Source organism: Ranitomeya variabilis, chromosome 5, assembly GCF_051348905.1.
Source record: "Ranitomeya variabilis isolate aRanVar5 chromosome 5, aRanVar5.hap1, whole genome shotgun sequence".
NCBI lineage: Eukaryota > Metazoa > Chordata > Amphibia > Anura > Dendrobatidae > Ranitomeya > Ranitomeya variabilis.
Genome location: NC_135236.1, coordinates 198,833,163 through 198,977,341, shown reverse-complemented (window position 1 = coordinate 198,977,341; position 144,179 = coordinate 198,833,163). Strand labels below are relative to the sequence as shown.

General features: G+C 41.6%; 1 protein-coding gene across 4 annotated transcripts; it reads left to right on the top strand.

Moving 5' to 3' along the window:
• Window positions 1-40,457: 40,457 nt before the first annotated feature.
• On the top strand, window positions 40,458-118,830 carry SEMA6D (semaphorin 6D). Of its 4 annotated transcripts, XM_077263734.1 has the most exons (19): window positions 40,458-40,657; window positions 93,414-93,555; window positions 95,967-96,078; window positions 97,148-97,208; window positions 97,327-97,389; window positions 97,480-97,581; window positions 100,255-100,345; window positions 100,933-101,052; window positions 101,529-101,617; window positions 103,603-103,820; window positions 103,938-104,069; window positions 104,208-104,363; window positions 105,062-105,235; window positions 109,098-109,238; window positions 109,323-109,400; window positions 109,856-109,914; window positions 110,251-110,307; window positions 112,425-112,592; window positions 116,566-118,824. In XM_077263734.1, exons 2-19 carry the CDS (start codon window positions 93,447-93,449, stop codon window positions 117,885-117,887), a joined length of 3,252 nt encoding a protein of 1,083 aa, XP_077119849.1. In that variant the 5' UTR covers window positions 40,458-40,657; window positions 93,414-93,446; the 3' UTR covers window positions 117,888-118,824. The 4 variants fall into 4 exon arrangements, with proteins under 4 accessions (XP_077119849.1, XP_077119851.1, XP_077119850.1 ...); XM_077263736.1 differs by lacking the exon at window positions 112,425-112,592 and having other exon boundaries at window positions 116,566-118,830; XM_077263735.1 differs by lacking the exon at window positions 110,251-110,307.
• Window positions 118,831-144,179: the final 25,349 nt, after the last annotated feature.

Sequence of the window (144,179 nt, the reverse complement as noted above, 5' to 3'; positions counted from 1 at the left end):
CTGGCATCGTAAAAGTTGAAAAATATAATGCCAGGAATAGAGAAATAATGGTGTCTCAATGGGCACTATTATGCACTGTTGTATCGGGTGGTGAACAACAGACTGAATCTAATATATCATATATATCATATAACACTGAGTAGTGGGTCAGGTTCAGGGATTAGTGTGTCAGCTGTACCTAAAAATAGTCACACACTGAAGCAATTAAAAGCTCTATATAATATAACCATAATCTGCATTATATGGCTCCCCGTTGATCCCCATCATGACCCAATATAACAGTTGTAATTAATAAGTCAGTTAGTCAACAGTGCTAAGGCCGTGGATGGTGAAACGCGCGTCGAGGCTCTTGCATGTCTCACAGACACTATAGCACAGGGTGTTCATCATGCCTCAAGGTAAATTCACATATACTTAAACTTTGGATTCTTGCCTTGGCACTGTGGACTGACTTATTAATTACAACTGTTATATTGGATCATGATGGGGAGCAAAGGGGAGCCATATAACGCAGATTACCCACTGCTCTGGCGGAGGTTTCTCCCTTTCAAAACCAGTTAAAAAGACCTCTATGTCGTCTCTCACTACCATTTTCTGCAAGGCTCTTCTCGCCACCTTTCATAGCAACTTAGTAACATAGTATTTAAGGTTGAAGGAAGACTTTAAGTCCATCTAGTTCAACCCATAGCCTAACATGTTGATCCAGAGGAAAGCAAAAAAAAAAACCATGTGGCAAACACTAAGTTCAACATTGGGGAAAAAATTCCTTCCCGACTCCACATACAGCAATCAGACTAGGTCCCTGGATCAACACCCTATCAAGGAACCTAGTATATACAGTATAACCTGTAACATTATACTTTTCAAGAAAGGCATCCAGTCCCTTCTTATTTATTTATTTTACTCATTTATATAGCACCATTAATTCCACAGCGCTTTACACACATTATTATTGTTTTAGTAGTGAATCACTTATTATGAAATGCCTCAGTCCCATTCTGCTCCCCGGTCCTCACCTGTGGCCTCTGGCTCGCCGCTTCTGCACGGTGCCCGGTGTGGACGCCGGTCTCCTGGGGCTCCCATCCAATGTCTCGCGCTGTCTGCTTTTCCTGCAGCTTCCTGAACTCTGCACGCACCTCGCAAGTCTCCAGACACGTCTCAAAGGGCGCACGCACACGCACTCCCAATCTCTTAAAGAGACAGCGCACCATTTTTAAAATAGCTTTCAGCCAATGGCTGAGTGTCTTGTATTATTTCAGGCACCTCTTAGGGGAATGCCTGAGCAACAAGTGCTAATCCCAGGTTCCCCTATCTTGGTGTCTGTATTCTGTCAGTATCCTGCTAATTCCGCTTGTCTCCTCAGAGTGACAGCCGTGTCTACCTACGTCTCCTGGAACGTCACCAGAACCTCCCGCACCAGTTCTTACCCACTCCAGGCCACTACCTGACTCTTCTGCCTGACATCAGCCAAGTGCTTCTCTACCCACAATATCTACCAGTTCACCTCGTCCGCTGGGTCAGTTTCCACGTGTCCGGGGTTTAACTGGATGTAGCACCTGCGTCCCTTGGGCATTCCAATCCGACCCTGTTTGAGGGGTCGTACTATGGGTATCTTGGATTTGCATAGTCACACCCCCCTTGGGAGCCCCCCAGACAGTGGTCGCGTGGTTACACAAAATTGCAATAAAAGAATGTACACTGCAACATCTGTGCCTCCGTTTTCATTCGTTAAACATTACAACATCATACGACAGAGAGTTCCATAGTCTCGCTGCTCTTGCAGTAAAGAATCTGCATCTGTGATTCTGATTAAACCTTCTTTACTCCAGACGTAGAGGATGTCCCCTTGTCCCCGTCTCAGGTCTTAGAGTAAAAAGATCGTTAGAAAGGTCTTTGTACTGTTCCCTTAAATATTTATGCATTGTAATAAGATCACCCCTAAGCCTTCCTTTTTCCAAACTAAATAACCCCAAGTGTAATAACCTGTCCTGGTATTGCAGACACCCCCAGTAATAACCTTAGTCACGCGTCTCTGCACTCGCTCTAGTTCAGCTATGTCTTTCTTATAAACCAGAGACCGGAACTGTACACAGTATTCTAAGTGGGGTCGCACTAGTGACTTGTATACAGGTAAAATTATATTCTCCTCATGAGCATCTATGCCTCTTTTAATGCATCCCATTATTTTATTTGCCTTTTCAGCAACTGCCTGACACTGGCCACTGAATGTGAGTTTGTCGTCCACCCATACACCCGGGTCTTTTTCAGTTACAATTTTGCCCAGTGTTTTACAATTAAACACATAATTATATTTCTTTTCTCTTCTGCAAAGTGCATGACCTTATATTTATCCCCATTAAAACTCATTTGCCATTTATCAGCCCAAGCTTCTAGTTTACATAAATCTTCCTGTAATATTAAATTGTCCTAGTCTGTATTAATTACCCTGCAGAGTTTAGTGTCATCTGCAAATATTGAAATTCTACTCTGTATGCTCCCTACAAGGTCATTAATAAATATGTAAAAAAACAAGCTGGCCCAACACTGACCCCTGCTGTATCCCACTGCTACCCGTGACGCAGTCCAAGTATGCTCCATTAAAGGGAATCTGTCACCCCAAAAATCGTATATGAGCTAAGGCCACCGGGATAAGGGGCTTATCTACAGCATTCTGTAATGCTGTAGATAAGCCCCTGATGTAACCTGGAAGGTAAGAAAAACAGGTTATATTATACTCACCCAGGGGCGGTCCTGATGCGGTCCTGGTCTGATGGGCGTCGCGGTCCGGGTCCTGCGCTTCCTATCTTCATACGATGACGTCCTCTTCTTATCTTCCTGCTGTGGCTCCGGCGCAGGCGTACTTTGTCTGCCCTGTTGAGGGCAGAGCAAAGTACTGCAGTGTGCAGGTGCAGCGCCCCAGAGTCCTGGTCGTTGCAGTACTGATGCTCCGCCGCTAAGGGGGGCTATGGTACGTCTGATGGCACTGAAGGAGTTCAGCAAATAGATCAATGGCTGCACTCAAAATTTACTGTGCTAAGGCAAGGAAATGTGCAATACATGAAATTTGAATAGCATAATGGCTTGGAAAAATTATGAAAAAACACATGCTGGGGCCGCCAATTACAGTCATGAATATGCGGCTCCACCTCCCATAGGGGTGGAGCCGCATATTCATTACTGTAAATGAGCGGCCCCACGAGACCGCATACAGTAGAAGGTGCGGTCAGGACAGGAAGCAGCGACAGCCAACGAGGGAGCCGGGTGAGTATTTTCAGAACAGCAGGGGGGCGCACAGGGGGTGGGGACATGGAGCTTTATTTTAAACACGAAATACCACTAAAAAAATTGATTATTCATATCTTCTTTACAGCAAATGCTGCTGCACAGAAGATATGAATCGCGGCTTCAGCACGATGCAGGGGACAGCGCTAAACTTTAGCGCTGTCTCCTGCACGGTGCGTGTGGTACCCAGTGGGCACACGGGAGGCACTCGTGTGCCACACTGATGTGCCACAGAAACGCAGGGGCACACGGACACGGATAATTCCGGTACCGTTTTTTTATGGTACCGGAATTATCTGGACGTGTGGGACAGGCCTTACACAGTGCAGGGAAGCGGACGCCGGGGGAAGCGACAGGCACCGAAACGTAAGTATGTAGTGTTTGGTTTTTTTACATTTACACTGGTAACCAGGGTAAACATTGGGTTACTAAGCGCGGCCCTGCACTTAGTAACCCGATGTTTACCCTGGTTACCCGGGGACTTCGGCATCGTTGGTCGCTGGAGAGCTGTCTGTGTGACAGCTCTCCAGCGACCACACAACGATGAAACAGCGACGCTGCAGCGATCGGCATCGTTGTCTATATCGCTGCAGCGTCGCTTAATGTGACGGTACCTTTAGAGAAACAGGGTATCATATTCTTTGCTGGTTTGTAACACTACCATGTGATGATGTGATGTGATAGCTGGAAGGTACTTTGGGGAAGCTCACACAGATTCATGCAATCAACTACAATGTGCAGATTGGTGAGGGACTTTTTTTTTGCCAATTTGCGCAAATCAAATCAATCACTGTTCGAATTCGCCAAGACCTGAGGATTTCAGGAAATTAAACTTAAATTTGATTTGCGTCAAATTGATTTTATTACTGCATCTCTATTGAGGAGTGTATGTTGAGTCAGACTTACAGCAATCATCTTATTTAAAAAAAAAAAAATAAGAATCTGCTTTAAAGAGAAAAGATCAGGAATGTGTGGCAGGCTTGAGCATAGCTATAGCCAAAGGGACTTATATCAGCATTGGATTGGGGGAGTTGATATGACACACGTTTTATTAACAATAAAAGCTTCACGAATCCAATATGATGACGTAGGTTTCAGCTGAGTCTTACTACACTTACTACAAACTAATATCATGTCCAAACTTCCCAGAGGTTAAATACATCATGAGTCAAACCAATTTCCCATCTCTATATTTAGAAGATGAGGATGAAACTTGCCTTGCATTATTTTTAGCTCAGTTTCATGTACACCGCACTTTATCACTCCTTGTTCCTTTCTCATCCTGTTTACAGATTAAAGTTTCCTACCAACAAATGTGTATGAAGGAAATCTAAAATTTCTAGACACTATTTCTACTGATTTGTTTTGATCCATTAAAAGAGGGTTAGAAAGCGGCCCGTACATTACAGAATTGCCCGTGGCCGTGTCACAGAGTCGACAGAGAAATGTGTATAACCCTTTGTACTGATGTGAAACATACTGTAGCACAAAATGAAATTACTTTTTTCCTTTTTCCTCTGCAATATCTAATTTAAAGGGCTCTGTTTGTATTTCATGGCCATGTTTATTGTCAATATGTGATTTAATCTGGGAAACACTGCACGGTTCCAAGGAATGCATTATCCTCTAAATCAAAGGATGCCCAGCAATAAATGAATTACCTTCACACATGTTGAAAAAAAAAGCAGAACGAGACCATGCATGTTCAGATCCCCTAGCATTAAGTTTTCCAGCATCCGCAAATATAAAACAAAGACAGGTGTACAGGCACGCCAAACTGTGCCGAGCAAATCATGGCCATGCGGAAAGTCAATTAAGCTTAATTTACACAAAAAACAATGATCTTTCCGCTAATCTTCTCCAGCGTTCCAGCATATGCTCCTTTAAACGTAAGAACAAGGCACTTCAATCCTTCTAAGTATTTGTTCTTCATCTTATTACGCACTGCCTGCTTTGTGTATGTGCTTAAATATGGAAAATCTAAATGTGGTCACTGCAAGTGCACGGCACTGACGGAACGCGCGGAGTCTGCTTACAATTATAGAGCTACAAACAGGATCTCGAAGATCTAATTAGGAACACGAAAACTATAATTTGGGTAGAGAAAAAAGTTAAACTTAGAAACGCTTTTTGTTTTACCGAGCTACAATATCATGAGGAATTGTATATTGTGAGTCATATCCTGTTTATACCTTTGTATATAGGAATATTTTATGCATGCTTCTCACAGCACTGCAAGATCCATATCCAGCTCCTCTACGCACAAATTTACTTTGAGTTGAATGAAAAGGAAATTAAAGTCACTGTCATGTAATGACTCTGGGATTGTTCCCGTAAGCTGTGTGATATTTACATTCAGTGTATACATGGCTGCTAGGCTTTCATCTATAATGCATACAGTGACTCTAACGAGTGTATATAAATGTTTTTCTCTGTGTAATCTGCATAAAATATTTATATTCACTGCCTTTCATTCATCCATAGTGCTGTTTTGATTACTGCTCTGAAACCTGTCGAGTATAGCAGACGTGTTACATACCTTGTGTAGACTGAAACACATAGTATACAATTCATGTGATATCAGCCATGTCACTATCAGGACTCTCCTGGTATTATTACAATGCTGTTTGCTTATACAGAGTCAGCGCTTTACATAGCGATTGTTGATAGAAGCATTCAGATTGGATCAAAATCAGTAATAGGGTTGTTTATGGATACTGGTGACTGTGCAAAATGTAGAAAGAGATGAAAAGATTACCATTTACCATGGGGCTTTATTCTAATTACTGGACAAGCACTGGAAAAATAAAGCGTAAAGTCAGATATGTATCAATATTAGGCTGGGTTTTGGCAAAATCGTCAGTTTCATCTAAAAAACTCGGACGCTTTTTCTCACTTGTTACCCATATGCAATCCATTTTTATGAAATGGTGTTGTTAAAAATATACAAGTCTAAATAGATATGTTAAAAAACAATGCTTTACTGTGGCATCAATGGAATGGATGCATCTCATCCAAAACACGGAAGAAATTCGCGCATGCTGCAATTTTTTTACATGCAGATTCAGACAACGAAAAAATTGGCACATCTGCATTGCCACATTGAACAACATTGGTCAGAGTGCTGTCTGTTTTTTTACCAACAGCACTTGGGCCAAAAATGTGAAACTTCCCTTCCCGTCTTGCAAGAAAATGTTATTTCACTTTTATTGTCCTCTAAATGTGCTCATTCCAATGTCCGATTTTCATGTACGAGTGCTACCCAATAGCACTCATAACTGTGATAGTCTATGCGGCCATTTACATGATTTTTCCAAGGGTCGGATCAAAATCGCCAAAGCAAGTCAATGGGTCTGTGAAAAAATTGGACCATACTCGGATGACAAAATGTAGAAGGTGGAGCAACTTATTTTTTTTTATTATTTCTCCACATAAGAGAAAAACGAATGACACTCAGGCTACACTCTGATCAGAGTCTGTTTTAATTAATCTGACCGTTTTTCTAGAATGTGAGAAAAATGTACATCTGAATGAGACCTTATGCTAATTTTCTGCACATTTCTGAGAAAGCAGTTCTCTGTATATTATAGATGAAAGATGATTTTATTTAATTTTTTTTTTCAAATTTAATCAGTTCATTGCAAATATTTAATTTTGAAATTAATTCCACCATTTATACACATATCTGTAATATGCTACCTTAAGGACTATGGGCCGAAAAAATTAATGCATCTGTGCCTGTTTTTTTTGTTAATGCCATATTCATCTTTCCATTTGTTTCTCTCTTTAGTTTCCTTTTTATATATTCATCAGTTTTTTCTTTTTAGTTGGCCACAGTGGGCAGATTTTAGGGTTCCTAGATGATTTTTGCCTAATACATCATTTGTGACTTTTTGAAAAGTCACAAAATATTTTGAAATTGTCCCTCAGTCCTCCACTGGAATGGTTATATTTACACCTGAAAATTTGTGCTATATTTTAATGAAACATATGACTTTTTTTCACTAAAAAGTCCCAAAACAGGTAAAGAAGCACTCCCATCAAAGTTTCAAAGTTGTTATCCTCTTAATGCACTACAATCAACATATTATATAGCACTATGTACTTACAATTGCTCATTTTGCTTTTGTGCCCAGCTAATTCTTCTCTTTTCTCTGCTCTATGTAGAAACAGGAAGGATCTTGTCCCTGTATTTATTATTCCCTTTGTTAACAAGAAACAAAAAAACTGAATTCTTGAAAAAAAATAAAATGTTTTGCTCCTCCCAGACCTTGTTCACATTGGTATCCAGCAATAATAAGAACATGTATCAGAGAGGTGAGTAAAATGACATGTATAACAATAGATACCTCTACAATTATAAGTATAAATCCCAACATAAAGGTCACGTGAATAACAATAAGGTCAGCATTAATACATAAAGACCTGTAGAAAAATGAAAAAAATATCATAGAGATATATCTGAAAATATCCTCAAAGTGACCACAAATACAGTAATTAGATTTTATTAAAATTAAGTCTATTACATGTGAGGACCTTGCAAGATTGAATGACCATGAATAAAAGGTAACTAACATATTCAATAGGTCATCCGTCTAAATGTACTCTTTTCATAACAACAAGACACCATTATTATCATGCCTCTTCCCTTTATATATTTCCAGTTGTTGTTACTTCCAGCTGTTTTTGACTATGAATAAGACAAATGTTAGCCTTGGCTGACACTAAATGTAAAACACGATAGTAGATTGCAAGTGTAATGCTATAAGTGCCTTTAAAATGATCTCATTTGCAGCCATCCATGACAGTAGCTCAAGATCTTTATCTGCAATTAGAATTTTGGAAAGCATAAATTATTACAGAGCAAAAGGAGTGTGAAGCAAATGGCACATTATATTACATTTAACACTGTCCCTTTTCGGAAATATAATGACAATTGTCACAAAAAAAAGCTCAATTATATCAATTAGGCATAGTGAAGAGGTCCCTTATGGACCTTGCTGTGTGCACTGGAGCACAGTTATGCTGGATCCAAAAAGGGCCTTGCAAAAACTGGTCCCACAAAGTTGGAAACGTACAGTGGCATAACTAGAGTTCGATGGGCCTTGGTGCAAAATTTGGACAGGGCTCCCCACCGTATGCTGGTCAGATGTATGGGCCCTTGTAGTGTTTTAATTCCTATAGAGGAATACAACTTTCCCCCCTGCTCCATTTTGCAGTAACGTCACCCTGGGCCCCTTCCAGGTATATATCATAGAATCATAGATGAGTTGGAATGGACCTCCAGGGTCATCATATCCAATCCCCTGCTCAATGTAGCATTCACTGAACCATCTCAGAAAGATGTCTGTCTAGCCTCTGTTTGAAGACTTCCATACGCCCCCTTGACGTTCCCCTTGCTGGTATTTACATCCTCCATCTTGTTATATGTTCCCCATCTTAGTATATATGTCCTCCATTTGGGTATATATATTTCCCCCAACCTGGTATATGTTTCCCCATACTAGTATATGTTTCCCCTTTCTGGCATATGTTCCCCATCCTTGTATATATTCCCCCATCCTGTTATATGTTCCCCATCCTGGTATATTCACCCCATCCTGGTATATGAGCCCCATCCTGGTATATGTCCCTCCATCATTTTATATGTCTCTCATCCTGGTATATGCCCCACATCATGGTATATGTGCCCTATCCTGGTATATGTCCTTCTATCCTGGCATATGTCACCCATCCTGGTATATGTGCCCCATCCTGGTATATGTCCTTCCACCCTGGTATATGTCCCCCATCCTGGTATATATCCCCCATCCTGGTATATGTCCCACATCATGGTATATGCATCCCATCCTGGTATATGTCCCCCATCCTGGTATATGTCCCCCATCCTGGTATATATCCCCCATCCTGGTATATATCCCCCATCCTGGTATATGTCCCACATCATGGTATATGCATCCCATCCTGGTATATGTACCCCATCCTGGTATATGTCCCCCATCCTGGTATATGCATTCCATCCTGGTATATGTACTCCATCCTGGTATATATCCCCCATCCTGATATATGTCCCACATCATGGTATATGCATCCCATCATGGTATATGTACCCCATCCTGGTATATGTCCCCCATCCTGGTATATGTCTCCCATCCTGGTATATGTATTCCATCCTGGTATATGTACCCCATCCTGGTATATACCCCCCATCCTGGTATATGTCCCATATCATGGTATATGCATCCCATCCTGGTATATGTACCCCATCCTGGTATATGTCCCCCATCCTGGTATATGCATTCCATCCTGGTATTTGTACCCCATCCTGGCATATATTCCCCATCCTGGTATATGTCCATCATCATGGTATATGCATCCCATCCTGGTATATGTACTCCATCCTGGTATATGTACCCCATCCTGGTATATATCCCCCATCCTAGTATATGTCCCCCATCCTGGTATATATCCCCCATCCTGGTATATGTCCCACATCATGGTATATGCATCCCATCCTGGTATATGTACCCCATCCTGGTATATGTCCCGCATCCTGGTATATACATTTCATCCTGGTATATGTACCCCATCCTGGTATATACCCCCCATCCTGGTATATGTCCCACATCATGGTATATGCATCCCATCCTGGTATATGTACCCCATCCTGGTATATGTCCCCCATCCTGGTATATGCATTCCATCCTGGTATATATACCCCATCCTGGTATATATTCCCCATCCTGGTATATGTCCATCATCATGGTATATACATCCCATCCTGGTATATAATAATAATAATAATAATAATAATCTTTATTTATATAGCGCCAACATATTCCGCAGCGCTTTACATTTTAACAGTTTCAAACACAACAGTCATAGGTAACAATGTTAACAATACAGTAATAAAGCAGAATAAAACAAAATACGACGACCCTGCTCGTGAGAGCTTACAATCTACAGGTATATGTACTGTTATGACCCCAATGGCAGAGGGTCTCAGAAATAAATACCAAGTCTGCAAACACAAAAAAACAGCTCATAGGGCAGTGGTAACTGGGCTGACCGTATATCTAATCCTAGCACCACAAATAGCAGCAGCCGGGGAACGTGCCTACGTTGGTTCTAGACGTCTCGCGCCAGCCGGAGAACTAACTAACCCTAGAAGGGAAAAGATAGACCTTTCTTGCCTCCAGAGAAAAGACCCCAAAAGTTGGATACAAGCCCCCAACAAATAATAACGGTGAGGTAAGAAGAAAAGACAATCGTAAGAATGAACTAGGTATTTAGCAAAGAGAGGCCCACTGACTAATAGCAGAATATAGTAAGGTGACTTATACGGTCAGCAACAACCCTATCAAAATTTCCACGCTGGATATTCAAGAACCCCCGAACCGTCTAACGGCCCGGGGGGAGAATACCAGCCCCCTAGAGCTTCCAGCAAAATCAGGAATCACATTTAGTACAAGCTGGACAAAAAATAAGAGCAATGCAAATAACCAAAAAACAAGGAAGCAAGACTTAGCTTAATTTTGCAAGAACCAGGTCCAGCAGACAGGAGCAAACAGAAAGGACTGATTACAATGATGCCAGGCACCAGACTGAGAATTCAGGAAGTTCATATAGCAACACCCCTGGACTAACGACCCAGGTGGGTGCCAAACTGAGGAAAGACAATCCCAGAGTCATATCACTAGTGACCACAAGAGGGAGCCAAAAAAGTCTAATTCACAACAATGTACCCCATCCTGGTATATGTCCCCCATCCTGGTATATGCATTCCATCCTGGTATATGTACCCCATCCTGGTATATATTCCCCATCCTGGTATATGTCCCACATCATGGTATATGCATCCCATCCTGGTATATGTACCCCATCCTGGTATATGTCCCCCATCCTGGTATATGTACCCCATCCTGGTATATGTATTCTATCCTGGTATATGTACCCCATCCTGGTATATGTCCCCCATCCTTGTATACATACCCCATCCTGGTATATGTCCCCCATCCTGGTATATGTCCCTCTGTGTCTGCACATCCAGCTGAAGTGGGGGCTGGTGTCAAAACCGCAGTTGCAGGTCGAGATCTGGCCCAGTGGACCCCTCACCCGCTGGGCCAGATCTTGACCTGCAACAGCAGTCTTTACGACACTGGAAATATTCAATTGTCCAAAATGTTTTGGTATGCTGAAGCATTACAGGGGTTGTCTAGTGAAAACAAGTTATCACCTATCCATAGGATATTCGGATAGGTGATAACTTGTTTTTACTGGACAACCCCTTTAAAATCTTCACTTGGTTTAAAGGGCCTAGGACATCCCCAGAAAAACAACCCCTAACCATTATCCTTTCTCTGCAAAACTTTACAGCTGGCACAATACAATCAGGCATCTAACAATCTCCAGGTATTCACTAAACCTAGCAAATAGATAATGGCTGCACTCAATTGTACTGTGCTAAAGCAAGGAAATGTGCGATACATGAAATGTGAATAGCATACTGGCTTGTGAAATCTATGAAAAAACACATGAGATGCTTAGCACAAGATTTGGCCAAAAATTGTGAGCCCATCCACCAAACGTCAAGGTAATCACTAAACCTAGATTCGCACATGAGGTGGTCAGATAGAGAAGTGTGATTTGCTACTCCACATTTTCACTGGTCCAACATCCAGTGACAATGGGACTAAATGAAAGACCTGAGTTCAATGACTGTGTATGGAAATTCGGGACATGACGACTAAAGGTACCGTCACACTCAGCAACTTTGCAAAGAGAACGACAACAATCCGTGACGTTGCAGCGTCCTGGTTAGCGATCTCGTTGTGTCTGACACGCAGCAGCGATCTGGATCCCGCTGTGCCATCGCTGGTCGGAGCTAGAAGTCCAGAACTTTATTTCGTCGCCAGGTTGGCGTGTATCGTCATGTTTGACATCAAAAGCAACGACGCCAGCAACGAGCATAGGGGGCGTCGCAGCGTCTCGTTCTAGCCAGTCTGTACACTCCGGCTGTTTGACATGGAGCTAACAACCAGCGAGAACGATAAGTGAGTCGCCGATATGTCACTGGATCGCTCCTGCATCGTTCTGGAGTTGCTGTGTTTGACGTCTCTACAGCGACCTAAACAGCAACGCTCCAGCGATCTAGTTTAGGTCGGCTCGTTGTCTATATCGCCGCAGCGTCGCTGATTGTGATGGTACCTTTAGCCTGGGGCTATACATTGTGTTCCAAATTATTATGCAAATAATATTTCCTCATATTTTCTCTAAATTACCTATCTGAATTGCAGTCATTGTTATTTTCCAGTCATCTACTATTCCAGTATAATTGCAATGTTTTGGAACAAACTGCCTATGAAAACAGTATCTTTAAAAAAAAAAATAAACACTCAAAATGCATGTTCCAAATTATTATGCACAGCAGAGTTTTCAACCTTTTTTTTTATTTTGAACAAAAAAATGGTCAATTGTGAAGTTATAAGCATTATCAGCTTATTACAAAATGAAATCAAACAGTTTTCAAGTGAAAACTTTATTCTAGGTGATGTTACATTTGCACATAGGACCCCTTGTTCGAAAGAAGCTTCTGAACTCTCTCGTCCATTGAATTTGTCAGTTTTTGGATGGTTTCTGCTTCAATTGTTTTGCATGTGGACAGAATACCCTCCCAGAGCTGTTGCTGAGATGTGAACTGCCTCCCGCCATCATAGACACTCCTTCTAATGATGCTCCAGAGGTTCTCAATGGGGTTGAGGTCAGGGGAAGATGGTGGCCACACCATAAGTTTGTCCTCTTTTATGCCCACAGCGGCCAGAGATGCAGATGTGTTTTTTGCAGCATGAGACGGTGCATTATCATGCATGAAAATGATCTTGCTGTGGAAAGCACGGTTCTTCCTCTTGAACCATGGCAGGAAGTGTTGTTTTAGAAACTACACATAGATTATGGAGTTCATCTTTACCCCTTCAGGGATCATAAAGGGGCTGACAATCTCTCTCCCCATGATTACAGCCCAAAACATTACTCCACCTCCTCCTTGTTGGCGCCTTAGCCGTGTTTTCATGGCGTGTCCATCAACCAGCCATCCTCCACTCCATCCATCTGGACCATCGAGCGTTGCACGGCACTCATCGGTGAACAAAACAGTTTGGAAGTCAGTCTTCATGCATCGTTTGGCCCACTGGAGCCGTTTCTGCTTGTGTGCAGTGGATAGAGGTGGTCGACAGGATGTCTTACGCACAGCTGCAAACCTCTGAAGGACCCTGCATCTTGTTGTTCTGGGGACGTTGGAGGCACCAGCAGCTTCAAAAACTTGTCTGCTGCTATGACAAGGCATTTTTGGAGCTGCTCTTTTAACTTTACGCAATTGCCTGTTGGAAAGAGTCCTCAATTTTTCCTTATCAGCATGCACACGTGTGTGCTGGGAATCAGCTACATACTTCTTGATTGTGCGATGATCACGATGAAGTGTCTTGGCAATGTTGATTGTAGTCATGCCTTGACCTAAATACTCCAGCCGACACATCCTTTTTCTTTCCCATTTTGGCAAAAAATGTAGGCTGCTTAATAATGTGGAACAGCCTTCTTAAGTAGGCTTGCCTTTATTTGGACACACCTGCCAAACTGATTTGCACAGGTATCTGCAATTGCTTTCAGTGATATAAAGAGCCCTGACACACATCACCATCAATGAGTTTAAATGACAAACAAAAAAATTCTAACCTTATCACTCCTAAACTCTTTGTGCATAATAATTTGGAACACAGTGTATAGCAACTTTGGCCTTGATCCTAGTCGTACAGCCAAAGATCTCTGTATGCCACTTCTACATCACAGCATAATGCAAGTGCATGCAGTTGCATTGACATCTGCAAATTACCTCTGACAAGCAAATTGCAGGTCACAAAAAGTTAGAATCAATTGAAGTTTTTGAGGCATGTTTATCGCGATTGTGGTATTTCGGATTCATTTGCAATATGCCATGATGTAATAGAATATAGCGTCCTATGTCACAGCCAAAGTCATGACCTAGCCAACCAAAACAGGTATGGCTGAATGGTTCATAAACTTTAAGATTAACCCCATGTCTTTTGGGTGCAATCTATAGTATAAAGATACAAATCTGTGACGACTATGATAGAGCACCTCAATAAATTACACTTTTGCTCTACAAAGGTCACATTTGCAGGGCCCCTCTGCAACATAACAAACAACTAATAATATAAATGGCAAATGATAAATGGTGGTGGCAGGCCCTGGTACTCATTCTGCATTAGTATAGAGAGGCTTCAAAAAAATATATCGGAGAGAAGTCAAACTGTGGAATGTCATAAACCAAGAGGCACCATAGTAGTGCTGGATCTTATTACAGCATTCAAAAATGGTATGTAATGGCAGATAGTATTAGGGGTTAGTATTAATGATGGAACATATGCAAGTGTACCCGGGGGTATGGGAATTTCAACACTGAGAGCAGTCCAGCTTTACACACTGTAATCATACCTTCTAGGTGTGATTGTCCTCCTCATCATCTTCTCTTCTCTGCCTGAAGTCCAGGGTATGCATGCAATGTCTTTGCTTCTTAAGTACAGAAGAGAAGAAGCAGTGAATCAGGACAATGTCAACCATGCCTGGTGGGCGTATTTACATCAAGTAAAGCCTGATGTCAGGGGTGAAACGCCGCCCCCCCATCCCCTGGACTAGTCAGGTATATTTGTATATGCAGGACGGCATAAAAAAAGGTATTTTTCTGAAAATAATACCTATTGTCTTAGGTATCAGAGACAGTATTAAGTAGCTGAATTCATGTTCTAAACTGTGTTGGGGCAGTTTCTGGGGTTTCAGGGACCTGACAGCTAGAACTGGCACTGACCTGTAGGCAGTAGATTTCCTGTTTTTTATCTTAACGCTTATTATTTTAATTCTTGAGGTCCTTTAACATCGGCAGATTACCCATTTCGTGTACCTCTTGACTACATAAAAGTTGATCGTTGTTCACAGGTCCTGGTGAGAAGATGTGCTGCCAACAACTATCCTGGTTTGATGGGAAGATGTCCTGTCAACAATGGTTATTTGTTCGCTTACATAAATGATTCCAGCAGCTAGCGAACTACTGTAGTGTTTTGCTTTTTTTTGGCTAATTGGACGCACATTTATATGGGACAAAATTTGGAACCGAGTGTTCTTATGGACGCTCATTTGCAGATTACTGCCCATGTGAAAGGGCCATTTAATGCAGAGAATCAGCTTTGATGACCATTCGAATCATTTTGTCCATGGGCATGTTCTGTTATCAATCTTTTGTTTCTACACCAGGACATGCCCACCAGGGTTGTCAACTTGAGTTTTCCTTTTTTTCTTGACAGCTTATTAAAAAATCATGGACAGTCAGTATTTTTTACGGACACATTGGAAAACCATAATAAATCATAATGATTCTAACTGATTCATGTCTGCAGCCCATAATCCTGATGTGAAGACATCACTTACATTCACTATCAACAGTAAAATAATGAAGTTTGCAAAATAATAACAGTACTAATAATAAACAGTCAAAATAATAAATGTCATAACAATAATAATAGCTAAAAATAATAGTCAAAATAATAACAGTAATAATAAAGTGAAAATAATCTGTAGAAGTTTCCTCAGCCTCACAAAAATCACAGACACCTCAAATTATTTTTTTACTGACAGGACACAAATTTGCCCTATTTTTATGGACCATTCAGGAACCTTTGGACGGTTGGCTACCCTGATGCCTGCCAAGAATGATCATGTCACAGGTGCCCACAGGCATGAAGAAGGAGGAGAAACTGAAAGATCATATAGAGAATGGCTAGTTTTTAGAGAAAATAAAACATTGTGGTGCCATAGACTGGGATTCCAGCTGTCAAGAGTAACCAGGGCGCCCAGTAGAGACGACAAAGAATTTTTACCCATTACTACCGTTTTAATCTGGGAATACACAATGCAGTTTCCTTTATTGGTCCCTGCAATCACATTATCATTGGGACAGCAGTCGCATGACAGAGCTACTGGGTCTAATATATACGGTTACAATCAATGCTAATATGGAACGTTACCAGCGCTATTCCCGAACATTTAGGCTTCCAGATTAGTATTAGTACTTTAATATAATGCTCTTATTTAGTCGGTATATTCTGAAGTCTTTGGAGAGCAGCTGCATAAACACTTTACATTATGTAAAAACCATAATTGCTGGTAATATTGCACCAGTGTCCCCAGGGTCTGCAAGTTTCTGCATATACATGTTCCTCTCCTCACTTTCAGTGCCTTTTATGCCCTCTAGACAATCCTCCCCCACGCGACTCTTCACTTCTACAATCATCCATTTCAGATTTGTCTTTACCTGTTATCAGCTTGCACTCCTCCACTTACACAGCCCAGCCGCCACGTACTGCCTTTCACAAAAGAAGGGAACGATTAAAGGGAAATTTGCCGCCAAAATGGTTGAATTAGAGAATAATAGATGAGCGTAGACTACCACTATCAGCTAATATGTTGTTTGGCTGCCTAAGGATGCCAAACATTATGGCTCACTGTAATGTACCAATTGTTGATAGGGAACCTGATGAAAATGGCACTTGGAGTGATTATGGATGGGATTCCTGGTGGTAAAGTATACCTTGGTGCACAGGAACCCAGCTGTTATTTTACATTACAGAATCCTGGAAATGGCGCTCTACGTGTTCATTATGTACAACGGAAGGTGACACTATATATAGCAAAGTAATACGGGCCCTGCACAGTACAGTCAATCTGAGCAAACAAAGCGAAAAGCAATTAAAAGAGGTCTTAGCCCGTGGCCAAAGTAGCTGTATTTATATACTTACTCGAACGCCCGTAATTCTTAACAGTAAATAAAGCAGCTGTTTTTTAAGAGCTATTTCATTATAAAGACGGCTTACAAGGGAAGTTTTCAGATTGAGTAAAGCGCACTGGACCAAGAAGCTAACATTATCTCCCAAGTTTTTTTAACATGGCTTTTGTGTGGTTTATGTACAAAGAGCATTACAAGTACTGCATAAAGTACAGTTAAAAGGGTTTACTGGGACTTTTAATTTTGGTTAATATCCTTAAAGGAGTTCTCTGGGACGAGAAAAAGGTAAATAAAATGCAATCATGCCTAAATTCAAAAACACATTTAACAAATCACGATAATTTTTTTCTAGAGAAAAATCATAGAAAAACCTAGTACATGAAATCAAAACTTTATTTAGATCACCATAAAAATGTCATGAATTGACAAACAACACCTAGTAGACAAAAGACTCACAAAATAAAACCGTAGGATATTGTATAGATATATACAGTATGTACCCTATTGGGCCCTATAATGTCTTGTGCTGTACCCCTGTCTGTCAGCGGAGGTTGGCACCCTATGGGGATGAGAGTTGTGGCGCCCCCACTCCACGATGGCTATCCCTACAGTGACCTAATGTACTATACTAAATAATGTGTGTGGGCATCTGGGGAATTACTAACACTATACAGAGTAATTCATACATAGCGGGGGGGGGTACATAAAATAACAATAACCATATTAGAAAAGATAATCAAATACATTGTTCAATAAGATGACACTCGGTGAGTACCAGTCCAACTCTAATCACTCGAATGTGTCAGTGAATGGTTAGTCCCATTACATTGCACTGGGTCACCATATAGACTCCATAGTTATAGAGAGATTTCTTCTAATTATTAAACCAAAAGATTGGAGAATGTCAGATTAAAGATCATGTATCAAAATACACCATTCTATCTTTCTGCTCATTGGAACAGTTCTTTAAACAGATATATAGATATGTAATACATACAACCAGGATATAGGTAATGTTTATGCTCCATATCATCATCTCCCTATACAGGGTTGAAGAATACAATAATGTGCCAAATCATGCCACAGTGTACATTCAATGATAGATCGTATCTGGAAACAAGTCCCTGCTCTTACTAGTTTGTATAAATATTCATAGGCTGGCACACTCAATATACAGGTATACATGGGGCCATAAAAAAGATAGAATAAGTGTTAGTCATTAGACTGGTACTCATCAGTCGGAGTGCATCTCAGGTCTAATACTGGAGATACCAGGAGTGCTTAGGTAAGACGAGGCTACTCACACTGCTGTCCACCCTGTCTATCTGACCTATTACTGGATATACCAGATTGCTGAGGCAAAAAGAGGTTATTCATACTGCTGTCCACAAAGTGTTTTTGACATAATACTAGATATACCAGGAGTGCTGAGGTAGAAGAGGCTGTTCACACTGCTGTCTACTCTGTCTCTCTGACCTAATACTGGAGATACCAGGAGTGCCAAGGTAAGAAGAGGCTATCCACACTGCTGTCTAGCGTGTCTATCTGACCTAATACTGGAGATACCATGAGTGCCGAGGTAAGAAGAGGCTATCCACACTGCTGTCTACCCTGTCTATCTGACCTAATACTGGAGATACCATGAGTGCTGAAGTAAGAAGAGGCTGTTCACGCTGCGGTCCACCTTGTCTATCTGATCTAATACTGTAGATACCAGAAGTGTTGAGGTAATAAGAGGTTGCTCACATTGCTTTCCACCCTGTGTTTCTCACCTAATACTAGAGTTATCAGGTGTGCTGAGGTAAGAAGAAGCTCCTCACACTTCTGTACACCCTGTCTATCTGATCTAATACTGGAGATACCAGGAGTGCTGAGGTAAGAAGAGGCTTATACACTGCTATTTACCATGTTTATCTGATCTATTAGTGTCAATATAATGAGTGCCGAGGTAAGAAGAAGCTGCTCAGACTGCTGTCCACCCTGTCTATCTGAACTAATACTGGATATACCAGTAGTGTTGAAGTAAGAAGAAGTTGCTCAGACTGCTGTCTGCCCTGTGTTTCTGACCTAAAACTGGAGATACCAAGAATGCTGAGGTAAGAAGAGGCTGATGCACTGCTGTTTACCATTTTTATCTGATCTAATACTGGCAATAGCAAGAGTGTTGAAGTAAGAAGAAGCACTCACACTGCTGTCCACTCTATATATCTGCCGTAATACTGGAGATACCAGACAAAAGTGCTGAGGTAAGAAAAGGCTGCTCACACTGCTGTACTCCCCGTCTATCTGACCTCATACTGGTGATACTAGGAATGCTGAGGTAAGACGAAACTTATACACTGCTGTTTACCATGTTTACCTGATCTAATGCTGGCAGTAGTGGGAGTGCTGAGATAAGAAGAGGTTGCTCACACTGCTGTCCACCCTGTCTATCTGGCCTAACACTGGAGATACCAGTAGTGTTGAGGTAAGAAGAAGTTGCGCACACTGCTTTCTGCCCTGTGTTTAAGACCTAATACTGGAGATACCAGGAGTGCTGAGGTAAGAAAAGGCTGCTAGCACTGCTGTCCACCCTGTCTATCCAACCTAATACTGGAGAAACCAGAAATGCTGAAGTAAGAAGAGGCTGGTACATTGCTGTTTACCATGTGTATCTGATCTAATACTGGCAATAGCAGGAGTGCTGAAGTAAGAAGAGGCTGCTCATACTGCTGTCCATCCTGTTTCTGATCTAATACTGGAGATAACAGTAGTGCGGAGGTAGAAGAGACTTCTCACACTGCTGTACCCCCATATATCTGACCTAATACTAGAGATACCAGGAGTGCTGAGATAAGACTTGGATACTCATGCTGTCTACAATGTCTATCTGACCTAAAACTGAAGATACCAGGAGGGCTGAGGTAGAATAGGCTGCCCAGACCTAATTGATCTAATAATGGAGATACCAAGAATGCTGAGATAAGAAAAGGCCGATACACTGCTGTTTAAATGATTTAGACTGTGTGCACACGTTCTGGATTTTTCGTGGGTTTTTTTGCATTTTTTCACTATAAAAACGCGATAAAAACGCTTAAAATACGCATACATATGCATCCCATCATTTAGAATGCATTCCGCAATTTTTGTGCATATGTTGCGTTTTTTCTGCGAAAAAAACGCATTGTGGAAAAAAACGCAGCATGTTCATTAATTTTGCGGATTTTCCACTACATTACATCCCAGAACCTCTGGAAAAAACACAAACAATCCGCAAAAAAAAGAGCAAAAAATGCGATAAATCCGCAAAAAATCCGCATATGGATTTCTTGCAGAAAATGTCTGGTTTTGTTCAGAAAATTTCTGCAAGAAATCCTGACGTGTGCACATAGCCTGAATAATGGTAATAGCAGGAGTGCTGAGGTAAGAAGAGGCTGCTCACAATGCTGTCCAACCTGTGTTTCTGACCTTATACTGGATATACCAGGAGTGCTGAAGTAAGAAGTTGCTCACACTGCTGTCTATCCTGCGGTTTTGACCTAATACTGAAGTTATCAGGAGTGCTGAGTTAAGAAGAAGCGGCTTATACTGCTGTACACCCTGTCTATCTGACCTAATATTGGAGATACCAGCAGTACTGAGGCAAGAATAGGTTTATACACTGCCGTTTACTACGTTTATCTGATCTAATACTGGCAATAGCAGGAGTGCTGAAGTAAGAAGAGGCTGCTCATACTTTTGTGACAAATACTGTCAAACTCCAATATGTAGCAGCAAAGCTTCCTACTTTACATGCTCACAGGCATCTGTTCTATTAAATTACTAGGACAGGGTTCAGTCAGTGTACCAAGACTGCAGCCATTTAAATATACTGTAGTGATTGCCACCATAGACAAAACAAGTTAAATAAATGTATTTAAAACAATTTTTTAGGATGACATTTTTTGCATCCACCAATAAGTGTTACTAGCAAATACTGCAGCCTCTCCATTGTCTACTAATCAAAATACTATACAGTTTGTTGTGGCTATGTCTGGTATTGAAACGCGGTCCCATTCTGTTAATGCAAAGGTGTCATCCGAAAATTACACTGGTCAACAGCATTTTTGGTGCCAAAGATATTTCATCGAATTTAGGGTATTTTTGGGGTGCTGATTCTGAATATGTCATCAGTTTTGCCAGATTGGCTCAAGTTTTTGAGAATTTTGGTATCTTATTTATAGCACTTGTTGGTAAATGCGACGCATCATCTCATTAATTTCTTTGGATTAGTACTTGAACTGAGCAGTTCTCAATATAGTTTTGTGTTAATTAGTGTTCTAAAAGTTTGTTCATAGCTTGATTTTTGCACTAACTTTATGTTGTTGTCTGTTTTCCAGTGAAAAGCATGAACTCATCAAGAAGAAGTTGTCTTAACGATCCAGACTCATTCTGTTACATTTGTGGTGAATACACACTGCCAAAACATAGAAGAAACATAACAGACTTCGTAAAAAAAGTGTATTTTGCCTATTTTGGGGTTATGCTTGGGGACCAAGACAAGTTTTGGGCACCACACATAGTGTGCAAAGCATGTATCGAATTATTACGAAAATGGAGCAAAGGACAAAGAAAAAGCTTCAAATTTGGTGTTCCAATGGTGTGGAGAGAGCCAAAAAATCATCATGATGACTGTTATTTATGGTAAACACAGGTACAGGCACATCTTCACAATGAGGGACAGGCCTTCTTGCAGATTCCATGTTACTCCCATTTTCGTTTCTTATGCTTATTGAATCCTTGCACTTGCACTGCACAGAAATAACAGTCATCATGATGATTTTTTGGCTCTCTCCACACCATTGGAACACCAAATTTGAAGCTTTTTCTTTGTCCTTTGCTCCATTTTCGTAATAATTCGATACATGCTTTGCACACTATGTGTGGTGCCCAAAACTTGTCTTGGTCCCCAAGCATAACCCCAAAATAGGCAAAATACACTTTTTTTACGAAGTCTGTTATGTTTCTTCTATGTTTTGGCAGTGTGTATTCACCACAAATGTAACAGAATGAGTCTGGATCGTTAAGACAACTTCTTCTTGATGAGTTCATGCTTTTCACTGGAAAACAGACAACAACATAAAGTTAGTGCAAAAATCAAGCTATGAACAAACTTTTAGAACACTAATTAACACAAAACTATATTGAGAACTGCTCAGTTCAAGTACTAATCCAAAGAAATTAATGAGATGATGCGTCGCATTTACCAACAAGTGCTATAAATAAGATACCAAAAATGTCAAAAACTTGAGCCAATCTGGCAAAACTGATAGCATATTCAGAATCAGCACCCCAAAAATACCCCAAATTCATTAAAATATTTTGGACACCAGAAAAAAATTTTTTTTTTGTTGACCTGTGTTATCTTTTGTTTAATTCAGCTTTCTGTTTTACATATATTCTTTTTACTACCATTGTCTTTTTCATATTAAAATCTATATTAAAAACAAGATTAGTAATCGTGCATTATTTCACACTAGCAATTTTCATACAATAGCCACTGGGGCTATTTTAGACTCATACTTCCTGGACTTTCACAAAGAGCTTTCAGCAGGCTCACTATCTTCAGAGACAGGTTTACAATGATAACACCACTATACAAAGCATCTGAGTTTGTTCAGTGATGCTAATGTATACTTGGTTTTCCTGAAACAACAAGAGGTTAGAGTCTAAAATTTATTTTGGCAAGATGGATAAAATTTCTAGCCAAAATAAAAAAAAATACACAAGACAAAATCCTGATTTAAATAATTGGTCACACCCTGGTGACTAGTTACTTTGAAATAGCACTGAGCTGAAAAGAGTTTCAGTACTAATCACAGTCACTATCCCATGTACAGAGCTGGGACACAGCGCTGTAGCCCCTTCAATTATTTCATTATTGGAGTGCTGGGAGTCATACCCCTACTATTCTGATACTAATAAATAATACTATATGTTAATGCAAAAATCTTGGATAGACACTTTAATACTGGATTTACAAAAACAAACTTCTATGGGAAATATGAAGAGGATAGCAACAGGAGTAGTGGAGATGCTTCCTCTAAGGGCTCATACTCATTTGCGAGAAAAATGGACGAGTGCAATCTGATAAAAAATTGGATTGCACTCTGACTAATGTTATTTAATGAGTTTCATCTCATCTGCGATTTTTTTCTCATTTGAAATCGGACTAAGAAAAAAATTGCAGCATGCTGCGATTTGCTGCGTATCTCGGATGAGACTCGCCAATGCAAGTCAATGGATGCGAGAAAAAAACGCACAGCACTCGCACCATTTATGTTTTTTATGGTGTCCTTTGAAAAGCCGGTAAGGCTAGGTTCACATCGCATTAGTGCCATCCGCTTAATGGAACTGTTACTAAGCGAAACTAACGCTATGTAATGGATCCGTTAACGCACCTATTGCCATCCATTATCGTAACGCATCCTAACGCATGTCAAAATCGGCATGCATTAGCGATGATGCGTTACTTTATGATGCACCCTCAAATGTGGTCTACCGTGTTTTCGGGTACGTTAGGTCTAACTCACAGCGAATGGACGCGTTCGCTGTGCATAGACCTCTATTACTAACGCATGCCAACGCAATGCTACCATACGTTAGCGCATGCGTTCACGCAATCGTAGAAAAAAGTGAATTTGGGCATCAGCGTTAACGCATCCGTTTATGAATCCATTAAACGGATGGCACTAACGTGATGTGAACCTAGCCTAATTCATGTGCGGTGTATAGTAAAATCACACTGACAGGTTAGAATAGAATAGATAGAATAGAAATATACACATAGAATACATATATATATATATATACATGTTAGTAACACATACATATATGTATTTATATTGAACTGAAAGATAGATAGAAGAAAAGCAGGTAATTCATCTCGCTGAAATCTGGGGCATGGGAAAATGCCAGTTCATTTTCCCACGTTCCAGAGTTCAGCGCAGGTCAGGCTGTGAGGCAGCGCAGCTTCAGTGATGGCACGGCTAGTCACTGAAGCTGCGCTGGCAGCATCTCCTCTTTCACCAGTGGTTTTCAGCCGGAACGTCGCATCTTGTCACGATCCTGGTTGAAAACTGTATATACCCCAGATATGGGTTACGGCGTGGGACAGAACGACGGATAGTTATGGGTATATTGTTGCTTTATTATTTTATGTTTATTACAGGAGAACGAGGGCATTGCAGAAATTAGGAGTACAATAAAGATGGCAAACTGAGATCAGTCAAGCACAATCCTCAGACCACCTCCAGAGAGCTGCAGCATCAACTTGCTGCAGATGGTGTCACTGTGCATCGGTCAACTATACAACGCACTGTGTTTTTTTGCCGCCATGCATAACGCCTTTTTGTATGACCAAACAACTCAATCTTGGTTTCATCAGTCCACAGGACCTTCTTCCAAAAAGAAATTGGCTTCTCCAAATGTGCTTTTGCATACCTCAGCCGACTCTGTTTGTGGCGTGCTTGCAGAAAAGGCTTCTTTCGCATCACTCTCCCATACAGCTTCTCCTTGTGCAAAGTGCGTTGTATAGTTGACCGATGCACAGTGACACCATCTGCAGCAAGTTGATGCTGCAGCTCTCTGGAGGTGGTCTGAGGATTGTGCTTGACTGATCTCACCATTCTTCTTCTCTGCCTTTCTGATGTTTTTCTTGGCCTGCCACTTCTGGCCTTAACAAGAACTGTACATGTGTTCTTCCATTTCCTTACTATGTTCCTCACAGTGGAAATTGACAGGTTAAATCTCTGAGACAGCTTTTTGTATCCTTCCCCTGAACAACTATGTTGAATAATCTTTGTTTTCAGATCATTTGACAGTTGTTTTGAGGAGCCATTGATGCCACTCTTCAGAGGAGATTCAAACAGGAGAACAACTTGCAAGTGGCCACTTTAAGTAGCTTTTCTCATGATTGCATACACCTGGCTATGAAGTTCAAAGCTCAATGAGGTTACAAAACCAAAAAAAGTGCTTTAGTAAGTCAGTAAAAAGTAGGTAGGAGGTAGGGTGCCCATACTTATGCACCTGTCAAATTTTGTTTGAATGCAGATTGCACATTTTCTGTTAGTACAATAAACCTCATTTCAAGGCAGAAACATTACTGTGTCCAACAGTTATTAGATATATGAAACTGAAATAGCTGTTGCAAAAAAAACAATTTTTATAAAACATTAAGCTTAAGATTAATAGGGGTGCCCAAACTTTTTCATATAACTGTATATATATATGTCCTTGACATCTATATATACAGCTCTGGCAAAAATTAAGAGACCACTGCAAAAGTTTCAGTTTGTCTGATTTTTCTCTTTATAGGTATATTTTTGAGTAAAATGTAAATTGTTCTTTTATTCTATAAACTACTGACAACATGTCTCCGAAGTTCCAAACAATAAATTTTGTATTTATTTTCTGAAAATGAGAAATGGTTAAAATAACGAAAAAATGCATTGCTTTCAGACCTCAAATAATGCAAAAAACCAAGTTCATAATCATTTAGAAACAACAATACTAATGTTTTACCTCAGGAAGAGTTCAGAAATCAATATTTTGTGGAATAACCATGATTTTTATTCACAGCTTTCATGCGTCTTGGCATGCTTTCCACCAGTCTTTCACATTGCTTTTGGGTGACCTTATGCCACTCCTGGTACAAAAATTTAAGCAGTTCTTCTTTGTTTGATGGCTTGTGACTATCCATCATCCTCTTGATTACATTCCAGAGGTTTTCAATGGGGTTCAGGTCAGGAGATTGGGCTGCCCATGACAGGGATTTGATGTGATGGTCCTTCATCCACACTTTGATTGACCTAGCTGTGTGGCATGGCGCATTGTCCTGCTGGAAAAACCAGTCCTCAGTGTTGGGGGAACATTGCCTGAGCAGAAGGAATCAACTATTTTTACAGGATAACCTTGTATGCGGCTTGATTCATGCGTGCTTGATAAAGACCTATAATGGTCGAAACGTTGCATCATGGCAGAATAAAGCTCTTTTAATCTTTCATCACCTGGAATGGATGCTGTTCCTTTTTTGTACTGGACTGTGTTTTCTTTCCCATTGGGCCATTGGACTGGAACGTGCACCCCTGCATTGAAGTGCTGTCGGCTGCTCCCTATTTCTACTTGATTCATACGTCTATCGCAAAGAACAACCTGCCCAATTCCAGCCTTGCTGAAGCATCCCCAGATTATCACGCATCCCCAGATCATCACCGATCCCCCACCAAATTTCACAGTGGGTGCAAAACACTGTGGCTTGTACGCCTCTCCAGGTCTCCATCTAACCATTAGATGACCAGGTGTTGATTGGTTAGACAGTTATTGCTTGGAACTTTGGAGACATGTTGTCAGTAGTTTATAGAATAAAAGAACAATTTACATTTTACTCAAAAATATACCTATAAAGAGAAAAATCAGACAAACTGAAAATTTTGCAGTGGTCTCTTAATTTTTGCCAGAGATGTATATAAGTATTCTATGTGTGTATATCTATTCTATTCTAACCTGTCAGTGTGATTTTACTGTACCACACAGGAATTTTCATCTATCTATTATATATATACTGTATATACCGTATTTTCCGGCCTATAAGACGACTTTTTAACCCCTAAAAATTGTCCGAAAAGTCGGGGGTCATCTTATACGCCGGGTACGGCGTGTGCAGGGAGCGATCCTGGATGTTCCCAGAGTCTGAAGGAGAGGAAACTCTCCTTCAGGCCCTGGGATCCATATTCATGTAAAAAATAAAGAATAAAAATAAAAAATATGGATATACTCACCCCTCCGAGAAGCCTGGCTGTCACCGCTGCGTCTGCCTCTGTTCCTAAGAATTGCAGAGCGTGAAGGACCTTCGATGACGTCGCGGTCAGATGAGTGGTCACGGACCAATCACAAGACCGTGACGTCATCGTAGGTCCTTCACGCTCTGCAATTCTTAGGAACGGAGGCAGACACTTGCAGCGGTGACAGCCAGGCTTCTCGGAGGGGTGAGTATATCCATATTTTTTATTTTTATTCTTTATTTTTTACATGAATATGGATCCCAGGGCCTGAAGGAGAGTTTCCTCTCCTTCAGACCCTGGGAACCACACGCCGTATAAGATGACTGGGCGTATAAGATGTCCCCCTTCTTATACAGTGGGCATATCCCAAATTCCAAATTTTATATGGAAAAGTTGGGGGTCGTCTTATACACCCAGTCGTCTTATACACTAGAAAATACGGTATCTATATATCTATATATATATATATATATAGATAAATATATATATATGTGTGTGTATATATATATATATATATATATATATATATATATATATGTGTGTATTTTGATGAGTATTTCCTTTGAAAATGATATGTAAATGACAGAGAACTGCTGTATGTAATAGCACATGTTAAAATCGCATTGCAGTCGGATGTAAATCGGATGCTAGGTGTGAAAATCGCATTGTATTCGCATGACACTCGCATGGCACTCACATGGTACTCATCCATTTTTTCGGTCCAGATTAAGGACGTTTTTTTTCTCACATATGGGTATGAGCCCTATGAGTATGTTTCCACGGTCAGGAACCGGCAGCGCTTTGGACGCAGCACATGTCCGATGCGTCCAAAGCGCTGCCGGCTTTTGAACGCAGGTGATTCCGCATGTGTTCACTGAACCGTATGGAATCACCGCGCCCAATACATTGGATAGGAAATTTATCTTGCGGAGACGGAGCGTCTCCGCAAGATAAATTGACATGCTGCAGTCTTGAAAGACGCGCTGCATGTCCATCTCCGCAGGGAAGCCAGAGGCATCCCAGCATGCATAGTGGAGATGGGATTTCTTAAAATCCCATCCACTATGCTGTAACATCTGGCCACTGGGGGTTTGACGCTGCGGATCAATGCAGCGTCAAACCGGCAGCGTTTACTGACTGTGGAAACATAACCTTAGGCTATGGGCACACGTTAAGTTTATGGTGCAGAAATTTCTGCACCATATGTACATCTCTTGGCAGGAAAAATGCAGCAGTAAAAACACATGTTTTTGTAGCATTTATTAATTGCGTTTTTGGTGCAGATTTTTCCCCATTCATTAAGTACTGTATGAGTGAAATCTGCAGGAAAAACGCTAAAAGAATTGACATAATCTGCACCAAATCTGCAAGTCACAAATGAAAAATCAAATAGTAACCCTCAGCAGAGAAGGACGTGTGTATACAATAATTAATAACCATCAACTACAACCATGTATAACGTCCAAAATATCTTAGGACTAAACGTATGTTCAACGCTATATATCAAATATAATCATATAAAGAAACGCGTATAAGAACAAAGATAATATAATAAACTTTATTGAAGAAAAAACATAAACAAAATTGGGGGATACAATCCCAATAAAAGCATTTAAAAAGCTGGTAGCCACAAGTGTATCATATAGATGAGCCAAAAAATTAGAGTGGCACCAAAACTGAGTGAATGTTTATAATAATCAAATCAAAAAGAAGTATACATGCAACCTATCATAGTCATAATATATCAAACCTGGTACCAAGTGATACAAATCAGGCTAAGCTCCCATAGTAAGGGGTCACTGTCTCTATATTACCATCGTGATCTTCTATAGTATATATACACATATGCTGCATAGAACGCCAAGCAATATAATAATAACTGTATGATGGCAAATAGCAGACAGCAGATAGGATATAGAAAATGTACGTAATGAATACCATACCTAAACACTCAGACAATGGTGCCACTGCCCCTACGCGCGTTTCGGCGGCGTGCCTTCGTCAGGGGGAGTGACGAAGGCACGCCGCCGAAACGCGCGTAGGGGCAGTGGCACCATTGTCTGAGTGTTTAGGTATGGTATTCATTACGTACATTTTCTATATCCTATCTGCTGTCTGCTATTTGCCATCATACAGTTATTATTATATTGCTTGGCGTTCTATGCAGCATATGTGTATATATACTATAGAAGATCACGATGGTAATATAGAGACAGTGACCCCTTACTATGGGAGCTTAGCCTGATTTGTATCACTTGGTACCAGGTTTGATATATTATGACTATGATAGGTTGCATGTATACTTCTTTTTGATTTGATTATTATAAACATTCACTCAGTTTTGGTGCCACTCTAATTTTTTGGCTCATCTATATGATACACTTGTGGCTACCAGCTTTTTAAATGCTTTTATTGGGATTGTATCCCCCAATTTTGTTTATGTTTTTTCTTCAATAAAGTTTATTATATTATCTTTGTTCTTATACGCGTTTCTTTATATGATTATATAAGTCACAAATGAGCAATGTGTGCATGAGACTTCAGGGTTCTCATTCACTTTTCTGGCATCAGGAAATGTTTCAGGTTTTGTGACAAATCTGCACTGAGAAAACGCAGCAAAAACGAGACATTACATTACACAGCCTTTCGGTGTTTCCCATTATTGTATCCTATAGACTAGGCCAACTATAAAAAGTTCAAGACAGTTACAAATACTCCTATCAGCATTTCCTATGTCAAAATATATATCTATAAAAAAAGAAATTTTCCTGCAATTTGACCAACTTTTGCTGATAAAAGGTGCTTCTTGCATTGCGGCGGTCAGGAGAAGATAGCTGTTGGCTGAAAGCGCATTTGGTTCACCATCATCTAATGTGTTTGGAAACCTTAAAAGTTGAACTTCCCTTTCATGATCCAACTTTTCAGTTCCATTTATTCTCAGCTTGCCTGTATATAAATATCACCGGTCTATATATTTACAGCGCATATTGAGCAATATTATAGACCTGGAGGGTTGATGCTAACAGATGTCTGTACGTCATCGTTCCTATGACAAGTCATCCCTGAAGAATGATAAGGTGTGCATTTCTGCTATGGTTTTGCCCATAACTAATAATGTGTATATTTGTTCTGTTTACAAGAAGTAGACTGAGAAATATTAACACATTAATAGTAACCTTTGATCTAAGATGTAAATATTGTTTTGAAACGTTTTTACTACAATTCATATATGATAACTGACATACAGAGTTTTATACATCAAATAGTTACATTCATTTATGGGTAATGAATACTACACACATAGGGAGCAACACAAATAGGAGAATGTTCCTTTAAGAATTCCTAGGAGAATTACATGGGGTTGTAATACCTATGTAATGTGCTGTACAGCTTTTCCTCCCATCACCACTACATTTTGTAATATACCCCCAGTGGATATCAACAATACTAAAGGGGTCAAACTATTAACCTTAAAGTTAAAAAGAAATACAAGGAGCGGAGCACGTGAAAAGCCGCCATTCACCACCTTTATCACCCACTGTTCCCTCTATTAAACCACGAGCATTTTACTGACAGTGAAAGTGTTTTGCATGAGAACCGGGATTGTTGTGAACTTTAGTCTCCGATCACTTGACTGGTCAATAAAAGGAACTGTAGTCGTTGTAAACTTTATAGGCATAAAAGTAAGTCACATTCACTATACAAACAAAGCAATGGAGCAGACGTGACAAATTATGCTACACTGCTGCGCCAACCTGTGTGCTGTATACATGTATGCATGTAGCCGAGGTCAAATTGTCCTCTGCCATAACTGTTATATCATAAAGATCAGGATTTACTGCACAAATGGCTTCTAGGAAACCTACAATGCACTAACAATGTATTATCAAGGATTAAAGAGATTGATGATCACCCCTATGAACGTTTTATAAATGGCTTATAATGGTCTAATATTCACCATACCAACCCTTTGCCCCTACAGCGCCCATGCTTCCTTATGGGTCCACCGATCCCTGTCCGTCCGACCCCACCAGTGCCATGTCAGTGTTATATGTGACCACTGCAACCAAGTACCACCTCAAAGATGTCAACTAGTCAACATTAGCCAGTCAATCTTTGTAGTGGTCACCGGCAGACATGAATAGTGAGCTTTATTGCTCCCTTTGTTATATCTGATCATTTTAAGCAGTTAAGTAAAAACTTTTAGGTTGGACAATCCCTTTAAACAACACTATCAGTTTGCTACAGCTCTCTCCCATTAGATATATGTGAGTGTGTGAGTGTACAAAATTTAAAGCTAACCTATTTGTAGGGTTGCATAAGATTACATATACTGTGTATCATTGAGTTTACATAAGAATATGTCACAAAAGAAGGCATTTGACAAAGCGGGGCAACTATTGGTTAATATTTGTTTTTACGTTCCTAATGCTGATATTGCAGACTGCTCCTGCCTGGGATGCAACTTCTCTGTTGATGTCACGTCGATAAAGCGACAGCTTCTTTTCCGCTCTGCTCTTTTTGACATGGTAAGACTGCTGACGTCATGTTGATTGACACTGGGCTCCACCAGTTAGGCAACGGGGATCTGACTGTCAATCAGAATAACACTGGCTGTCAACAGAGCACAGCGGAAAAGAAGCCGCCATTCTGTCGATTTGATGTCAATATAGGAAGCTTAATCGCCGACAGGAGCGGTCACACCGCTCTGTGCCAGTGAAAAACAGCACCGGTCACAACATGGGTAGGTAGCAACTACCTGTCTGCTAGTGTTTAGGCACTTTTTTTTTACACAGTCCCAGATACATCCTTTAAATTCAATTGAAAAAGAAAAAGATAATACAATCATTCAAACGTAAATTTTCAAAGTAGGTACACCAATGTCATCAGGTCCAAAAGATTTGTTTAATAATGTAGGAATTATATTGTGAATTCTGGTGACACATCTGCTTTAAATGAAAGTATGCACATTTTTCCCTTCTTCATCTGACATCAAACAAGCTTGATTAAAACGATCTGCAGGTCCATATTCATAGTGGTGTTGGGAAAAGGCAGTCACCAACATGTATATGAAGTGTTTAGCCAGCTTTGTCTGATATATTTCATGGTATGTGGACTGGTACTGCGACTAATCTGCGACCCTTTGTTGCAAAGCATTCTGTACCTTCTAATATAGTCTCGTTTTGGCAAAGTGTCACTATTTCAGGCTTTTATTTATGTATCATGCTTTGCTTATATAGCGCCATCACATTACACAGCACTTTACAGAAATTGTCTTCACTTTCCCCATTGGGGCTCACAATCTAAATTCCCTGTCACTAAGTCTTTGAAGTGTGGAAGGAAACCAGAGCACCCAGGGAAAACCCACGCAAACACTGGGAGAACATAAAAACTCCTTACAGATGTTGGATTTGAACCCAGGACTCCAGTGCTGCACAGCAACAATGCTAACCACTGAGCCGCCCTGCTGCCCTAAGCTGTATACAGTATATATGCACAGTCACCGCAACAGTGCAGAAGGCTGCAGCAGTCACACATTTCCCCAGCAGTGGCTATAGTAGAAGAAATGTGGTTTCGCATGGTACGCAAATAAATCAGCAACCACGTAATAGCCAGCAGCTCTCTCCTCTGGCTATGGGGGTCCCGAGCAGGAAACTCCACCTTTATGATGTCCATACTCTAAGATGGCAAATGAATAGAGATTGTCCAAATCTGACAATCATACTTCGTGAGAACAAAAAAATTGCAAAAACCTAAAAGATGGCCATAGCCTACGTGGTTATACAGCTGATAATGAGAAGTCACAGCATTAGCTTATGATGACACGACTGTCGATGGGAATGTGTTTCAGCAGTAGGAAAAGTTGTCCGCCGTGCCAGGAAGTATTTCTCAGGTGTGAGCTGTTATCAGTACACCAAATTTAGCAACTAGAGGTTAAATATGTCTCTTTTTATGTTACATTAGAAATATTTTTACTATCTGTAAGATCATCTCTAGGAAAGGTGTCCAGGTTGTAGCCAAATATATGTTCATATATAAAGGCTATAAATTATATCAGGACGTTCACCACATATTTTTGTGTCAGGTGCCTATGTGAGGTGTTCAAACCTGCTGATGATTTGAGCAGATTGTCCACTGTGCATGGAGGCTTCTTGACTTTCCACCAACTGCAGATGTCAAGGCGAAGATGGATTGGGCCTGCTGGATGTCAACATGCCAGATCCTCTGCTTCCGGAGGAAATAAGCTGCCATCAGAAGAAACAAGACAGTGCCATATTCTGCTCTCCCAAATGGTAATCCAAATGTGTTGGTGACAGCAAATTTCAAGCTGTCATCTGAATGAGTGTTCATCTTAGTAGTAGGCGCATGTCCAACTTGGGTTAGTAGAAGAGAACAAATCCTCCATAATGTTGCACACCACAAATTTCTCTTGCGTATTCTAAATGAATCTAAAATCTATAAGAAAAAATATCTGAGACTTCCTCCTAAAAATTCAGTTGCACATGGTGTGTGACACATAGAAAACTATGAGTGCCTTGCTGCAGATGCATAAGATACAGATCTGTGATACGGCCATCTGTAAGGGTACCGTCACACAGTGCCATTTTCATCGCTACGACGGTACGATTCGTGACGTTCTAGCGATATCGTTACGATATCGCAGTGTCTGACAGGCAGCAGCGATCAGGGACCCTGCTGAGAATCGTACGTCGTAGCAGATCGTTTGGAACTTTCTTTCGTCGCTTGATCACCCGCTGACATCGCTGGATCGTTGTGTGTGACACCGATCCAGCGATGTGTTCGCTTGTAACCAGGGTAAACATCGGGTAACTAAGCGCAGGGCTGCGCTTAGTAACCCGATGTTTACCCTGGTTACCAGCGTAAACGTAAAAAAAAAAAACAGTACATACTCACATTCCGGGGTCTGTCCTCCGGCGTCTCAGCTTCTCTGCACTGTGAGCGCCGGCCAGCCGGAAAGCGAGCACAGCGGTGACGTCTGACGTCACCGCTGTGCTTTCCGGCTATGGTGCTTACACAGTGCAGAGAAGCACAGCACCGGGGGACAGACACCGGAATGTGAGTATGTACTGTTTGTTTTTTTTACGTTTACGCTGGTAACCAGGGTAAACATCGGGTTACTAAGCGCGGCCCTGCGCTTAGTTACCCGATGTTTACCCTGGTTACCCGGGGACTTCGGCATCGCTCCAGCGCCGTGATTGCAAAGTGTGACCGCAGTCTACGACGCTGGAGCGATAATCGTACGACACTGCGACGTCACGGATCGTGCCGTCGTAGCGATGAAAATGGTACTGTGTGACGGTACCCTAAGGTTGGTCATAGATGTATAATACATTTGTTCTGCTGACAACAACCAGCCTTGACATCAGCATAGAGATGGGGGAGCCACGGTTTGGCAATGCAACCTTTTCTGGTGAAACACATTAAAAATAAATTGCACTTCACCCGGTATAATTCACAAGTCCAAAAACCTTCTGAAATTGGTGATATTCACAGTAAATGAATTGGGTGCTCAGCTCTGGGCTGCGTGGCACACTCCAGCTTTGTGTAGAGCACCCTAAGGCTATGTTCACACGCTGCGTTTTTTAAATTCAAATTTTCAGCTGCGTTTTACAGTATCAACAAAATCTGAGATTTCAGAAATCTCATGCAGACAGCTTGTTTTTATTGTCCTCCGTATTTTGTGCAATACCTTGGTTTTTGCCACATGCAGCATGTCACTTCTTTCAGCATTTTTTTCACCCATTGAAAGCAATGGGTGGGTCAAAAATCTCTTAAAAAACGCTGCAAAAACGCAAGTGTCAGATTTTGCTCCCTTTTTGGTGCTAAAACCTGATGAAGTAGAATCAGGTTTTTTATGCACAACAACACTGGATTGAAACTGTCTCTAGATTTCCTGGTGAGATATTGCGGATCTATGACCAGCCCCTATAGACATCAGATATTAGCAAAAAGCACAGTATGGCCAATCTATGAGCCACTTGCAGCCATAGTTTATTCCTCTGGATAAAAGTGATAAATGTTTCTACCATTCTGCTTTGTCAGATGCACATTAATGGCCTTTTACTAAAAGGATTATATAAAACCACCATCACAATGTAGAGACGCAAGAAATGATTCACCGGGTTCAAGGCATTCCAGGAATCGGAGTAATTCCCATTTCATAGATTAAATGGAGAATAGATGTTTCTGTTCCTGTTCTACTTGTGAATACATGAAGCTGTTTAGCCTTTCTTTCACTATAGAAGCTTTTCAGGGGAAAGGCTGCTTCATGCATCCATCGGAGGACACACACATTCTATCCTGCTGTGTCACGCCCGGTAAATCAGGCCTCCTCACCAACAGAAACCAGGAGAACATTCTCCTGTTTGGCTCAGCTCCCTGGGGTGGCAGTCTCTATAGCGTGGTTTGGCCATTTCGCATCCTGGCCCCATTGACTGATTATGTGCTCATTTTCTGGCCTGATAACATGGGCCAATGAAAATTGATGGCAACAGAACGGTCACCGAGTTATCAGCAGCACATCCCTCGTTTACACAGTTAACAATGTTTTTAATTTTGGCACTGACAATACAATCACTTGATGCTTGCATGGGCCAATAGTCCAGTTTGTTGATTATCAGCACATCTAAATGGGCCTTAAAGGGAACCTGACACCTGAACCAAGGGCAGCATGTATCAGAAACGGGCTTTATGAATGATATGATAGCTGACGGGGGCCAAACCACGTTGTAGACTAGTCGGACAGGCGGATCCCCGGATGCTTCTCCTTTCCCACTGACCTGAATTGACAGATCCCTGCCTGGTATGTGCGTATAGGCAGAGACCTGTCATTTCAGGACAGAGGGTGGGTAGAAGCGCCGTGGATATGACAGTCCAACTAGTCTAACAGTGCGGCTCGGTACCCAGAGGCTTTTAAAGGGAATCTGTCAGCAGGTTTTTGTTATGTAATCCAAGCACAGCATAAGGTAGGGCCTAAAACACAGATTTCTATGGTGTGTCACATGTCAGGCTGTGTACTGTTTTTTACTTACAATGAAGGTTTTATCACCTGATGATTATCACTGCTTGGTCTACAGCAGCTATAGCAGTGCATGCTAGTCCAACTCCGCCCCCTCCTGTGATAAGCAGCTCACTGTCTATAGCTATGTACACAGATAACCTGGGGTGGGTGTATTTAGCTTTCTCAGCTCTGCTTTATTCTGAAAACTCTGATTGTGTCGGAACTGCAGGACCCAGTAAACTACGTGATACATTGTTGGCTTCAGGGTCTCTTTGCCTAAATCAGGGTGCTCTCAGATAAGGAACCTATAAAGGTTATCTATGTAAATGGGAGTATGAACTACCAATGCAACCTACAAAAATACTACACAAGTCATTATAAAACACAAATTTTATTGTAACAATTATATAAAAGACAAGTAAAAAGAAAAGGTCATACTGAGAAAAGACTCTTAAAAACGTTTGTAGATTAATGAGGTTTCAACTTTAGGCTATGGCATATTAATATCTGGATGGCTATCGTGTTGGGATCCATTTATTGGTATCACCCCTCTTTTTCCACATGGGCATATGAGATGTATATAGCTACTTATATAGACTTGAAACTGATTTTATGATTAGTTTAGGACTAGTGTTGAGCGATACCGTCCGATACTTGAAAGTATCGGTATCGGAAAGTATCGGCCGATACCGGCAAAGTATCGGATCCAATCCGATACCGATACCCGATACCAATACAAGTCAATGGGACTCAAGTATCGGACGGTATTCCTGATGGTTCCCAGGGTCTGAAGGAGAGGAAACTCTCCTTCAGGCCCTGGGAACCATATTAATGTGTAAAAGAAAGAATTAAAATAAAAAATATTGCTATACTCACCTCTCCGAGGGAACCGGCAGCGTTGTTTGCTTAAAATTCGCGCTTTTCTTTCCTTACGTAAAGTCCCGGCTTTGTGATTGGTTGCGTCGCAGTCACATGGGCGACGCAACCAATCACAGCAAGCCGTGACGTAATTTCAGGTCCTTAAGGATTTTAAAATTACGTCCCGGCTTTGTGATTGGTTGCGTCGCAGTCACATGGGCGACGCAACCAATCACAGCAAGCCGTGACGTAATTTCAGGCCCTTAAGGATTTTAAAATTACGTCCCGGCTTTGTGATTGGTTGCGTCGCAGTCACATGGGCGACGCAACCAATCACAAGCCGTGACGTCACGGGAGGCTGGACACGCGCGCATTTTAAAATGCGCGCTTGTCCAGCCTCCCGTGACGTCCCGGCTTGTGATTGGTTGCGTCGCGGTCAACCAATCACAAGCCGGGAGGCTGGACACGCGCGCATTTTAAAATGCGCGCTTGTCCAGCCTCCCGTGACGTCCCGGCTTGTGATTGGTTGCGTCGCGGTCAACCAATCACAAGCCGGGAGGCTGGACACGCGCGCATTTTAAAATGCGCGCTTGTCCAGCCTCCCGTGACGTCCCGGCTTGTGATTGGTTGCGTCGCGGTCAACCAATCACAAGCCGGGAGGCTGGACACGCGCGCATTTTAAAATTTTAAAATGCGCGCGTGTCCAGTCTCCCGGCTTGTGATTGGTTGACCGCGACGCAACCAATCACAAGCCGGGACGTCACGGGAGGCTGGACAAGCGCGCATTTTAAAATGCGCGCGTGTCCAGCCTCCCGGCTTGTGATTGGTTGACCGCGACGCAACCAATCACAAGCCGGGACGTCACGGGAGGCTGGACAAGCGCGCATTTTAAAATGCGCGCGTGTCCAGCCTCCCGGCTTGTGATTGGTTGACCACGACGCAACCAATCACAAGCCGGGACGTCACGGGATGCTGGACAAGCGCGCATTTTAAAATGCGCGCGTGTTTAGCCTCCCGTGACGTCACGGCTTGTGATTGGTTGCGTCGCCCATGTGACTGCGACGCAACCAATCACAAAGCCGGGACGTAATTTTAAAATCCTTAAGGACCTGAAATTACGTCACGGCTTGCTATGATTGGTTGCGTCGCCCATGTGACTGCGACGCAACCAATCACAAGCCGGGACTTCACGTAAAGGAAAGAAAAGCGCGAATTTTAAACAAAGAACGCTGCCGCTTCCCTCGGTAAGGTGCAGGCTGCGTCGGAGAGGTGAGTATAGCAATATTTTTTATTTTAATTCTCTCTTTTACACATTTTTACATTAATGTTGTTTCGATACCGATACCCGATACCACAAAAATATCGGATCTCGGTATCGGAATTCCGATACCCGCAAGTATCGGCCGATACCCGATACTTGCGGTATCGGAATGCTCAACACTATTTAGGACTAATTATTGATGTATTTACCCTATTATTATTTTTTTTAGTATTTTACTTGTTTTTTATATAATTGTTAATTGTTACAATACAATTTGTTTTATCATGACTTGTTGTCCGTGGGAGTATTTTTGTAGGTTGCATTGTTCTCAGATAAGGTAGCAAAAACCTGCTGACAAATTCCCTTTAAAATATGCCCAGTGGAATTCATACAGCCAGTGTCTGACATGCTGCCTGTGGACTGGACAGCATGTATCGGCCATCAAGTTCACTTTAAAGGGAACCTGTCACCCCCAAAATCGAAGATGAGCTAAGCTCACCGGCATCTGGGGCTTATCTACAGCATTCTGGAATGCTGTAGATAAGCCCCCCGATGTATCATGAAAGATGAGAAAAAAGAGGTTAGATTATACTCACCTGGGTAGGCGGTCCCGGTCTGATGGGCGTAGCAGTCCGGTCCGGGGCCTCCCATCTTCTTACGATGACATCCTCTTCTTGTCTTCACGCTGCGGCTCCGGCGCAGGCGTACTTTGTCTGCCCTGTTGAGGACAGAGCAAAGTACTGCGGTGGGCAGGCGCTGGGCCTCTCTGACCTTTCCCGGCGCCTGCGCACTGCAGTACTTTGCTCTGCCCTCAACAGTGCAGACAACGGACGCCTGCGCCGGAGCCACAACGTGAAGACAAGAAGAGGACATCATCATAAGAAGATGGGAGGCCCCGGACCGGACACCTATCGGACCGGACCGCAGCAGGACCGCCCCTGGGTGAGTATAATATAACCTCTTTTTCTCATCTTTCAGGATACATCAGCGGCTTATCTACAGGATTCCAGAATGCTGTAGATAAGCCCCTGATGCTGGTGGGCTTAGCTCATCTGCGATTTTGGGGGTGACAGGTTCCCTTTAAGAGCCGGCCCAAGCTGCATGGATGGCTGGCAAAAAATCTGGTCCCTGGTGGCTTCTCCCCACCCGCTCCCCTTGAGTGATAGGTCTCTCCCTGCAGCCATTTATAGAGACCTGTCAGTCATCGGGAGCAAACAGGGAGAAGCCACCGGGGACCGAGCTGCACAGCCGGTGCCTGATACATGGTGCCCGTAGACCGGCAGCACGTGCCAGCCGTCAGGGTCACTACGGAGATGGCCAGTACATGTAATATATGATGGAAATTGGAAATCTACCATACAAATTTGGGTCTGGATAATGGGTGGCCTCCCGTTTGGAGGGGATTCATTAGTAGTGTTTTACATTGTGTGGTTTAGAGCTTTCAATATACTGCGATTGCTAATAAGCAATTTCTGGGAGAGATTTCGCCCCTCCTAATTACGTGTCTTGTGGGGTCTTCGCCGGTTTCATATATTTGGGCACATGTGCTTATGTACCGAACAATAGCCACATTTAGGCCATTTCCGAGCGCTGATAATCATTACGACTATTCGTTTTCGCTGGCATGGGACCAATAATGAACCTTTCCACCATTCCATCTTTCGCTGCGACTTCAGCAGACGATTGTGTTTTCAGTGTATTATTTTCTTGCAAATTGCTTTGCATTCGGCCATGTCAGTAAATCAGAACTCCTATTAGCTGCGCCGCAAATGACACCGTACGGCTGGAGTTTACCTCAGAAATAAATGAGGCGCTCATGCCTCCATGTAAATGACAATATACACAGCCCTTCTGATGGCTTCTCCTGCCAAGGAAACTAACAATGAACTTTGCTGCAGCGGCACAGACTAGGGAACGAGGACTTGTGTCAGGGTGCTGGGGATAACGGGGGAGAAGACATGGCGGGCACCCTCCTGGCCGAGGTGGGGGAGGGATGAGAGGCCGCTATGGGGTCACTAGCAGAGGAACAGACACAGGGTGAGCAGAGCTGGGGGAGGCTCCCTGGCTGATGGCTGCCGGACTGACTGGAGAGGATCGGGTTACACCAGTGCCTGCTGTTTTCCTCCTCTCTGCTGTGTATGAGGCAAGAGACAAAACCCGCAGCTCTCTGCTCCGGTACCGCGGCACGGTGCCACTCAGCCCGGGCACTCCCTGCACACGGCTCCCGGGGTAAAGTTTCTCCGGTGCCTGGAAGGAGCGGCGGCGGCGGCGGCGGAGCACTGTGAGGAGAAGTTGTGTTTACTGTGGGGGGGATGGGAGTGTGAGGGGGAGGAGGAGGAGGTGCAGAGAGGGTGAGGGCACGACGCCACTGTCTCTCTGCCATTTGATCAGACTGGAGCTTTGAAGATCAGTGAGCAAAACAGCCGGGCCTCCCCGGACACTGCTGGCTCTACGGGATGTCGGGGATGTGCACTGGATTTGCAGCTGGATGGGAAGCCTGCCTGTGTGGGCAAACTTAGCTGGAGAGCAGGAGCTGTGCCGGGCATGGGGCAGTAGCGGACTGGCAGCGGGCGGCTACTTTATAGGTAAGTTGTGCTGGACCCCCGGAGACACACTGGCATCTATCGGGGGCTGCACTGTATATGCTGTGCCCTGAGGGAGCAGGGCTGACCCATGTAGGTATATATAGATAGATAACATACATGTATACAGTCACTGGAGTATATACTGTGCCCTGAGGGCTCCTATATAAGGATAACATACATGTATACAGTCACTGGAGACTTCTCTGTATGCATCGTGCACTATATGTACAGCATGGACTGATATCTATAGTGATATATATAGTCACTGGACAATGCACTGTATATACTGTGCTCTGGGTGTGCAGCACCAGCTCATATAGTCATAACTAGGGATAATATACATGTATACAGTCACAGGACACTGCACTGCATATTCTGTGTACTGCATGTGCAGCACGGGCTTATATGGCCATATATATAGGAATATACATATCTGTACAGTCACCAGAGGTTGCACTGTATATACCGTCCCCACGGGCTCATATAGACATATATACAGGGATGATATACATGTATACAGTCACCGGAGATTGCACTGTATGGATCGTGCACTTTATGTGCGACATGGGCTCATATAGTCACGTATACATATAGGGACATGCATATGTACAGTGACTGGAGATTGCACTGATGGAGTGCGCACTATATGTACAGCATGGACTGGGCGCTGTGTGTGCCCATGATCGGAACGTGCAGTGCCCATTGACAGGCAGACATTGCACTGTGTGCCATGTACATGTAGATAACGAGATCATACAGTGCAAGTGTATTATAGACATACCCATATGTGCTATGTGTATGTGCTATGTGTATGTGCTAGGCACCATAGTCTAGAGATCGCACTGTATGCACTCTAGGTCTAGTTAATTCTGGAGATCACACTGTATCCACCAAGTATATGCACTATGCAATGCCATATACATCTCTGTATGCCCCATGTGTATGTGCCCTGCTATATACATCTCTGTATGCCCCATGTGTATGTGCCCTGCTATATACATCTCTGTATGCCCCATGTGTATGTGCCCTGCTATATACATCTCTGTATGCCCCATGTGTATGTGCCCTGCTATATACATCTCTGTATGCCCATGTGTATGTGCCCTGCTATATACATCTCTGTATGCCCCATGTGTATGTGCCCTGCTATATACATCTCTGTATGCCCCATGTGTATGTGCCCTGCTATATACATCTCTAGTGGGTACACTGTCCTTCCTTATTGTAGATTGTAAGCTCTCACGAGCAGGGTTGTCTTCTTTTGCTTTAATTGCTGTATTTTCTTTAACGTTGTTACTTATGACTATTGTGTGTGAACTGTTAAACTGTAAAGCTCTGCGGAATATGTTGGCGCTATACAATATTATTTTCGTTCCTTCCTATGTGATGGCAGGATGAATAGGGCTCATGATGCAGTTGTCTCTGCTGCTATTCGTGTCTGGTGTATTAAAAGCTCCGTGTATTCTGGGCTGTAACTTTGGAAGCCAGGAGAGATTTAGTGCCGGGGAGGGGGCTGCAGTCTCCCCCAGTGCAATGGACTAGAGAGGCAGCTAGATTTCACTGTGGCTATAAATTATGCATGGGAACAAATAGGTGCTATCAGTGTGCAGTGCTGGAGCGGAGCACCCCGGGCTGCAGGCTCAGGGCTTGGGCTTTGTCCATGGAATTACAGCAGCAACTTTTCTCTTTGTTGTGAGATGGGTCTGATGATAGAGCAGGTTTCTACATGTTAGGAGCCGGGCTGCTGATTATACCAGCATTATGGCATTCTTGGTAGAATTGGAGAGCTGCTTTAGTGCAGTGCACCACCTATTGATACCACACCTCAAGTATCAGCATCTGCTGGATCATGGTGTGCAGGGAGATGTGGGACTACAAGTCTTAGCATAACTTGTTTACACAGCTATCCAGATGTTGCCTGGCTCTTGGGTAATACATATGAATCTATATTTGTAAAGTATACGTGTCCCATTAACCAGTGCGGTCCTCTCACTGCTCCTTGTTACATTGTGCCTTCCTTTGTTGTTATTATTATAGCTATTTTGTTCCTTGTTACATTGTGCCTTCCTTTGTTATTATTATTACTGTAGCTATTTTTACTATCAGCCGCTTTCTCCATTCCTGGATGAAGTGTTACTTCTGTACAGTAATAAATAGAAGCTTATTTTCACTAGCCCAGGGCTAGGCATTCATGTGGTTAATGTAACCACGCACCTAATGAACATCCTGCGAGCTGCATTGGTTGATGACACAACCGGTAAACATTTACCTTTCGCCAAGGAAATTCATGCAAAGATGGATGTGTCCTGTCATTCTTATCTAATTGCAGATTTCGAGCACCTAATTAAATCGGCTTCTGCTTTATACAAGTCATTGTATGATTTGTCATATTTGGGCACCCACCTATAAGTGACATATAATTAATTCAATGCAGGTAGAAATTGGGAAGTAAGAGTAGGAATGAATCAGCGGAAGAATTGTTTCTAATGATGACTGTTCCTCACTTGGTTCATTAAAGGTCCTAGCTGCGGAAATACTACGCTCATCATTGTCAATGTATTGCTTGGAGTTTTTCTCTGCAGCAACAGGTAATGGGCCTGAGGTTTATCTGTTCATCTGGGAGCCAGGCTCATCCTTCTGCTGATCTTATCTTTAGATTACTTGTCTCAACGGGGTATGATTAACACTAGCTCCTTAAGGCATTGTTAAATAAGAACCTTCTAAATGTAAAATAGAGATTGTAAAATGAAAATAGAAGCCTTACTGCAAATCTAATTATCACTGCATAAATTAGGACTTGTGAGGTCACAACATACTACTCCTGAGAAAGCACACTGTAATGATGCCCGACATTGCACGCCTGTCATCATCCTCCGCAGCTGATGCACTCATTTCAAGGGACTATGACCCTAAAGTCTATCATTCACTTGCGCATTGTTTGATTGCAAGGTCTCGCTCTCTGGAAGCAGCCATATTAGGCTAGAGGGAGACAGACTGAAGTGTTAACCAATAGGACTACCGACAAGCGGTCCTCAAAAAAAAAATGTCTGCCCCATGATCAACTACGTGTTCTCCATAAACAATCACCTCCAAACACGTTTGTATACACGACTGATACTGTCTGTTGCAGTAGGTTATCTCAGATTGGGGTGTTAGGATTATGGGCCTAACAAATCGAAAAATAACTTAATTACTCTTAATATACGAAATCCTGAAATAGATTCTAAAAAAACAAAAAGGAGCGTTAATCAGGGCTTAGAGACTCATGGCAGTAAAAAAAAGTGAATTGTTTACTCCGAATAGATGAATCTTTCCCCAAGAAGTAGCAAAGTGTACATAATTAAAATAGTGGAGGCATTGCTCATGTCTGTTTGGAGAGATGATCTGTTTTCATACATTAGATAAGCCATTACGGTTACAGTTAGAAATCCGTGTAAGCCATTAAATTAAGTTCTTACTGGGAGAATAGCTGCCAATTTCTGCTTCAGAAGAAATTGTGTTCAGGCTTTTTTTTTTTCCTTGTCACTGAGAAATGTTGGAGGAAAATCATATTTTAACGGTCCAATGCCAATTTCTGAAGCTGCGGGAGACCTGTCATGGTCTAGATACAGTGTCACATATACAAGACTCAATGCAGCTAATAATAAGCTTGTGAGAGCTGGATGACTAGTGAATGATTTCCGATATGCTAATATGTAAGGATGAAGAGCCATCAAGTGGCTAGTGAGCACACATAACATGAGGGGTTGCCTGTCCCTCCGAACTTTTCTGTCCCATTGCTCTTTTGTTACCTAACCCATATTAGCATTTTAACAGCGGCGCATTGAACTTCTGTCTTTCTTCTTCTACTTGGGCACAGTATGTTGATCATCCATCATTCTGTCCTTGGCCACAACAGGCTACTGGCCCCATATCCATTCACAGCTATAGAGAAATTACCCGACTGTGAACAACACAGCTGGCTGTAGCATTTTCTTCCCTTTCACAGCGTTGCCAGCACTTTGTGCCTAGCAACAAAAGTTAACTTGGCGATCGTAAAATTAGTTTTGTCGTTGAGAAGAGACATTCGGATTCAGCTAGGTTCGGATCGTAGGAGATGTGGTGCCACCATAGTGTGGTATCCCTGGACTTTAGCTGTAGATGTCTTGATTTGGAAGATATCTTTCCAAAGCTCTTGGCACTTACACAACAGCCCCCTCTCAGCATGCCTCCTTTCAGCACTGGATTAAAGTGACTTAGTAGGCCATATTAAAACTTTTTAACATAGTATTTGAGGAAGAATTCTTCTTTTGTCCATTACTTGTTTCTTGTCTTACCACCTGGTAATTAGTATCCTAAAGGAAGCCTGTAGATTAGTTCTCCATGTGAAGCACAGCCACAGCCTGGTTACAGTCTTACAACTGTGGACAATTGGGATTTACCTACCTCAACTGAATAATGTTCTGTAGTTCATCTCCTACATTGCTCCTGCTTGTGATATAAGCTCCATAAAATTGTAAAATCCATGCGCCGGTTGGTTACGGCTTGATAAATTTGGCCCATTGTTCTCTGTTGCGAAGAAAAGCTCAAAGGACCAGAAAATATTGTCTAAAAGTGTTAATTCTATCTTTTTTTAAAAGAGAAATCAATGGTAGCAAGTGTTATTTTTTTGTGGTGGCTCGATATACTGACAGTGCTCTTGGGTACATCACTTTACAGTTATTTTCACCGAGATATTGGTATTGGCGTTGGACAGGTTAATCAGTGCTGGAGTCAGTAGGGTAAGTTCTGTAGGGACCCAAATTTTTGCTAAATGTGGTATTACTATGTGGCTTGTATTACTTTCGGTAAATCTAATGTGTCAGAATATATGTTACGTACAGTACAGAGTTATAGAGCAGCCAAATTTTGTGTCTATCTTTATTGGATAATACTGATGGACACAGATGTTTCAGGATCAAATCTTTATATTCTGGTTTTCTTTGCTACGTTTTATTGGATCATTTGGGCTTTTTTGTGGTTTTCGCCCACTCAGGAAAAGGTTTAGGTATGCCCCCTAATACAAACTTGAGATAATCTATCTCTTTCCATTTATCTTTAAAAAAATGTAGAAAAAAAAAAAAAGTCAAAGCAGCATCAGTATCAGCAGATATCCAGTAAGTATCATAGCTATCCAGTAGTACAATGGAAAAATACTGAAGTGCAGTGGCCTTGGGTCAATACAGTCCATTGGTTGTGCATTGTACTATTAGAGAACTGTATCTATCTATCTATCTATCTATCTATCTATCTATCTATCTATCTATCTATCTATCTATCTATCGAGAAACTTGTAATCTGAAGTATTATATTATGCCTTATGATGATATTCATTATTGTATTTTGACTTTTTATTATTGTTGTTAATTAATTTTCCATTAGACTTCATATATTAACTTTATATATAACATATTTACGGTATTTCTTACCAATTGTGTCATCATTGACTTCTGTCATTACTTCCCTTATGAGATGGCCTTAAATTCGTTGTAATGTGCAAATAATAGGACAAGTCTCATATTACTGACTCGTTTCTTGTGACTGGTAACTAATCTCTATTGCCAGCATTTTCTAGCCCTCTGAATATATGATTTGCTTTCTTTCATAGCTCCAGGCCAGGCACTTTTCAGATATCAAACCAAGCTAGCCTGGGATTAGGAGCAGCTCCATCAGTTATGTGGCTATTGTCTCCGTGTCTAGACCACTCCCGTCATCATCAGAGATCAGACAGCCGTCTTCTTTTATCTGAAGGTTGCGGATATTTGAGCACTCCTGTGAAGCATGACTATTTATAGGGTGGATCCATCCGTTTTGTTGTCCCGGGGCTGTATATATTTTTACTAGTCCTAAACCCAAACATAAACATAGCACAGTCTGTTTACTTCATGCCCTGGGGTGTGGAGATATGTGCAGTGCCATCTGCACCATCCAGGTTTCTGAGCCAGCCTCCTGTAAAGTTTGATAACATATATTGTTCTGATGAGCCATTATAAGTAAGATGCCTTCTAATTACTTGGTGCCAGTAAAATGTCCAAAACTGTGACTGTCGCTTTTTAGCCTCTTGCATCAAGCAGTCTTGCCATCAAACCAAATGAAAACAGCACCCTGTCTGTGCCCTTATTGATGAGGCTGAATTTAAGCTGCTTAGACGTTGGCATATTTCCACTAGAACGACCTTCATCTTAGCTCTGATTCCCATCCAGCTACTAAATAAATGGTCATTGAAGACAAAGCCGACACAAAGGTGTAGACTCAGATGAGTAAAGAAGCCAATTAGAAATTAATATATTTTCTGCGCATCCATGGATTAGGTCGTCTACCATACCAGAAATCACCATATCGTATGTTTAGAAGGACCAGGCAAATGCTGTGTGTTACCATTGGAGATATACTCATCAGCTATTTTCCTGCATTCAGCACATTAGATGCACTACAAATGACCCATAACTTCTACAGTAAGACCGTTATGTAAAATAAGAATTATGTTTATATAAAACAATTAGGCAGGGCTTGAGAAACAGCTTTATATAAAAAGGGTGAAATATTTTATCTATAACGCTCTTCAGGCACCAAAACATATTACCGTATATACTCGAGTATAAGCCGACCCGAGTATAAGCCGACCCCCCTAATTTTGCCACAAAAAACTGGGAAAACTTATTGACTCGAGTATAAGCCTAGGGTGGAAAATGCAGCAGCTACCGGTGAATTTCAAAAATAAAAATAGATGCTCCATACCGTTCATTATGGCCCCATAGCTGTGCCATATAGTGCTCTGCACCGTTCATAATTGCCCCATAGCTGTGCCATATAGTGCTCTGCACCATTATTGTCCCATAGCTGTGCCATATAGTGCTCTGCACCATTATTGCCCCATAGCTGTGCCATATAGTGCTCTGCACCATTCATTATTGCCCCATAGCTGTGCCATATAGTGCTCTGCACCATTATTGCCCCATAGCTGTGCCATATAGTGCTCTGCACCATTCATTATTGCCCCATAGCTGTGCCATATAGTGCTCTGCACCATTATTGCCCCATAGCTGTGCCATACAGTGCTCTGCACCATTATTGCCCCATAGCTGTGCCATATAGTGCTCTGCACCATTATTGCCCCATAGCTGTGCCATATAGTGCTCTGCACCGTTCATAATTGCCCCATAGCTGTGCCATATAGTGCTCTGCACCATTATTGTCCCATAGCTGTGCCATATAGTGCTCTGCACCATTATTGCCCCATAGCTGTGCCATATAGTGCTCTGCACCATTCATTATTGCCCCATAGCTGTGCCATATAGTGCTCTGCACCATTATTGCCCCATAGCTGTGCCATATAGTGCTCTGCACCGTCCATTATTGCCCCATAGCTGTGCCATATAGTGCTCTGCACCGTCCATTATTGCCCCATAGCTGTGCCATATAGTGCTCTGCACCGTCCATTATTGCCCCATAGCTGCGCTGCTGCTGCTGCAATAAAAATAATAAAACACATACTCACCTGTCTTGCTTGCAGCTCCTCGGCGCCATCTTCCCGGCGTCTCTCCGCACTGACTGATCAGGCAGAGGGCGGTGCGCACACTATATGCGTCATCGCGCCCTCTGCCTGAACAGTCAGTGCGGAGAGACGCCGGGAAGATGGAGACAGCGCCCGGCGTGTGGAACGAGGACAGGTGACTATGTAATACTTACCTGCTCCCGGCGTCCCGCTCCTTCCCCCGGACAGCTGGTCTTCGGTGCCGCAGCCTCTTCCTCTGTCAGCGGTCACCGGCACCGCTGATTAGAGAAATGAATTATGCGGCTCCGCCCCTATGGGGGGTGGAGCAGCCTATTCATTTCTCTAATGAGCGGTCCCACGTGACCGCTGAACAGGGGAAGAGCTGCTGCACCCGGAGACCGTGGGACGGGCAGGGGGAGCGACAGGATCGCCGGGACTAGGTAAGTATGCCTCAGCGCCCTCTCCCCCTCACCCGCCGACCGTGACTCGAGTATAAGCCGAGGGGGCACTTTCAGCCCAAAAATTTGGGCTGAAAATCTCGGCTTATACTCGAGTATATACGGTAGATTAATTTTGGCTGATGGTCTAAAGTGTATGGGGCGCTTGCCAACTGATGATCTGGAAGGATGCCAATCGCATATGTCAGATTTCTGACGCCGATCGCTTTGATCTCCCTGAGATAAGCCATTGGTCATCATGTCAGCTGGGTGCCTTCTCATAGAGAACATAAGACATCTCAGCCAAGTGATCGTGCCTGTGTATGGGAGAGTCGGCTGAGGTGACTAGCAGCCAAATGATCAGCCAAGGCATCGTTTGGCCAACAGTCATCTAATGTGTATGGACAGCCTTTGGCTGGTCTGATACATCAAACAATTATCCTAGCAATTACACAGTGTCGTGTCTCTGTGGTAACCGGCCTTGTCACGTGCATGGTCATGTGACTGGATGATGTGCTCGCTAAGCGCTGGTGTCACCGCGTCGCCCCATCATGCCAGTGATGCGCACTGAGCATTTAACAATCAGACACACTATTTAAATACCCTGAGAGCAGCGCTTAATTACCTCCTGATGAAACCACAGGTGGCGGTAAAACGCGCATCGAGGTGCTTCTCTGCCCAGCATATGCTCATCATAATGGCTAAAGGTATCTATAAGCACTAGCACTTATTTATGCTGTTTCATAATGAACAGTATCTGCTTTTTAGCTGGATTATGTGCTTCAACCCTACATATCTTATTTAACACTGTGCCATTTCTTTACACTGATGGTTCTTTTTATATGTTGGCTATTTTCTTTGATATATTGTAAGCTATTTATGGTTGAATATCATAGTGATTATGTAGAACTGCAGTAGTCACAGTATAGGGACTGGACTATTTAATTTTCACACTGTACATTTATAGATTATATGTGGTCACTCTTGTACTAATTTATGCATTAGAATTTTTGCCTGATCTACGTCAATATAACCATTGCCATGCCAAACTAATAAGCACATTGACAGGGCAGAAAGTTTAGTCACTTCTCTTTAGTATCTATGTTACACTCCTTATTTTTTGGATATCCATTTATCATTCTTTCTGACCCATATGAAATTACTAGCTGACTATATATTTGTATATTGCATATACTTAAATAAACTTTGGATCATAAAGTTAGCAAATTGTCTCTTCAGATAGGAAAAGGACTAGAACTATAGTGCCATCTATTGGAAGCAGTGATCCTGAAAGTCAAGAGCAGCATTCGTGACTTACAAGTCTCCTCTTTCTGACATGTCAGGATTGGATTGTCACTCTCCACAAGGAGAAACATTACCTCTTAGACCTCGATCATGAAGTTTGATATTATTGATTATGTTTAGTTCCTCTATATTGTTGTAGGTTGTTAGAGGGGATCTATATTTATTAGGTGGCTTTTTTGTTTGTGAATTATCCTAAACACCTAAAAATACACGTACACTTGGCTGAGCATACATGGTTTCTGAATACAGAAGGTGGGGAGTGAGAATCTTTTAGACATCCTGGTCAGTGCTTCCCTGGAAACATGAGGCTCTGAATTGATTTATAACATGCCTTGTTTTCTCCCACAACACTATCAGTAGCGAGGCACCACACACAATTAGATGGTCGGCCACACTCCCTGAAATCAGCACTGCCATTATTCTGAAGTCTATGTTCAGCTTTCCATTACACCTGATTTTGGAATCAAATTAATAGTTATTAATATGATAAAATGATGCAATTAGGGATTATTATGCATTACATTATCGTACAATATAACTTGTAAATCTGATGGTGCAGTTTTCAAAGTATTTTTCCAAGTCCTGCAGAGAAGACTATGGGAAAAATACCAGAAACAAATGTCTTTCCCGGGGCATTCTAGATTTAAAAAAAAGCAACCGAGTCAAATAAATGTCTTCAAGAAAGTCACAAACAAAAAAAATAAAGTGTTTTATATTTTAATGCCCTTCAATATAGACTTCAGTCCCCAAAAACTTCATTAAAAACACAATGAAAAACATTTTTTTCAACATAAAGTTGTGTGTAAATATACTCTAAAACTTTATCAAAGTCAAATTGTCTTTTGTTTGGTGACTTTTAATGGTTGTTTTAGAGATACCTTTGTTCCCCTGATATAATTTCCTGTTTGTTCTTTCACTGTCTGTATGGGGAAGGGCTTGTTGTAATATGTTAATTTACCATAATTAGAATAAGAACAGGTTGTAGTGCAGGAAAGAATATGGATACAGGTTATAAGGTTTACATTAGATCAATATTATGACAATTCACCTAAACTATTAAGTAACTTTGTAAATGTGTAGCTTTACATTTCATGGATTGGAATTACAGAGCTACAGTCACAGTTCTTCACTTTTTTGCGCTAAAATTCTCCAGTTTTCTTCCAGTATAAGTAATCTCAAAAGGAAAACATTCCCTTGTTAACATGCTAATGATAAAAGGAACCTAGCAGCTACGTCAGGCCGGTCATGCCATATGCAGCTTGAATCTGAGATTGACTCTGGCATTGCAGACATGTATGTATGTGTGTCCACTCTGGCTATTTGAAACCTAAAAGCCCCCATACAAATTAGATAGTCATTGTGTGGAGGATAGATAGCAAATCTCCTAAATAACAAAAGGGTTGAGCGTTAAGGCTAAAGGCCCCGTCTCACTTAGCGACGCTAAAGCGATCCCGACAACGATACGACCTGTCAGGGATCGTTGCTGTGTCGCTATGGGTCGCTGGTGAGATGTCAAACAGTGAGATCTTCCAACGATCGCAGCTGCGATCTCACTGTTTGACATCTCACCAGCGACCTGTAGCGACCTGTACAACGATGTCACATGGGAGCTATTATGACGATTCAGTGTCTGAGTCGTCAACGAGGTCGTTGGTAAGGTGTCAAACACAGCGATGTGTGCTACCCAGCGGGACCTCAACGATCAAAAAAAGGTCCAGGCCATTCCCACACGACCAGCGATCTCACAGCAGGGGCCTGGTCGCTGCTACGTGTCACACATAGCGAGATCGCTACTGAGGTCGCTGTTGCGTCACAAAACTTGTGACTCAGCAGCGATCTCGCTAGTGATCTCGCTTAGTGAGACGGGGGCTTAAGGGTACTGTCACACTCTGCAACTTTCCAACGATCACGACCAGCGATACGACCTGGCCGTGATCGTTGGAAAGTCGTTGTGTGGTCGCTGGAGAGCTGTCACACAGACCGCTCTCCAGCGACCAACGATGCCGAAGGCCCCGGATAACCAGGGTAAACATCAGGTTACTAAGCGCAGGGCCGCGCTTAGTAACCCGATGTTTACCCTGGTTACCATCGTAAAAGTAAAAAAAAACTCACATTCCGGTGTCCGTCAGGTCCCTTGCAGTCTGCTTCCTGCTCTGACTGAGTGCCACCGTAAAGTGAAAGCAGATCACAGCGGTGACGTCACCGCTGTGCTCTGCTCTTACATTCCAGCCGGCAGTCAGTCAGAGCAGGAAGCAGACTGCAAGGGACCTGACGGACACCGGAATGTGAGTATGTACTGTTTGTTTTTTTTTACTTTTACGATGGTAACCAGGGTAAACATCGGGTTACTAAGCGCGGCCCTGCGCATAGTAACCCGATGTTTACCCTGGTTACAAGCGAACGCATCGTTGGATCGGTGTCACACACACCGATCCAACGATGACAGCGAGAGATCCAGCGACGAAAGAAAGTTCCAAACGATCTGCTACGACGTACGATTCTCAGCAGGGTCCCTGATTGCTGCTGCGTGTCAGACACAGCGATATCGTATGGATATCGCTGGAACGTCACGGATCGTACCGTCGTAGCGACATAAGTGCCACTGTGTGACAGTACCCTAAGTGCACACGTCGCAGAATTGCCGTGGAAATTTCAGCGGCAATTCTGCAACTCCTGCTGCGGGTATATCGCATGCGGAATTGGCATGCATATTCCTGCTAAAAACTAGCGTTTTGCAAGCATAATTAGCTTGCAGAATGCTAGCGTTTTCCAAGCGATCTGTAGCATCGCTTGGGAAACTGATTGACAGGTTGGTCATACTTGTCAAACATAGTGTTTGACAAGTGTGACCAACTTTTTACTATTGATGCGGCCTATGCAGCATCAATAGTAAAAGATAGAATGTTAAAAAATGATTAAAAAAAAATAAAAAAAATGGTTATACTCACTTTCTGCTGGCCCCCGATCTCCTCAGCGGCTTCCGTTCCTATAGATGCTTTGTGTGCAGGACCTGCGATGACGTCACGGTCACGTGACCGCGACATCATCACAGGTCCTTCACACAAAGCATCCATGGGAACGGAAGTGGCCGAGTGCAGCGCTGAGAGGCGGGAAGGCCATCAGAAGGTGAGTATATCACTATTTTTTATTTTAATTCTTTTATTTTTTTTACCAATTATATGGTGCCCAGTCCGTGGAGGAGAGTCTCCTCTCCTGCACCCTGGGTACCAACCGCACATGATCTGCTTACTTCCCGCATGGTGGGCATAGCCCCATGCGGGAAGTAAGCAGATCAATGCATTCCTAGGTGTGCGGAATCCCCGCGATTCTGCAAAATTAATGAACATGCTGCGTTTTTTTCTAGAATGCGATTCCGCTCAGGAAAACAACGCAGCATGTGCACAAAAAATGCAGATTGCATTCTATCAATCGGATGCTTAATGTGAGCGTTTTTTTCCCGTTTTTATAGCGAAAAACCTCAAAAAATCTGCTACGTGTGCACACAGCCTAAAGGTACCGTCACACTAAGCGACGCTGCAGCGATACAGACAACGATGCCGATCGCTGCAGCGTCGCTGTTTGGTCGCTGGAGAGCTGTCACACAGACCGCTCTCCAGCGACCAACGATGCCGAGGTCCCTGGGTAACCAGGGTAAACATCGGGTTGCTAAGCGCCGGGCCGCGCTTAGTAACCCGATGTTTACCCTGGTTACCAGTGTAAAATGTAAAAAAACAAACAGTACATACTTACATTCGCGTCCCCCGGTGTCCGCTTCCTGCACTGACTGAGTGCCGGCCCTAACAGCAGAGCGGTGACGTCACCGCTGTGCTGTGCTTTCACTTACGGCCTGCGCTCAGTCAGTGCAGGAAGCGGACAGCGAGGGACGTGTGACGGACATCAGAAGGTGAGTATGTACTGTTTGTTTTTTTACATTTTACACTGGCAACCAGGGTAAACATCGGGTTACTAAGCGCGGCCCTGCGCTTAGTAACCCGATATTTACCCTGGTTACCATTGTAAAACATCGCTGGTATCGTTGCTTTTGGTGTCAAACACAACGATACACGGCGATCTGACGACCAAATAAAGTTCTGAACTTTAATCAACGACCAGCGATATCACAGCAGGATCCTGATCGCTGCTGCATGTCAAACACAACGATATCGCTAGCCAGGACGCTGCAACGTCACGGATCGTTATCGTTGCAAAGTCGTTTAGTGTGAAGGTACCTTTAGGATAATATGTCAAACAAGAAACTCAATTTTTAGAGATGTGTTTTGTGGTGTTTTTTTGGCTAGCTGAGAGGCCTCTGGGTTTCCAAGGAGAGGGATGTTTCTATTTGTGGAGAATGCCAAGGCGGTGTAAAGAGACTTAAGGTACCGTCACATTAAGCGACGCTGCAGCGATAGCGACAACGATGCCGATCGCTGCAGCGTCGCTGTTTGATCGCTGGAGAGCTGTCACACAGACCGCTCTCCAGCGACCAACGATGCCGAGGTCCCCGGGTAACCAGGGTAAACATCGGGTTGCTAAGCGCAGGGCCGCGCTTAGTAACCCGATGTTTACCCTGGTTACCAGCGTAAAAGTAAAAAAAACAAACAGTACATGCTCACCTGCGCGTCTCCCAGCGTCTGCTTCCTGACACTGACTGAGCTCCGGCCCTAACAGCACAGCAGTGACGTCACCGCTGTGCTTTCACTTTAGGGCCGGCGCTCAGTAAGTGTCAGGAAGCAGACGCTGGGGGACGCGCAGGTGAGTATGTACTGTTTGTTTTTTTTACTTTTACCCTGGTAACCAGGGTAAACATCGGGTTACTAAGCGCGGCCCTGCGCTTAGTAACCCGATGTTTACCCTGGTTACCAGTGTAAAACATCGCTGGTATCGTTGCTTTTGGTGTCAAACACAACGATACACGGCGATCGGACGACCAAATAAAGTTCTGGACTTTATTCAGCGACCAGCGACATCACAGCAGGATCCTGATCGCTGCTGCGTGTCAAACTAAACGATATCGCTATCCAGGACGCTGCAACGTCACGGATCGCTAGCGATATCGTTTAGTGTGACGGTACCTTTATAGGCCATGCAATGCTCCTCTTGGAATTTAATTATGCCAATAACCTCTTCTGAGAGGAACAAAACTTGTAACACTAGCACCACCTATATACTTGCTTAAGAATCATTGATCTCCTATGTAAAAGAGACATGTGCTGCTAAGAACAATGAGAGTCTGTGCACTCAGAACAATCTATTACAGATCCTTCTGTGCAAATTGGAATGCAGTCAGACTGTCTAAACACGCTTTTAAACAACCATTGATCAGGAGCAAATAGCTAATGGGGGGGTTGTTTAAAGAAGTCCTCCCATGAATATTTTTTTCATTAAATATATGCATGTAATGTAGTTTAAGTGTATTAATATACTCACTGTCATTCTGCTGCAATGCAGGTAGGTGCAGGCTTCACTAGATGGCAGTAGAGAGGGAGCAGGTGTGCACCTAAACAGAGCTGACCTGCAGTGCAGCAGTGAGGCTACCACAGGTGGCAGCAGAATAGTCAAACAAGCTGGGTCAAATCCTAGACTGTAGCACAGTACCAAAGGAATAAGCAAACTCGCGGTCAGAGACAAGCTAGGGGGTCCGTAATGGTCAGGAGTGGATAAGCCAAAAGACAAAGGACAGAAACAGGTCAGGATACAAGCCAAGTGAAAACCAGGGGGTCTGCACACTAAAGGGAAACATGAATCAAGAGGGGAACAGGGGAAACCAGAAACACGGGTTCAGACAGCAAACGCAGCAGGACCAATCAGAGCAATCAGTCAGCTACGGCAGCACTAGGCAAAAGCTATAACTGACATGGTCTGCAGGACACAGCGGGGATAAATAGCAAACCTGAGATCAGACAGAGGCTGGGAAAGTTAACCCCTGGTATGACTAGACCAGAAAAAGGGGAAGACAGGACTCAAAACCCGGTCTGGATCATGACACTCACCTATCGATGCTCTCTCTGGTATCCAGTGCCATTCTGCTCCACTTCTCATTGATGTCACCGCTTTTTGACTCCGGGTCACGCTGTGATCTGCATGAAGTGGCTTTCACAATGTTAGCCTACATAACAGAACAGGAGTATGTAAGATAACATTGTAAAAGGGACTTTCAGCTAATACATGGAACAGAGTAAGACCACTAGTCTGATGTGCGGTGATGTCACTGAGAAGAGGAGCAGAACGGCGATGGTTCCCAGGGAGAGCGATGGAGGTGAGCATAATATTACACGCACAGTACATTACATTCACATATACAGAAATGTAATAAAAGAAATGTTCAAGGTAGGGCTTCTCTAATGCCGTTAATCGGTCTGTAGACTGACAACAGATATCTATATCTACAGATCGACCTACTTTAGTCTAATGATTATGGAAGCCTTAAAAAGCTAAACTATATTCAAGTGCTCTGCTAAAGTGCTCCTAAAGCAGATTTTGGCCTATTTTTGACTATTAACTTTCGTGCTAAAACAGACTTTGATTAATTACAAAACTAAATTCCAAAGTCTGAATTTGAAGAGCTTTCTTTATTACCTCCAATTGAACTTATTAAACTTAGGCCGGGTTCACACTTGCGAGTGCAGAGCTGCGGAAGGCTGCGTACTTCCTCGTATTTCTTCTATTAAGATCCGCCCACTGCCACACCTCTTCCATTCAGCTCCGCCTACGTCAGCATACGTCCTGCGTACCCTATCTTTCACATTGGGTACGCAGGCCATGCGGATGCTTCCGCATGCGGCGTTTTGACGTTTTGAACTGGGTTGAATGCAACATGTTGCATTTTGTTGCGGTCGGCGCAGCGTCAAAACGACGCATGCGAACACATCCGCATGGCCTGTGTACCCAATGTTAAAGTTAGGAACGCAGGACACATGCAGAGGTAGGCGGAGCTGAATGGAAGAGGTGCGCAGTGGGCGGGGCTTAACGAGGAAGTACGCAGCCCTCCGCAGCTCTTCCCTCTGCAAATGTAAACTTAGCCTTTAGTAGCTGGATTTTCTGATTTAACAATTTGAGATTTTTCATGTCATGGGCAAATCTCTGTACTGTTTCTGGAGTTTTCTTTGAAGCTATTTTGCTAAGCTAATTCCTAGATGTGACTTAATGTGGCTCCATAAATGCATCCATTATTGATTATTTTAAAAGGTCATGCAGCGTTACTGTCAATTATCATGTTGCATTTCATTAATATCTTCTGGTAATCTCTTGTCAGTACGAAATCACAGCTGAGTCACTGACTGTAGTTATCATCCATCTGGCTCAGTTCTGCCAACATCACACATTTTGCCAACAAAATAGCCTGAAGAAACGAATGAGAAAGTTATCATACTGATTATCATGGATTCATATTGATAGAACAGAAAACAGATAGTGTCCCAGCAGAGATTATAGTAGGATTTTGGTACTTCAGGTAGGGTCAGCAAGCTTAGCCATACACATCAGATACCTGCCAGCCAAATGTCTTTCCAACTATGTTAAATATATACCAAAATGTGGAAGTTCACAGGTGTTTATTAGAATTTACCCAGCTTAGGATAAGTTTGTGGTTATGGAGGAAAAAAAATTACAAGGACAACATCTGCAAGGAATTTGTATGTTCTCCCAGTTTCCTCCCATACGCCAAAGACATACTAATGGGGAATTTAGATTGTGAGCCCCAATGGGGACAGTGATGACAAGATCTGTAAAGTGCTGTCAAATTAATGGCACAATATAAGAGTAAATAGATAAATACTTCCTACCTGCTCTGTTTCTGATTCATGAATTCCACACTTAGTCTTACAACCATACAGTGGCATGTAAAAGTTTGAGAACCCCTGGTCAAAATTATTGTTTTTGTGAACAGTTAAGCAAGTCGAAGATGAAATGATCGCTGATAGGCCTGAAGTTAATGATACATTTGCTTTGTATTTTAGGTAAAAAAATATATATTTTCATCTTTTACATTTAAAAAATGACAAAAAGAACAATGGGCTGATGCAAAATTTGGGCATCCTGCATGTACCTAGTAGCACCTACTTTTGCAAGTAAACTCTTTCTGTACCCAGTCAAGAGTCTTTCAATTCTCATTTGAGGGATTTTTATCCATTTTTCCTTGGAAAATGCTTCCAGTTCTGTGAGATTCCTGGGTCATCTTGCATGCACTGCTATTTTGAGGTCTAGCCACAGATTTTCAATGATGTTCAGATAATAGGACTGTCAGGGCCAATGTAAAACATTCAGCTGGTGCCTTTTTAGGTAGTCTATTGTGGATTTTGATGTGTGTTTAGGATCATTATAAATTCGTAGAAGCCATCCTCTTTTCAACTTCAGCTTTTTTACAGATGGTGTTACGTTTGCATCAAGAATTTTCTGAAATTTCATTGAATCCATTTTTCCCACTACCTGTAAAATGTTCCCCATGCCATAGCCTGCAACGCAACCCCAAAGCATGATTGATCCAACCCCATGGTTAATAGTTGGCGAGATGCCCTTTTCCTGAAATTCTGTAACTGTTTTCCTCCACACATACTTTTGATCATTGTGGCCAAAGAGTTGTTACTTTAACCTTATCGGTTTCCAAAAATGTTTCCAAAAAGCATCAGGCTTGTTTAGATTTTCTTTTGCATACCTCTGATGCTGAATTTTATGGTGAGGATGCAGGAGAAGTTTTCTTCTGATGAGTCTTCCATGAAGGCCATATTTGCGCAGGTGTCTCTGAACAATAGAACAATGTACCACAACTCCAGAGTCTGCTAAATCTTTCTCAAGGTCTTTTGCAGTCAAACAGGGATTCTGATTTGTCTCTAAAGGTACCGTCACACTAAACGATATCGCTAGCGATCCGTGACGTTGCAGCGTCCTCGCTAGCGATATCGTTGTGTTTGACACGCAGCAGCGATCAGGATCCTGCTGTGATGTCGCTGGTCGCTGAATAAAGTCCAGAACTTTATTTGGTCGTCCGATCGCCGTGTATCGTTGTGTTTGACACCAAAAGCAACGATACCAGCGATGTTTTACACTGGTAACCAGGGTAAACATCGGGTTACTAAGCGCAGGGCCGCGCTTAGTAACCCGATGTTTACCCTGGTTACCAGCGTAAAAGTAAAAAAAAACAAACAGTACATGCTCACCTGCGCGTCTCCCAGCGTCTGCTTCCTGCTCTGACTGAGATCCGGCCCTAAAGTGAAAGTGAAAGCACAGCGGTGACGTCACCGCTGTGCTGTTAGGGCCGGAGCTCAGTCAGTGTCAGGAAGCAGAGGCTGGGGGACGCGCAGGTGAGCATGTACTGTTTGTTTTTTTTACTTTTACGCTGGTAACCAGGGTAAACATCGGGTTACTAAGCGCGGCCCTGCGCTTAGCAACCCGATGTTTACCCTGGTTACCTGGGGACCTCGGCATCGTTGGTCGCTGGAGAGCGGTCTGTGTGACAGCTCTCCAGCGACCAAACAGCGACGCTGCAGCGATCGACATCGTTGTCGCTATCGCTGCAGCGTCGCTTAATGTGACGGTACCCTAACAATCCTACAAGCAGCTCTCACTGAAATTGTGCTTGGTCTTCTAGACCTTATCTTGACCTCCACTGTTCCTGTTAACTGTCATTTCTTAATTAAATTTGGAATGAAGGAAAGGGCAACTTGAAAACTATTTGCTATCATCTTATAGCCTTCTCCTGCTTTGTGGGCTGCAACCATTTACATTTTCAGAGTTCTAGGCAGCTGCTTAGAAGAAACCTAACTGCTGTTTATGGCACAAGGTTAGAGGAGGCTGGGCTTTTATAGAAATGGGAAATTTGCATCACCTGGTCTTTCCTAACAATAATAGTGAAAAAGCCATAACCCAGCAAGCTAGTTTAGGTCTAAAAAAACCCAGAGACAGAAACACAATAAGAAAGTACCCTGCAGTAAATAAATAAACGGCAGTAGTGCATGAAAATAATATAGGGTTCTTAGTTTACACAATTTTGATTATAAAAATGCAAAAGCCACCCACCACTTAACGGTGACCTTTATTGGAATGGTCCTAACTCTACTATTAAAAACCTTACCATTGTTTATTATTTGCCAAGTGACAGGCATGTGGATAAGGGATGAAAATGACTTAGCCCAGCTAAGGCCGGCCTCACACTCAGCGTATGTAAATACGGTCCGTTTTTTACGGCTGTAATACGCAGAAAAGTCCCCAAAATAGTGGTCCGTATGTCATCCGTAGGCAGGGTGTGTCAGCGTATTTTGCGCATGGCATCCTCCGCATGTAATCCGTATGGCATCCGTACTGCGATATTTTCTCGCAGGCTTGCAAAACCGACATCTAATGGATTTATGTGCTTAAATGTTCGTTAAAACATATATACAGTATATATATATATATGTCATTGAGACACATATATATATTCTGTATTTATATTTAATTCAGCGCGATATATGTGAAAAGCCGGTAATTCAATTGCCGGCTTCTCATTTCTCCTTCCCAAACCTGACAGGATATGAGACATGGTTTACATACAGTAAACCATCTCATATCCCCTTTTTTTTGCATATTCCACACTACTAATGTTAGTAGTGTGTATGTGCAAAATTTGGGTGCTGTAGCTGCTAAAATAAAGGGTTAAATGGCGGAACAAAATTGGCGTGGGCTCCCGCGCCAGTGACTGAGGGCAGATATTAATAGCCAGGAGAGGGTCCATGGTTATTGCCCCCCCCCCTGGCTACAAACATCTGCCCCCAGCCACCCCAGAAAAGGCACATCTGGAAGATGTGCCTATTCTGGCACTTGGCCACTCTCTTCCCACTCCCGTGTAGCGGTGGGATATGGGGTAATGAAGGGTTAATGTCACCTTGCTATTGTAAGGTGACATTAAGCCAGATTAATAATGGAGAGGCGTCAATTATGTCACCTATCCATTATTAATCCAATTGTATGAAAGGGTTAAAAAAACACACATTAAAAAGTATTTTAATGAAATAAACACACAGGTTGTTTTAATATTTTATTGCCCTCTCAATCCACCTGAAGACCCTCGCGTGGCAAAATAATAAACCAACAATATACATACCTTCTGTTGATCTGTCACGTCCCACGAAGTAAATCCATCTGAAGGGGTTAAATCATTTTACAGGCAGGAGCTGCGCTAAAGCACTCGCTCGTGCCTGTAAACCCCGGGTGCTGAAAGGAAAGCTGGGTGATCTGTACTTACATTGAGTCGCGGTGAGGCGCCCTCTGCTGGATGAACTCATATGAACTCGAGCGTGGGAACTTTTCCAAGGCTCCAGTTCATGAGTTCAATAGCATAGATGTGCCTTTTCTGGGGTGGCTGGGGGCAGATGTTTGTAGCCGGGGGGGCCAAGAACCATGGACCCTCTCAAGACTATTAGAGGGAACCTGTCACCCCGTTTTTTGAAGATGAGCTAAAAATAGCGTTAAATAGAGGCAGAGCTGGGCGTTACATTAGTGTCTTTGTGTGCCTTTATTACCCACCTATGCTGCCGAAATACCTTTGTAAAGTCGCCGTTTTCTGCTGTCACTCACGCTGGTCTGGTCCTATGGGCGTGGTGACAGCGCTGTTTCTCCCCCAGAATCCTGCTCATCATTACGTTGGTGGCGTAGTGGTGTGCGCATGTCCAAAAGGCGAATCCACTGCCCAGGTGATGAAAAACAGCGCGATCTGCGCTATTCAGCCGTTTACCGGTGGGCGCGGCCGTCTTTCCTGTGGCCGCGCGTGCGCAGATGTAGCGCTCTGCTGCCCGGGGCTTCAGGAAAATGGCCGCGGGATTCTGCGCGTGCGCAGATGGAGATCGCGGCTGTTTTTCATCACCTGCGCAGTGGATTCGCCTTTTGGACATGCGCACACCACTACACCACCAACATAATGATGAGCAGGATTCTGGGGGAGAAACAGCGCTGTCACCACGCCCATAGGACCAGACCAGCGTGAGTGACAGCAGAAAACGGCGACTTTACAAAGGTATTTCGGCAGCATAGGTGGGTAATAAAGGCACACAAAGACACTAATGTAACGCCCAGCTCTGCCCCTATTTAATGCTATTTTTAGCTCATCTTCAAAAAACGGGGTGACAGGTTCCCTTTAATATCTGCCTTCAGTCACTGGCTTTACCACTCTGGCGGAGAAAATTGCGCGGGAGCCCACGCCAATTTTTTCCGCCATTTAACCCTTTATTTTAGCAGCTACAGCACCCAAATTTTGCACATACACACTACTAACATTAGTAGTGTGGAATATGCAAAAAAAAAAAAGGGATATGAGATGGTTTACTGTATGTAAACCATGTCTCATATCCTGTCGGGTTTGAGAAGGAGAAATGAAAAGCCGGCAATTGAATTACCGGCTTTTCTATAGGACACCGCTGCGTATTTCTCGCAAGTCACACTGCTGGTCCGTGTGTAATCCGTATTTTTCTTGCCCCCATAGACTTTCATTGGCGATTTTTTTTGCGCAATACGGTGACAAACGCAGCATGCTGCGATTTTCTACGGCCGTACAAGACTGTATAATACGGATCAGTAAAATACGGCTGATAGGAGCTGGGACATAGGGAATCATTGGGCCGTGTGTAATGCGAATTTTACGGACGTAGTTTATGCGCTCATACGTCCGTAAAACTCGCTAGTGTGAGGCCGGCCTTATAGACACACAGCCATTGGAAAACACATCAATTTAATGTCCAGCTTAAAAAAAGGCAGGCCATGCCGTTATATGCACATGGTGCAAACAGATTGAAAAAAACTAAAGAAATGAACTGGGATACAAACTGGTGTGCATGCAGCATGTAATCGCACGTTCACACTGGCCACTGAACAGAAAAAAACAAACAAAGAGAAACACATAATAAGCAAATACCCTGCAGTAAATAAGTAAACAGCAGTAGTGCATGAAAATAATAAAATGTACTTTGTTAACATTTTGATAAAAAAAATGCAAACATTTTGGTCTGAAACCTTGGTCAAAGTTATCAGAGCACACAAATCTCCAAAGGTGCCCAAACTTTTGCATCAGCTCATTTCCCTTTTTGTCATTTTTAAAATGAAAAAATTATGACGTTATTTTTTGTGTGCTTAAAACACAAACAAATGTATCATTTTTAATTAAAGGCCTTTTAGACATCTTTTCATCTTCCACTGTCATAACAGTAATTTTGGCTAGGGGTACTTAAACTTTTACATACCACTGTAGAGCACTACTTTTATCAGAATATTGGGAGATATGATAGAATGTTAAAGGCAACCTGACAGTTGATGATACAGTACATGCTGCCTAAACCTAAGGTGGTTTCACCACCACCACCCTCTCCCATAGAGTGATAGGTCTCTAAATTTGTGTGTATGTAAGAAGAGACCTCTTACTCAAGGGGTTGTGAGGAGAAGCCACCAGGAATGGTCTTTTAGACTAGTCACCTAACGGTTTGGTCCACAGACACCTTTTAAATGTTTGATGTCCAGAAAAAGAAAAGGCAGCACTTACCGTTCCAGACGCAATTTTTTATTCAGTGATGTGAACACATGGCGGCGGGAGATGTGATTGTGGACAGAATCGGACTACGGTCATTTTGTGTTGTGTGCACTTCCATGGGTCCAAATGTGTACCCAAAGAAGCGCACACAGCGCGTAAGACCGTAATCCGATCCTGTCCACACTCACATCTCCCGCCGTCATGTGCCGGGATTTTTTTTGCTTTGTTGTTTTAAATGTATGATTTCTCTGATAGCCTGCAGAGTTTCAGAGTAAAACATTTTGCTGAAATGACATATAGATGCTGCCCGTAGTTTGGGCTGCTTGTATCTGGTTCCCTTTAAAAATCTCAAGCTTAGAAGATGTTTAATTGTTTTTATTTTGCACTGTCAGTAGAATCCAAAGGAAATATGGGGGAACACATAGGGTTTTCATTGTGACCCTTCTTTCATGTTACTGTATGTTTGATGATAAAAAGAAATCAGTTTGGACTGCTATCATTTCCTTAAAAAAACACCAGTCTCAATAAAAATCTGACTGAGAACATTTTGACTTAGCTGGCATGACATACAGTAGGTGTATATGGAAGCAATTGTGCTTTACCTTTATCATATAATTGTTAAGATTTTGAACAAAATTGGGCTATTGCTAGAAGCCCTAAGTTCAGCTCGTGAATTTACAAATTGTGAAACAGGTTACTACACTGTCATTAAACTTTCATTTTGGTTGTGTAGTGAATACCGTATTTTTCCAACCATAAGACGCACTTTTTTTCCTCCAAATTTGGGAGGAAAGTGTGGGTGCGTCTTATGGTAGGGATGTAGCATGTGGGGAGGGGGGCAGCAGTGAGTGGGATCACACTGTTATCCCACTTCAGGATGTCCCCGCTGCCCGGAATCAGAGCTGGGGAAGCCATGTGGTCCCAATGATTAAGTGCAGTGAATATTCATTAGCGGCTCCCCGCCCACCGATCAGCTGAGCAGTGAGCTGGGAGCAGCAAATGAATGCTGCACTTAAGCAGGGACACACATGGCTTCCCCAGCTGATTCCTGCAACTGCTGGGGAGATTTGTGTGTCTGGGGGAGGAGGAGGCAGCAGCAGCAGGGGCCAGGAGATCGCTGCATACCTGCCTGGGCTGGACTAGTGCTGTGCAGGAGGACCTGTGTGATGTCAGGAGTGGGCGGGCTGGAGCATCACATGGCAGCACAGAGCCCTCCCTCTTCTTGACATCATCACATGTCCTTCAGGCTCTCCACTAGAATCTGCTGGCTTCCATTACCTGTGCTGTGGAGAGGCAACAAGAGGGAGGGCTCTGTGTGTGCAGCCATGGGATGCTTTTACCTCACCACAGTGGCTGGCTGCCACAATTAAGAGGTTAGTCTTTACAAAACACAAGAAAGCACTCTGCCACTCCTGTGGTGAACTATAACTCCCAGCATGTTATAGGATCTGCAGGACATGCTGGGAGTTATAGTTCTCCCATGGGATTTTAAAGCAGCACTCCAGTGTTATTTTGCAGTGCTGGAGTGGTGCTTTCAATATCAGCCCTGTGCCCCCATTCTTATACTCACCCTCCAGCATCTTCATATAGTACTTCACAGACACCACACTGATCCCGCAGCTTCCAACATAATAACATACTATTATATATAATAACACCACATATAATAGTATGTTATTTATGTTATTAAATATATTACCACATTTTTTTGCTTCAAATATTTTTTTCCCCTATTTTCCACCTCTAAAACCTGGGTGCGCCTTATAGTCCGGTGCGTCCTATAGTCCGAAAAATACGGTAATTCCTGTGGATCTCAGACTATGTTCCATAGTGGTCACAATTTTATGTCCTGTCTTCCTACCAGTGCTGAAATCGTTTTTCGACCACACCTAAAAATAGTTCTTGCTCAAAGGTAATTTAGAATTTAACAAAAATCAACCATTTTACATTATCACTTTATTACATATAGACTAGAAAAATGTGCAAAATTGGCATTTATACAGTTTTAAAAGGCGATGATTAATACTTTTCTGTTAAACAATTAAAAATAACAGCATGAGAGTTAAGGTTATAAAATAATAGTGAGGTTTCCAAAGGCTGACAGTTCTACTGTATTGTCACTTTATTTGTAATCCTGTGCTGCCACCCTTTGCTTGCTCTTATTAACCTTCTTAGTTTGTTTTATATATATGTGGCCATCACAAAGCATTACATTTTCATGTGACCGTACAATTTTCTAATTTCTAATGCCTTTTTAGTCTATTGTTTAGGTTTTAAAGCTGTATGCTGTAAAAAGAAGAGCAGAATATCTATATATTTTAGTATTTTTATACTTGCTTTTTTAATGGGGTTTCCAGTAGTGATATTGATGACCTATATTTATTGATAAACTAATTTATTTGAGTGGAATTAAATTCTCCTAGAATTTTACAAAAATTAGTATTTACCAGAATGCTAATCTTTTGCAATATGCTCTATGCCGGTTAGTTGCAGCCACCATTTTGCAAAACCAAAAATGACCAGGCAAACATCTAAAAAAAATACTTGCCTCACTGCTGATCTCTCCCACCACCACCGCAGCCCGCCATCTATTGCTCCAAGTGTCTTTTCTCCTTCTCCTGTTATGCCCATTCTCTTTGGCCTCTTCACTCTAGGCCATTGCAGTGCACGTTGTAATGTCACAAAGTTAGGAGCCACGTCATCCAATTGACTATAGGGTGCACAGAGAACTCATAGGCTTATGAGAATAAAGTCCACACAAAAAAATAACTGAAAAGCCTCACCGTGCCGATTACCATTGAACTGCTCTCATCATGTATGCATCAATCCATACTGCTGACCAACGGTGCGTACTAGACCAGAAGAAAACTGGATTGGCACATCCACAAATGAAACTTCATTTCATCTTGTTAAAAATGGGAATTCCAAGGTTAAAAATTGGAGAATAGGAGAAAAGGACAGCAATTCCAGAAACATGACAAAATCACGATGCTTTTTAACCTTTGGATGTCCTGTTTTTAACCAGATGAAATAAAATGAAGTTTTATTTAAGGATGTGTCAATCCAGTTTTCTTTTGGTCTAGTACCACATAGGCTTAGTTATGCCTGAGGTCCTGCCTTGGAGTGAACCGGCCGAAGAGAATGCTGCATCTTACTTTTATTGTACTCTGGGGCCTAGAGAGACCCTAGAGTATAATAAGCAACATCCAATTTGCATCAGAATAACTTTGGTACAAATCGGATGTCTCTGCAAAAATCTTTGATTTGTCAAATTTGAATCTTGATAGATTCGCTCAACTCTACAGTACTTAAAAGTCATCAAATTGGTGGAGGTCCAACAGCGGCATCCCCACCGATCAGTGTTAATCAGCTCTGGCAGTGGACAAATGTGAACAATGTACTGAACAACACGGTTGTGGTGAATTTGAGCACTGTTGCTCCATCATGCTGTTTAGTGTGACCACTTCCAGATATTTCGGATGAACTCCTATTCATCTGAAAGATTGGTATTATTCCCCTCCAAATACTGTTTATATACCAGGCACTGCCTGAGATGGAAGCTACATCTGACACCCACATCAATCTTTTACTGACATCAATATCATTGTCCTGAAAACCCTCTTTTAGTGCAACCTGTGATCTTGGAAAACACTACCTTCAGATATAGGGTCAATCTGCTGGTAAATATCATTACAATGCTGCCTGTCTGGCCACCTTACTGAAAGTGTGGCTATGGGGAGAAAATGAACTTATTTCCTCCTGAAAGCTGCCAGCTTGCAGTCAAAAGGGCGGTGCAGGGAGCGGCTACGTTCTTTGCTCACAGCATAGCTCAATATACTGTGAACCATGACTTTTTGCATGCTCCTTTTTGATTGACAGCCAGCTCCGTACTTCATCTGTGCACAGAGAGCTGTCAATGTAAGTGGCGGGGAGTGTATACAGCGGCTGCTCACAGTATACTGATAGGCGCTGTTAGCGATCTCTGATGTCACTGAAAACTGGCGGCTTCCAGGAGGGAATTGCTTCATTTTCTCCCAGTAGCTGCACTTTCAGTAAGATTGCTGGCAGCATTGTAAACTTATACACCTGCAGATTAGCCCGCCATGTGTAGGGAAATCGCGTTTTCCAAGGTGACTGGTTCCATTGAGACATTTGGTTTACCACCTAACTTGTATACTGGATTCAGGAGACATTGGGGCAGATGGTGACAACTCTTGTGTACCATCCACTAACATTTTGGAACTGAAGGTCCTGTTTTTTTCTGCTATGTACCGTATATAGATTTTTCTCTTCATTACTTTTGATATATGTATTTATACTGGATGCAGTACGTAAGAATTACACATGACCTTTTGCAGGTCATTATTCACATGTGGTTTGGGTTGCTGTGTTATAAAACCACAAAAGGATATTAAAATGTCTTAGTATAGGCTGTGGAAATGTTATTTTAGAATGATTTTTATTTCCTAGCTGTTGACTGTGTAAATATTCAGAGCCGTGCCGCTCGCTGGAGGCTGGCAGTTTGCAGTGGGGGAAACAAATGCCTTCATTATTATTATAATCGAGGCAAAGTTTCACTTTAACTATATTCATGGGAGATACAAAAGTGTATTTCATATGTAAATAAGGCCCCTATGATCACAGCGTTGACTCATCATTGCACCATTTCTATTTGCTTCGCTCCAAAGTTGGCTAATTTAAAGAACATTTAGAAAGGACCTGGTTTAATTTGAGCTTTTCTCACTGATGAGTAACCCAGCCTAATTGCATTTAGAGAAGACACACAGCTTTATATAGCTGAGCTATTTCTTCTCTGATTAGATGAGCTTTATATTCATTAATGATGTATAAATGAAGCCTTTGATGGGAAGGTGGGCACTTACATGGCACTGACAAAGATGGGCTCCCATTGACGTGTTGTCTGTTGAAAATGAACCCACTCATGTAAAGGATAATGATTCAGTGCTCAATAGAACAAGTCGGAATGGAATTTGACATTATATAGACCTTAGCATTGATGTCCGCTACAGATTTTATTAGCAAAATTTTGTTCAGTTCACGATGAAGGACTATAATGCTGTATATACATAACATACAGCTCAGGCAAAAATTAAGAGACCACTGTAAAATTTTCAGTTTGTATGATTTTTCTCTTTATAGGTATATTTTTGAGTAAAATGTAAATTGTTCTTTTATTCTATAAACTACTGACAGCATGTCTCCAAATTTCCAAGTAATACATTTTGTATTTATTTTCTGAAAATGAGAAATGGTCAAAATACCAAAAAAATGCATTGCTTGCAGACCTCAAATAATGCAAAAAAAAGTTCATAATAATTTAGAAACTACAATACTAATGTTTTAACAGTCTTTCACATTGCTTTTGGGTGACCTTATGCCACTTCAGGTACAAAAATGTAAGCAGTTCTTCTTAGTTTGATGGCTTGTGACTATCCATCTGCCTCTTGATTACATTCCAGAGGTTTTCAATGGGGTTCAGGTCTGGAGATTGGGCTGCCCATGACAGGAATTTGATGTGGTGGTCCTTCATCCACACCTTGACTGACCTAGATGTGTGGCATGGCACATTGTCCTGCTGGAAGAACCAGCCCTGAGAGTTGGGGAACATTGCCTGAGCAGAAGGAATCAACTGTTTTCCAAGGATAACCTTGTATGCGGCTTAATTCATACGTCCTTCGCAAAGATTAATCTGCCCAATTCCAGCCTGAATCATCCCCAGATCAACACCTGGTCGTCTAATGGTTAGATGGAGACCTAGAGAGGTGTACAAGCTACAGTGTCTTGCACCCACTGTGAAATTTGGTGGAGAATCGGTGATGATCTGGGGATGCTCCAGCAAGGCTGGAATTGGGCAGGTTGTTCTTGCGAAGGACGTATGAATCAAGCATCACACAAGGTTATCCCTGGAAAAACAATGCAGGTAGGTGCAGGCTTCACTAGATGGCAGTAGAGATGAAGCAGGTCTGCACCTAATAGAGCTAACCTGCAGTGCAACAGTGAGGCTACCACAGGTGGCAGCAGAATAGTCAAAACAAGCAGAGTCAAATCCTAGATAGTAGCGCAGTACCAAAGGAAAAAGTAAACTTGAGGTCAGAGACAAGCCAGGAGGTCAGTAACAGTCAGGAGTGGATAAGACAAATGACAGAAACAGGTCAGGATACATGCCAAGTCAAACCAGGGAGTTTGCACACTAAAGGGAAACACTGAGTCAAGACGGGAACAGGCAAAAACAAATAACGGGCGATCAAAAGAACGTATCTGCACCAAAATGGTGTCATTAAAAAGGTCAGCTTGGCATGCAAAAATTAAACCCTCACCTGACCCGACATCACGAAAAATGGAGACGCTATGGGTACTGTCTCACAGTGGCACTTTGGTCGCTACGACGGCACGATCCGTGACATTCCAGCGATATCCATACGATATCGCTGTGTCTGACACGCTACTGCGATCAGGGACCCCGCTGAGAATCGTAAGTCGTAGCAGATCGTTTGAAACTTTCTTTCGTCGTCAAGTGTCCCGCTGTGGCGGCATGATCGCATCGTGTAACAAAGGTTGTATACGATGTGCGCACAGTAACCAACGGCTTCTACATCGCAAATACGTCATGAAATTATCGCTCCAGCGCCGTGCATTGCAAAGTGTGACCGCTGTCTACGACGCTGGAGCGATATTGGAGCGACGCTGGAGCGTCACGGATCGTGCCGTCGTAGCGACCAAAGTGCCACTGTGAGACGGTACCCTAAGGGTCTCAGAATATGCGCATTTTTTTTTAAACAAACTGGAATTTTTTTTCACTACTTAGATAAAAAAAGAACCTAGACATGTTTGGTGTCTATGAACTCGTAATGACCTGGAGAATCATAATGGCGGGTCATTTTTAGCATTTAGTGAACCTAGCAAAAAAGCCAAACAAAAAACAAGTTTGGGATTGCACTTTGTTTTTGCATTTTCACCGCACTTGGAATTTTTTTCCCGTTTTCTAGTATACAACATGGTAAAACCAATGGTGTTGTTCAAAAGTACAACTTGTCCCGCAATAAATAAGCCCTCATATGGCCATATTGACTGAAAAATAAAAAGTTATGGCTCTGGGAAGAAGAGCGAAAAACAAAAGCGCAAAACCGAAAAAAGCTCCATCATGAAGGGGTTAAAATCATTTTTCAAGCTGCTGTTATAAAATATTCTAATTTACTGAGATAATGACTTTTGGGTTTTCATTGGCATTTCATTTGGCATTTGCCAGAGAACAATATGATTGGCAGATTTGACATTGGCACTCTTCACAGACGAGAGCAAATTCACACTGAGCACATGTGACAACGCAATAGAGTCTGGGCTAGTCCCAGCACTGCTGCAAATGATTGACAGGTCTCTTCTATAGGCACAGACCTGTCAACCACCTAGAGAGGCACTGGGCATAGCCAGCCAGGGCGGAGCTGAACTAATGTAGTCTCTTTCTGTTGTCCCAGACCGGATCCTAAGGCTATGTTCACATGTGCCATATTTGCAGCATTTTGTTTCTGAAGAAAAGAAGCTGCATTTTACAATACCAGCAATGTGATTTCAGAAATCTCATGCACACCAGCTTTTTTTTTTCTTTGCTGAATTTGAGCACTGTAGCGTTTTTGAATCTTTGCAGCATGTCAATTCTTTCAGGTTTTTTTGCAGCATCTTTCATCTATAAAAAGCAATGAGAAAGTGCATAAAATGTAGCATTATATTTGTGCTGCGTTATTGCAGTGTTTCTGGCAAATAAATCTAACTTTATTACAAACCACTATAGATAAATCACATGTAATCCACCAGAAAAATGCAGCCCAAAATAATAATGCAGCAGAACCGCAGCTATTTGCTGCATTCTATATGCAGCGTTTTTACTGCAAAAAGTCTTGAACATTTTAGCAGCAAAAACACCACTTGGGAAGATAGCCTGAAAAATTTAAATGAAAAATATATATAATTGCAATCTTGTAGCCAGGCTCCGATTGATGATGCCCGCTGTTTGGGCAGTAGCAATCAGTTGACAGGTTCCCTTTAACGCGTAACCACCCAGAAAAATCCACAACAAAAAACTATGTGTGAACATGCCCTTAGATTTTGCAAACGTTCATCCCTGATCATTTCTCCATGTATACAGTATATGTGCGCCAATTGTATAACAAAAATGCTCATTTTTGTATCTTTTATGTGGCATAAAAATCGCGGTTTGTCTTTAGGGATGTGTTGCCGATAATCATGTAAAGGTTTTTTTTTCTATAAATTATGATTTGCACAAAACCTACAATAATTCCAGATTATGAATAAAACTAACAACGCAGATCGACTTGCTATAGTTGATTGGGGCATTTTACAGGTAGATTATAGGCTGTGAAAATGGGCAAGACCCTTCTGGATCATAACTGTGTTTATGGCACTCCGTGATAAGAATTATAGGGGGGTTTTCTAGTCCAGCTTTAAAAATAGGATAGTGACTTGATAAAAAGCGTTCAGGGTATAAAGAGGTCTGTTTGTCGAGATTAAAAATACAAAGTTGTCCAATTATCATGCTTGCCCTTACTCACTTGACATTGGGCTGTTAATGTGCTGTTCATTTCCAGCTGTGGATGCTCTAGCTGAGCTTTCTGAGCCTTTGGAATTCGTGAAATTTCCCTCTGGCTTTATGCTACAAGCCTGTATTGATTATGGAAACACAATCTGAGCCAGGGGTGTTGTTCACTGGCAGTAGTGTATCATGCGTGGCGAATCTCATCAGTCTCTGGGTTCATACACTCCGTGTACTTGTAATTTTTCATCTTCTGGGAATATTCGGGTGTCTCAGAAATCCAACAGGTGCCCCTTTGAATTGTTATCGAAAGTGCCATAGCCATTGGCTTTATCTGAAATTGCATACTGTATATGGCTGGTTTTTCGACTTTGAAAACTATATGCTGTAAGCTTTGAGCTCTGTAAAGTAGGCATGAGTGGGCAGATGGACATTTAGGCATATCAGGGTGGATGGGTGGCCAAACTTAACAACAACAAGTCTACTTGATCGAAACGCATTTGTCTGTATGGATTTTTTAAAGATCTTCCTATGAAGACTGAAGAATTTTAACTGTACCACTAATGCTGGACCAAATTTTGTTTTTTAATCCAGTTTTCGTTTTCCTGCATTCAGATCCCTAATATTCTGTAAAATGTTATCTTACAGTGGGTTTCCAGTTCCAAAAGTCCTTTTATAGACATATCGGGGAACTCTAAGATAGTACAAGCAGTCTTATGTTAATCCTCATCTCTTGAAAAGAGAAGAGAGAAGTTACAAAGAGCGTCCTTCACTCTGGAGGACCAGTTCTATCCATCATTACGTAGGTGGCATATTGAGTTGAATAGGCACTATGTAATACCTCAGTTCACCGAGGAGAATCTGCAGGTCAATAAATTAATAACTTTAAGTTTCCCTACAGATGACAGCTGATTTTAGGACAGGAGGACAACTTGCTTATTGTCAAGGAACCCTTCTAAAACCTAAGGATTACCAAATACCAAGATCCCATTTAAAGTGCATGTCACCATTACAGCTCTCATAGGGATGGTCCTCTTTCTTACCAAGTATCTTAACAAATCTGTTAAGGGGCGCAGCCAGATGACTGTATAAATTGGATTGAGATCTGAGTGAAGGCAGAAATATACGGACAGGTGAACAACTATTCCAGATTTGCCATTCAGTATTCAGGCAAAGGTTAGTGACAACAGGATAGTGTGATGGCAGTTTATCTGGTCAAGTAAGTAGTTGTCAAGTCTCATGTCTCTTATGTAAAGAAGATTTGATGAAAAGTCCTGTATTAAGTTTTGTGGTTGTTTCCGCTCCAGAGGGTCAATCATGTTACATAGACAGCGTCTAAAAATGACTGAACTTAATTTTGTAATTTAAGAGAAATGATGAATAAGCTCTTTCCGCTATGGCGTGTAAAACATTTTCCATCAAGAAGTAGACCACTACTTTTCAGATGGTAGAACTTGGTGCTGATCCCAGCGTCAACTCGCTTTGTAATCTCAGGCCTACAGCACAAAATAATATTATGAGCTCAGTGGAGCAGGGAATCGTTTTTGCCTGCAAAATTTCGAAATGCACTTGCGGCACTACAGAAAGAAAAAAAAAATCGCTATATATTATTAAAAGCAGTTCTAATAGGAGAATTATGTAGACTGAGCAGATATAATGATCTCACATGTATGTATTATTCAAAATGATATTTTAAAATAAAAATGGAGTTATCTCAGGTTTTAGATTTTTTTTTTACTTGAAATAGTCTGTACAAAGTGCTTTATTAATCAAAGCAACATTTAGTTCTCGGAGTGAGTCAAACGAAGCACTAGGTGCGAGCATCATTAAAAAGCATTGAATCTATTTTCAAGAATTCTGCCAGCGAGTTCTTGTTCAAGGGGGAAGGATTGGTTTTCTGTAATATTAAAAGCTGGCAAACAACTGAAATATAACTAGCAGGACCAGAAGCCAATTAAGATCAAAGCCGAGATTTTCAGTGGTGAGGCTTCATCGTTTTTAATATTAAACATTTTTTCACTTTGACATAGATCAAGAGGTGTTAATGTGGATTCTTTGAAACAAGTCAAGTTGTGTTTTTAAGTGACAGAACTGTTATTTGTTCTATCACAATCAATTAGTATCATGCCCCTCTCCATTTCTCCAATGCTGGATCTGAAGTATCTGTTGCTGACAAACAAGAACTGTAGATTTCGGTAGAAAAACGTAGGAACAAAAAAAAAAAGACTTAAGACACAGTGATGAAGAACAAAGCATGCACATCTGTACTCCTCCCTCCGAAATCATCCGGATAACATACACATAGATCGGGTGTCTAAATGGTTAAGAACAGTTATAGCACACAGGTGAGAGGCGCTTGGTTATTATCACACCGTTACCTTAGCCCAGGACTGTGGCAACCTGTTAATAAGTGTTACATGTCCAGTTGACTTTTTCTGAAGATAAGGAGTTAATGTGATGTGTTTTACATGGGGAGGGGGGTATTAGGGTAGGGGCACGCGTTTTGTATTTCTGCTGCAAAAAAACATAGTGTTGGCAGGAAAAATGCTGCTTAAAATTTGTACATTTTGGCTGCTCTTTTATGCGTTTTTATTTTTGCTTTTCCCCCCTATTAATTTAAATGGGTAAAAAATGCAGCTAAAAACGCTAAAAGAATCAACACGCTACAGATTTGACAAAAACAGATGATTCAATTGTGCAAGGAAAAAAACGGGCAGATTTCAGGAATCTCATTCACTTTTCTGGTAGAGACAAAATGGCTAAAAAACGCACAGGAAAAATATCGTCAGCCCTTCTATTTGATATGTCAGAGAAGGATCGGCCTCGTACACATTAGATGAATGGAGAATCTCACTGTCATTAACTTAATGTGTACGAGGGTTTTAGGCTGGATAAATGATGATGGGTAAAATGAAAATGATGATTTAATTACGAAAATTGGCAAATACCTGTTTTTCTAATGGACATAAGAACAAATTTTTAGGATGTCAGCAAGTGGTCACTTGTGGAATAAATCGTGTTTCTGTAAAGACCATTAGTATGGGGAGATGTATACTATAAAAGGGAACCTGTCACCTGGTTGCCCAAACCTCAGATGCATAAAAGCATATATAAATGTTTCAGAGAAAATACACTTTAAGGCCACATTCACACATTCAGTATTTGGTCAACATTTTACCTCAGTATCTGTAAGCCAAAACCAGAAGTGGGTGATAAATACAGAAGTGGTGACGTGTTTATTATACTTTTCCTCTCACTGTTCCTCTCCTGGTTTTGGCTGAACGTGGAACGTGGCCTAAGGGTTCTCTCACGCCACTGTATTAGGCTGCCGTCAGCACTAGCAGTATTTAGTCAGTATTTTACATCAGTATTTGCACGCCAAAACCAGGAGTGGGTGATAATTACAGAAGTGGTGCATATGTTTCTATTAGGCCGGCGTCACACTGGCGTGTTTTACGGACGTATGAGGCCGGCCTCACACTCACGTATGTAAATACGGTACGTTTTTTATTGCCGTAATACGCAGAAATGTTCCCAAAATAGTGATCCGTATGTCATCCGTAGGCAGGGTGTGGCAGCGTATTTTGCGCATGGCATCCTCCGTATGTAATCCGTATGGCATCCGTACTGCGATATTTTCTCGCAGGCTTGCAAAACCGACATCTAATGGATTTATGGGCTCAAATGTTTGTTAAAATATATATACAGTATGTATATATATATATATGCCATTGAGACACATTATATATATATATATATATATATATATATATATATATTTACTGTATTTATTTTTAATTCAGCGCGAGATAGCACAAAAGCTAATTCAATTGCCGGCTTTTGCTATCTCCTTCCCAAACCCGACAGGATATGAGACATGGTTTACATACAGTAAACCATCTCATATCCCTTTTTTTTTTGCATATTCCACACTAATAATGTTAGTAGTGTGTATGTGCAAAATTTGGGCGATCTAGCTATTAAATTAAAGGGTTAAATCGCGGAAAAAAATTGGCGTGGGCTCCCGCACAATTTTCTCCGCCAGAGTGGTAAAGCCAGTGACTGAGGGCAGATATTAATAGCCAGGAGAGGGTCCATGGTTATTGGCCTCCCCTGGCTACAAACATCTGCCCCCAGCCACCCCAGAAAAGGCACATCTGGAAGATGCACCTATTCTGGCACTTGGCCACTCTCTTCCCACTCCCGTGTAGCGGTGGGATATGGGGTAATGAAGGGTTAATGTCACCTTGCTATTATAAGGTGACATTAAGCCAGATTAATAATGGAGAGGCGTCAATTTTGACACCTATCCATTATTAATCCAATAGTACGAAATGGTTAATAAAACACACACACATTATTACAAAGTACTTTAATGAAATAAAGACACAGGGTGTTTTAATATTTTATTATTCTCTTAATTCTTCTCTGCAGTAACATAGAGGGTGGCAGCTCTTTTTGTAGCACTGAAGCACTTTATCTCCCATGCAAGCTAGTCCCCTGATGATCCTGCTTGCAAAGAAACGCGTCGGGACCTTTAAATAGGGAGAGTGCAGGGCTTGTTATATTGTAGGGGTAGCTGTGGACTGTCCTTGTAAGGGCAGGAGCTCAGTGATTGAGACTTATTGTTAGCCCCTCAGGGATGGACAGGGAATTGTCTCCTGAGGTCGTGCTATGACGGACTCTTCCATTGAAGCAAAATTGGGGCTCCATCTGTCCTATCCTCCACAATTGGTCAGATTGTTCCAGTATTATTATCTTTTTCCAATTGTTAACCCCTCTTTTCTTTTCATTATATGATTGACTGCTAATATTAATGCAACCAGGGCACCTGTTTATTTCTATTGGCACTTGATAAATGCCACTGGTTCATGGCATTTTCATCTTTAAACTAGGTTCCTTGGTTTAAGTGACAGGACACTGGACCACTGCCCGTGCCCTCACAGAAATACCTTATCAGTACTAACCTATGTATGTTATGCTATTTTACTGAGCATACCTAGTGGTACTTTTTATTGACACTTATTTTTGGTGACAATTTTCTCTAAATATCTTTTATGGTTTTGTATTAAAAGTTATGTTTTAATTCCTGCTTGAGCTATGTTTCCTAAATAAAAATTGCAGCTTGCTGCAATTTCACTACGAAATTAGGTGGGTGCGAAGAATAAATCAGATGCCATACGGAGCTACAGGATAGCATCTGATTTTTATGGATACATTGCAATTCCGTAACATAGGAAACTAAATGATTAATAGCTGCTGAGTAAAAACCGGACTGCACAGGAATGACAAGTGAAAAGAAAAAATCATACCACTTTTCTGGATGAAAATCGGACTAATTTTTTTTTTATACTGTTGTGTGACCCCAGCCTAAAGATTGGGCTCCTCCCAGCGCTGCTGAAGGTGATTGACAGGTCTCGTCTGCGTGTGCACAGTGATGGGAGAAGCCCGCTGGGGGTGCAGGACTGGTCTCACCTGCTCCGAGGGTCACCTGCCAGATTTTTAAAGCACATTTTCTTTGGAACATCGCAGCGTTTCGGAGATGACATACCGGCCTCTAGTTGTGCAGCCAGACCATGATTTATGCTGCCTGTGGTTTGTGCAGTGTGAACTTGGTGATCGGCTCCCCTGAAATTATCTGATAAACCTCTGTGTAGCTATTCAAACAATAAACCTATAGCTCTATAAGGGCTTGTTCACACACTGCGCTTTTTCTGCACATTTATAAAAGGGTAAATATATTGCGTTGTACAGTACCAGCCAAATGAAAGCTATATCTGAAATCTCATGCACACGCTGCATATGTTTTCATTGGGTATTTGAACCATCAAATTGTTTTTTTTCGAATTTAGAGCATGTCAATTCTTTTAGCATTTTTGCAACATTTTCGCCAATTGAAAGGAATGGAAAAAAGCAACAAAAATATGTAAAACACTGAAAAAAATGTATTAAAAACATGTATTTTGCGCAGCATTTTTTTTTTCAAAACTCTGTTTTTTGAAGAAAAAGTTGCAAATACTCAACTTGTTCACATACCCCATGGGCTTGTTCACATGCTGCATTTTTGCCACATTTTTTTCCCACTATAGAAAAATCTGCTGTAAATACTCACATAGTAACAAGATTAATTATCTATGTTGCTAAGATTGTTATGAATCGAGGCAGGAATGAATAAATCTGCTGACTTTATTACCAGTTGGGAATTTGGATCCCGTTTGATAACTGAATTACTTCCACCCAAAAATGTTCATAGACATCATTCAAAACTAGCTAAAAAGTAGCTGTCAGTATGAGATTTATAGGGCCATTGTCTACCCAGCTGCAGAGGTCTGTCCAGCTAGGACAGAAGGAGAATTTAGTGTTTCATGGATCCTATATATCACCTGTAATAAAAGTTTTGTGGAATAGTTTACTTGACAATGTGATTTTTGATCTACTGCATTGCTAAAATAATTTGACCTACGTTTATTAGGTTCTTTATACACCAAGAAGATTGAGGAGCACTGAGAATAGTAAAGGCAATGTTTTTTCATGGTGCCATACAGGAGTCCTCAAACCGATTTCTCAAGTCTGCTTATTAAAGTCTAGGACTGTGCATCTAAGGCCAATTTATTTTTTCTTGTTCTTTGTATGACATGTTGCTGGACCATGGAACTGACGTCCAAGAATGGCTCTCTCCTGGCAGATGACTCCATCAATAAACAATGGGACTGTGGGCCAAAGTTTTCAACATAAAGAATGACCTAATTCTGCATTACTCGATTGTTTAGCACTTAGATCATTCAACAATTGTTCCAAAATGATTTTATAGATTGGAGGCGAATGATTACAAAACACAAAGAAACGTCTTGTTTGTTATCGACAGCTGGGCAGAAAGTTCCAACAGTGCTCAGTTTTCTGAGTATTTACAGCAGGGTTGATGGCTTTTTAACATCATATTAACACTTTGGAGGACTTTTGACAATTCTGTAATTATGACTAAATGTCCATAAATATGTTTAATGATTATCTATTGCAATTGCATATTTATAGGGCAAATAGCTATTGGCATAACAGCTTATGTGTACCGCTGGTAGCACACTGAGAGATTTGGGGTGGTCAGGACACCATGTTATACTCCCATAGTGGTGGTTTCTTTGCTTTCATTGTATTGTATATCTTGAGATCATGAGATTAAGGCTATGTTCACACGTTTAGGAATTTTTGCGTGTTTTTTTTCGCTATAAAAACGCAATGAAACTGCGAAAAAAACGCATACATTAAGCACCCTATTTTTAGAATGCATTCTGCATTTTTTGTGCACATGCTGCGTTTTTCTCCGCGGCGGAATCACATTCCGGAAAAAAAACGCAGCATGTTCATTAAAGTGCGGAATCGTGGCGATTCCGCACACATAGGAATGCATTGATCCACTTACTTCCCGCATGGTGGGCATAGCACCATGCGGGAAGTAAGTGGATCATGTGCGGTTGGTACCCAGGGTGGAGGAGAGGAGACTCTCCTCCAGGTCCTGGGAACCATATAATTGTTAAAAAAAAGAATTAAAATAAAAAATAGTGATATTCTCCCCTTCCGGACAGCTTTCCCGCTCCTCGCGACGCTTCGGTCCCAGTAATGCATTGCGAAAATGACCTGTGATGACGTGCGGTCTCGCGAGACCGCTACCTCATCTGGGGTCATGCCGCAAAGCATTACTGGGACCGGAGCATTGTGAGGAGTGGGAAAGGCTGTCGGGGACACCTGAAGGTGAGAATATCATGATTTATTATTTTTTTAATTATTTTTAACATTCTATCTTTTTACTATTGATGCTGCAATAGGCAGCATCAAAAGTAAAAAGTTGGTCACACTTGTCAAACACTGTGTTTGACAAGTGTGACCAACCTGTCAATCAGTTTTCCAAGCGATGCTACAGATCGCTTGGAAAACGCTAGCATTCTGCAAGCTAATTACACTTGCAAAACGCTAGTGTTTAACGGGAAAACGCATGCCAATTCCGCATGCGATATACCCGCGGCAGGAGTTGCGGAATTGCCGTGGAAATTTCCGCGGCAATTCTGCAACGTGTGCACTTAGCCTAAGGGTACCGTCACACAGTGCCATTTTGATCGCTACGACGGCACGATCCGTGACGTCGCAGCGATCGTATGATTATCGCTCCAGCGTCGTAGACTGCGGTCACACGTTGCAATCACGGCGCTGGAGCGATGCCGAAGTCCCCGGGTAACCAGGGTAAACATCGGGTTACTAAGTGCAGGGCCGCGCTTAGTAACCCGATGTTTACCCTGGTTACCAGCGTAAACGTAAAAAAAACAAACAGTACATGCTCACATTCCGGTGTCTGTCCTCCGGCGTCTCAGCTTCTCTGCACTGTGTAAGCAGCAGAGCCGGAAAGCACAGCGGTGACGTCAGACGTCACGCTGTGCTCGCTTTCTGGCTGGCCGGCGCTCACACTGCAGAGAAGCTGAGACGCCGGAGGACAAACACTGGAATGTGAGTATGTACTGTTTGTTTTTTTTACGTTTACGCTGGTAACCACGGTAAACATCGGGTTACTAAGCGCGGCCCTGCGCTTAGTTACCCGATGTTTACCCTGGTTACAAGCGAACACATCGCTGGATCGCTGTCACACACAACGATCCAGCGATGTCAGCGGGAGATCCAGCGACAAAAGAAAGTTCCATACGATCTGCTACGACGTACGATTCTCAGCAGGATCCCTGATCGCTGCTGCGTGTCAGACACAGCGATATCGTATGGATATCGCTGGAACGTCACGGATCGTACGGTCGTAGCGATCAAAGTGTGACTGTGTGACGGTACCCTAACACATTTCATTTTCAAGGGGCAACATACACAATAGATCGCTGCTGGTCAAACTCTATGACTCTATGAGAGAGCTGCCTCCAGACTCCTCTGACTGTGGCTTATCTCACCACCTTATAAAACGATTGGCCATTGGAATTACAACAGCAACATCCTCCCTTCCCCATTCTTATCTGTCAGGTGATTTGGGAGGCCCCAATACACATCAGATGGTCATCTTAACCCGCCAAGATAGGGAAGTTCAGATGACTTATATTGTTATTTGCCATTTTAGGACAAATTCTATAATGTTCTGGTTTTTGGGTGGTTTCCTATTTAAAAAATATAACATAGGAGTAGTTTATCTGGCAATGTAACCATACAACATTTTGTGTAATAATTCTATGCTGATCCATTTTTAAAGCTAACCTGTCATTAGAATCATGGACAGCATGTCTTTCTCTAAAACACTGCAGGGTTTCAGATAAAATTTGGTTCGAAAAGTCGGGTGGTGACTGTAGGGAGAGACCAGACTATTTTACTGTGGCCCCAGCCATCTTCTCGCTCCAGTTGATTCTTAGGTCTTTCCCAATGACAAGTTCCGTTCCAAAAACACTATTTTCCTCTTCAATTCTCTGCAATCTCAACACAGATGCTCCAGGATTGCCGTCAATGGCATCATGTCATTAGTACAGGGTGTAATTGCATGATTCCAGTGATTGACAACCGCTTTTATGTGCCAGGTTGTTGGTTACTTTTAAACAAAGACCAGTATCGGGTGGTTGAACAAGCGAGCTTGAGTTTTTCTTCTGCTTTTATTTTTATATCATTTGTGGCTACTATATTTTTTAAGGAATCAGACAAGTCTTTTATTTTCTAGTGTCTTCACAGTCCATTAGAATAACATTTTACTCCATTTTTATTGAATAACCATTAGTAAGTAATGACCTAGATCAGCATTTATAGAAGAATTACTTTATGGAGTGACACATCACATGCATTGCACTCATACCAACATGTGCTCTGGCTCAATTTTTTGGTTTTGGTTTAGTTTTTTGTACTTTGTACAGTTAGTGGTGTGGTTCCCCTTTTTTGGGCTGTTGAGTTTGTTATATAGATTTCCAAAGGCTGATGCCATAAGTGGGGACCTAGGTCCTGCTCTGCCCTTATCTACTATTACGTCTGCTGACACATAATAAGCTGAAATGCAAGAGTTAGGTACCGTCCCTATTGGGTACACCTTGTCGTGATGGGATGGCCTTTATGGTTTTTTTTATATCAAAACAGTGTTAACTCAGTGTCCTATGTTATTTACATGTACTATTACCGGTACTAACTATTTTCTTTCTACTGGGTTTTTGCTCATTTTGTTTTTATTTTAGTTTGTTTCTATAAAATATAGCCTAAATTCTCCCTGAACCTGGAAAAGCCCTTTAAGAAGGGAATGTGTATTCCATCATTAAAAATCCAGCAACATAATGGTCCTGACACTAAGAAATGTCCACTTGTCATTAAAACATTAGAATAAGTAAACTTAAAAAAAAATTGAAAATAACCGCCTACCATTGATTAAAGTAATGATTCGGGTCTCAGTATTTCCTCCCCAGTAACTCGATGACTTGAGTATCGATACAAAGCCTATGTTTAGGCCCAGCTTCTAAACACCAATGATTTGGTAACACCTCGTCCAGGAGCTGTGCACAAATTAATTAGAAGGCATAGGAATAATGTATTCATTTCTATTGTGTGAGTTTAGCATATATGAGTGTCCCACTGTGCCATGGGGACTCGGTGTCTATCATGCCATATGTGCCCATTATATATACGCAGTTGCTCTGCAGACCTGATTTTCATCTAGATGTTGCCATTTTTTGGTTTTGATGTATTAGCGTATCTACTGTGTCAGCTTTTTGTCAGTAAATCAATGTCATTTTGTTCAGTTATCGTCAGTAAAGAAATGGAACTAGATTTTACTAATAAAAAGCAAGGGAACTTTTTATGTCCTTATTTTCGACAATTATGACATTGCTCCACAAGTTAATTTCCAAATTCTCAGACTTCTGCTCTGTTGTTACCATGGAAGATGATTTCAGGCCTCCAAGACGGATGGTTTTAATGATACTTGCAGCTCCAGCTTTCCAGCAAATGTTTCTTTATCTGCAAGCCTCATCGGATTTTGGAACAAGGTCCAAAGTGCTTATGTCGGTAAATGCTTCCAACGAGAAAACGCTGACCTTTTTGTGATATCGCTAGCGTTTTGCCTTTAGGTGATTGAATCTTAATAATTGTAATTCATTTAAGTAGCATTATGACATTGGTTGATTGCTCTGCAGCTTCATTAGATTAATCTTTGTTCATCTACATGAGACTTTAATGCATTTATAGAAACATATCCACTGTGGTTTGTTACTAAAGTACCCTATCAGCATTAGAATGAAGTTGATAAGAGTGAACCATTTAAAAGAAAAAAACGATCCAGGTCAGGTAAAAACTGAAGAATGAGCAACGAATTTCGCCTACAAATCAGTGACTGTCATTGTTTGAAATTTTGAAGGGTTGAAAATTGGATGAAAGATCTTTCATTCAAAGACACATTGCTCACCTATGAATGTAATTTCATTGACTATTCCTAGAAAGTGCATTTGTCACTTGGTATCGCTGATCATGAAAGAGCAGGTTGAGCAATTGTAACAGGCAATATGCAATAAAATGTTTATCTCTGTGATAGCATTAGAATCATTCATTAAATGATTGCTCAACCAGCAACACACTTTCATGTGAATAGAGACCTTAAGGGCAATCCGTCATGTAAAAAAATGCTACTAACCTGCAGATATGGTATTAAGCCTCAGGTAAGTAGGTTTCTGAAGCCGTCCTGCGCCAGCACTGAGAGCCCCGTTGCGGGAGGAAATTAACTTTATTCCTTCTCGGGCTCAGGCTTTCAGTCATCGGGGTGCGGCCGGCGCAGCTTCAGTCACAGCTTAGTGCTGAAACTACGCCCTGGCACTGACTGACACATGGTTCAGCATCAGTGCTGTCATCAGTACTGGGTTGTGGATACAGCAGCGACTGTGTACTGAGCGGTGACTGAAGCTGCCCCTGCCGCGTCTCTATGACTGAAAACCTGAGGCGACTGGGATGAATAAAGGTAATTTCCTCCTGGCAGTGGGTGTCAGGAATCTTCACAATGCTATTAACTTAGAGATTAATCCCATACCTGAAGGTTAATAGCATTTTTATTTTAATGACAGGTTCCCTTTAAAGTCTACCTGTTCCTCGAAAAGAACTTGCCTCTTAGTCCTCCCTCCTCCTCCTCCTCACCTCCATAGAATTTTATGAGCAGCAACTGCCACCTTCTGTCTCAGTAATGGGGAGAGTCTGTATTCACTGGGGACAGATTTTACCCGTGAATTGCAAATATCGTGAATCAAAGATCAGTCCAGAAGGAGAAAGAAGCAGATTTCTCTAATAAGGTTACAAAATTTCTTATTTTCATGAGAACTATTAACTTACGCAAAAATAATAAATACAACTATGGTTAGCCTTTAAATGTCTCTGCACTATAGAATTAACCACAAACAGAGTATACAAATGTAATCGCGTTGAGTTGATGGTCTCCATTGTGACCCCGGGTCCCAAGATAGCCACGGGGTCACCCAAGGACGGTGGCCTGTTAGTTCCTGCTGAGAGCACAAGCTGAAATGCCTACTCCATGCAAGTCAGACTCTGCTGTATGGCTCTGCAGTGCAAAAGCATAGCAGAGTATTAAATCAGCAATCTTTCATTATACAGTTGATGTCCCATCCTGGAACAATGTAAAAAAGTTAATAAAAATTGTAAAAATATAAAAAAAAAAAAAAATCACAAAATAAAGGACAAAAAAAGAAAAAATATTAATTCAGGAAATACATTTATTTAATGTAACAAAAAATAAGAAAGCACACATATTTTGTATCACCGCGTCCAGAACGACTCGGCCTATAAAACTGTCCCACTAGCTAACCCGTTCAATGAACACCTTAAAAAAAGAGGCAAAAAACTATGTTTTATCATCATACCACAGAGCAAAAAGTTAAATAAAGCGCGATAAAAAAGACCAATCTATATAAAAATGGTACCGTCATCTTGTCCCTCAAAAAGCAAGCTGCCACACAGCTCCGTCAGCAGAAAAATAAAAAAAATTATAGCTCTCATATTAAAGCAATGCAAAAATTATTTTTTCTGAAAAATAGTTTTTATTGTGTAAAAGCGCCAAAACATAAAAAACTATACAAATGACGCATCACTGTAATCGTACTGACCCAAAGAATAAACCTGCCTTATCAATTTTACTACACATGGAACGGCATAAAGAAAAATAATTCCTGAATTGCTGATTTTTGTTCATTCTGCCTCCCAAAAATCAGAATAGAAAGCGATCAAAAAATGTTACGTGCCCAAAAATGGTACCAATAAAAACGGCAACTCGTACCACAAAAAACAAGCCCTTGCATGACCCTGTGCACCAAAGTATGGAAAAATTTTATAGCTCTCAATAAAAAGCGTCTTTTAGTGTGTGACAGCAGCCAAAGATAAAAACCCAATATAAATCTGGTATAGCTCTAATTGCACCGACCCAAAGAATAAAGTCGCCTAATCACTTATACCATATGAGGAACAGCATAAAAAATAAAATCAATTCTTCACCTGCTTTTGATTTGTTTATTCTACCTCCGAAAGATCGCAGTAAGGCTCATCGTACATTTACCGGCGCACTGGGGTTTCTGTGTAAATATCTGAAAAACATGATTCATATGGAACCCCCGGTATAAGATTCCCTATAATGAGGCAGATGGAGACACTCTGGATGATGTCTGGCCACCTGTGATCTGGTGGTGTCAGTCTTTTTAGGCGTGCATAAAAGAGCAGTCAACCACCATTTTGTACACTTCTCAAAAGAAGGAAATGGCTTAAAAGAGGCCATACGGCATCCATGGTAACTCTGCTGCAGCATTATAGTGAAGGGATCTCTCGGGGGTCTTATCTGAATCACGTCACTTTGAGATTTAGATGTAAACCCCGATGTAAGTGCTCAGCGTAAAGCAACGGATAAATGTGATCCCAAATGTTATGCAAAATGTTTCCTACAAAAGCTTCAAATCAATCCACAAAAAACAATCCCCACTCAGGTCCGTCATCTGTTAACAGAAATATAAGGGGCTTCCACCTTACCAGTAGCACAAAAGCTCTGGAAAACTGCTATGGCTCTTCGCCCTGCAAAGCAAATTCAGCACATTCTGCACTCCCAAATCCAAATGCCCCCTCCCTTTAGAGCCCCACAGTATGCATAAACTACATTTAGTGCCCACATGTTTGGCATTTCTGTAGCGATGAGAGCCTTCATAATTTATGGGTGTGTGTCTCCAGAAGCATGAGCTGGGCACTACCACTTACTGGTGACTGCAACGTACTGGGGACTACAACATACAGCACCACGGTAGCAGTTTGCAATTTTCACTCGGCAGCATCCACTGCTGCTTGCTTCTGGAAAACACCCATGGAGTCAAAATTGTCACTACACCTGTAGATAAATTCCCAAACAGGTATAATATCGAAAATGGGGTCATGTGAGGAAGAATTATGCTGTTCTTGCACATAGGAGCTCTTTATATGGAGTCTGCAAACTATTCTATCAAAATCTGCACTTCAGGAGGAAAACAGCACTCCATCCCTCTCGCCGTATGGGTAGCAGTACTGTACAGCCACATTGGGTATTGGTGTACTCTGGAGAAATTGCACAACAAATTTTGGGGGTCCATTTTTTCCTTTTAACCTTGTGAATATAGAAAAATTGTGTCTAAAAGAATAAGTTTGTGGGAAAAAAATGAGATTATTTTTATTTTCATGGGTGAATATTATTAAGTTCTGTGAAGCACTTGGGGCTTCATGGTGCTCATCACACATCTATAATAGGTTCCCTGAGGGGCCTAGTTTCCAAAATGGTGTTACTTGTGAGCTGTGTCCACTGTTTAGGCACATCAGCGGCTCTCCATATTTTATTCCAGGAAATTTAAATTCAAAAAGTCAAATGGCGCTCCTACCCTTCTGGGCCGTGTCGTTTGCAAAAATAGTAGTTTTCCCCACACATATGGGATATCGACGTACTCAGGAGAAAATGCACAACAAATTGATTTGTGCAATTTCTCCTGTTACCCTTGTGAAAATGCAAAATTTGGGGCTAAAAACATTTGTGCGTGAAAAATGTGAATTTTGTTTTCTTTTTTATTTTCACGGCTCAATGTTATAAACTTCTGTGAAGCACCTGGGGGTTCTTGGTGCTCACCACACATCTAGATTAGTTCCTGAGGGGTCTAGTTTCCAAAATGGTGTCACTTGTGTAGCGGTTTCAACTGTTTAGGCACATCAGGGCTCTACAAACACAACATGACATCTGCTAATTATTCCAGCAAATTTTACATTAAAAAAGTCAAATAACGCCCCTTCCCTTCCGAGCTCTGCCATGTGCCCAAACAGTAATTTTCCCCCACTTATGGGGTATTGGCATGCTCAGTAGAGATTGCACAACAAATTGTGGTGTCCATTTTTTCATGTTGTCCTTTCAAAAATAAAAAAAATGGGGTCTAAAGTAAAATTTTTGAGAAAAAAATAATGTTAATTTTTTCCTTCTACATTACATTAATTCCCGTGAAGCACCTGAATGGTTAATCAACTTCTTCAATATGGTTTTTAACACCTTGAGGTGTGCAGTTTTTAGAATGGTGTCACTTTTGGGTATTTTCTGCCATAAAGGTCCCTCAAAGTCATTTCAAATGTGATGTGGTCCATAAAAAAGTGGTTTTGTAAATTTTGGTGGAAAAATGAGAACTTGCTGGTCAACTTTTAACCCTTATAACTTCCTAAAAAAAAATTGTGTTTCAAAAATTATGCTAATGTAAAGTAGGTAATGTTATGTATGTTATGTATGTATCTTGTGTGTCATAACTCTGATTTAAGGGCATAAAAATTAAACGTTTTAAATTTGCAAAATTTTCGCCAAATTTCTGATATTTTCACAAACTAATGCAACTTATATTGAACAAATTTTTACCAATACAATATGTCACATGAAAACAATCCCAGAATTGGTGGGATCTGTTAAATTGTTTCAGAATTATAACCATGTAAAGTGACACTGGTCATAATTGAAAAATGTGGCCTGGTTAGGAAGGTGAAAACAGGCTTCAGGGTGAAGGAGTTAGTTAAAAGGAGACTGAATATCATGTTACATTATTATTCTTAATTCACATAACATGGATCGCATGTCAGATGGTAAAATACGAGGTGTAATGAGCTACTTTGGTGATGATGCATCCCGGAGTATCATTGGGTCAGCAATAGAGATAATGCCAATTATGGAGGATCCAGGAGAGGAAGCTATGCTACCAAATGCTATGGTTTTACTCGTGTAGAGCTGCAGTTGCAATGTCTGTGGTGATTGTGTGCCTTTTACTAGACAGGTGCCATAAAACAGGAGACATAGGGGCCGATTCACTAATACTGGCCTAGTGCAAGCTCGCGCTACACCAGACTTGGTGTCCATGGAAACAAAAATATTAAAAGATTCACACCACTTAATAAATTTGGCGCCCCTAGTAAGTGGCGAGTGCTTCTTTGAGCTGCACCAGAAATGTTATTCCCGTCACAGTTTCTGGAGTAACATTTCTGGTGTAAAACATGCCAGATTGGATTAATTCGACAAGGGGGAATTCAGTGGTGGGGTGGAAACATGTCCCTGCCCCGTATACTTCCCAGCTATGTGTACTTGGCATATCTGATCCAAAGTGGCGTGAAAGCACATAAGTCTCAAAATTGTTGCACAACTACACGAAAAAGTTTTGATGAATCGGTCCCTTTCAGGACTTGTCATCTCTTCCTTAGGGTACCGTCACACATTGAAATTTCCATCGCTACGACGTTACGATTCGTGACGTTCTAGCGATATCGTTACGATATCGCTGTGTCTGACACGCTACTGCGATCAGACACCCTGCTGAGAATCGTACGTCGTAGCAGATCGTTTGGAACTTTCTTTCGTCGCTTGATCACCCGCTGACATCGCTGGATCGTTGTGTGTGACAGCGATCCAGCGATGTCTTCGCTTGTAACCAGGGTAAACATCGGGTAACTAAGCGCAGGGCCGCGCTTAGTAACCCGATGTTTACCCTGGTTACAAGCATAAACGTAAAAAAACAAACCGTACATACTCACCCGTCGGTGTCCTTCAGGTCCCTTGCCGTCTGCTTCCTGCTCTGAGTGCCGGCCGGAAAGTGAGAGCAGATCACAGCGGTGCTGCGTTCTGCTCTCACTGTACGGCTGCACTCAGAGCAGGAAGCAGACGGCAAGGGACCTGAAGGACACCGACGGGTGAGTATGTACTGTTTGTTTTTTTACATTTACGCTGGTAACCAGGGTAAACATCGGGTTACTAAGCGCGGCCCTGCGCTTAGTTACCCGATGTTTACCCTGGTTACCCGGGGACTTCGGCATCGCTCCAGCGCCGTGATTGCAACGTGTGACCGCAGTCTACGACGCTGGAGCGATGATTATACGACGCTGCGACGTCACGAAGCGATGAAAATTTCAATGTGTGACGGTACCCTTAGAGTCTTTGTTTGTGCCTTTTTGTTTGTTTTTTTGCCTTGTCCATGTTTCCTTCATGATTAGAGGAGTTCCGCAGTAGAATGGTGGTAGTAGTACTTACTTTTAGCTGGTTTGAATTGGTTTCTCGGCTTAGATGCAACGGAGCTTCTCAGACTCATGTCCTACACCATGTTCTTCGGGCCATACACCACTCACTTCTTTAAATCATTTCCATATTTCACCAGGGAAGATGAAATAACATTTGCAAACCAGTTTGGGGGAAAAGCTATTTAAATTCCACTTTATGTCATCAGGAAATATTTCAATAAAGTAATGGAACTGACAAACGTGTACAAGGATTTGTAACAAATAACATTTAACCCTGCCGCCCGTGTAACATGAGTTGTTGTTGTAGATAAATCCGCAGGGAAAGGACTGATAAATTAGCTGGTAAAATTGACAAGTGACAAGACATTTGGAAACATCATTTGTCTTCTCTCAACAGTGAAGGTGATATCCATGCATTTCAAATAATGCCTTCTCCTGCATCCAGAACTGTGAAAATAACAGGTAGCAGGTTGTATAAGCGTGCCGTTCCTCCCAAATCCCTTTTTATAACAGTCTTGGAGCTCACCAGGCTATTATTCCCCATTGCTTCCAAATTGAACATTTGTACAGTATATCACTATTACCGAGTCCATAGCTTTTTCTGTTTATTGTAGGGCATACCTCAGCATGGAGTGAGGCTCCAGTGAGCAGCTTCCTCACAATCCCACATCTTCCCGTTCTACATGTCTTACTGGATTAAACAAGCAATTTGTTAAACTTTTACTGGAAACATACCAGAACTGATGGGTCTAGCTGCAACACAACCTAGTCTTACGTGTAATCGTGCTGACATAGAAGACTGACATAGTCTCAATAGGGAAATCTGCTGGAAGTATATACTAAACCAAAGTATCTTCAGTTATGTGGCCTCTAGCACATGGCCTTATTATGAGGTTGTACAGAGCTGTAGTAGGGCATCTATATTATTATTATTATTCATTATTATAGCGCCATTTATTCCATGGCTTTACATGTGAAAAGGGGTATAGAAAATAAAAACAAGTACAATAGTCTTAAACAATAAGGAGCGAGGACCCTGCTCGCGAGGGCTCACACTCTACAACAGGGGCAGGGAATTGTATTTTTGCGAAGGGCCATTTGGATATTTATACCATCCTTCTGGGGCCGTACAAACTCCGCCCACAAAGTACATCCTGACACTGGCACTGGTTTCAGGACGTAATCTTTCATTGCATGCCCTTCAGTGTTCAGTAATGAACACTGTGTGTGTGTGCTTCCAGAGCAAGAAGAAATTAATGAGCTGGTGGCAATCAAAGTACACCTCCCTGCCCAAGAATGCGGTCCCTGAGAATCTGCTCGTGGGCCTGATAAAAGGTCATCGAGGGCCGTAAATGTCCCTGGGGCCTGAGGTTTCCCACCCCTGATCTACAAGAATGGGTGAGGATACAATAGGTGAGGTGGTCGTGCAGCGGTTTACAGACATATGGGGCCGTTCTGTACCTAAGTATGCCTCATATTGGACCATGCTCATTTCATCGTATTTTGTATCATGCCCTATAAGAATTACCTCCAGGGGCAAACATCTTAGATATCCAGCGTGTCACGGTGAATTACACAGTGCCCATGGAGTCCCTGTGATGTTGTACAGAGTTTGATGAAATTAAGGTAGTGGAAAAACGTGATAAAATAACCAAAATTAATTGATCTCCCGCTACTCAAGTTCCCCCCTCTTTTACTGGTTCCCTATATCGTATGTTTATTTTCCTGCAGTGATGACATATATCCCTGTGGTCACTGCCACTAAACACTGGCTTTAACAGTAATGTTAGGACTTACGGCACAAGACAGCTGAAACCAGAGATTGGCTGCAGTCATCGCTTAGATGTACAGCAGGAAATTCAGACCATCATGGACCTACAGATTGGTGATGGCTGAGCCTTGATGTTGGGCAGTTTTATCAGATAAGTCAATTTCTTCACACTCTGTTCAACCCCTTTAAAGGAAAATGGTACTATAGATCGCTCTTAGGGACAAGTGGGCTGCAGAAAAAGGATGCAGCAAAAAATATATTTATTTTCCTAAACCAAATATGCTTAGCACTTTATGATAGCTGGTCGTCTAATACCAATATATTAGTTGATTAATAAGTCAAATAAAGGCATAAGATGTATTTTATAAATATATAGAATATTTGCTTAAAAAATATGAATCAAGCGTTCTCTGGCGTCCATGTCACATCACCTACATCTGCACCTGCTGTTTGCAGGGCTGTGTGACTTGTAAACTTTCCAGGGCAGGATGTGTATACTTTACGTGTTTGCTGTGTACACCACAAGATGTGTGGGTTATTGAACCAATATTTTGATAGCAAGATAAAGTGCAGTCTATTGAGTATTTGCTCATAGTTAGTAATGAAAACTTGTGAATAATTGTGAATATTACGGCATTTAATTATATTTAATTGTGTCATCAGTGTTGGTTGTTGTGGAACAGTTAGATTTTTAAAGAAGATTCTCCTGACATGTTCTTATTTCTCAAGAGTTTACATCTGGGTGTTACTATTCCCCTACAATGGGGCATACAGTCTTTTAAGCCCATTTACATGAGCCAACTGAGGGCACTAAACGATATATACCGATGTCGATCAGTGGTTGTTTTCTGACTTGCTTAGATAGTATACACACTGTCTGTGCCTATAGAATCTAATGTTATCAGCAGCATATCACCTGTTTACACAGGACGATGCGTTGCCAATGAATCTGCTCAAAAATCACAGTCAAACGAGGTTTTTAATAGCTGTCTGAGGAATGTAAGCAGCCTGCGTGACCTAAACATGCTACTGTGCCTTGAAAGGTCTCCAGACTTGTCTCTCATCGAGCGCATCTGGGACATTGGTCTACAATTGCAAACAGAGCTGCCAGCAGCGGATCTTGATGATTTGTGTTCCCAAGTGTATTTAGGGTGGCAGAACATTCATCAGACAATTATTAACAACCTCATTGATATCATGCCAAGGCATATAAGTGCATGGATTTCTGCACATGGCAATTAGATACAAAATAAAAAGAGATGTTTTGGAAATTTTGTTTCCATTTTCCATTATTTGTATATTATCAACATGCCTGCCCATTCTGAGGTTTCAATAGCAATATGACTTTGACTGCTTGGACTTGCAATTTCAATGATGAGAGATAGATAGATAGATAGATAGATAGATAGATAGATAGATAGATAGATAGATAGAAAAAAACTTCTCATGTATATGAACCTTGAATGATATTTATTCAGGAGAAAGAAATCATTTATCCATCATTCTAAAATAAAGCAGATTTGAAAGAATGTACTGTATATATATATATACAGCTCTGGCAAAAATTAAGAGACCACCACACCAAATCCCTGTCATGGGCAGCCCAATCCCCAGACCTGAACCCCATTGAAAACCTCTGGAATGTAATCAGGAGGATGATGGATAGTCACAAGCCATCAAACAAAGAAGAACTGCTTAATTTTTGTTCCAGAAGCAGTGTGAAAAACTGGTGGAAACCATGCCAAGACCCATGAAAGCTGTGACTAAAAATCATGGTTATTCCGCAAAATATTGATTTCTGAACTCTTCCTGAGTTAAAACATTAGTATTGTTGTTCCTAAATGATTATGAGCTTGTTTCCTTTGCATTATTTGAGGGCTGAAAGCACTGAATTTTTTTTTAATTTTGACCATTTTTCTTTGTCAGAAAAAATACTAAATTTATTGCTTGGAAATACGGAGACATGATGTCAGAAGTTTATAGACTAAAAGAACAATTTACATTTTACTCAAAAATATACCTATAAAGAGAAAAATCAGACAAACTGAACATTTTGCAGTGGTCTCTTCATTTTTGCTAGAGCTGTATATTTTTTTTTAGAATAAATGAAAAGATAATTAATATATATTTTTTGAATTTCTCGTAGGTAAAAACCTGTTTCTTGTCCATTTTATGAGCCATGACGCTGGTTGTGCTTCATGCTGGCATGGTGCTGGTAATGGCGTCATTGGTCTATGCAGTTAGTTTCCCTGAAGATGACGAACCTATCAACATTGTAGATTATCACTGTGAGTATCCTCACTATTTTCTAACATCTGTCATTTATTTCTCAGATTTGATGTTAGGGGGCTGATCACTTGTTTATATCAACTGGTTGTGGAGATGTCATGGCAGAAGTGTGAAGGTTCACAAATAACACTAGTATTGTCATTGACTGACTAGAATGCTATTGCGAAATAAATAAGTAGAAAAATAAATTATAACATAAATGGATGGATTTAATATATTAAAGAAACATTAAGGCTAGGTGCACACGTTGAGTAAATCAGTGCAGAAATTTCTGCACCATTTCTGCATCTCTTGGCAGGATAGACGCAGCTGCAAAAATGCATGTTTTTGATGCGTTTTTGACTGATTTCAATGAGGTCAATGGTGGAAAACCGTGGAAAAAAACGCACAGAGAATTGAAATGCTGCAGATTATTTTCTGCACCAAGTCTGCAGCACAAAAATACTCAACCTGTGCATGACACTTCAGGTTTCTGATTCACTTTGCTGCCATCTGGATTACTTCAGATTTTGCTAATATATCTGCATGGCTTAAACGCACCAAATCTGCAACATGTTCACAAGCCCTAAAGAAACAGAAAAGAGTAATATGTATCATGATAGATCCCTCTTTTCATGCATTCCTGTCCCACTATATGTACCCCTTGAGATACTTTTTTCACCTCTGGCTATATACTTCTATTACTGTTAAAAAGAAAGTTTTAAACCCCTAACCCTTATGTCCCCCAGATAATTTTCCACTGCAAGAAGGTCAAATTTTTTACCCTAATTTTAGAAGTTTTTTTTTTCAGGAGCAGGAGGTCTTTGTAACTTTACTATCCCTTTAAATTAGTCATTTTTAATGGATTGTCCAGGACTTTTTTTTTTAGCAACTACATGCTAACAGAGGCAATTACCTACTTGGCGCTGGCTCAGAGTGGTCACTGAACACTCCTGCCAGTTATTCAGCCGCTCCATGTCAGCAGAGCAGCTCTTCTTCTTCCAGGCTACTCTGTCGATGAGGCGTGACTGCCGAGGTCATGGTGATTGACAGCCTTTTCCCTGCAGGTAGGCAGCAGTGAGTACACTGTCAGCATGACGTCGGTAGTCATGCACCGTGAATAGAGCAGAGAGCTTCCTGTTTTGAAACCACTATTTTCTCAATGTAATGTCAGAGGAAGCCACTGAATTGCTGGCAGGAGCAGTTTGTGACTGCCCCGTGCCAACAGACATTAGTGCTGGACACAACAGGCAGGTAGTTAGCAACTACCTGTCTGTTAGTTTTTAGACCTGTAGTAAAAAAAATTCAATCTTCCGGGATAACCCCTTTAAAGGCAACCTGTCATGTAAACATTCTGCAGATAAGAGGTTAATCTGCAGGTTAGTAGTGTTCAGATACCGTGCAGCAATAACAATGAGAGCCCCACTGCCGGAAGGAAATTAACTTTCTTCCCTCTGGTAGCATTTGGATTTCAGTCATGGGGTTGGTGCCAGCACGGTTTCAGAAACTGTTCTGTATATAGAGAGAAGCAGACTGTAATCACGTCCCCGACACAGACAGACAGACGGCCCTAATGCTGAGCTGCTGTCCTGGGGGTGCGTTTATAGCCGTTGCTTTGTATGCACAGAGCGGTGACTGAAACCGTGATGGCGCCACCCGTGTGGCTCAGTACTAAGATTTGACGGGTGGGAATAAAGTTCATTTCTTCCCGGCAGCGGGGTTCTCAGTGTCAGAATTCTGTTAACCTGCAGGCTAACCCCATATCTGCAGGTTAATAACATTATTTTACATGCTAGGTTCCCTTTAAAGACACTTGTCATGTTCCATATTTCTTTTCCTAGTCTAAATGGTCCTGTTCTCCTGAACCCTGCATTGTACATTTTTTTTGTTCCTGTGTCTCACTGTTCCTGAGAAGTAGCCTCTCTTCCCTCCAGGAGTCTTTAAGCCAAGTGGACAATGTCATCAAAAAGACTCATAGAGAAAATATGAGGACCATGCCCACTTGGTTAACAAGACTAGATTTCCATTCGGGAAAGAGGGAGCCATATCTTAGGAATGGAGAATTTGGCAGGTGTCAGGTCCTCTGTCAATATATGAACAATATGTGTTTCATTGTGCGGAGTTCTTTGCATAGATTTGTATAGCATGGATTAATTTGGTTGAAATCTTTCTAGCATGTTGTGGACTGCTTTTCCAGGAGAACATGCTAGAAAGGTGTATGTGGATGTCTTTTGAAAGCCCACACCATTTAATATGGAAGGAAATTACATTTGCTGACTTTGGTCATATTTTATTCATTTATATTCAAGATGTAGCAACAGGGATTTAGCTTAAACCCTTCTACACCTAGTATATACAGCTAATCAATTCTGTCTATTGATTCTTTAGCTGTGTAATCCAGAGTGATGGTGTATCCCATTTTAACTTGCAGATTCAAGGCAATATCCAGTATTTAAAGGACGCCCTTCAGGCAATGAATCGCAGCACAGCTTGGACTTTCAACTCATGTTAAAAATTCGAGACACACTTTATGTTGCTGGAAGGTAATTTCCTTTAATCTGTTTATATGCATTGGACTTGTATTCTATTTTACGTTTCGGCAGTTATTTTTAAAGCTCAGAGAAAAGCTTCGATTTAGGAAATGAAAATAGTAATCTCTATCAGTATATTAGATTTCATGCTTAGGAAGGAAAGTCACAGAAATAGAAAAACAACCAAGTCTTACTGGGCCTTGTGAGTGACTGAATTTACCAGTCCAACAACCCGATGCATGATTCCTAAAGTTTTATTTGTATGGGAAGTTATTGCCTTTTGGTTAAAATTAGCAACAATTTGCAAATGACTCTTAACGATTGATCAGTTAAAAAAGGATGAAGAACAGAATTACAAAGTCTGTCTGCCGTGTTTCATCCATTTTACATGGATCTTCATAGACTTTAATGGACGAGTCTGATCGGAAAACGGAAGACATTCTCCAAGTCTCATGGATCAGACACATGGATTTTTATTACAGATGTGTGTATGGATCACTGCAACTCTGTAGGTCAGTTTGCGGCCTGTGAAAAAAACATAATGCATCTTTAGACTCAATATTTTGCTCATTTCTATTTTAATTTTTAATACTTTTTTAAGTGACTATATCCTTCAGTAAGTAACTGGTTGCAAACACATTTTCACGCTTGATGGATTAATATGTTTTTGCAAATGTCATGTTTGAGTCCAGTAGAAAATCCCAGTAATGCAGGTTGATCACTCTTACCTTGGAAAGACATTGATTTTCAGAAGTATGATTCAAAACTGTTGACTGATGATTTGTGCAAGAACAGTCTGCTAAAGCATGCAAACTCCGGATCTTCAAGACATATGGAAAGAAGATCAGATTGCTTTGTCACAAGAAGAAAGCGAATGAAAATGATACTCTTACTAAAGAAGGAAAAATGTAATCCGGCAATAACCTCCTCTCCCAGACAAAGAAATTCAGTAGGACTGCAGAACATGTGTATTGTCTGACAAGGGTCTTGAAAATGCATTTGTCATGGCATGCATGAATAACTCTTAAGGCCAGCACTTTTATCCATTTCCTGAAGTGGCTTCTTTCTTTATCTTCCACAGAGATCAAGTTTATGCCGTAAATTTAAATGAGATGCACAAGACTGAAGTAACACCAAGCAGAGTAAGTGACCGTACTCCTCAAGTGCCATCAAAATGCCGCTTTGACTTATAAAGGATAAAGAAGAAAAAAAGAAAATGTCATTCACTTTCTTTTTTGTTTGCTGATTTTGTTTCTTCAGAAGTTGACATGGAGATCGGGTCAACCAGACCGAAAGAATTGTGCAATGAAAGGCAAACACAAGGTATTTCTGGACTCTTGAAGGCTAAACATCAAAAGATGACTGTTAGAAAGAAGCTTCTGATTTCTAATGTTTCATGTATTTGTGATTCAGGATGAATGCCATAACTACATCAAGGTTTTTGTTCCACGGAATGATGAGATGGTCTTTGTCTGTGGTACAAATGCTTTCAATCCCATGTGTAGATACTACAGGGTAAGTAAGGCCTTTAAATCTGTATGTATTCGGATGCAAATCTTCTCAGTCTCTGTACTTTCTGGAAACGCAATTGATTGAACACGTATTTGATCTGACTGATATAGCCATAAATCCCAGAGGCTTAGTTTTGAGGCTTAATTATAGATTGGACCACTGTTCATCTAGTAATGGGAAAAGTTAACGTATAGTTAAAATTATTTGGATTTATCTAAATGACATGTTCAATCCAGTTGAGCTCTAGAGGTGTTTAACATGAGAATATATATTGAATAGTACTCGTAACTCTGAGGAAGAAAGAGATTTTAACTGATGAATTTTTTTTAGGATTTACTAAAGGAAAGCTATCAGCAGAAATGACTCACTGTTTAACTCTTTAAAAAAGATCTTGGTACAAAGGTTTTTTCTTTTCATTGGCCTTCGGCTTGATCCTGAACTATGGCAACTTTATGGATGAACCATCTGTAGGTGGATCGATCTTGTGCAAATTACATAGGTCCACCAAGGTCTTCTACAACGTTATTTTCTTGGTCTTCCTCTTCGCCTTGTTCCTTCTATTCTTCCGATTATGATGTCCTTCTCCAGTGATTTCTCTCTAGTGATACCAAATTAGCCAATTGAAAAAAAAAGACTTGATTACTCTCAGTTGGAGAAACAAAATAAAATATTGTAGACATTATACCTTTTAATGGATAACAGCTTTGTAGCATTATTCATTCAATTTTTGTTAGCCATTAAAGGTATCATATCTGCAAAATGATTTTGTTTCTCTAATTGAGATCAATCAATGTTTTGTTTTTTACAGTATCATGATCTGTATAAAAAAAATAGTAATCTTTTCACAGTGGCCACTGTGGGTTTTTTTAGACTCCTGTCTTTTCAGAAAGAGTTTTCAGCAGGTTCCTTATCAGCACAGGCAGGATTTCAATTACAAGTCACACCTTTATACACAGTTGATTACACAGTATCCATCAATCACAGTAGGTCATGTCACAGCTGACCCTGCTACCCATCCCTCCGCGATGACCAAAGCACACATTCATTAGTTGCTTCAATATAAAAGCTAGGGTCTTAAGGTACCTTCACACTAAACGACGCTGCAGCGATATCGACAACGATGCCGATCGCTGCAGCGTCGCTGTGTGGTCGCTGGAGAGCTGTCACACAGACAGCTCTCCAGCGACCAACGATGCCGAGGTCCCCGGGTAACCAGGGTAAACATCGGGTTACTAAGCGCAGGGCCGCGCTTAGTAACCCGATGTTTACCCTGGTTACCATTGTAAATGTAAAAAAAACAAACAGTACATACTCACCTTCTGCTGTCTGTCACACGTCCCTCGCCGTCTGCTTCCCGCACTGACTGTGAGCGCCGGCCGTAAAGTGAAAGCATAGCACAGCAGTGACGTCACCGCTGTGCCCTGCTTTACGGCCGGCACTCACAGTCAGTGCGGGAAGCAGACGGCGAGGGACGTGTGACAGACAGCAGAAGGTGAGTATGTACTGTTTGTTTTTTTTACATTTACAATGGTAACCAGGGTAAACATCGGGTTACTAAGCGCGGCCCTGCGCTTAGTAACCCGATATTTACCCTGGTTACCACTGTAAAACATCGCTGGCATCGTTGCTTTGGCTGTCAAACACGACGATACACGCCGATCTGACGACCAAATAAAGTTCTGAACTTTCAGCAACGACCAGCGATATCACAGCGGGATCCAGATCGCTGCTGCGTGTCAAACACAACGATATCGCTATCCAGGACGCTGCAACGTCACGGATCGCTATCGTTATCGCTGCAAAGTCATTTAGTGTGAAGGTACCTTTAGTCTGTTCATTGTCACAATGTGTTGTTTCCTGAAACTAAGAGAAGATTAGAGTCTACAAAAGCCCCAGTGGACAGTGTGAAAATTGCAAGATTTCTATTCTTTATTTTTTAACACAGATTGTGATATGAAAAACACATTGCCCACAAAAAATATTTAACACAAAAATCTGATTTAAACAATGGGTCATGTTCCAATGATAGCTTCCCTTTAAACAACCACTTTTAAATAAGCCAGACCTTGATAGAAGCCTTTACAGACATGTCACTGTTGATTTAAATCCTATTTTAACATGCTGAACATCTGAGTGATGGATTTTAGAAAGGAGAGATTGGGGGAGGTGGTGAGGAGGTGGGTTGTTTTATTTGATTATTATGTATAAGAAAGCTGAATATCTTGAATAAATCTATAAACCAAGAAGTAGATAGAGAATTAAAATTTTTTGATTCACATCCTAAAAAATTAAACATGTGATATATTAAATATGTTATTACAATTCTTTTTATGCTGGTTACTGCGGATAAAAGCTCTAAGTAGATGGATTAACCTACTGCTTGAACCATAACGAGCCAGATATTCACATGATTAACTGCTCAGAACCACAGGGGGTTGGTTCCTTAGTACTTATAATGTCATACATATCTGTAATAAATGATCATTAGGCTTTCTTTTGTCATAGGCACTTAAATTTTTAACAAAAACAATGTCCATAAATTCATCAGCTTCGTCATTTATACATTAAACATTATTAACATAATATTATAAAGTTGTTTAGAAATATACGGCTGAGGTGCAGTGGGAAAGTGCACAGTGTCTTGTTGCTGAATTATATATTTTTTTTACTTTGCAGCTAAGCACTTTGGAATATGACGGGGAAGAAATAAGTGGTTTGGCTAGATGCCCATTTGATGCCAGACAAACCAACGTAGCCCTTTTTGCTGGTAAAACATTTTTCAGTTAGCAAGGCATATTGCGCTATGATTGTTAGGGACAAGAAATAAATAGCCATCTTCATTTCATCAGTATTTCATCAGTATGTAAAGCAAGTAGGGTTTTTTAGTGGTCCAGAAATAAGATATATATTTACCAAAAATAGTTTGTTCGCCTTGGACTACACCTATAGCTGTTCCAGTATTTAGCAACATCATAGTTTTTGTATTGCTACGGGCGATCCAGTATTTATTTGTTCTAGATTTTGCAACTTTGCTGTAACAATATAGATTTTAGACCTGCTGGTACTGAAAGATACATGTTTTATGTGTATTTCACTGCCAATATCCCTCATTTTGGTTCTTGTCACCTTTATTGTGTAGCTGTTTTTTCTAGCAGAAGACTATAGCCAGATATTATGATCTTGTTACACAGTACAACTTGCTTGGTTTGTGCGTTTGTGTTAATGCTGACGTTGTGCGCCATTTTAGCATCCATTCATAATTACGGTAGTAGATTTCTATGGAAAATGCACAAAATGTCATGTGTATATGTTTGTAGTCAATGGTATAATAAGGCGTTCTTCTTTCTCGCTCAGATGGGAAGTTATACTCTGCCACCATGGCTGACTTCCAAGCCAGCGATGCTGTAATCTATCGGAGCATGGGGGATGGATTTGCTCTGAGGACAATTAAATATGACTCCAAGTGGCTAAAAGGTACTTGAAACCGAGCTTTTATTAATAATGACAAAGAGATCAGGCACCTACTTGATATGGGAATGAAGCGTAACACAGTTTAATAGTATTTCTGAGAAATATGATGCATATTAAGTACCGGAGACCCTTTTAGGTTTGACACAGCTATATGATGAAGCTAAATCTTGCATGCTGATGCATCAAGGTCTTTACTCCAAATGCATATTTTTCTTCCCTTTTGCACAAGGGTTTATGATTGATTCTGCCATAAAAATAAAATCTGAACTGTAATATCAGTCCTCTGAGACCCTTTTACACTCCATTAGACAGCATAAAAGACTGGAAGATCAATTAGGCTAGAATCCTCACGTATGTGTATGCTTCAGGTCAGAGATACGAGTCCAGCGCGCTCGCAGTTGAGTTTATACATTCCAGATGTGCATTGTGCATCTTCTACAATTTGACTGATCTCGTCTCCTGTCCTACTGACTTTCCAGAGCCGCATTTTCTCCACGCGATAGAGTACGGCAACTACATCTACTTCTTTTTCCGAGAGATTGCTGTGGAGCATAATAATTTAGGCAAGGTAAGTGCAGATTTGGGGGTATTCCAAGTTCTAGTATTTAACATAGCACTCGCAAAGATGAGTCCAAGTTCACCAACGTGGCATAACATTTTGAACATGTCGCTGCCTGATAAATCTCTCTGCTATTATAAAATTATCCATTAGCCTTGGGGCTGTTCATTTTCATCTGCTTCTCAACCGCAATCTATTACTGAGATATTTGCTTCACTCTTTTCTTTAATTAATCTTCAAAGACGGACTTTCCATGACCCAGAAATCGAGTATGTCGGATGAAGCCTAGGTGTGTTATCGTTTTCTTAAAATGTGCAGGAAAGAATACATGGCTTTATCCGAGAGCAAAATGGCTTTCAGATTCCTGTATGACCCTGATTAGAAAATCACTTTATTTCTTGGCAAAGATTAAATGCATAAATATGTTTATATTTCAACACAGGTTCCATTGTGCCTCCCAAATGTTAAATATTTAAATGACACAAATGCAGTTTATGATACTTTGGCCACATTATAGACATTCCACTGTAAATTATTAAACCATTTACGCATGGTTAATTAAAGACTTCACAAAAGGTGGGGAATCTGAGCGAATGTTATGGGCTTTGCTCAGCGGTGCATTAAAATGGACATCAGGCCGTAGTTAAAAACTGTCTGCTTTCCTTCAGTGCCTAATTCAGACAAACTAGAGCCTGCTGAATGCATACCTGTGCAGAATTGTTTGATCCAAGTAAAGGAAAATTTCTAGAATCTACATTAGTTCTTTATATGACGTGACTTTAACTCCCAGGGATTACTGTAAAATGGCCTTACTGCCCAAATCCAGAAACAACATAAAGAATTGCATGCAGAGGTGTAAACCAGCATCATGTGCCTGATATCTAAATCTTAAAGCTTTTTTACTTAAATTCTTATACACCTAGATTTTTTATCATGGTACCGTTTGCTCTAAATCTGTATATTCCATTTCATATATAGGAAAAGCAAGATTACTAAAAAATACACAGATTTATAGAAGAAGAAAAAATATTCAATTTTTTCAGATTCTATTTTTGTCATTGTATAGTGTGTTTAATGACGGGTATGAGTAGGCTAGAGTGGACATGAACTTACAGCAGCAGATGAAGGGTGTGTTGGTTTTATTGGGAGTCAGTGACCCGTTCACCCATGTGATTTTGGTATTAATTACAGGGCACCGCATGGTGTTTGTGGTCGGCGTTATGCAGTAGTATTATGCCTGTAGAGGTATAACTTTGTAAAACAGTTTCTAAAGCCAACAACTCTAGAGCTAGAATGCTAAGAAAAAAAATCTAAAGAACAGAGTCTATTTGTTTGAATAGAATTATGGGAAATATCTTGCATTTTCATGGTAACCCAGCGCCCTTGTGACTTGACAGATCTGTGGCTGGTTTTTATTGAAGGGAACCTGTCAGTCGATTCATACTGCACGAACCACAGGCATCACGGATCAGAATCTGGCTACACAATTGCAGCCAGGTATGTTGTCTCTGCAACACTACGGCTACAGGGACTATAGGGAAAGGCAAGACTAGTCCAGCGCCCTCACAGCAGGCTTCTCCTTGCGTTTCTCTAGTTGATTGACAGGTCTCTCCTGATGTACAAATATGGAAGAGACCAGTCAATCAACTGGAACTGTTCAGAGAGAAGCTGACCGGTGGCTGTGCCAGACTAATATCATCTCTCCCCATAGTCTGTGACCAGTTCTTGGATCTATATATTTTCTCTGGAATGTCAGAGTGTTTCAGAGAAATACATACCTGGCTGCAATTGTGAAGCAAAGCTCTGAATCTTGCTGCCCATGGTTTGGACACATGAATCATGTGCCAGGTTCTCTTTAAAAATATACCAACAAATGAATTGAGACATACTGATTCTGGTTAGTTTGGCCTCACCAACCCTTCCTGTATTGCCAATGATTGCACTTCAGCATATATTCTTCCTCTCATTTTATGGATTTGACTCTTGGTTTCCAGGCTGTACATTCCCGTGTAGCACGAATATGCAAAAATGACCTAGGAGGGTCTCAAAGGGTTCTTGAAAAACATTGGACTTCATTCGTGAAGGCAAGACTCAACTGCTCTGTTCCAGGGGATTCATTCTTCTACTTTGATGTTCTGCAGTCTATCACAGACATAATAGAAATCAATGGTGTTCCCACTGTTGTCGGCGTGTTTACTACTCAGCTAAATAGGTAAAGAGAAGAAACTGACATCAAATAGAGTCTTTCACTTTCTTCATGCTAGAGCAATTGTTTCTATTGTCTAACATGCACAAGAAAGATTTTCTTTTTTTTCTGTTCCTTTCTCAGCATACCTGGTTCGGCGGTTTGTGCTTTTACTATGGACGACATTGAGAAAGTATTCAGAGGAAGATTTAAAGAACAAAAGACTCCAGACTCTGTTTGGACAGCTGTACCTGAAGATAAAGTACCCAAACCAAGGTATTACAGAGAAAAATAGAGATTAGCTTCGGAGATGTTTTATAAAAGTGCTCAAATGTGTGCTTCACTTTGTAAGGTAACTGATAAAAATACGTAATATTATATCAGAGTCACATATTGTATTGCTCCTTTTTGTAGGCCAGGCTGCTGTGCTAGACATGGTTTGGGTGAAGGTGTCAGGTCCTCCATTGAGTTTCCAGATGAAACCTTGGCCTTTATAAAGTCCCATCCTTTGATGGATTCTGCAGTCCCATCTATTGTTGAAGAGCCATGGTTCACAAAAACCCGTGTCAGGTACTGTATACAATATATCATTTTAAATTAAAGGGATGTTTTCATATTTTCTGTTAGGGAAGAATCTCTTTTCTGGAGTGGAACGCGGTTACACAATGTCCCCTTCTCTTGAGGATATGTACTATTCTGAATTACTCAGAGGATTGATAGAAATGGGCATCGTGTATTGCTTCATTTGCCCTGTAGAGGCAGTGCAGGAAGATTGATCACTCTCTGCAAGATTTCAAGATCTGATTGGTCGGAGTCCAAGTAGGGTCTCACTCCGTGGCTAGAGAATTATCAAGGGGCCAAGTAGAAATATTCCAGTACTGATAAGTAAAGGAAAAAGGACAGGAGGGAATTAGCAGCATGGTCACACACACAACTTGCAGGGATCTGCTTATGAATGGCCTAATATGTAATATATGGTTCCTTAGAGTTCACCAAAGTGAAGCTGCTCCTTGATAGGCATTTTTTAAAAACTTTTTTAGAGGACTGAGAGGGGAACGCTTCTATGGCTTCCATAACCTCTAATGTAACATATAGCATGGAAGGAGTCTTTTTAATATTTCAGTTTTGTTTTTGGTAAATCATTCACCAGCACCCATGAACTAAACTGTTAAATTCATTATATTTTAGATGATATTTTAATTAGAGTTATAATATTAAACATTAGAATGTTATTAATTAAGCCTTGTTTTTCTGTATTTTTATTACAGGTACAGATTGACCGCTGTAGCCGTGGACCACCTCGCCGGACCTTTCCTTAATTACACAGTCATATTTGTGGGCTCGGAAGCTGGCATTGTGCTAAAGATCTTGGCTAAGACTAATCCATTTTCCCTAAATGACAGTGTATTACTGGAAGAAATTGATGCCTACAACCGTGCAAAGTAAGCATTACCTTGTAGAAAACAAATGTATTGATTTCACATGCAAGGTAGTCTCCTCCACAATTTGCACATTTTCAGTCTATTTACTTCTAATGATGTGACCAAGAACACTCTGAAATATAGAACAGTACGAAACAGTAGCAAAACTGAAATAATAATGTTCTTCTCATAATCCTTATTCTCACTGAGGAGTGAGACTGTTCAAATAATAGAAAAAAAGAATCATTATGTTACAGAATTTCTCAGCCTCGGTGCATTACATGTTTACAAGTGAAACCATATGTTAATGTCGGGCAGAATCAGTAGGAGGCTTCAAGCTGTGTTGGGAAATCTCAATGTGCCATGCTGAGTGTTTATTGGTTATTTGCACATATACTGGAAGTTTGTACAGATCCACATATTACTCCCTGAGATCTGGCCATGTCTGGGCAAATGATCACCTACAGCTTGCTCATTCAATTTCTTCCAGTCAGTAATGTGTCACCAGATTGCATGTTTTAGATAACATTCCTATAGGTGTGTAAAGGCCCCGTCTCACACAGCGACGCTGCAGCGATACAGACAACGATGCTGATCGCTGCAGCGTCGCTGTGTGGTCGCTGTGTGGTCGCTGGGGAGCTGTCACACAGACAGCTCTCTCCAGCGACCAACGATCAGGGGAACGACTTCGGCATCGTTGAAACTGTCTTCAACGATGCCGAAGTCCCCCTGCAGCACCCGGGTATCCAGGGTAAACATCGGGTTACTAAGCGCAGGGCCGCGCTTAGTAACCCGATGTTTACCCTGGTTACCAAAAAAAACAAACACTACATACTCACCATCTGTTGCCCGTCAGGTCCCTTGGCGTCTGCTTCCTGCTCTGACTGAGCCGCCGTACAGTGAGAGCAGAGCGCAGCGGTGACGTCACTGCTGTGCTCTCACTTTACGGCGGCTCAGTCAGAGCAGGAAGCAGACGCCAAGGGACCTGACGGACATCAGATGGTGAGTATGTAGTGTTTGTTTTTTTTTACATTTACGCTGGTAACCAGGGTAAACATCGGGTTACTAAGCGCGGCCCTGCGCTTAGTAACCCGATGTTTACCCTGGTTACCAGTGAAGACATCGCTGGATCGGTGTCACACACACCGATTCAGCGATGTCAGCGGGACCTCAACGACCAAAAAAAGGTCCAGGCCATTCTGACACGACCAGCGATCTCGCAGCAGGGGCCTGATCGCTGGTACGTGTCACACATAGCGAGATCGCTACTGAGGTCGCTGTTGCGTCACAAAACTTGTGACTCAGCAGCGATCTCGCTAGCGATCTCGCTATGTGAGACGGGGCCTTAAAGGCTACCTGCACAGATGTAGGTCTTGCATTGTGCACTTTATTTACTTAGCTATTAGCAATCAGTTCAGACTGGTTCAGTCTTTCCACAAGGAGCGCACGAATGTAGATAAAGCAACCCTGCTGCCTTAGTTCCCCGTCTCACATAGCGAGATCGCTAGCGAGATCGCTGCTGAGTCACAAGTTTTGTGACGCAACAGCGACCTCAGTAGCGATCTCGCTATGTGTGACACGTACCAGCGATCAGGCCCCTGCTGCGAGATCGCTGGTCGTGTCAGAATGGCCTGGACCTTTTTTTGGTCGTTGAGGTCCCGCTGACATCGCTGAATCGGTGTGTGTGACACCGATCCAGCGATGTCTTCACTGGTAACCAGGGTAAACATCGGGTTACTAAGCGCAGGGCCGCGCTTAGTAACCCGATGTTTACCCTGGTTACCAGCGTAAATGTAAAAAAAACCAAACAGTACATACTCACCATCTGTTGCCCGTCAGGTCCCTTGGCGTCTGCTTCCTGCTCTGACTGCCGCCGTAAAGTGAGAGCACAGCAGTGACGTCACCGCTGCGCTCTGCTCTCAGTGTACGGCGGCTCAGTCAGAGCAGGAAGCAGACGGCAAGGGACCTGACGGGCAACAGATGGTGAGTATGTACTGTTTGTTTTTTTTGGTAACCAGGGTAAACATCGGGTTACTAAGCGCGGCCCTGCGCTTAGTAACCCGATGTTTACCCTGGTTACCCGGGTGCTGCAGGGGGACTTCGGCATCGTTGAAGACAGTTTCAACGATGCCGAAGTCGTTCCCCTGATCGTTGGTCGCTGGAGAGAGCTGTCTGTGTGACAGCTCCCCAGCGACCACACAGCGACAAAACAGCGACGCTTCAGCGATCAGCATCGTTGTCTGTATCGCTGCAGCGTCGCTGTGTGAGACGGGGCCTTTATTCATGCTGTCCAAACAGTGAGCATCATGAATCAGATCCTGGCTGCACCCACGCGTGAGAGAAAATAAACCTTAAAGATGCAGCCAGCGACCATAGCCAGAGACGAGACTAACCCGATTCTGCCCTGGCCGCCTCTTCCCAGCACCGCTGCAGGTGATTGACAGGTCTGTCCCACAGCAAGAGATCTGTCAGTCACCTCTAGTAGGGATGGGAAAGGCCAGCCGGGGACAATAGGCAGACATGAAACTAGTCTGTCCATTCTCATCGCTGCTAGAGGATCTTTAAAGTATACCCTCTCTAAAACGCACCAGCGTCCTGTAGCTAGGCTCATGCTGCCCAAGCCGCTATCTGCATGAATCAGGTGTTGGGTTCCCTTTAAGTGCAATTCAACTGAGTAATTCCACAATTCCACGGAGGAAAGAAATGATGTCATGCAGTTAATGTGAAAACTTCTAATTGCCTTGCATTAGATACATATATGTTAGGCACTTTACATGGAATGATAATAGCTACAGTTGGAATGAAGATGAAAATTACTGAGCTCAGATAGGAACCTCACTATGGGTAACAACAATTAATTTTTTTCTGCATGCAAATGAGAACTTAGGCCATTGTTCTACCCCTAAAGTTAATGGGGCAACAACTGACTTATTTCCCAAATAGACCAAAGTAAAAAAAAAATAATAATAATAATTGTCATATGTGTTTGATATTACATATTCCAGCGGTCCTATGTTGTTGCCAGTCTCTAGTCCTCTTATGCTCTGTGTATAGAGTAGGCCTTACACCTATATGCCTTGTTAACATCTCAGCTGCCTGAAGTTTTAATCACCATAGTGGCAACAATATAACTGGACAACATGAAGACATTATGATGCATCATTATCGACAAAATGTCACTGAGGCCTGTCACTTACACAAGCCTGACAATTGGCAGGATAGGCTAGAAAAGTCCCATAAGTGCAGCATGTTCTGTTCAGAGCTGTCATACAATTGAATCAAGAGTTGCACATTTGCCACCATCTCTCCATTTCATTTTTGTGATCAGCACTACAAGAGAAGCTCTCAGATAGACTGACTATGACCAAGGTCCATGGGTAACCGAAACGTTGGCCATTGTACATATTGGAGCTAGACATGCTGGCACTACTATACATCTGCATATTACTTCATAATTGCATAGTTCGGAGTGCTGTATTTAATTTATTCTACATTTGGGTACCCAACCAGATGAGCCCAACCATGATATTTAGTGACCCCTCTCCATTCCTGACACTGCATGGCATTGCCCCGTTCATGAGATAAATGCAAGTCCCAGCACTGACACCCTGATTTTTTGGACATTTGTGGCCTTTCCAATTAATATGTTTTTTATGTCCCAGATGTGAAAATGAACACCGCTTTGATTTTTTTTCTTGAGTCTATATTTTATCATAAAGTTGGACTATCAGACAGCCTTTGTCATTATCACATCATCCGTGAGTGGGTAGGAAGTCTTCACCCAGTATTATCCCAGTCTTTAATTTTGATTTACTCTCATTATTCTTTTCTATTTCTCTTTTATACTTTCATATTTATGGATTGCGTGATTTCATCCCTGCAGGTGTTACGGTGACAGTGACGAGGACCGCAGAGTCTTATCCTTGCAAATGGACAAAGATCACCATGCCTTATTCGTGGCCTTTTCAAGTTGCATTATCAGGCTCCCACTGAGTCGTTGTGACCGTTATGGCTCATGCAAAAAGTATGTAAAATTTTCCTTTGAGGTTGCATATCGCTGCTGGTTCCATAACAAATCCTTCATAAAAGCATTCTCATTAACAAACAGGTCGTGTATCGGTTCAAGAGACCCTTACTGCGCTTGGCTAAACCATGAAACCTGCGGCAGAGTCAAGCCTGGCATGTTGTAAGTGTGATTACACTCCTACTGCTAACGGTGGTGATATATCTGAGATTATAGGAATATGTAAACTGTTTTATTAGGATTATGGATTTCGGCCTTCTACCACAATGCCTGGAGATGCGACTGAAATTATTTGTGCTTGGCGATAAAAATTACTCTGTGTATTTTATATTGTATTTCCATCGTAATGCTTTGGAGACAGAAAACATTAATCCTAGCGGGAATTGTAATATCTGCTTTGAATCCAGTTGGGAGGTAAAATATTGCTCCTCCGGAGATTCCTATTAATTATCACAAAGCCATTCTCCTGTACAAACAAGCATAAATTGGCTTTCTATGTTTACACAATATTTTGTCGCTTTTGTATTTGCTGCTAGAATGTATTTCTCATATATTTAAGAGTGCCATCTTTTTGCTCTTTTAATACTCCTCAGTAAATCTTGATTTCTTCCCTGCAGCTTCGGATATGAACAGGATGTGGAACATGGTAACACGGCACAGCTTGGTGATTGCCATGGTAAGGGCCAACCACTGATTGCTCATTACAGCCCTTTATTTTGTGCTTCATAGAAGTAGAATACCGTGCTCCCATAATGCACATACCACCTTTTGACCTTAACCTACCTTTTTTTTTACTTTTTCATTGGCTAAGCTATTTTACATTTAATAGTGGTAGTGAAATGTTTTTTTTTGGTTTTTTTCTTTGACTATGTGCAACTGCTTAAGGACATAGAGGAAAAAGAATCTATGATTAATAACCCAATTTTTTTTTTTTTTTTTGCTTTCCGTTAACATTTGAATTTTTTTGTTTGGATTCGTTTCTTTTACTGATGACCTGTTCCTTTAATTTTAGAAAAAATGTCTACTACAACTACACCAGATTACAAAATATTTGGCGATCCAACATCTGGTTAGTTTTATTAATTTTATCTAAAATTAACTGCCTTTTATCTTTCGGTTCAGCATTTTCTGCTCTTATGACCCCCCACCCACCCCTTTCGCAGTTGGCCTCATTTTTGTGCTTCAACCTCATGCACTCACTAATTGCAAGGATAGATATCTGTCCTTTTTTGTTTTGTTATTTTTGTTCTTTAAGAAGCAAAGCAATTCACCTATGTGTGACCGCATGATACCCAATTGCCCGTCATTGATTGATGCGTCAAATCTTTTATTAAAAGTCTTAATTAGTATGTGACATTTCCACAGCATGAAAGCCAACCAGCTTTCATTACAGCTCCCCATACATTTGTCAAATCGTGTTTCTCATCTATTAGTTATAGATGACAGTGACATTTTCCATACAACATCTCTATTTTTGATTGCATATGTACCTTTTTGTGTATTGCTGGGCTTTAAACGTTTGTCTGATCCATTTATGACTTTACTGACTCAAAGTATTACTAATTTAAAAGATAGCAGAGTCAGCTGTTATGTTAATATGCTTTCATGTGTACATATGAGAAATGCTGATAAAGTGTTCACGAAGTTCTGACACCTCAAACTTGCAGTCACCATCCTAAATTGTTGCATCTATGTTACTGTTAATAACCCCCTAAAATATTACATAACTTTATTTCACATCGTGACCTGAAAGAGTATGTGTATAAATAAAATATCATTACATTCCTAACATTTCTAGAAGAAATATGTTACAAGGACTGGCAACATTCCACTAAAGGGAGTCCCTCACCCCAAAAATGGAATATACAACTCCTAGAGCCCTGGTACAGTGTTTCAGTGCACCCTTGGCATGGCCAAAAGTTTGGAGCACTGTTGCGCCTCCTCATTTTCATAATGAGTCCATCCCTCTACTTCTGATTGACAGTGCCTGATTGCGTGCAGCGGCACACGTGCTCTCCTCCCTGTCTCCTTTCCTCTTATGCCTCTCGCTACACTAAGGCTGGGTACACATAGAGTATACCACTATGTTCAGAGGCCCCATCAGGACTTATGTACTGAACCCAACAAAATAGCATTCGGGCATGGTTATTGATTATAATGATGCAGACGGAGTCACAATGTGTGTCTTGTTGTCTGCCTCCAATCATTAGTGTGCATGACACATTGACTCCGTCTGCATCGTTATAGTCAATGGCTCTGTAAGCGCATACGTCCGGGGGTTCGGCCATAAGCCCCGATGGAGTCACTGAACGTAGTGGCAAAAGATTTGTGAACCCAAATTGTCCTCAGAAGAAAGGAGACGTGGTATAATGCATGTGGCTACTGCATGTGTGCACAGCCCCACACACAGACACACGTTGGCAGCGTTCAGACAGTACTCGTTCTGGGAAGCTGGCACTGTCAATCAGAAGCGTGGGAATAGCCCAATTTTGCAAATGAGAATTCTTAAGAGCCACGCCAAGGGTGTGTGTATAAATTAAGTTTTTTTCTCAGGCACTGTATCAGTAATAGATACAGCTGTAGTTTGATTGTTATAGTGGCTGAGTACCCTACAACACTGTATAACCAATTTTGTTACTTTTTGATTTCTTAAAATGACTACAAACATTAGAAAGGCATAAAAAATACAAAAATATCCCATCACCTCTTCCCTTAATTACTTATTTCCCTACATTTAAGACTGAAAAATATATAAATCAATCTATTCTATGGGTCCCAGGAGCTCAGCCATGCCCTCCTTTTTTGTGTCACTAGCCTGTCTCTGGCTCTACAACTTCCTGCAGCAGGAACCTCCCCCCTATGAGTTCAATAGAACACAAAGATGATTAAGTCCCACCCCATTTTAGCAGTTCTTCATACAAAAATGGCACCGAAAAACAGGAGATAAACGCTGGTGTTTGCTGCAGGATTTCAAAAAATCAACATACAGAAATCGTTGCTGACTGACAAGCAAACAGGGCAGCAGTGTCTCCTGCTTACTTTCAACATCAATTTCTAGGTTTAGTATTGATTTCAGACTGTACATCTTGCACCTGGTGCTGCCATTATGTAACATATTGGTGTGGTCATTGTAATGCAGCTGTGCTTTGGAATAAAATGTAATAAAACATGTGTTTGCTACCACAGACATTGAAGCACCTTCCACTTCTGTAACCACAATGACAAGCAGTCCAGTCATTCTTCCTAAAGTGATTGGTTCTTGGAAACCCAGAATGACTGGTTCTCGGAAATTTGTGTATGAAGATGACCCAAACTCTTCTGATTACATTGATACATTAACAGGTGTCCCAAATGGTAAGGCCTTAAAGGGGAAGAACATAAACTGAGTGGAAGTCTGCCGTCTCCACTTTTATTAGGTTTAGCCCCATCTGAATTGTACTTTTGATTTTTGGATGACTTGAAGCTGATTTATACTGTGGCCTTCGCTAGGCTGAGTGGAAATTCAGCTTCTTGTGATAAGGCACTTTAAATAATTAGTATCTATGGGAGGTTTGGCAGGTTTCCACTCAGTCATGGCAGTGTATTTATGATTTTCCTTAAAAATATTTCATATTATTTATATTTTGTTTTATGTTATTTATTTTCTGGAATTTTAGTTTAATTTTTTTTGTCATCATCAATTATGATATTCACGTTTTAAATATATGATGTGATATGATTTCTTTCTATTGCACATCATATTTGCTCTACATACCTTCTTTGAATGTTTAAATGGGCGACCATCAAGGCCCTGGCGCTTGCTATGAGTTAATAAAGTTACCAAGTTAGACAGTTGCGGAGCTGCACAGCACATTTCCGTCAATGGAATAGTGGCCGCGGCCATGTACTACACATCCCCCCCTTATTGATTTCTTATTGAAATCAAGAAAATTCCCTTATTGATTTGAATAGGGGTCGGAAATGCCGTGACGCTATGCAGCTCAGCATATCGGGAACAGCTGATGGACAGGGGTGCTGGGTGTCGCACCCCGACTGTTCAGATATTGCCGACTTATCCTAAGGATAGTCTATCAATATAAAAGTCCCGGACAGCCCCTTTAATTATGAAATCAAAGCTATAAGAAGTGTCTGTAAAACTGAACATTAGACATGAAAAGTTTTGTAACTTCAGCTCCTATAACGTACAATATCATTGTGTTATAGACGGTAGACATTTATCCATGTAGCTGAATATTTAATATATCACCACACAGGACCCTATAAACATACCAATCTACCTTTTTGAGTGCATGTATGTTTTATTGTATGCTGTAGCACCACTTTCTGCTTTCTACGTTATTTTTGAGTTCTACTTTTCTTGGTTCTTGTTTTGTTTTGTGTTTAAGTTTCCTAATTACTTTGCACACTGCCAGTAAAGTTGTTAACCCGGAGCATTTCTTTCTAAATGTTCAAAGGCCTTCCCACTAACCGTAGTCTTCTTTAGAATTTTAATATTCACTAATTTTTGGTGAAAAATTATTTCGCAGAATGAAGTATTGTGCTCGAGAGAGCAGACATTTTCATTTTCACCAACTGTGTTTAACTTTCAAACTTTTACTGGAGTCTTTCCTGTTCGTGAAGAACTTTGCTTCTTTATGTCTGTGGTTGCCAACTTATCTTTCTGATAGTCTCGAAAAATGAATGAATACTAATCTGAATGTTTTCTTTTTAGGTTAGATCACACACACATTCGTGTCTGAAATAATATATTTAGGGACTAATAGTATGCAGTGCTGTGCTGTAAACATATGTTGCCCCCTTTCCAAATATTGCCCCTTATTGCAATACAAAATAATTTCTTGTCTTTATAGAGGAGCAGTCACAAAACCAAGAGTGGACAGTATTTGCTCTTTTTTTATTTTTGAAGAATTAAAATTAGTCCAAATGGACCCAATAGAAATTCAGAGAAGCACTATGGAGAGTTCATATATGAACATTGGAAGTGCGTCCTAATTAAAACCGTTCTGCAAATAAGAGTGGGCTAAAAACTCAACATGGACGTAGTAGGCTACTTTCTAATTTGTAGGGGTCTTGTTATAGTTATTTATGGTATAGGTAGATACATTCAGTCACTTACTTGATGTGACATTAAGGCTATGTGCACACGTTCAGGTTTCTTCGCATTTTTTTCGCGATAAAAAAGCATAAAAAACGCATACATATGCATACTATCATTTAGAATGCATTCTGCAATTTTTGTGCGGTAAAAAATGCAGCATGTTCATTAATTTTGCAGATTTTTCGCGTTTTTCCCGCTATTTAATGCATTGGGAAAAACGCGCAAAAAACGCATAAAAAATCACGTAGAAAAGCATAAAAACACATGCGGATTTCTGGCAGAAATGTCCGGTTTTTGTCAGGAAATTTCTGCAAGAAATCCTGAACATGTGCACATACCCTTAATATCATTTGTAGTAGCAGCTTTTTTATTCTTGTGACTTAGTAATGCAGATCAGAATGACATCAGCAATGCATACACTACACAGGGAATGGCATGAAACTATCTAAAATTATAGACCATAAAAATGACTAAATGCGTTCATACTGATATATTCCAAGGGCAATCCTAAATTCACTGTAAAATATAATGAATTAAATTGGCTGCATTGGAAGGGACTGGATAAGAATAATTAGTTGTACCATAATTTTAGATATTGTTGCATTTCTGTAAAGAAGTCAAAAATCGAGTGTGTGTCCACTTATGGTAATAACCTTGCTGTTTCCTTCTGATTTTCTGCTTGACTTTCCATCAGCCTTATTAAGTGGTCGTGCTTTGCTTTTCCAGCTTTGACTCCATGTAATAATATCACAGCAGCTAAAATCTCATTAGCATAAGTAAATGTGACTAGAAGTACAGATGTAAAGTCCATGTACACTGCAAGATTATCATGAACAAGAGTTCCTAGGACCTTCTAAATCTAAACAGGCTGACCATCAACAGACAAATGAGCAAAACACTCATTCATCCAGTGAAATGATTTTTTGTGTTGTATAAAATATCATCGTTCTCAGCAGAACATCGTCTTGTGTAAGCAGGACCTGTGCAACCAACAATGGCAGCCTATGTACACCTTATCCAAATTTACATGGTTTATTTGAAACATTGTTTATAATAGCCTTTCCAATACTGAGGAAAAATGATACGGTTTACATCATATTTTGTACTATGGGTATAAAACTTTCATGCATCCTGTTTACCGGCAGACAGTGGGCTCCTGATGATTGACGGTTCCAACCAGCGGTATAGTATTGCTGCCTTCCAGAACTGTGCACACTCTAATCCTGCAAGCAGAGCATGCTTTGCCTTTGCAGCAACAGAAGAGTGTGGAAAAAATGAAGCTGGCCAGATCCTGCAATTCACCCTGCTTCATAGCTGTGCTAACAAGCTCTATAGCAAACAACTTGTAAGCACTGTGCACCTTGGCTAGGAGACTGGTCACAACTGATAGACGATGAGTAAAGTTATAAAATTATGAAGTAAGGCTATGTGCACACGTTGCGGATTTACCTTTTCTTTGCGGATGCTGCGTCTCTTGGCGGAAAACGCAGGTCAAAATCTGCGGATTTTTGCGGATTTTGTTGATTTAATGCAGAATCTGTGCGGATTTCATGCGTTTTTACTCCTGCGGATTTCTATTATAGAATGGGTGCAAAAACGCTGCAGATCTGCACAAAGAATTGACATGGTCCATCTTTTAATCCGCTGCGTTTTCCATGCGGAATTTTCCGCACCATTAGCACAGCATTTTTTTCCCTTTGATTTACATTGTACTCTAAATCACTTGCAGATCTGCAGTGTTTCTGCACGGAAAAAAATGCTCAGATCCGCAGGAAATCTGCAACGTGTGCACATACCCTCATGCATTCTTGAAAACGGAGACGATTTTGTAAGAAGTCAACTGCAAAATTGCTAGTTTTTCAAGCATTTTGCAGTAATTCCCATTTATCATTTTGCAAAAACCCCTTTAAATCACACTTGACGTTCTCAGTTTCCCATTATGCAGACTGTTACCTGACATTGTATACTACATACCAAGCACAAACAACATTGTCACCAAGTCTGTTGCAGCTGTCAGTCGATTTTATTTCCAGCTTCATCATTTACCCTTTCCAATTTGTTTTCTATCTTGATTGACACAAAGACTGATAGCAAAGAAAATGAGAACAGAATGCAAATGATTCGATTAAGATAAACACATTTAATGAGCTGCCACCAGTGTGAAGACTGTTGATTTGATGTAAATTGTGCAGATATTTCCTAAAACTTGACATCTATTTATTTTAACAGGTGTAAGATGGGAAGTACAGTCAGGAGAATCTAACCAAATGGTCCATATGAATGTCCTGATCACTTGTGTCCTCGCTGCATTTGTTCTTGGAGCGTTTATTGCAGGAGTCGTTGTCTACTGTTATCGGGAGATGTTTGCACGGAAATCCAGAAAGATACACAAAGATGCAGAGTCTGCACAATCCTGTACAGACTCAAGTGGAAGTTTTGCCAAATTGAATGGCTTGTTTGACAGCCCAGTTAAAGAATATCAGCAAAGCATTGATTCACCTAAACATTATACCAATATTTTGACAAGTAGGAAGGATTTGCCACCCACTGGGGACACCAAATCCATTATGATGGACAGTCAAGGTCAACCACCAGAAATAGCTGCACTTCCTACTCCGGAATCTACTCCAGTTCTTCAGCAAAAGAGCTTGCAGCCCATTAAAAACCAGTGGGAAAAGGCACAAAGCAACCTAAACATTTCACGTAAAGAAATTCCTCTTAAAAGTCCACAATTTTTTCCTTCCAGTCCACCTCCCCACTCACCCTTAGCTCATGGACAAATCCCAAGTGCAGTTGTTCTTCCAAATGCCACACATGATTATAATACATCATTTTCTAATTCAAATGCCCACAAATCGGATAAAAAACTCCACAATATTGAGCACTCTTTGGTAAAACAGCCTAGTAAAAGAGATCGTCGTGCTGTGGATTCTAGAAACACATTGAATGACTTCTTAAAGCATCTCAATGAATCCCAAGGAAATCCCAAAGCTCTGATGGCAGATATTCAAGTGGCTCATCAAAATTCCCATCAGCCTCCACATCAAACTTTAATGCTTGATACAATGGGCAATATGTCTGAAATACCACCTAAAGTTCCAAACAGGGAAGCATCCTTATACTCCCCCACATCAACTCTTCCTCGGAATAGCCCAACAAAAAGAGTGGATGTGCCTTCCACCCCAAGTGGACAAATTGCATCTCTAGAATCACAAAGAAGTTATCATAAAAACTCTTCACAAAGGCATTCTATATCAGCAATGCCTAAAACTATGAACTCACCAAATGGTGTTTTAATTTCAAGACAGTCCAGTGTTAATAGAGGTGGTTATATGCCTCCAAGTCCTAACCCAAGGATGGACTACATGCAAGGAACCCCTGTTATTGTTCATCAACAGACTTCATTGTCACGGCAAAGCAGTTACACGGGGCACGGAACTCTCCCTCGTATGGGAATAAAGAGGACACCATCTATAAAACCGGATGTGCCTCCAAAACCCTCATTTGCTCAGCAAAACACAGTTAGACAGCTAAACAAATACAGCTACTGAGATCTATCACCTTTGGATAAAAAGTGTATGGTTATACGGCATAGTGTTATTAAGGACCTTTTAGGCAGAGACATGCTTGCCGAATCAGTCCCGAAATGGCCAAAGAAGCTGTCATTAGTTTGGCAACATCAAGTTGTGCCAAACACAGGAACTTGAGCACAAGCTGAGTAAGAACAAAGCAAAGGAAAGTGCTGGTCATTTTGCTTCTTTTGTTGGAGAAATGTGGACATGTAGCACAATGGGAGCTACTTCCGTTACTGATACAGTACCAAGTTTTAAAAATATACTTGAAAAAACGGGATTTCATTTTAAACTGCCGCTGTGTGTAGCCATCCCATTAAATGTGAACATATTAATATGTATGCATTCACCTTGCCTCTTGCACAAGTGTCACAAAAGTTGTCCCAGTTAGTTAAAGTGTGCAACATTTCTGTTGTCTCAAGCCTGAAACATATCCTCAGTCTTCAGTGGCATCACAACGTATGCCACAAATGGTTTTGGTGTGTGTGTTTTATGTGTGTGTGTGCATAACTGTTCCATACACACAAGCACACGTGCACGTTAAGATTCTCATTGCGATTTCTATACTATTGAACTGTTTACATTGAGCATGTCTGAACAAACAGTTGATATCCTTCCTCAAGTATTCTGCTGGTTGCGCAACAGAGGGCATCGGTCGTCTCCTCCTTGCCTTCCAGATAATTAACTTGGCTGAACATGGTACCTCGTGCAAGAATGTAAAGATTTCTTAGAACTGTAATGCTGCTATTTAGACAATATTGTATAATTCACTGGATATCATGGGGAGAATTTATGTTCACGCTTTGTTCCTTCTTGGTATCAGTTGGGCTACTGTGAATTAAGACCATATGTTTTAAGAGGTGGAGAAGAAAGATCACAATGGCTAGTACTAGAAAAGGATACTTATTAATAAAGCTTCTGTAAAAGAATTGCAGGCCTCCTAATATGACACTATACAATGGCGTGCAATGTTGTAGGATCTATGTGCCAGGGCACCTTATGCATAGCAGTGACGACTTATCTTGAGTCGTGCTTAAAGAAGCTGGACACCGAATGAAGGACATTGAGCACAGTCTAATGGTAACATCAGAAGTTAAATGGATCCAAAATTAAATATGTTATGTTTTTTGTCCATGTCCATGTGACATTTGCAATCATTACTACAGCGATCTGTAATTACATATATGTTGCGTTCTCTCGGTTCACTTTTGGGGTGAGAATCTACTGTTGTTGTGTTGTCTAATCCCACTACAACACCTGAATCCCACAGTGAAGCCAAGATATCTCCATACTTCATACTGTATTCTTTAGAAATAAGCTACGCAACTAGACATTATGAGGGAAAAATGTGCATGTATATATGTTATCAGCCATCAAGGGAGAGTAATACTAATCAAACACTAAAAACTTATGACCTATAGTTTTCTAGCAGTGTTTCCTATCTTTAGATTAAATTTCAATGAGCGCTAAACCTTTGTGTACTCACCCTGTACACGACAGAAACTGATAACGGTTATAAATATCTATGCAAAAGTTTACATTGTGTGCACTCATTGTTCAGCAGAGGATGCTCAGTAGAAAACAGAGGTAGGGGAAGTAAAATGTAACAAAAGAAATGGTATCTCCACCCAACCACAGCCTTATTTCACATGTTTCACTAATGAATTGTGTCGATTGATGCTCTTTTATAGCCAATTTCAATTCAGGTTGAAGGGTCCTTTTTAAGAGGGTGTTTTCAATAATGATTTTCATCTTAAAGATCTCATTTATGCAGTGGCAAAACACTTAGGTGGTGCTGGACTGCTTTGCCTTTCAGATCCCTTGCCTAAATCTGCAGCAACAAGATATTGTTAATTATAATTTTGCCTAAAAACCGTCCTGTCAAGCACTGCCCACCAACACACCACCTGCTGACCATGACATTAGAAAGACGTATGTTTCACCTGAAAGGTCGCTCTGGGGTTTAGTAAGTGAAAAACACCTAAGTCTTGCAACACCATGTTTCTTCGAAGTAAAAGCATGACATGAAAGTTGTATAGTCTTCTAAAACTCATATTTGACTATAAGCTTCAAATTATACTTGAGCTGACCATATACGTTAAAGTTATCCAAACCTGCTGAAATTTCTTCAGGACCAGATGACCATCTAATTAGTAAGGAGGCTCTTGATTCTCTCCTGGTTAAGAGAAAAATAGAGTAGTTGAATTTCAACATGTCCCACCCTTGTGTTCACAAGGAAAAAAGCCATCACCACAGATATCTGCCAGTCGCTTTTCTACCCTTTCCCTTTTGAGAACACACTTGGCTGAGCTTATCCCGAATGTCTATAAGGGGCTGGTTGAGTCAGCTATATAATATGTATGGTCAGCTTTAGCTTCCAAAATGGATGTAGTTCAACACTAGTCAACCTACATCTATATATATATATATATATATATATATATATATATATATATATATATATATATATATATATATATATATATGTATATATATATAGCGCTCATGTTGCTACATATATTAGATTTTTATGACTATATGAAAATGGCTGATGATTTCGAAGAAATGATGTAATGCCTTTAGTAATGAGAAGGCACTTTATATACATTCTAGTCCTTAAAAGCAAAACCGCACCCTAAGTAATATGTATAATTACTTAAAGAGGACCTTTCACTGGATTTTTTTTATATGAGAGCTATATATAAGAGAATACCACCTCCAAATGGTGTACTCCACCAATTCTGGAACAGTTTTTCCTTTTCCTCTGTACCAAAGTTATGTCTCCCCCCCCCCCCCCCCCACCCATTTATAATGGTGCAAATTTGCCCTTCACCAACAGGATTCCATGAACTTCACTGTGGCCATTTGCTTTTTCTCTCTAGCACTGGCCACAGAAAAATTTACTGGGATCATAACTGGAACCGAGGGCCACAGAAGAAAAAGAAAAACTGTCCCAGAATCAATTGGAAGTGGTACTCGGTTTAAAATAAGAAACTTCAGCAGCACCATTTCTCAAATATCTGATGTTTGAGGTGTGATTGAATTAATCTAGAGACTATGGCGGCAAGGTTAAGTCATAGACCATGGCCACCACTGCCCAAAATACAATAGTAAATGTAGCAGTAGTGCAATGACAGTATGTGTATTTCATGTATGAGTGGTTTTATGGGTCATGCCGGCAATGACAATGTTATGTAAATATATGTGAGGTTACCTGAATCTGTGCATTTTGTGCCTTATTCATGAAAATACAATTTATGATAGTATGTCAAGTGTCTTCTGTATAGCACACTATATTTTCTGAGTGTCAGAAACATTTGGGAAAAGCCCAATTGACCTTAATATGGGACACCATATATTCAGATCTGTTCCAGAACAATAAGGGATCAATCCTAATGAAGAGATTACAACTCCGCTAATGCAACTCTTTCAAGTACCTCTCTGTGACTGATGTCTTTTTTAACTTGTAAAGATGCACTTAACCATAAGGTTTATTGCGCATACACAGACTGTTCAAAAGGCAGAGGGTGCATTCATATAGCGTTACACAAAGGATCCTACAACTAAATCATGTCTAACAAGACTCTATTTTTTAAAACAGAAGGGAAACTGAATTCATTCTCACTATTTTTGTTCTATAAAATGTATCTATTAAAAAAAAATACGTCAAACTGTGTTTCTTGTGGCCAAAGCTGAGAACTCTAATTTTTAGATTTGGGGCAATATTTTAATTTAATTAATACCAGTTATGCAATCTATGTCTACGTTGTCACTCATTTCTTTAAGTGAAAATGCTGATGTGTTTTCATGTGTAAGATTGTGGTGTGAGCACTAGAGACTGGAAAAGCCGAACCACAAACTGTTAACCTGGATAACATTGTACTGCCTTGTAGATCGTAATGTGAGATCAGTATTTCTGTTGATGGTTCTAACATTCATTCTAGGCTAAAAGAAATTAATTTAATTAAAAAAAGTGCTTTATCCATTTGTGCAAAAGGTAAAAGCAGATTGTATCTTTTTTTATATTCGTCCAGCATATAAAAGTAACCTTTGAAATAAGTTGCTCTATCCTGTTCTGTAGAGTACTTTAACGTGTAGATATCTTGTAAAGTTGTATTGTGAATGTGTAAATAATTCTGTACTTTTGGGTTTTTAACACCGCATGTAAAGTTAAAATAAAATACTCAAGTGAGAATAAAAAACATTTGGGCCTTAATTAATTTATATACTTTGAAAAAAAAGAGAAAAAGGATGTACATAGAAGAAAGGCAATCACAAAATTAATGACATATACAGGATTATTTACATGATTGTTACTGCATGAAGAGGAAGCATGGTCATGGCTAGAAATTTTACTGATGAACTGCGATCATCTGTGCATGAACAGCTTGCAGTGTAGGGTTAATTGCTTGCCACGTCCTTTATCACAAAATTTGGGAGCTAACATTTTTGAATGAAAGCAGGGACAAAGGAAATGTACTACTATGTATTATGTATTTATTTTGCTTCCTTATATTGCACCATCATATTCCACAATCTAAATTTCCTATCAGTATGTCTTTGGCGTGTGGGACAAAACCGGACAACCCAAAGTAAACCCATACCAACACGGGGATATTAGATACAACTCATTGCTGATGTTTCCTTGGTGGGATGTCAACCCAGGACCCCAGCGCTGCAAGGCTGCAGTACTAAGATTGAGGTCTTGCTGCAGTTTTTGCAAAATCAGCTAACTAATTTACCCTCGGAGCTTTTTCGGTTTTGCGTTTTTCGCTCCCCTTCTTCCCAGAGCCATAACTTTTTTATGTTTCCGTTAATATGGCCATGTGAGTGTTTTTTTTTGCGGGACGAGTTGTACTTTTGAATAACACCATTGATTTTACCATGTCGTGTATTAGAAAAAGGGGAAAAAATTTCCGTGTGGTGAAATTGCAAAAAAGTCCAATCCCACACTTGTTTTTTGTTTGGCTTTTTTAGTAGGTTCACTAAATGCTAAAACTGATATGCTGGCTGAGCCAATGAGTGGTGCCCTGCGGGATTTGAATCCCCCACCAAACCTCAGTTGGCGGGAGGCTCAGCCAATGAGCGGAGCCACGTGCCTTTGGCGGGGGATTTGAATCTCGCGCCGCTCAGCCAATGAGCAGTGCTTCGCGGCTTGGCTGGGGATATGAGTCCCGGCCGCCATATCGGAATACCCATAACTTGGGTGTTCCAATATGGCGGTCGGCGTAGTTCCAATTCGAGCAGCCGGGAGATGAGTGGCTGCGTCGCCTCTGACCTCCTTGCGGCGGGAGATGAGCCGCTGATCTCCCGACTGAATAGTGGTGCCGCTTTTGTCACTTGTGGAGGCGCAGTTTGTGGCCTTCCGGCCACGGTGGATTGTGGGATAGTGACACAATCGCCGGAAGCTGTGACAGAGCCGATTGGCAATTATATATTAGACTAGATGGTGGCCCGATTCTAACGCATCGGATATTCTAGAATATGCATGTACACATAGTATATTGCACAGCCCACGTAGTATATTGCCCAGCCACGTAATATATATTGCCCAGCCACGTAATATACTGCCCAGCCACGTAGTATATTGCCCAGTGACGTAGTATATTGCCCAGCCACGTAGTATATTGCCCAGTTACGTAGTATGTTGCCCAGTGACGTAATATATTGCCCAGTGATGTAGTATACAGCACAGAGCCACGTATATTGCACAGCGACGTATACAGCACAGAGCCACGTAGTATATTGCCCAGCCATGTAGTATATTGGCCAGTCACATAGTATATTGCCCAGCTACGTAGTATATTGCCCAGCCACGTATGTCACAGGTTAAAAAATAAACTTATACTCACCTTCCGAGGGCCCCTTGTAGTTGTGTTGCCTGTGTGCAGTGCAGGCGGCAGCTTCCGGTCCCAGGGTGTGATGACGTCGCGGTCACATGACCGTGACAGAATGGCTGGTCCTTCTTGCGCAGGTGCGCAGGGCCTGTGATGACGTCACGGTCTCATGACCGTGGCATCATGGCAGGTCCTTCTCGCATACCATCCTTGCCACCGGAACCTGCCGCTTGCATGGAGCGGTCACCGGAGCGTCGCGAGGAGCGGTAAAGGCGGCGGAAGGTGAGTATATAATGATTTTTTATTTTTTTAAATTATCTTTAACCTTAGATGTTTTTACTATTGACGCTGCATAGGCAGCATAAATAGTAAAAACTTGGTCACACAGGGTTAATAGCGGCGGTAATGGAGTGAGTTACCCGCGGCATAATGCGGTCCATTACCACTGGCATTAACCCTGTGTGAGCGGTGACTGCGGGGAGTATGGAGCGGGCGCCGGGCACTGACTGCAGGGGAGTAGGTAGGGACTAATCGGACTGTGGACGTCACTGATTGGTCGCGGCAGCCATGACAGGCAGCTGGCGAGACCAATCAGCAACTTAGATTCCATGACAGACAGAGGCCGTGTCCAATGAATATCCGTGACAGACACAAAGACGGAAGTACCCCTTAGACAATTATATAGTAGATGGGGCGAAAGGGGGGTGATTTGAACTTTTATATTTTTTTATATTTTTAAAAACTTTTTTTTTTACATTTGCCATGCTTTAATAGTCGCCATAGGAGACTAGAAGCTGACACAACTTGATCTGCTCTGCTACATAGAGGCGATGGTCAGATCACCTCTATGTAGTAGAATTGCTGACTTGCTATGAGCGCAGACCACTGTGTGGCAGTCACAGCAATCCAGCACTGACAACCATAGTGGTCTCCAGGAAACCTCGGGTTGTCATGCCGACACACCGGTGACAACAAAACCTCAGACCTGTGAACAGAGCCTGTTTGTAAGTCTCTGTTAAATGTGTTCTCCCAGCGTATATGCCATGGAAATGTACATAGACTTGCCAAGTAAAACAAAACCAGATCAGGACAACTACGACTTTTACACCAGTTTTAACAATTGCATATTTATGGCAAGTGACAGGTCGTTTTTTGAATTGGTTGTGAAATATAACTATCTTCCTAGAAAAATATTGGCTTCAACCCTTACTTGATTTATTACAGGTTTTTGCTGTACCCTATTGCACTGACCACCCAAGATCTGTGTTGCGTGGCTGCACAAAACTCGGTAGCATCCTGCTTGTTGGCATACCATTACCATCTTCATTGTGTCCTGTAAGCTTATTGTGTCCTGTAAGCTTCGCTGCCTACTGAAGTGAGACCCGCAACACAGACTTTGGGGGGTAATGCCACATGCAGACATTGAGTATTTGGTGAGTTTTTTTACCTCAGTATTTGTAAGCCAATACCAGGACTGGGTGATAGATACAGACGCGATGACGTGTTTCTATTATTCGTTTCCTCTGAATTTTCCACTCCTGGTATTGGCTTACAAATACTGAGGTAAAAAACTCCCCAAATACTCAATGTGTGCCTAATACTCCAAAGTCCTGTACTATAATAAGGCCACGTGCACGCCTTGAATATTTGGTGAGTTTTTCACCTCAGTATTTGTAAACCAAAACCAGGAGTGGAACAGTCAGAGGAAAAGTTTAACAGAAGCCTGTGCAAAACGACTGGAATCCAAGTTATGTCTGTTTTTTTCACAGACCAATAGACTTGCATTGGCGAGGTTTATCCAAGACTGGAATCAAAGTCGAACAAGTCTACACGATTTTGTGAAGACAGCGTGGTTCACAAAAATACAGATATGTGAACAACATCATAGACTACAATATGTACAAGTTCTATCTGTGAAAATCACAGAACTCGTACGAGAAAAAAATGATGTCTAAATGACCTTAAATACTATTGATATATACTGAATGCCACTTGTTCTTGAAATTCTAATGATTATGAAATGACACATACATTTTACTCTAACTAATTTTATGTCTACATAAACTAAAATTTATCTCAGGCAATGTTCGCACTCTCATAAAGCAGTATAAATCTGAAGAATAGCAAAAGAGTGTTCCTTTGGCATCCACAGGCAGGCCAACATCAGTATTATTTTTCTTTCATTTTGACCTGTAGAAAAATGTGGTAGCAACAAAAAATGTTATATTACACTATAAAGTTTTTTTGCATGACAGGTAATGAATAATGTATGCCAATGTATGGCGTACAGTGACAAACTTTGGGTCTGTTTATGCATCATATATTCCAGTAAATTTTTGAGATATGTAACATCTAAAAGCTGGTAGGCCTCATTCAAACATGAGTATCTTTTCTGGTACGCAACACAAAAAACTGTCCAATTTTCATCTCAGTCTTGGATCATATTTTGCTCAAAGTTTGGTCAGTGTGTCAAGATTTACCATCCGTGTTTTATCAGTGATTTTCTCATCTGAAAAAAATAAGTACATTACAAAGCTTCTCATATCCACTGCTGTATTCAAAGCAGCCAGCACACAGATGGCAATGTGTGCTGTCAGTGTCTTGTCGTGGACTCATAGGCCCAATTCATCAAGAATAGCATAAAAGTCTTTGAAAAGTCGCAAGGGTTTGGAGCAACTTGAAGCTGAGTTAAAACTTTATGACTTTTGGCGTTCTCATGTCTATTTTTGTCTGGCTCTGACAAAGTGGGTGGAACCGAGGTGGGATGGGGGCATGGCGACCACCAATCATCAAATATATGATGAATGGTAGCGTTCGCTTTGCCACAAATCTTACACTGGCAGGGACTGGAGTAAGATTTCTGGTGTGGGACATGGAGGTGTCCAGCATTTGTCAGACACTACTGATGCATTAAGAGGCATTGGCTTCTTCATAAATCAAGAACAATACACTCCGCCCCCATCAAGACTGGCATGAAGATTGGACATGTCCTCAACACATTCCGTAAAAAAACAGACATATGAACAGCTCCATAGATTATAATAGGTTCATGTTCTATCTTTGAAAGCAGAACTCTTCTGTAATTCATGGTTTTATGAAGAAGGTCTTAAAGGCCATAATATACATGAGTATTATGTCGGCTGAACCAACTGATATTGTCAGGCTCATCCAATGGTCTAATGTATATGAGAGCACTGGCATACTGATAGTTGGGAGAAATCTAGATCGTGCTGATCTCACACTGCTGATTTCAGTCAGTGGACAGGTTGCTCATAGAGAACACAGGAGCACTCAGTCAGGGTGAGTGCTCCTGTGTATGGAAAAGACGGCTGAGATGACTGTTTAACCTTCTATTGTGTGCAGGGGCATTGGCCAACTGATGGTTGGGAGAGATCTCGATCCCTCTTATTTGACTGGTGATTGCATTGTTCTTCCAGAGATAAGCTGCCAGCCAACGTGTCTGTCACGTGTTCTCATAGAAAACACAAAAACGCTTGGCCGAGTGAGAGCTCCTGTGTGGGAGATTCGGCTGAAATGGCCAGCTTTCATCTACTTTATCTGTGTCGCTTCTCTAGTGATGTATGAAACAATGCTCAGTGGTGGGAATTGATCCAGCCATTTGCTGCAGTTTTTTGACTAACAAAATTGCAAAAATTGGCGCACATCTCTTTTGTGCATTAAAATTGCAGCTTCTTTAGTTTACATCGCTCTTGCTAGTTTTCTAAGAAGTGGCTGAGGATTATCACGAGAGGTAGTGACAAGCCACTACCCAGGAGATTTATTATAATTTATGTCAGAAAATTACGTAAATTATAGGTGAAATCTACCCTTTTGTCAAAGACTGGCAAAAACCTTGTCTTAGTAAATTACCACCAATTTCTTTATCTATTCTATTTGTTTCTTAGAATTTTACTGCCGTTTTATTTTTATTTTTATAAATCGTTTTCTTAATGCAATGTTAAGATACATTAGCGTTCATTTAATTCCATTTGCATGGCCCATATAAATGTCAATATGTGGATTTTCAGCGGTTTTTATTAAAGTCATAAATATCTAATTTGCAGCTTGGTATCATATATCACTAGGCTCAGGCAACTAGAACATAATTAGCTGGAGGCTCTCAGTTAAGCACACTGCTTTGGTTGAAGAACCCTGCGTATTCCAGTAATGTGTGTCATAACTGCCATTATGTTCCCCGTACGCGACAAAGACAACACTAGCATCAGGACAAAGGCAACAGGATCACTTCACTTTGAACTGTTTTTTTCCCTTTTGTCATTCGTTCTCTGTAAGAAACATGACAAAAAAGAATACGGCGGTCCGATATGAGCACTGCGGAACACTGAGCTGTGCAGCTTCACACACAGCAGTAAGGATGGCCTTCAAGTACTTTTGCACTGTCACTCAGCTATTGGTTGTATTGTGACTTTATATTTTCAGCTGCCTGCAGGTAAAAACTGTCATAGAGGAGAAGAGGAGCAGATGTTCAGAAAGAGCTAACGATCCATCAAACTGGTGTTACCGGAGAACCTCTAACTCACCCTGCCATTCGTAGCCGGTAATGCACAACATCCCTATTTACTGTGAGTGGTGACACATATTCGGGAATAGGGGTTAAATGATTCATCCGCATTATTGGCCTGCAGTCTCTTAAAGTTACATAGGCTGCACTATTTATAGGCTGTCATTGCTTTCTGCTTATACAGCTCTCTTCTCAGTGGCACGTTCTACAGTTTGTGCTTCTCGATGAATCGATTGAATCCTCTCAATTAGGCAAAGGAATGGAAAATAGTTCCCTGCAGAATTCAGCAATGTCTCCACTGTAACCTAAGCATTCAAAGCATGTAATGTCATTGGTAGTAGAACATAAAGGGGTTAATGCCAAATTAATCAGTGCATATGCACAGGCTATACCATAAATGTCTGAGAGATGTGGGACCCTCACTTATCCTTTAGGACAGGGATTAACGATCCTGCCCACCAGTCATTAGCTGTTATCAAGTGAATACTTCACCATGTGTGGTCCTGCTCTGTATGCTGCAAAATGGACATTTTTGGTTACTGTACCTCAGCGCCCATTCACTTATATAGGATCTGCAGTCTCCAAGAACAACCACTAGATAATGTACAGAGAGAGACATGCTGTTCTGGCTCTGGACACTGGATATCCAGTTGCTTCGGGAGCTGCAAAACACTAAACACTAGCTGGCGCTGGTTTTCAAACCACCATTGATTTGTTATTGAGGACAGTTGTATGCACCACCTAACGGCTCATGCAGACGACCGTATTTTTGGCCCGAGTGCGATCTGAAAAGACAGGATCAAAACATATATTGTATGAGGCCACACATGTCGAATTTTTCCTTCAGACCATGTCCAGCATAGACAAAAATAGCAGTATCCATAATTTGCATCTGATATTCGGATCGCCCTCGGTCATGCAAATCAGTTAGTCCATGGAAAACATCAGAGCACACTCAGATGTGGTCTTATTTTCAAGCACTGACAGAATGGATTACATGGAGAATTTTTTTTCCCATCTCATCTGAGAAAATTGGAACACATTCTTGTAATCTCTAATAATCAGAGTTTGATCAGAGTGTGATAGGCCTGATTCTCTCTGATGATAGAAAATATGCTGGTGTAACCCTAGTCACTAAGAAAAAGCCTTCCATATATTAATCCCGGACAGCCCCTTTAGTCTCCATATGAATGTTGGCGACATTGCTTTATCTACAGGTGAAGACAGCCTAGTGATCTAGTGTGAAGATTGTGGGCCTTAATTCAAAATCTCCCACCAGTGTCACCACTTATCACAGGCTTTTAATAATATGTAATTACCTTTTAATGTCTTTACATCCTGTTCCGTCCAGATGTGTCCGAATCCCAGAATTCCAAGCAGCGGAAGTTCACCGACCACCATATTGGGACACCCAAGTGATGGGTTTCTCAATATGGAAACTGCTGGTGGTACCAGCCTCTTGTGCGGTACCACCAGCGAAACACCGTCGCACCACACACACACACTGTATAATCCGTATGCACCACACACACACTATATGCCATACGCAGCCTCTTGCGTGGTACCACCAGCGGAACACCGTTGCGAACACGTCGCCGCCAGGATCAGCGGAATAATTCACTGACCATCTCCATCTTTGTACAGGAGGAGCGCATGCGCAGTTTTAATGTGACCGCCGCTATCTGTCTGCACAAAGATGGCGGCGGTCTTATTTACTGTGCCTGTGTGAATTCCGTGCAGGCGCAGTGAATCACTCAGCTGATCCCTGCGGCAGACGCGTGACATGTCTACAGGCAGAGGAAGCAGGTCACATTAAAGGGGTTTTCCCACAAACGAAAGTTCATTTTAAAATTTGTCTGTGTCTGACCGTGTACTGAGCATACCACAGCTCCTGGGCAGGAGAGGAAGCAAAAGGCAATACTGACATCACAGCAGGGGATCACAGAGGATTCATTTTGTGAGGTAAAATATTTCACTGACTGTTTTTAAACAATATTTTACCTCACAAAATGTATCCTCTGCAATCTCCTGCTGTAATGTTGTAAGGGTGTTGCCATGAACATGTTATGTATAATGTTTATTTATACTCTTAAATGGTGTGTTGTTTCCAGATGTTAGGGAGAACGTAGTTCCCTAGTGTGCCCACTAGATGGGGTTAGAGAGACTTAGCCTGTAGATGGTTAATATGGGAGGAGCTAGTGACAGTTAGGGTTCAGAACAGCTGAGAATTTGAATCAGTTGGTTGCCCTGTCAGGGCAGTCAGCTCTGCAGTCTCTGAAGTCCAAGGTACAGTCAGGCAGCATCAGGGCCAGGCAGGCAACGAGAGAGAAGGACTTTGATAGAGTCACTGACAGCGCAGTATAAGTGGGACTGTGGCTGACAAGGAGAAAAGAACTAAGCAGTAAGGACAGGTCACTCATAATGTGGGAGCTTGCTAAGTGGATGGATGTACTTGGGACCAGGGTGAAATGGTTTAGAGGAATCCCTGCTAAAGTAAGCCTGGGCACAGAGGACGCTGGATGACCAATGGGCACAGAGGACGCTGGAGGACAGATAGGCACGGTCCGTTCTGGAAGTGAGCTTAGTAAAGATGAAGGAAAGGCAGAGAAAGAGAAGAAGCTGTGTAAAGCGAAGCCAGATATAAATGCTGACAAGGTCAGAGAAAAGACAGGGACAGCAAGGAAATTGTTTAATGTAAAGCCTGCTGTAAATGCTGAAGAGAACTGTTATGTACCCGTGTTTAGTAAAGTTTATTCAAGTGTTCAATGGGACTGTGACTCTGTTTATTCTACTTTGGCTGAGGAGAACGTGTAGTGCATTACAGGAAGCCCCAGAAGTAAAGGAGCAGCAGGTATGCTGAATGAAAGTTGTGGAGTGTATGTGAGGGGAGGTCAAGGTGTGCAACAGACTTCCCTCAGCCACGGCTGCCACCCTTTCTGACCCTTACAATGTCAGTATTGTTTTTTGCTTCCTCCCCTGCCCAGGAGCTGTGGTATGTTCTGTACACGGTCAGACACAGACAATTTTTGAAATTAACTTTTGTTCTTGGGAAAACTCCTTTAAAAAGCAAATATCAATGCCAACATGGCTCCTCCTATAAAGTACGCCAATGACAATGAAATGAAAGCAGCAAAGGCACAACCTTGAAGACAACAAAGGGCAAATGAGACTCTTGAAGAGCATCAGCATCGCTGGGACAAAAACAATGCATATAAGCATAGGCGTCAAGCACGAGTCCCCTGATGCAAAAGTCATTAGATAATCACAGGATGCCATTAGGCAACAACAGCGACGCAAACAGAAATCTGCAGTCTTAACAGCAATACCATGCTCACAAGATGACCCATTGGACACACCACGCTGCCGAGTCTACAACTTTAAAGTGTATGAGGTTAACTAAGAAGGCATTTCCTCAATTCAAGCTACTTCAGGAACAATGTCCATTGGCCACAGCAAGAAGACTGTCACACAATGCAGAAGCACACCGTCTACAGCAACAAACTGAAACAAAGCCAGAAAGAAGTGCAACTACAACAGCTATGACAAATCAACATCCGCCGGCAAATAAGTCACATACAAAAAGGAAGACATGAACTTCAATAACGAGCAAAAAATGTAACCCATGATGAAAACAATTCACGAACACAGCTGCGGTACCATGAACCATTTATGCCAAAGTTGTCAGAACACAGCACCGGAAGGAGAAAGACAGCAGACAAGGGGGATAGCACATGAGGTAGACAGGTCAAAGAAGAGAGCACAGACGGGAGAAGTCAGCACATGGTGAAAGAGTGGATAGGTGGGTGAGCAGGTTGGGTTGGATGGAGAGTTCTAAAATCATAAATCTCATCAATCATACATATATCTCTGTATTCCTTTGAGATAAAGGTGTAATTGACCATTTACAATGGATTATCATGAATGCTGCTTACAATGCCATCATTAGCATGAGAGCTTTTTTGGAGTGCCTCTGCTCTAGTGGACAGGAGGTATCTACAGAGATGGTCCTGAGCTGACAGTCTCTTTTAAAGCCTAGTGGAAGTTTTATACAGGTGAAGTTTTTGATTAGAAGCTATAGCGATTGGATACATTAAAACTTAGCCTTTAATAAATCACATAAAATATATACTCGCACAAAAAATAGGGAAAAAAAGGACCAGTGAATAGATTGTGCCCTAAACCCAACACAGGACGAAAAAGACCAATACACATACACATATAATGTTTAAAAATTGACTGCACTATTAATTGAAGTACCAATGGACCAGAAGACTATCACTAGTCCTTAGTTTTGCTGTGTTTAACACACTCTTGAAAACACCAGAAACTGCAAAAATGAGGTGCCCCCTAACCTCTTTTGGGGTCCACGTATCCTCATGTATGCAAAGCAAAAAGAGTGTCTATAGGCATTGGTTGCTGTTATTGCGTTGGTCACCAAGATAAAACACGCCTCAGCAGGCCACTAAATAGTGCCAGTCAATAAAAAGTTAGCAGCATGTCACTAAGGCTTCATAAGACATAAAGAAACGTAATCCACTGAGCCACATACAAAAAGGAACTCCTGCTTCCTCATCAATGATAGATAAGCATTCCAGTTGTGGTCTAGTGTACAAAGTTCGTGTTACTTGTTCATAGAGACACATTCACAAAGTGCTCCAATGACGCGCTATCAAATGTACTGTGCGCCAAACAAAAGTGACCCACTGCTGTGGGTAGATCTCACCCGCATCTGAAGAGTGTACTCTGCCATAGTAGGGACCCTCAGTGGGAAGAGATCAAATGAAGCCGTGACGAAGGACAGCGTCCCCCGACGCATTTCATCCTATCCGAATCATCAGGGGAGTAGCAGGGTCTAACAAGGCTGCCTTACCGGTCTCCCTCGTTCCTGTACTATTTCAAGGTTCCGACCTGTAGCGCGTGGGGGAAACTCCACCCCCGGCGTGTGACACGTCTTAGGTCATGTGAAGCACTTCCGGTATGGGATGGGACGCTCGTCTGCAGCAATGGAGCGCAAGCCACGCAGGCAGGTGGAACGCATGGTTTCCCCGTACTGCACATGCGCCGCTCTTCCAGCTCTTTAGGGCCCCAATCCCCGTACTAAAAGTATGTGACATGTTAACCGGGACGGTATAACAGGCACATTGAAAGCCCCATGTAAAGCGGGAGTCTCCATATATACATGGACCAACCCACAATATACATAAGGGTACAGAGTAGGACGGATTTTTTTGTTATTAGCATATTAACACCGTCCTATACCCAAAAAGCGGCATGATTCAGGGTTAACCTATACCATTATTAAAACGACAACCAAACTAATAGGTACTACAGGCAGATGTGTCAGAGAGAAGTCACACAGAGGTATTCTGCTGTAACAGACTCAATTTGGTAAAATTAATGGCTATGAATTCCTTTATATGGACGCGACACCACAATGGCCTACGCGTGATAGGAAAAAGAAAAAGTGGGGAAGGGGGTGCAGAGGGAACTGTAAACCCTACAAAAGGCAAACCCTATTGTAAACTGTACCCTGCCTGTCAGTGGAGGTTGGCACCCTAGAAGAAGTACGCAGAGAAAAGGCGCCCCCACTCAACGGCGGCTGTCCCAAACTAAACATCCCTATCTTATCCCTAGATAGTGCACGGGAAAAAGGAAAGTAGACAAACTTAAAGATGCCTATTTTACTTATATTTTCAGTTTTAAATTATAGTTTCTTTGGGGGATTTTTTCAAGCTCACACTAAGGACTGAAGGCCTGCCTAACATGGGGGTTGACGCCCTAAAGAAACCCTGCGCCAAATGGCGCCCCCACTCCACGACGGCTATCCCTTTTGAAGTGTCCCTAAGGGGATGGAACATATAGAGAGGGCAGCTTATAAGAAGCAACTATAAGATTGCAGTTCATTCAAACCTTTTGGTTGCACTGTTTGAAGCGTGAATATCCACCTACTCTCCCTTTGAAGGATGACTTTGTCCCAATCTCCTCCTCTTATAGGTGGAGGTATTTTGTCAATACCGACAAAGTTGATTTTCTTGGGGTTACCCTGATGGAAGTGGTTCATATGGGTGGCTACAGGGGTTTCTCTTTTGTGGGCGATGTCCCGGAGATGCTCCCCCACCCTTTTTCGAAATTCCCTCTTCGTCTTCCCCACATACTCCAAGCCGCATTCACAAGTGGCTTTATATACTACCCCTTTTGTGTGGCAGTTAATGAAATGTCAGATGGAGTAGGGGGTACCGGTTACATTACTCTGGAAGGTTTTTGTAGGCATGATAGAGATACATGCCTTACAGGAACCACATCTGTAGCATCCTGTTTGATTCAGCCATGTAGATCTATTTGCTGGTTGATAGTGGCTGTGAACCAATCTATCTGAGAGGGATCTTCCCTTTTTGTAGGTGATCTGAGGCCACTAAAGGTACCTTCACACTAAACGATATCGCTAGCGATCCATGACGTTGCAGCGTCCTGGCTAGCGATATCGTTTAGTTTGACACGCAGCAGGATCCTGCTGTGATATCGCTGGTCGTTGAACAAAGTTCAGAACTTTATTTGGTCGTCAGACCGGCGTGTATCGTCGTGTTTGACACCAAAAGCAACGATACCAGCGATGTTTTACACTGGTAACCAGGGTAAACATCGGGTTACTAAGCGCAGGGCCACGCTTAGTAACCCGATGTTTACCCTGGTTACCAGTGTAAAATGTAAAAAAAACAAACAGTACATACTCACCTTCGCGTCCCCTGGCGTCCGCTTTCCACACTGACTGAGCACCGTAAAGTGAAAGTACAGCACAGCGGTGACGTCACCGCTCTGCTGTTAGGGCCGGCGCTCAGTCAGTGCAGGAAGCGGACGCCGGGGGACGCGAATGTAAGTATGTAGTGTTTGGTTTTTTTTACATTTTACGCTGGTAACCAGGGTAAACATCGGGTTACTAAGCGCGGCCCTGCGCTTAGTAACCCGATGTTTACCCTGGTTACCCGGGGACCTCGGCATTGTTGGTCGCTGGAGAGCGGTCTGTGTGACAGCTCTCCAGCAATCAAACAGCGACGCTGCAGCGATCGGCATAGTTGTCGCTATCGCTGCAGCGTCGCTTAATGTGAAGGTACCTTTAGGGATGTATTTGCATATGTCATTGTCCATCTGTAAGATGGACCAGTGCTTCATTAGCACATTCTTCACGTCCTTCGCTCCATTGGAGAACCTGGTAATGAAGCGGATGACGTTATCCTCATTGGTTTTGGGCTTTGGAATCAATAGTTGTTTTGTTTCTTTTTTTAAAGAGTCCTTATAGGCCCTATTAAGGATCCCTTCTGGGTAACCCCTCTCCAAAAACCTATTCCTAAGGTCATCCGCTTGTTCCCGGAAGGTATCAATACTCAAGCAGTTTCTACGGATTCTCAAGTATTGGCCTTTGGGGATACCTTTTTTCAATGGGATGGGGTGGTTGCTTTCCCATCTAAGGAGGGAATTGGTGGCCGTTTCTCCGGGACATCGCCCACAAGAGAGAAACCCCTGTAGCCACCCATATGAACCACTTCCATCAGGGTAACCCCAAGAAAATCAACTTTGTCGGTATTGACAAAATACCTCCACCTATAAGAGGAGGAGATTGGGACAAAGTCATCCTTCAAAGGGAGAGTAGGTGGATATTCACGCTTCAAACAGTGTAACCAAAAGGTTTGAATGAACTGCAATCTTATAGCTGCTTCTTATAAGCTGCCCTCTCTATATGTTCCATCCCCCTTAGGGACACTTCAAAAGGGATAGCCGTCATGGAGTGGGGGCGCCATTTGGCGCAGGATTTCTTTAGGGCGTCAACCCCCATGTTAGGCAGGCCTTCAGTCCTTAGTGTGAGCTTGAAAAAATCCCCCAAAGAAACTATAATTTAAAACTGAAAATATAAGTAAAATAGGCATCTTTAAGTTTGTCTACTTTCCTTTTTCCTGACAGGCAGGGTACAGTTTACAATAGGGTTTGCCTTTTGTAGGGTTTACAGTTCCCTCTGCACCCCCTTCCCCACTTTTTCTTTTTCCTATCACGCGTAGGCCATTGTGGTGTCGCGTCCATATAAAGGAATTCATAGCCATTAATTTTACCAAATTGAGTCAGTTACAGCAGAATACCTCTGTGTGACTTCTCTCTGACACATCTGCCTGTAGTACCTATTAGTTTGGTTGTCGTTTTAATAATGGTATAGGTTAACCGTGAATCATGCCGCTTTTTGGGTATAGGACGGTGTTAATATGCTAATAACAAAAAAATCCGTCCTACTCTGTACCCTTATGTATATTGTGGGTTGGTCCATGTATATATGGAGACTCCCGCTTTACATGGGGCTTTCAATGTGCCTGTTATACCGTCCAGGTTAACATGTCACATACTTTTAGTACGGGGATTGGGGCCCTAAAGAGCTGGAAGAGCGGCGCATGCGCAGTACGGGGAAACCATGCGTTCCACCTGCCTGCGTGGCTTGCGCTCCATTGCTGCAGACGAGCGTCCCATCCCATACCGGAAGTGCTTCACATGACCTAAGACGCGTCACACGCCGGGGGTGGAGTTTCCCCCACGCGCTACAGGTCGGAACCTTGAAATAGTACAGGAACGAGGGAGACCGGTAAGGCAGCCTTGTTAGACCCTGCTACTCCCCTGATGATTCGGATAGGATGAAACGCGTTGGGGGACGCTGTCCTTCGTCACGGCTTCATTTGATCTCTTCCCACTGAGGGTCCCTACTATGGCAGAGTACACTCTTCAGATGCGGGTGAGATCTACCCACAGCAGTGGGTCACTTTTGTTTGGCGCACAGTACATTTGATAGCGCGTCATTGGAGCACTTTGTGAATGTGTCTCTATGAACAAGTAACACGAACTTTGTACACTAGACCACAACTGGAATGCTTATCTATCATTGATGAGGAAGCAGGAGTTCCTTTTTGTATGTGGCTCAGTGGATTACGTTTCTTTATGTCTTATGAAGCCTTAGTGACATGCTGCTAACTTTTTATTGACTGGCACTATTTAGTGGCCTGCTGAGGCGTGTTTTATCTTGGTGACCAACGCAATAACAGCAACCAATGCCTATAGACACTCTTTTTGCTTTGCATACATGAGGATACGTGGACCCCAAAAGAGGTTAGGGGGCACCTCATTTTTGCAGTTTCTGGTGTTTTCAAGAGTGTGTTAAACACAGCAAAACTAAGGACTAGTGATAGTCTTCTGGTCCATTGGTACTTCAATTAATAGTGCAGTCAATTTTTAAACATTATATGTGTATGTGTATTGGTCTTTTTCGTCCTGTGTTGGGTTTAGGGCACAATCTATTCACTGGTCCTGTTTTTCCCTATTTTTTGTGCGAGTATATATTTTATGTGATTTATTAAAGGCTAAGTTTTAATGTATCCAATCGCTATAGCTTCTACTTATTATTTTTTTTTATTAATTACCCAGCTGATTTATTAGAAGTTTTTGATTAGTTCACTGACCACAAGAATCATTGAGAGCCTTAATTTTGTCCATAAAATTACAGGTGATCATCATGTAGTTACTGTCATCAGCATTAATCATGACTTCTTGTTGCTTTAGTCTGTTATTCATATAGTACATAGAGCATATTATCATCCTAGATGCTGTCTGTGTGCCCCATCTGGACAAGACTTTGACCAATACAAATAAATGGGGAAGTACAGATGTCCAGTATGCTCTAGTTTGTTCTGTTCAGATTAGACTCGCACTTTATGCTCAATGGGTGGTTAAAAAATGGATGCCATAAGAATATCATCCGTTCTTTATTTATGAATCCATTGTAATTGTTAAAGGGGTTGTCCAAGTTTGACACAAAAGTCTGCAGTCACTTTGGGACTTTAGAATTGTGAATCCTCACATTATGCACAGCACGTTGTCAGGATTCTCTGGTGCCATCACTGGCAGGGGTCGTTATGCATACTTCCAGCCACATTCCAACTAGACATGCACGGCCTCTCTCAATATAAGGGAGCGAGGCCTCGCACGTCTAGTTGGATTGTGGATGCAAGCATGCATATTACATACTTTCAGCCACATGTCCGCTAGCACCAGAGAATCCCGACAGAGCAGGCTGTGCACTTTGTGAGGATTCACTATGTGACAGCAGACTTTTATGTCAAACGCGGACAACCCCTTTAACATAGATAATTGTATTTGACTGAAATTATTTTAATTATTGAGTGCAAAAACTGATGAATCAATGGCATACTGATGACAATATTGAAGACAAATCATCCATATTTTTGTGGATGAAAAGGGAAGATTTTCTATAAGGTCGTTTGAATCCAGCCCTAGTTTCTAAAGTCCCAACGTCCCTTTATTTTCCAGCCCTGATGTGACTTGTCTGTGACTTGGGGCATATAGCTATTTTAGATCTGCGATTTGACTGCAATAAGCCAAAGTCACCCATGACCTACAATCATAAATCCAACTGACTTGGATTAATTACGATATGCATAAGTCACCTTGTGACCCCATTGACAACATTTTGATGCAATGTGATACTGCGATTTTCAAGCTACGTACAAGTGTGACCACATCGCCCAAGCCTAAAAGAATGCAGACGCTAACATTTACTAAATGAAACACAAATAGCTTTTTAGGTTTTAAAAAAGATTAAAAGAAGCTCAAAAAATAAGAAAGTAAAGGTTTATTTCCATCACGCAGCCATAGATGTGCCTAATATACATGTATTCTGCCAGCCGATTACATGGCTTTGTGAAGATTACTTGTGGAAAACCAGCTATTGAGGTCTTACAACATTACAAAAAAAAACACTTTTGAGATGCTGTTAAAAAGGAAAGTGCCCCAGATGGAACGTGGGGTGAGACAAGAAAAAGAAGCCGCTCACTATAATTGATGGGGAATGCGAGTTGCAAGTCACACAGGAACTGTGGAGTGGCACCGGCCCAGGGGGATCACGTTCGGCAGAAGGTAAGCAGTGCTTGATTAAGGAGGTTTTTTCCTACTGAATAGGGAACCCCGGGGAGTTAATTGTCAATCTTTAGAAAGCAGGTGAATAGAAAAGAAAAGAATTGTTTGAATAAATCTACAGAGGGAAGAGACCGAGATTTGTGCCACCAAAGTTGTTATATCGGAGATGGGTTAACCTCTTCCGCCCCTGCTAGTTTTTGAAAACGACAAGAACATAAAATATAATAGCGCCCTCACAGCTTTACTTAGCTTGATTTTTGCTGAAAAAATGTCCATTTAGCAATCGGTGACATTAATTCTTCTCAGTTGTCACTTCTTCAATAATGATTTCCCATTATAAAAACTTTGTGTGGCTTAGTAGGAATCCTTGGGAGAGTTATTTTCCTAATACATTGTTCTGTATCAAGGGGAACAGCGGTTTACAATAAAGACAGCGCTGTAGCTCTAACTCCATTGTAACCGAAAAGTGACTACATTAGAATTAGTAATTAATCCCTTTCCTTAAGGCTTCTCTCATGCAGTAATTTGAAGGTAGAAAAACTTAACGTGTTAAGCCCGTGGGTGTCACACTGTGGAGGTTTTATTGTCAGAACTGGGTCCCAGGAGTTAAAGACGTGTTTCTCTTTTAAGTCATATTCATTTGCTGTAATAGTTTCAACTTAGCTGGTTAAATAGCGATTAAATCATAATGGACACAACTTTGTCAAAGTTGATGATTAGATGTGTGAAAATAACATTTTAGGGTCTATATAGTTACAGCCAACCAGTTAGTAAGAATGTACCTGGGAAATCTAACGTACTGAAGGACAGGGAAGGGTAACATGTCAAAGGATACCAATTCCGTTATCATCCGGCGGTCCGTTGTGCGGAAATTCACGTTTTTTTCATGTGCAAATTAGGCTGGCAATGCACTGGCGGTCCTATCAGTGTATCTGCAGTCCTCCGCTTTTCCCGCTGGCGCCCCCCGATTCTTCATATACACTAGAGAGCAAGGTGACGTTGTGCAGCAGACCCACTCTCACTATCGCCAATCAAGAATCCGGGTACACTGGCAGGGAGAAGTGAACAGAAGCTGAGGACCGCACGTACACTGAAGTACCAACCAGGGCACCTGCAAGTCTAAACTGCATATAAGTGCAGCACAGATTTTGGCACAATGGGGGCCAAGAAAAAAAATTTAATATGTATTCTTGGAATTGTGTTACACTTTTCTGCAGTACCTCAGGTTTCTTAGGGAAATTCTTACTGATAGGTACCTTTTCACCTTTTCAATTTGGTAAATAATTATACAAAGAGTTAATAATAGCTAGTGCATTGAGATTTCTAGTCATGGCAACAGATAACAACACAGCTTCAGACTGAAATATTCCCTATAGACTCTGCTTGTCATAATAGAAACCAACAATGTATAGTGAATAAAGCAGCATAATAATAAAGAAGAAAATTATTAAAGTAGAGTAGTGAGTAAAGTGGTAGGGTGGATAAATCAGTATAGCCGATAAACCAGTAGAGTTACAAAGCCGTAGAGTTATAAAAATGTATAGTTAATAAGGCACTATAGTGGATTATATAGTATATTGGATGTAATGCAAAATATAATATTAGTAATATAACCTTATAATAATATAAGACTGGAATAATTCACATGATTAAGGCTAAGTTCACATTAGAGTTTGAGTCTGCAGCGTGGTGCTGCGGACTTCTTTACTTAAGCTCTGCCTACTTCCGCATGCATCCTGCGTACCTATCTTTAACATTGGGAATGCAGGGACATGGGTTGTATGCAGATGCGACCGTGTGCGTTGTTTTTGACATACCTGCAGAGCGCAAGAAAATGCATCATGTTGTGTTCGGCGGGCACGTAAAAACGACGCACTCGGACGCATCCGCATACAACGCATGTCCCTGCATACCCAATGTTAAAGAAAGATATGCAAGTCGCATGCGGAAGTAGGCAGAGCTAGGGAAAAAAGTCCACAGCACCATGCTGCGGACTTAAACGCTAATGTGAACCCGGCCAAACACTGCATTAAAGGCCATAAAATCTGTGAACTCTTATTGTAGGTTAGGAGGCTAACTGGAATTCAAAATCAAGGGGGTATTGCTGGGACTATGGAGAGTGTCATTCCTGACATTCTGACATTGAAAGCCCAAGCTTCAAAAGAATGGTGGATGGTCCTATGTAGTCAAACTTGAGGTCACACATAACACAGGAGAGGTCACGCAGATCCCACCACTGCCACCAATTTGTCACGCGACGCAACGCCACTGCCTCCAATCGTCAGGACAATTGCGCAATTGACTGAAGAGTGATGGATGAGGCCATGGCTGTCTCTACAACTAGGCCAATTATCGGGAAACTCACTTTAATCCTATAGTATATACACCTCCGATTCTAATGCATGAAATATATATATATATATATATATATATATATATATATATATATATAGTGCCTTGCAAAAGTATTCGGCTCCCTGGAACTTTTCAACCTTTTCCCACATATCATGCTTCAAACATAAAGATACCAAATGTACATTTTTGGTGTTTTTTTTTTTATTTTTGTGGAAATTCAAAAACTGAAAAGTGAGGCATGCAATATTATTTGGCCCCTTTAACTTAATACTTTGTTGCACCACCTTTTGCTGTGACTACAGCTGCAAGTCAATTGGGGTATGTCTCTATCAGTTTTGTACATTGAGAGACTGAAATTCTTGCCCATTCTTCCTTGGCAAACAGCTCAAGCTCAGTGAGGTTTGATGGAGATCGTTTGTGAACAGCAGTTTTCAGCACTTTCCACAGATTCTCGATTGGATTGAGGTCTGGACTTTGACATGGCCATTCTAACACCTGGATACATTTATTTGTGAACCATTCCATTGTAGATTTTGCTTTATGTTTGGGATCATTATCTTGTTGGAAGACAAATCTCCGTCCCAGTCTCAGGTCTTTTGCAGACTCCAACAGGTTTTCTTCAAGAATGGTCCTGTATTTGGCTCCATCCATCTTCCCATCAATGTTATCCATCTTCCCTGTCCCTGCTGAAGAAAAGCAGGCCCAAGCCATGATGCTGCCACCACCATGTTTGACAGTGGGGATGGTATGTTCAGGGTGATGAGCTGTGTTGCCCTTACACCAAACATATCATTTGGCATTGTTGCCAAAAAGTTCGATTTTGGTTTCATCTGACCAGAGCACCTTCTTCCACATGTTTGGTGTGTCTCCCAAGTGGCTTTTTGCAAACTTTAAACGACACTTTTTATGGATATCTTTGAGAAATGGCTTTTTTCTTGCCACTCTTCCATAAAGGCCAGATTTGTGCAGTGTCCGACTGATTGTTGTCCAATGGACAGACTGTCCCACCTCAGCTGTAGATCTCTGCAGTTCATCCAGAGTGATCATGGGCCTCTTGGCTGCATCTCTGATCAGTCTTCTCCTTGTTTGAGTTGAAAGTATAGTGGATATAGTAGTACAGTGGATAGAGCAGTATAGTAGATATAGTAGTATAGTGGGTAAAGCAGTATAGTGGATATACTTTAGTAGTATAATGGATATAGTAGTATAGTGGATAAAACTATAGTTGATATAGAAATATAGTGGATATAGCAGTATAGTGGATAGAGCAGTATACTGTAGTAGTATAGTGGATATAGAAATATAGTGGATAAAGCAGTATAGTGGGTATAGCAATATAGTGGATATAGCAGTATAGTGGATATAGTAATATAGTGGATATAGCAGTACAGTGGCTATAGTAGTACAGTGGATATAGCAGTATAGTGGATATAGTAGTATAGTGGGTATAGTAATATAGTGGATAAAGCAGTATAGTGCATATAGTGGTATAGTGGATAAAGCAGTATAGTGGATAAAGCAGTACAGTGGGTAAAGCGGTATAGTGGATAAAGCAGTACAGTGGGTAAAGCAGTATAGTGGATAAAGCAGTACAGAGGATGTGACGGATCGTACTGGGCAAGGGGTGTGTCGACTTCTGTCACCTCTGGGAAGGGGAGAGAATGACCCAGCAGGGATCGGCACCACCACTTACCCCAGGTCAGTCAGGGAACTGCACCGAAGGCAAATAGTCGCCGTAGAGGCTTCTCTTACAGGTACGAATTATTGAGGAGCTCCCAGTAAGGGGGGATATACTGTATATCACCAGCCGAGGCTGGGGATATATATGTAAATCTCCCGGCTGTCACTGTCAGAGTTCCTCACTAATACAGTATGGTATGCTGCCACTAGTTCCTTGTTAGATATAAGCTCCGTCCGACAACAGGCTTATATCGGGTCAGAAACCAACCCCTGGTAGTGTATAATAACCAACTGAGAATGTGGACGTGGGGATTCGTGAATCAAGTATACAGTGTAGTACAAGGGTTGGATACAGACAGACTACAATTACCATGTTATGTAGCATGTGACCACAGGGAGGCGCTGATAAATCACAGGTCCGAATCTTGATTACGTAATTCTCTGGCCACGTCAGCTAATGGGCCTCCTGCCAGTAGAAAAACAGTCCAAAATGAGCTGCCTATTATCCCCTAGGCTGCCCCCTCCCACACGCTGCTCCCACCCCTGGGCTTGTGCAGCCTCTCTCCTCCCACATCTGAGAGTATGGTTTTCTGTCCAGAACCGTGGATGCCCATAACTTTCCACCCGAAGCTCTAAATAATACTGCGGCGGCGCCACTTGGTTTTGCTGGATTTTATGTGAGCAGGGAGACCAAATATGGCTACCATATTTAATTCCTGGTAGCTATGCTTTATAACTCAATAACGCAGAGTTCCAGAGGTGGTTGCATGGTATGGGCTTGCGGAGAAAGGAAGACAAGGATTATGTGCTTCCCTGTGATATCTCACAGTGGGTAAAGCAGTGTAGTGGATATAGCAATATAGTGGATATATTGGTATAGTGGATAGAGCAGTATAGTGGATAAAGCAGTACAATGGG

Bases quoted from the DNA above. Each gene is read 5' to 3' on its own strand.
- SEMA6D (XM_077263734.1), top strand. From the start codon at position 93,447: ATGACGCTGGTTGTGCTTCATGCTGGCATGGTGCTGGTAATGGCGTCA. The intron at 96,079-97,147 runs GTAATTTCCTTT...TATCTTCCACAG, and splicing joins ACACTTTATGTTGCTGGAAG to AGATCAAGTTTATGCCGTAA. The intron at 101,618-103,602 runs GTAAGTGCAGAT...CTTGGTTTCCAG, and splicing joins AGCATAATAATTTAGGCAAG to GCTGTACATTCCCGTGTAGC.